The sequence below is a fragment of the Astyanax mexicanus genome, chromosome 11 (genome assembly GCF_023375975.1).
Source record: "Astyanax mexicanus isolate ESR-SI-001 chromosome 11, AstMex3_surface, whole genome shotgun sequence".
NCBI lineage: Eukaryota > Metazoa > Chordata > Actinopteri > Characiformes > Acestrorhamphidae > Astyanax > Astyanax mexicanus.
Genome location: NC_064418.1, coordinates 43,108,269 through 43,252,447, shown reverse-complemented (window position 1 = coordinate 43,252,447; position 144,179 = coordinate 43,108,269). Strand labels below are relative to the sequence as shown.

General features: G+C 38.0%; 4 protein-coding genes and 1 long non-coding RNA gene across 7 annotated transcripts in view; 2 read left to right on the top strand and 3 right to left on the bottom strand.

The window, feature by feature from the left end:
- The window catches only part of nab1b (NGFI-A binding protein 1b (EGR1 binding protein 1)), a 46,451-nt gene extending 522 nt beyond the window's left edge, over positions 1–45,929 (bottom strand). The window contains exons 1-9 of one of the 3 annotated variants that reach the window (XM_049484908.1): positions 45,617–45,929; positions 32,046–32,404; positions 30,621–31,067; positions 29,575–29,708; positions 25,021–25,072; positions 16,393–16,512; positions 11,079–11,247; positions 5,242–5,382; positions 1–3,584 (exon numbers count right to left, since the gene is read on the bottom strand). The exon at positions 1–3,584 is cut by the window's left edge and continues 522 nt beyond it. In XM_049484908.1, the coding sequence (XP_049340865.1) occupies positions 3,514–3,584; positions 5,242–5,382; positions 11,079–11,247; positions 16,393–16,512; positions 25,021–25,072; positions 29,575–29,708; positions 30,621–31,067; positions 32,046–32,402 (1,491 nt within the window). In that variant the 5' untranslated portion in view covers positions 32,403–32,404; positions 45,617–45,929 and the 3' untranslated portion in view covers positions 1–3,513. Of the gene's footprint in view, positions 3,585–5,241; positions 5,383–11,078; positions 11,248–16,392; positions 16,516–25,020; positions 25,073–29,574; positions 29,709–30,620; positions 31,068–32,045; positions 32,405–45,616 lie in introns of all 3 variants that reach the window. The other 2 variants (XM_007253234.4, XM_049484909.1) reach the window with 2 other exon arrangements.
- A 35,741-nt stretch (positions 45,930–81,670) lies between these two features.
- Positions 81,671–92,408, bottom strand: LOC111194856 (uncharacterized). The gene is made up of 5 exons (XR_002651306.2): positions 92,320–92,408; positions 89,163–89,287; positions 88,895–88,940; positions 88,566–88,739; positions 81,671–82,516 (listed from the first exon to the last, which is right to left on the bottom strand). It is a non-coding gene; the product is annotated as an uncharacterized LOC111194856 (long non-coding RNA).
- On the top strand, positions 92,200–105,578 carry nemp2 (nuclear envelope integral membrane protein 2). The gene is made up of 9 exons (XM_022680098.2): positions 92,200–92,411; positions 93,755–93,861; positions 95,382–95,616; positions 96,227–96,299; positions 97,100–97,193; positions 97,575–97,689; positions 102,788–103,013; positions 103,568–103,765; positions 105,161–105,578. Exons 1-9 carry the CDS (start codon positions 92,321–92,323, stop codon positions 105,504–105,506), a joined length of 1,485 nt encoding a protein of 494 aa, XP_022535819.2. The 5' UTR covers positions 92,200–92,320; the 3' UTR covers positions 105,507–105,578.
- A 938-nt stretch (positions 105,579–106,516) lies between these two features.
- On the bottom strand, positions 106,517–136,005 carry mfsd6b (major facilitator superfamily domain containing 6b). Its single transcript, XM_007253227.4, has 8 exons — positions 135,700–136,005; positions 130,507–131,867; positions 129,111–129,334; positions 119,789–119,886; positions 116,866–117,027; positions 115,975–116,073; positions 114,517–114,791; positions 106,517–108,616 (listed from the first exon to the last, which is right to left on the bottom strand). The coding sequence occupies exons 2-8, from the start codon at positions 131,863–131,865 to the stop codon at positions 108,341–108,343; spliced, it is 2,493 nt and encodes an 830-aa protein (XP_007253289.3). The 5' UTR covers positions 131,866–131,867; positions 135,700–136,005; the 3' UTR covers positions 106,517–108,340.
- A 3,916-nt stretch (positions 136,006–139,921) lies between these two features.
- The window catches only part of ankrd10b (ankyrin repeat domain 10b), a 30,799-nt gene continuing 26,541 nt past the window's right edge, over positions 139,922–144,179 (top strand). The window contains exon 1 of the mRNA XM_007253225.4: positions 139,922–140,267. Within this exon, the coding sequence (XP_007253287.3) occupies positions 140,073–140,267 (195 nt within the window). The 5' untranslated portion in view covers positions 139,922–140,072. The remainder of the gene's footprint in view (positions 140,268–144,179) is intronic.

Sequence of the window (144,179 nt, the reverse complement as noted above, 5' to 3'; positions counted from 1 at the left end):
AAAAGAAACTCTCACTGCTGGTGGGTAAAGCACACTGCAAAAAAATCATATTTTGCACGTGATGATCTTAAATTAGGTCAATATATCTGTAAATTTCATCTGTAAGCACATTGTTAAGATTACCGAATGATTTTTATCTATTACAAAAGTTTAATTGCATTTGCATTTTTTTTATTTGCTAAAAATAATGCAGTTAATTTTGTAATTTTTAAAGAAATAAAAAACACTTCAGACAATGTTTCTAATGTTGATCATTTTGCAAATTTAAGATATTGCTTGTTTTAAGAAAAACGGCAGGTCATTTTTCATACTTTTGTAAGATTTTGCCTATCATTATTAACAGAAATAATTTTAATGACATTGCTTTTTTTTAAAGAAATGTCATATATATTTTTGGTTATATCAAGAAAATCAAAAACTGATTATTTAGATTTTTATTAAAGATAATAATAATAAAAAAAGTAAAATGACCTGCCAATGACTCAGTGAACTGAAAAAAAAAAAAAACACATTTTAAACACTTTAAACAAAATATGCAAAATATGCAATTTTTTGCAGTGGCGGCTCATCTTTTTTAAACCAGATTGTTTTTTGTTTTGGGTGTGAAGACGGATAATTGGAATGTATTAAAAGTTGAAAAATAAAAATAAAAAGAAAGAAAAGAAAACTTAAAAACCCAATTAAAACATAGAAAACACCTTAAAACAATAACATTCAGGTTAATTATTACACAATCATCCAAACTTTAATAATTTATCATTGGAACCTTTCGTCACGTCTGAGCTTGAGAGATCAGGCTCACCACACACTCGCAAAAAAACGTTAAAATATTTAAAAATGGCACTTAAATTAACAAAGGTTTTGCATACTTAAGTCTTTAGTCTTCAGACAATTATCCTACAAACATAAAGAGAACAGACAAAATCAACAACAACACTGATGTGTGGGATCGGGGCGTGATGACGGGTCTCACAGAGAGGTATACGCATCACAAACATATGATATTTAGCTTAACACACACACACATAAGCACACACACACACACACACAAACACACAACTGTGGGAAACCTGATGGTTTGCTCCTACTGCACATCACGCTGAGATCTGAGATCTACAGAGAGGATGGTCCTAAAGGCCGAACGAACCCAGAGAGGCACCCGGCCGGAATCACACAGTACGACCTCTATTTCAAATCATACATAAAATAAAAAGAGCAAGAAAACGTTTCACCATCAAAAAAAAAAACAAAGACGGGAAATGTTGAGTAAAAGGATGCAACTTCTAAAAATGCATTTAGAATAAAACACTAGTGCATATCAGTTCCATAAACGTTTGTACATCAGCTGAATCTAGCACTATTTCTACACTACTGAACGGAGGGTACGAATACAGTACTGTACAGTGAACAGCCCAGGGACTGCGACGACTAGACACGTTTCACTGGGTTTAGTAACAACAGCTATTCGGTATTGCTCTACTACTAAATACTCTGTATTACACATTACAATAGATCATGGCAGATGAACGGTTTCAATGGTGCATCGATGCTGCCCTGAAGTTTCAGTCCTAAAAACAAAAAACAACAACTCGTGCCTCTATTTCCCTCACATCGCTTCGCACGTTTAGTCACTACAGAAGCTGACAAGCTCTAAAACACCTTGTTTTGAGAGGATTATCGGTCAGAACACTGTAAAAACTCCCTTTAGTTTATATTTCCCTTTCTTAGAAAGAGCGAGTGGCCAATACACTCACAACTAGTATTTACTGTACGCTGTTAATAGCATATTCACACTATTTAAACTATTTCTGAGGCAAAGTCAGACCAACTCTAGAGATTTCTCTGAGAGCATTTTTTATACAGTTAAACTTTAAGTTTAGTCAAATTTAGTCGAGTTGAGCCTCAAAAACCTTACGCTGCAACTCATAAAACTAGAGTCTCCTTCAATTTGCTTGCTGTTTCTTCCCATCTGTATTATTCTGTTTATTACTTTCCAGTGATCAGATGATCATCGAATCACTGAGGCCTTGCCCTGTAGGCAGGTAACAGTATTAGATGTTATCCTGACATCTATTTTTTTTTTGTCATCTAAGATCATGACCAACATTCAACCTGAAATTAACGTCTATTGAAGCTGGTTGCCAGATGAGAGCGGATTTTTGATCGTATGAACTGCTCATTTTTGAGAAACAGCAGTTAGACTGTAGAGCCACCCTACAACAGTAAAGTTACATTACATCAATATATCTTATTCTTTCTTTCAAAGATACAATATGTAAATAAATTCACAGCTCAAGGGTGGTGTGCCTTTCTAACTGCCTTAAATCATTAAATTAACACTTCAGCAATCTATGGTCCAAGGGTTTGTGAATAGGAAGACCTCTTCACGTGTGATAGGGTGAGCCCCTTCACTTGCAGATAGGAATAAACAGTAAATACGTTAAATGGAAGAAACAGAGACTACATAACTTATTTAAAAAAAAATAAATATTTAATTACTAATGTTTTTGTTTGAGACTCAACTCAATAAGTAAGTATTTTTCACCAAACTACAAAAGCAGAAGTTAAAATGTTAGAACTTTTAAAGTTAACTAAAGTGAATCGAGTTAAAATCTTCATCAATTTATGTTGATCTGACTTGCTCAAAGTTTGTTACGAGTAGTTTTGTGAAAATCACCCATACCTGATTCGCCAATAAGTTGAATTATGATACTTGTGCTTCTTCTCAATTGAGAAATCTTATGTTCTAGTCTAGCACGGACAAATGAAGCAGAATGTATATGTGGATTAAGTTTTTTTTTTTCAATGCGTTCATCTTCTGCGTGTAAAACAAAAAACATCTACTTTGAGCATCATCTACCCGCCCTCCAAAACTCAGGGGGTCACCTCAACCTTAGCACCGAAGAAAAACATCTAAAACCAGGTTACTCTGAGCTGCGACAGTGACCCCTAACAACTAGCTAAAGATCCTTTACACAGAAATCCCACCCAAACAGCTCCAACGAACACCAGCGGCCTGCTGGGAGCCTGACGCCTAGAGAGACAATGAGACACCTTCTGTTTGAGTGGAACACTATTTGACATGCATTCATATATATATATATATATACACACACACACAACACAAACTGTATTTAAATAACATCATTTCAACATTTTCCATGTATGAACAAATGTATGTACAAGTAGCGGACATTTGGCATCCATGCCGATAGAGGAAGAGAGAGGAAGGGTGAGGAGAAAGAGAGAGAGATTGAGAGAGAAAGAGACAGAGAGAGAGCGGTTTGCGTGTACAGTCAGTGACAACACAAATTCTGTGAGTCTATCCAGGGATGAAAATAAGGGCTCTAGGTGCTTTGGCAAAAACAAAAAAGTCGGAACTTAAAAAAGAAAACTCTATTCTGAGGCAACATTGGTTATTAAGGCTCTACTGTAGTTGTGCTCCTTTAGTATTCACTGACGGACAAACAGAGTTCATTATGGAGTCGGAAAGGAGAGGATTTTTCCGGTCTGCTATCTGGAATCTTCAGGCTCAGATTTGATGGTCTTCTTTTCTGAGAGATTGAGAGCTCCACTGCCATTTTCTGAAAAGAGATAAAAAAAAAAACATGAACAATGTTAAAGTGAGCACTGAGTCTGGTTATTTTAAGATTATTCTTTTATAGAGCAAAAGTTTTTAAATTTTACATGATAACTATTGTTAGGTGGTTCCATGTGGTTGCTATGGTGTTGCTAAAAGGTTGTTGGGAGGTTGCTTAGATGTTCCAGAGATGGTTATTAGATAGCAGCTATGCCCAGGTGATTAATATGGCATATCAATGGTAGAAAATGTTTGCTCACCGTATTTTTTTACATTATAAGACAGATCCTTTAATCCTTTAATTTCCCCAAAAATCGTCAGAACTCATTATAGTTCAGTGCGCCTTGTGTATGAATTCTACCAGTCAGGTATTAAGGAGCAGTAAAGCTACTCCACTAAAGTACAGCGTTATTCAGGAGTTTCAGTTTAGTTCTCCAGCAGTATTAGCATTATATGCTACCCGCATTAAGCACTAGCTCTTTGGTCGTTTAGAGGTAAGTATTATTGGCCTGTACCCTGCTGCTAACCCTGGCTAGCACTGCTGGAGCAGCATTAGCATTAGCCGCTAACCACGCTAGCTCTTTTGCTTTTCAAAGGTGAGTATATCTGTATACTGTAGCCTGCATGTTTACCGGGGTAAAACAAGCTACGTGGGACAAATCGCTGGCTGATATCGCCCTGGTTTACCGGAAAACTCAGGGGTTCCTCAGTGTAGTACTGTTGGGCACCACTAGCGGTTAGCTGCTAATGCTAATGCTCCAGCTTTGGAAATCTCCAGCTTTTGAAAAGCTGGAAATCTAAGCTTGCTGTAAATAAACCAGTGGAAAACATGGTGACACCCTTGTTTCTACTACTAGTTAATGGTGTCGCATGAAATATGCCTTATAATCCGGTGCACTTTATGTATGAAAATACATAAAAAAATAGACATTTATTGATATCTTATAATGTGGACGTCTTATAATACGGTGCACCATATAGTGCAAAAATACGGTACTCAAGTGTTGCCATGTGGTTGCTAGGTGGTTGCCAAGGTGTTGTTCAGTTAGTTACTAGATGGATTTCTACAGTTTTACTAGGCAGCTACAGTTAAAGTTGCAAGGGTTCTTTTCCCAGGTGATTGCTATGGTAAACCAAGTGGTTTCTCTGGTACCCAGTGTAATTGGTTGGATGTTGCTAGTGTATTTGCAGCATGGTATAAAATAAAGGTGCATATCTGCCAAAAATATATATGTTTCTATGCGGAAAGCCTTATGTGCACCCAGGAACTAAAGTACATATGTGATACAGTGGCACAGTTTTAGTGACTGTTACCTATGTGTGTGTGTGTGTGTAGATGGGTTGCTTGTTGTTGCTAGATGGTTCGTATGGTGTCTTAGGTGGTTACTCAAGTGTGGCCAAGTGGTTGCTGTGGTACCCAGTGTAATTGGTCGGGTGTTACTAGTGTATTTGCAGCATAGTAATAAAAGAAAGGGGCATATCTGCCATAAATATATGTTGCTATGCGGAAACCCTTATGTGCACCCAGGCACTAAAGTACATGTGTGATACAGTGGCAGAGTTTTAGTGACTGTTACCTATGTGTGTGTGTATTTACATGCACACACACACACACACACACACACATATATATAAACTCACACACACATATACTCACACACCTGTGGCGGCTGCTGCTTTGCTCTCTGTGCTGGCCTGGTGATGTCTCTTCAGCTCATTGGCCAGCTGCTTGCCCAGCGGCGTCTCGCCCTCTGACGCCCCGGCCCTCTGCCTCGTCACATGCAGATTCAGTGGCTTCTCACCTACACACACACACACACACACACACACACACACAGAAAAAGAGAAAGAGAGACTATTTTAAAACCTCATTATAAACTTTCCCCACCCCAGCCGCGCTGCATGGAATTATTATTAGCATGCCCTCCATTCCTGTTAAAGACATCAACAGAGAGCAGCTAAATCACAAACAATACACCCACCATAAACCCCCCGCCCACACCCGCCACCCCACCCGCCACCCAGGCACAAAACCCCCCTCTAACAGACACTGCTGATCTCAATACCATCCCAGCACAGCCCACTCGCCTATTAGCAGCAGCCACTGCAGCCCCAGTGATGGCCTGAGGACGCTGCCTCCACATGCCCACGGTAACACGAGCGCACATCACACACACACACACACACACACACACACACACACACACACACAGAAAGTATTAACCTGAGCTCGCACTGCCGCACTGTGACTAACGGCCCGTTAAACACAAACCAGCTTTAATTACCCACTGCACTAATTCACACAACTCTTTCTTTCTCTCTTTCTTGCGCTCTGTCACTCTTTTTCTCACTTTATCTCTCACATTTCCTATACCTACCTTACTGTCTCTCTTTTCTTCCTCCTCCCTTTCTCTCTTGCTCTCTCTTCTCACTGTTTCTCTCTTTCTTCTTACCTCACACTCTCTTACCTTTTTCTCACTTTTTCTCATAACTCACTTTCACTCTTTTCTTCCTCCTCCCTGTCTCTTCTTACTGTTTCTCTCTTTTTTTCTTACCTCACTCTCCCTCTTCCCTTTCTTTCACTTTTTCTCTCACATTTTCTCATCCCTCACTTTCACTTTTTTCGTTCTCCTTACCCTCCCTCTTCTCGCTGTTTCTCTATTTTGTCTCACCTCACTCTCTCTCCTCCCTTTCTCTCAAATTTCTCTCACATCTTCTCATACCTCCCTTTCTTTTTCGCCATTGCTCTTCTCACTGCTCCTCTCTTTCTTTATACTTCAATCTCTCCCTTCAATCTTCCTCTCACTTTTTCATACCTCACTTTCTTTCTCACTTCCTTTCCTTTCTTCCACACTTTTCTTCCTCCTCAAATTCTTTCATACCCTCTCTTTTCTCACTTTCTCTTTTCTACTTGTGCACTCTCTCATCACTTTTTTCTTAACTTGTTTTTTCTTCCCTTTCTCTCACTTTTTCTTTCTTCTTACCTTACTCTCTTCCCTTTCTCACACTTTGTCTCTCTTGACTTTTTATATTTTCCTTTCTTTCTCTCTCTCTCTCTTTCTCTCTTTTGCATGAATTCTTCTTTCTCTTTCACTTTTCTCTCTGTTTCACTTTTCCTTCTCTCATTCTTTCACTTCCCTTTTCTCACTCTCGGATGCTCTCATTACCTCCTTTTCACTTCCCCTCCACTCCTCTCTCTATTTTTCTCACCTTTCTATCTCTCTCCATCTCTATCGTTCTGCTTATTGCTTCTTCCACCACTTTTGTCTATTCCCTTTCTCACCCCTGTCTGCCCCCTCTCTCATTCTCACTCTAACCCCCCTTCTCTCTCACTCTGTCACCCTTTGTCTGCCCACACTCTCTCTCTCTCACTATCTCTCCTCTCTCTCTCACTCTCTCTTTCTCTCTCGTTCTCTCTTCCGACCTCTCCCTTTCTCTCACTTCCTCCCCCGCTTCCCTCTCTCTCTCTCTCTCTCTCTGCAGATCTCGTACGCCCACTCAGAGTGCACGCTGGGATGTGAGGAGATAGAGGCGGCTCGTGAAGCTGTAGAGTTCACGAATGAGGTATTTAATGGAATGGGGAGGGAGCCGGGTCTGTTCACACAGCGGGAAACTCCCCAGACAAGCGGCATAAATATCACAACACACAGATTCATTCATCTTCAGCGCTCGCTAACGCTGACCACACATATTCCCTGTGTTTCAAACACTAACGGCACACAATTCAATTGAATTGAATTGCAATTCAATCTGATTCCTGATACCGGATTTACAATTGATATTATAAAGATATTGAGTTTTCCGATTTTTTTTTTATTTCTAATTTTCTCCTGTTTTTCTCCCACCCATTCAGCTGCTAGCCAGCTGTATATCCCCCGTCACAAGTGTGAAGTCAATCACCGCCTCTTTTCGAACTGCAGCTATGTATCGGTTCCAATACATCAGCTCACAGGCGCCTTGTGCTGATCGACATCACCCTTTGGAATGATGTTTGGAAAGAGCGCCATCTACCCACCCAAAGAGAGAGTAAGGCCAATTGTGCTCTCTTTTGGGGCTATGGCAGCTGATAGCAAGCTGCATGACCGGGACTTGAACTAGCGATCTCCTGATCATAGTGGCAGTGCTTAGCTCACTAGACCACTCGGAGCCAGATACTGTCTTTTAAATATCTTTTTAAATCATTTGTACAATAAAATACACAGAAACGTATTCTTCATGTGAGGAAAAAGTTAAGACACGCCCACATTTAAAGAATAAGGGGAGTTTTCTTTTCTTTTTCTCTTCCACTTCAATGCTTCCTCTGCTGTCTTTTGCACCATTTAAGATAGAAGGGGAAAGTTAGCTATCTATCTGATCCTTTAGCCTGAAAATAGCTTTAGTGAGAAAGTCTTTGTGAAAGTGGGCTGGTAATGAGTCTACCTTCCTAACGAAAGCCATGAAATGTTGAAAATACGCATTAAACTACAGTTATATAGTGATTATCATAAATATAAACAAGAAAAATGCTATAATTTGTAGTTTTTTTTGGTTGTTTTGAGCCGACATCTTGCCAGTGATTCTCTCAGGCCTCTATTGGAAGTGTGCCTCTGGAAAATCTCTTGTTTAGAGGTCACGTAGCCCTAATACTCTTTACTACCCTCTAGCCTATCAATAATCTAGGTGTGAACATGCAAAATGAGAGGTAAGGCTAAGTGGTATGTCCAAGTGGATGAAATGGGATTGAGCCTATATATCCATTATATGGGCTAGAGGGCTTTGAAGCCCCCAAGTATTGAGCTGTGGAGCAGTGGAACTGTGTTCTCTAGAATGATGGAGCTCCATCCATTACCTTGTTTCAACATCCTGATTTACTGAAGGTCTTATTACTTAAATCAATCAAATCTTTACAGTAGAGAAACTACTTTAACAAAATAAGACCAATTATAAGCTAAACACCCAACTAAAGCTATTGTGGACGAATGCAATCAAATTTTCACAGCAATTGTTATCCTATCAAAGGTCATCCTAAAAGAGTAAAGAGGGATAAACTCTCTATTATTAGAGAAATGCTGGTGTGAGCCGTGTAGATACGCGGCAGATATTACCCAACATCTCCAGCATACGCTACACATCCCCCTCACTGCTTTCATTAGGAAGGTAGACTCATTACCAGCCCACTTTCACCAAGACTTTCTCACTAAAGCTATTTTCATAAAGGTTTAGATAATATCAACACAAACACTTCCATTCCCGAATCGTCCCGCTTTTCACACAAACTCAGCGCGCTGTAATTACTGAGGAGTGTGAGAGAGAGAGAGTTAGACCCGAACTGACGAGAGACAGAGGAGACAGAGACGGATCAGCAGAAATTAGCTGCAGAACGAATGCTCACTTATCCACACACACACACCCACCCATCCACCCCTCAATCCTAACCACCACCCCCACACACACACACCCAACCGCCTCCTCACACAGCTGCCTGATCACAAACCTGCTGAGAACTGAACAAGAAAGAGAGAGAGACAGACAGAGAAAGAGAGATAGAGAAAAGTGAGTAAGAGTGAGAAAGAGCTACTGTTTTATAGTGTGTTTGATATCTTTTAATAGTATCCCTTAAAAACTGGAATGTAAGGCCCTTTAATATTGCCTTGGGGACACCAGATGGCGCTATGAACACCGTGGTTTAAACAAAGACTCTGAGGTGGGATGCACTGTTGGGCGTGGTGGCCTGGAAGTGAGGTGTGTTCAGGTAAATTTCTGGTGTGTTTCTACTTTAATTTGGCAGCGAGAAATACAGGTGCTCCACTGACTGATAAAAACCCTGACAACAATCAACACTCAGCAGCCAAATTCTATCTTAGCCACGCAGGACATGCTGCACTGCACAAAATCAACTTTTCCCCTCAACAATACACAGAATAAAATAACATTGCTGTTCACTTAAATGAGCTGCTGGTCAGTGCCCTTAAAAAGCACCGTACCGTACTGTTAAAATATCAACATGCCAAAGTCAGAGCGCACCTGCCTTTTAAAGGGAATGATGACTGGCACACTGATCGGTTTATTTCACGATGCTCCCAAAAATCACCCGTGATTCATTAAGAGAATTAGTGCATTTCTCTTTAGCATGTTTCGAGCTGCGCAGGGCGTATTTTTTGCACCCTCACGATACCAAAGACATGATTCAAGCTGCATGATGCACAACTGACCTGTGCACTATAGCTCACTAAAATAGGGCTGTAAGGCTTTTTTTTTCTTAGAGTATGTCCCAAAAAAGTCTTCGCAATTTTTATTTTATTTGATTGGTTGGCCTTCTGCTTGTTGGAAAACCCACTACTGTCTGGAGCAAGTGATGCAAGCTACTAAACCAGAGAGAGAGACAGAAAGAGAGATAGACAGAAAGAAAGAAATAGGGAGAGAGAGAAACAGACAGACAGTCGAAAGCAGGTGATGCAAGCTACCAAACCATCCGAGTAACAAAGAGCAACAAACACTCTTCTCTTTAACACATCAGCAGCTCTCTCAGAGCGCAGCTTCTACTTAATCGTCTGGATGGTCAATCAAGGTTGACTCAGTCTGCCCCCCACCAGCCCCCCGCACCTCTCAGAGGAAGACTAGCTGCTTCCTTTTACTACCAACCAGCTCTTTCATTCCAGCTGACCCTCACTTTCAGCTGCCACAGTTTTAACCGTTTTTTATTTTTACTGTTTTACTTTTAAATGTACACCTGCCTCTCCTCATGATGTCCTCAGGGCATTCTGTGCTTGAGGAAACGAAAAAAAGTATGACTTTCGGTTTCTGTATGATTGGCTGACATCCAAAAATGCTCATTCTGTCTCATAGAGTTTTATTGTATTAAAATAGGTTACAGTTAGAAGAAGCATTACAGCCAATACGTTAGGTTGCCAGTTACTTTAAAAATGATGCAGTAAAAACACTGTATGTTTTATGTGAGCTGCTGTTTTAATATTTTTTCTGATTTGCTTTGATATGCAATAAGTGCTCATATGTATTATGTTTATTTTATTCCCAGCAGGTCCAGATTTCTGAACTGCTGAACTGCTTGAAGTTTTGCACCAGAAGTAAAGGCATCAACTTATCCAAAAGCAGTGTGTAAGACTGGTGGAGGAGAACATGCCACAATGCATGAAAACTGTGCTTAAAAACCAGGGTTATTCCACCAAATATTGATTTCTGAACTCTTAAAACTTCATATGAATATGAACCTTTTTCTAATTTTTTACAATATTTTTATTTGGAATTTGGGAGAAATTTTGTCTGTAGTTTATAGAATAAAACAACAGTGTTCAATTTACTCAAATATATACCTATAAATAACAAAATCAGATAAACTAATTCAGAAACTGAAGTGGTCTCTTACTTTTTTCCATCCAGAGCAGCTTTCCTAGTCTTAGAACCAAACTAGTTCTTTATGAAATAAAGACGTGAAAAAAGTCTAACCCACAGCTAAACTGCTGCTATTATATTATAGTTATTATATTAATTGTCTGCTCACCGTGCTGATCGCTGGACTTGTCGCTGGTCACTCCGTTGGTGCTCTGTCTCTCTGCGCTGTGTTTAAAAGCTCCGGGGGGGACTCTCCACTCCAGAGCCTGCAGCCGGTCCTGAGCTGCAGCGTCATGCAAAATCTCCATCTGCTTAGCCAACAGACGCTCCAACTGAACCTGTGATAAACACATATACAGTATACAGGGTGAGTGAATGTAATAAGATATAAAGAAAACGTGCCGAGTTAAAGCACTTACAGCACTTGTCAACAGAGCTTCAGCCAGTATTTTTTTACTGGAACTGTGCGGTACGTTACGGTTTCTGTGTGGGAATGTGACCATTCCCCCAGTCCCATTTCCACACTCAGGGCTGCCAGGTTTACACAATAGCACACAAACAGTGTGCTGAAGCCATGGAAACGGGCGAGCTGGCTATTTTTCTGTTCAACAGGTAATCACTAAGCTTCAGTAAGGTTGTTAACCATAGCCGATAAATTTACCACCACCACCACTAGAGAAGCAGAAATGGGCATTTTGGAATCGTTGAGTTGTTTCTTGCCACTGTGTGTCAATCTGGCATCCAGAGTGGGGTAGAAAACTCCAGTAGCCATTTTTACACACTTGCTCACATGTATTACTGATTGTTCCTTAAATACACATATATTATCTTGATAATAATATAGTTTTTACTGTACAAAACTCACATTAAATCAGGTAAAAATTATGAATACAATAAAAAGCAACAAAAACGACTAATTTCTTGGGGAGTAAAGACAAAACAGACCAACCAACCCATAATAAACTCGTTTAATGTTCAATAGCCTTGATTTCAGAAGAAACAATCATCAGATGTTTCAATACTTATTGTGTATCTTTTAAGCTGAAGAGCTAAATAATACTAGACTCTGATCAGAAGAGATTTGAATATGTTTTAATGAACACAATTATGTAAAATACATCTTATTTGTATTTATTCTAATATTAGTGTTTTACTGAGTGAATAAAACTTAATACTCAGAAAAAAGCTTTTCAGTGCTAATTTCTTACAGGTTTTTAAAACTATTGTACAGTGCTGAACTATATATACTGTGTATATGTGCACAAATACATGCAGAAGTGATCTGTTTTCAAACACAAGTACAGGTAGCTAGTCATTTCCTAATGTGAAATTATGATTATGAATCACACTTCCTTTCTGATAACACCGTCTCTTTGATTTTGCCTCTGATAAGCAAAAAATCACAAGGTTTTGCGCAATAAAGCCATTTACAGTCACAGTAAGTAAACAGCCCTATTTCAGCACTGATAGCTACTCCAAATTCAGCTGATAAACTTTACTGCAGTCTGACTTAATCAAGCTTTGACTCAGTCTTGAAATTCACAGGCACGTGTACCGCTAATATAGTTTCAGCATCTACAGGACGGTATATATATATACCGGTCAAAAGTTTTAGAACAGCCCCATTTTATTCGCTTAATTTATTTTTCCATTTAAGCTCTTTTAGTCCGGTCAATAATCAGAAATGGTAAAAAAAAAATCCAGTGTTCGAAATTTTGCATTAAACTGCCATGATTTTTCTATTAATAGGTCTATGTTTGAGCAAAATGAACATTGTTATTTTATTCTATAAACTACAGACAACATTTCTCCCAAATGTATTCATTCAGAGCATTGGTCTGCAAAAAAATGAGAAATGGCTGAAAAAACAAAAAGATGCAGAGCTTTTCGACCTTAAATAATGCAAAGAAAATATTCATATATTCATATATTCATATATATCATATTCATAAACACAGAATTCAGAGTTCAGAAATTAATATTAGGTGAAATAATCCTGGTTTTTAATTACAGTTTTCATGCATCTTGTCATGTTGTCCTCCACCAGTCTTACACACTGCTTTTGGATAACTTTATGCTGCACTACTTCACTACTAAATTCAAGTAGTTCAGTTTGGTTTGATGGCTTGTGATCATCCCTCTTCCTCTTGATTATATTCCAGAGGTTTTCAATTTGGTAAAAAAAAAATCATCATGTTTAAGTGCTCTCTTATTTTTTCCAGAGCTGTATTTAGTGATGTTTTTTTTATCAAACAATTCATGTGTTGCATCTGGTAAGTAACAATGGAAATAAACTGAGATTTGGAAACCTTTCTGTTACAGTGTACAGTTTTTTAGTGAATGGCAAGAACAATTCCTCATGATTACTGGCCTTAAATCTGGGTTTATTATTCAGTAATTAATTCTAATTAATGAATTAATTAATTCATTCAAAATAATTATTTGGAAACCACTTAGCACAGTTTGTGGTGTCCCGCAGGGCTATATTTTAAGGTTTATGAAGCTGATGCTAAAATGAATTGATGAGAATGACTGAAAAGAACTTTACATTACATTACATTGCATTTAGCGGACACTTTTGTCCAAAGCGACATATTTAGGCAGGGCCTAAAGGAGGGAAATAATGGGGTCGAGAAGGAAAGGAGGGGAAGAAGGAAATGAGGTTAGAAGTAGTTAGTTTGTTAGAGGTGTTAGGAGAATAAGTGCCCTTTAAAGAGCTCTATCTTATATCTAAAGCTAGGCAACGTTCACTGGAGGAGCTATTCTGTGAACATAAAGGCATAAAGGCATGTTCATATCCAGCACAGCATAATTAACTGCATCAGTATTACAGAAAAAGCACTGCTGGGACCTCAGAACAAGCCTAATGAGTGACTGACTTCATTCCATTAGATAAAACAACACCCAGAACAAACACAGAGACGCATTTCACTGATCAGGAACACTGAGACACACGGATGGATTTTTTAAAGACCTCCAGAGAAATCTCAAAGCAGGATCTTCTGGGAGATGATGAATGTTTTTCACACAGCAGATTGGCTGAATGGGGACTGGAAGTGACGCAGTCTTTGAATTGGTGGCTGTTCATTAATACAGACTGTGTGGAATATCATTCACACAGTGTAGTGGAATCAGTATATCATCTCTATTTTTGTTCTATATTTTTAGTTTACTACATAATTTGAACACACACACTGTCTCTTAAACTGTGTAAATTTTTCTTGATGAATGGACCAATAGAAATTCTCCAAAATGACCTGAAATAAATATTTAAATACATTTTTACATTGACTTCTATTAAAAGTTAAGAAGATTTTTTTCGTCTCTTCTGTAAAGTTGCTGTTTTGGAGATACTTGTTTTTCATTGAACAGTGACGATATTCAGTATCATCTGAAGTGTATTTATAATACGGAACCACTTGAAAATAAGACAACCCTAATAAAAGGTTTATAAATGGTTTATTAAGGAGTTTATCAATTATTAATTTGATTATAAATGCTTTAAAAATCATTCATACAAACATTATAGATTGTTAGTTTAGTCATTTAAAATGTGAATCCACACCATAGTTTAATTACTTGTTAAATACCTAATCTGGGTAATTTAATAATTGAACTTATGTATGTTAATATGACCGATTTAATGCTGACTAAGATAAAAAATAAAAGAGACGGCAAGATAAGCATCTAGGAAGCTCAAGAGTTTAGGAGTAAAAATGAACATGGGTTCAAACAATAGGTATTGTTGGTACTATTCATCTGGTTGTTAAAGATTTTTAAAGTGTTTGTAAAAATCATAATTATGAATGTTAATAAACCCATAAAACTTCTATAATAGACCTTTATAAACCAATTATAAACCCTTTATATGGGTAGTCTTATTTGAAAGTGCTACACATAAGATGAACATACATTTAATTCTACATTCTACATTTATTTTACAAACTCTGTCAAATGGCATGTAGATTTTAACAAAAAAAAAAGAATAAATGTGTACCAGAAAATACATATTAATATTTTTTTCCAACTATAGTTTGAAGAACTAATGAGGGCTGAAGTCATTGTCCCACTTCACACACTTAAATGTTCTCTCAGAAAACAGTTCTAAATGGAAGTTTAGCCAAGCACATGACTTCCATTTGTGATATATAATTGCATTTGTAGTTTTCTTGTCTACCATCAGTGTCTGGTTTCTAGATTATGTATGTATTTTATTTTGATCCAGATTCAGTACTTTTATGATATAGAATTTAATGTGATTTAACATCAGCCAACATCCTTATTCACTAATGCTTTTGTCATTGAATACAATCAAATCCTTATAGTTATGCTCCAAAATCTAGCAAAAAACAAAAGATACAGTTACTCCAACAGAAGCAATTTATACACTGTAAACTCATACGTTGTTTAAATTCAAATGATTTAAGTCTGTTTTACATAAAATTGGATATTTCTAAATAATACTCAACTATTTTGAGTTAGTTGAGTTACATTTGTGGGCACATATATTGAACATTCAAACTGGGATCTTTGAGTTGAACCAACTTATAATAACTGAGTTTAGTCTGTTTTGCCATTAACAGCTTCTTTTCTATTGGCTTCTTTGTTACAATCTATTTGCATACTGGGCGTGTCCAACAGTTTCTGACTAACACTCACCATCAGTGTGTAGTGATTCCCCCTGAGCTACCTTACAAATAAATCAACTTCCCCTTAAGTTGTAATAACTTGATGTTTTAATGTATGCTGAACTCAAGTTTTCATTCCTTATTACTTAAAAAAGTTAAGTAAACTCAACTTATTCTGTTTTACAGTATTAAAAAAAAAAGTTAAATCAACTTCCCCTTTAGTTGTAATAACTTGATGTTTTAATTTGTGCTAAATCAAGTTTTTATTATCCATTACTTAACTTTTTTTAAGGCAACCGATTTCCTCAATTTTTAAAAGAAAATTCAACTTACCCGGGCTTACAGTGTAGGTATCTAGCAAAGCTTTTTTAATACCCTTGATTTCAGCAGAAACAATGAATAAGAATCAATAAGAATCAAGACTGGTGATTGATTGTTCTGATTCATCTTCTTTTTCTGTTGTGGTCAAAAAAATTACCATCACTTCACACTCATCTGTGGTTCACACTGCACACTATTACCCTATTAGTAATGTTTGCTTGTGGGGTCTGTACTGAGCTAGTGGTATTAGTGTATTAGTATCAAACGTATCTGAACAATACTCAGCTCTGCTCACAGGGTGCACCCCGACGACCCCAAACACACAGAGCTCATCTGTGTCTGGATGACTCATGTGTGCCAGACACACACACACACACCGCACACACACCACACACACACGAATGCGTACACAGAGAACAGAGACAACGTCAGCAAGTCACCCATGAGCATAAGCCTCCCACCCCTTTTGCCCACACACACACACACACACACACACACACACACACACACTCTCACACACACAGTATCAGTCACCTGGATGTTTCGGGAGACTGTCTCCTCTCCTTTAGATCTAGCCTGGGCCAGCTGCTCTCTGAGCGTCTCCTGGCGCATGTGAATCGCCTGCAGCGCATCCTGCAGGTCGAAAAATCCTTCCTGCTGGAGAAAGAGATTGATCCAGAAAACACCACCTTAATACTTTCAGTCACTACTGAAATGCTTGGTGTTTCCACTGATATAATAAGTGCTGGGCGATATGGGAAAAAAAAAATCATATATCACGATATATATTATTTTTTTTATCACGATAACGATATATACCATGATATAACACATTTGAGTATGTTTTCAGTTGTTCTTCTGCCAATACATTTCATCGTAGCCTACTTATATACCTATATATTTGCATGAATAATTGATGAAATTACTATAGAAACGATAGGGACGATAGAAGGTAAGTAGCATGATAGACATTTTCTATCATCCCCACAATATTTATCATCATATCACACAGCACTAGATATAATGATATAGATTGTACTGATGCTAATAAGGCTAATGTAGCTAACTGTCTTTAAAGTGTTTCTGATTGACTAACCTTAATTTCTTAAAGTATGTTTTTTCTTTACTTAGTTGAGCAGTTGTTGCCATAATATGGATTAGAACATTACTCAAATAGAGCTATTATTCACTGTATACCTGTAACTCTACCTCTTCACTACTTAACAACTGATGCTCTCAAACACTTTATTAAAAGGCAAGAAATTCAAGTAATTAACTCTTGATGAGTTCAGCACAGCTGTTAACTGAAAGCCTGAATTTCAGGTGACTCTACCTCATAAAGCTGACTGAGAAAATCCAGCAGAGATTTGCAAAACTGTCTAATATAAGAAAGAGGTGCTACTTTGAAGAATCTAAAATATAAAACATATTCTGGTTTGTTTAACACCTTTTTGTTTCTTCATAGTTTGGATGATTCACGCTACCTGAAGTAAATAAAAAACTAAAAAAAAAGCAACGTTTACATTTTTTTTGCTATCTGGCACCACTTTTTAAGATATGGCAAAAAAAAAAGAAAAAAAAAAAAAAAAAAAAAAAAAATATATATATATATATATATATATATATATATATACACACACCAACCACTTATACTGAACCTATTTTACTTATAGAGCTAGATTAGCTCTACAGCTTCAGTACCAAACTAAAATAAAAAATGCTGATTTGGATATTAACATGTTCTGGTGCATTCACTACTTTTGGGGTGAGGATACAACAGTGTAAACTGTATTTTTCTCAACTATTCCTGTAACACACCTGTCAGTAAAGGGTCATATCCTTCAGGATCTGAATTAACTGAATTAACTGTATTAATTGCAGGGAAATCTGACCTTCTGACACCTTCAGGTTTGGCAGAGCAGCTGTGAAGCTTTAGTATAAATGAACCCTCCATATGAATCCATTCTAAACAGTGTGTGGAGGCTCCAGTCAGTGACAGGATCATTGGAAGCAGACTGCAGTGCTGGAGGTCTCGTAGGCATTTGACATTTTACTGAGTCCTGCACAATGCTATGAGTCAGTTAATCACAGGGTGAAAAGCTGTTAATTCCTCAGTCGTGAAAAGGTCAACTCAAATCTAATAAACGACTTCTCAGCCGGAGAATCTCCAGAGGACGAGCCGCGTAAACGAGAGGTGCTGGAGGTGCGAGGGTAAATGGCGACCCGATAGGCCGAGGAGTTTTGTATGACACGTTTTATTACTCACTCTAAACGAGTCTGAAGCTGAGACTGGACTCGCCTAATGTTGACACTCGGGCGTGCTGGGGTTACTATGGCGGCTGATTATAAGCGACGCCCTCTGAGTGTGGGATGCGTGTGTGTGTGTATGTGGATTATGGTGGCTGGGTTGCTCTGTTACCACCTCAACCCTCTGGGAACTACACTTTTTTTTTATTTGTTTTTTTTTTCAGAATTTATGTGAAACACATGCATCGGTTGCACACAAAACTACAGTAAAAGTACAGAATGAAGCACTATATGAATAAATGTACACTATATGGACAAAAATATTATGAACAAGGTTATGAAAAAAGTGTTTATCCTGATTTTTGTTGGAGTAGCTGTCTCTACTGTCCAAAGAAGGAATTCTACTAGAATCTGAAGCATTGATATGAGTAAGAGAGGTCAGGATGTTGGGTGATCACCACCCCAACTCATCCCCAACTCTTAACACTATTAATCCAAAAAGTACTGGATGGAGCTCCATCATTAAAAAACCCAAAGTTCTACTGCATCACAGCTCTGTGTATGCTGGGGGAGTTATATCCCTCTAGTCAATATCTGGCATCCAGCATGATGCCAATAAGTTAATGTATGATTATCTGCTCCAGAGTGTCGTATCTGATCAGCAATGGGTGCAGCTTACAAATATCTGGACATAAAGTGTACTAACAAAAGCAACTTTGGTTTATTCAAAAGATAAACCAAATAAAGAAGATTTTTGACTGATTATTTTTTTTTTACATTTTACATGTTTAAATTAGTGTAGTATTCTGGTGGCATAAGCTGAATCTTATAACCTATAACTATAACTGTTCTTTTATCTTATAATTACAAATATTCCATATGGTTGCTCTCAAAATATTGTATCTGAAAAATGCCAATTTTATAGAAGTAAAAAAAACTCAATAAAATAGTTTTTAGTCCATTTATCACAAAAGTTTCCAGATTCTGTCAGATTAAAATTATATTTAAAAAAACTTGAATAAAAAAAGCACGATTACATTACCATTACATACGTACAAGATACGTACAATGTTTTAATAAGCTCCACCCCCCACTATAATTCTAAAATTCTAAATTCTAAATTCTAAAATTGCCACCCACTTTCTAGGTTTCCCCATCACACCCATATTGACTAGACTTATGATTTAACACATTATTTAATTTTTGTATTATGTATTATGTATTATTTAACAAGTCAACATTTACTGTACTCTCTCAACAAATTCCGCAGCAATCTAATTACAACTCTACACAGTACTGTACAGCCAAATGTTTTTTTTTCCCTTTATATCTCTCTAATGTGGTTTAAAACAAGCTTTTTACAGCAAAACACAACGATTACTATCATACAAAAAACACAAACTGACACAAACTGATAGGAACTATATATTCACTAAGTGCAGAATAAAATTGTGTTTTTCTCACAGTTAAAATTATGTCATGACAGCTTTATTGAATATAGGACACGCTGCTCATGTCTGACCAACTGACACATTAAAGCCCATGTAAATTCAAAGCACTTCAAATGTTTTCCAGTGTAAATAACCAAATAAAAAGCCTACAGTTCAAAGGGGTGCATTCAAAACTAGTGCTCTGACGCAGTTTCACCACCATTCACGTGGCAGTGATGATGTCATGCAGGCACACCTCAGCAAGACAAGTGCAGCTTTTCCACAGCGCTGAATAAAAGTGTCTCTAAACAGCGCGATCAGGGGGCGACTGAGATGCTGCTAAATTCCGTGTGGCTGTGAATGAGGGGTGTGGTGGCTGCTGAGGTTTAGCAGGGGAGTCTTGTGGGACACATTTGATGCACAGTGTTGCAATACTTTCATCATAAGGGACCTGACGGGTTATTGCTCCACAGAACACAGGATATCGACACCTGTGACACTTAAACTGATGATTCAATAAAACCCGAAAGAGGAAAAGTTCCTGAAGAAGAGTTTTAATTGTTTTTATTATCTATTTTCCAACTTATGTATCTTTGTTCGCTCAAATAGCTTTTAAAATAGCATGTTTTGTGTATGTGGATGTCATTGAATTGTGATGGTCCAGTTTAACTTTAATTTTAATATTAAACAGTACTAATATCTGGCATCCGACCAGATAGATAAACCAAATAAAGAAGATTTTTGACTGATTATTTTTACATTTTTACATGTTTAAATTAGTGTAGTATTCTGGTGGCATAAGTTGAAACTTATGATGTCTTAAGTCTTATGATCCTATAATTATAAATATTCCATATGGTTGCTCTCAAAAACTTGTATCTGAAAAATTCCAGTTTTAATAATATTATATTATATATTATTATTTATTTATATATATAAATAAATAATAATAAAAGTCTACATAAAAAGATTTAATTGGAAGATTTGTAAAGTATTTCTATTAGTTTAATTATGACAAAAGTTTCCAGATTCTGTCAGATTAAAATGAATGAATTAAAAAAAGCACAACTACATTACCATTACATACAAGATACGTACAATGTTTTAATTAGCTCCACCCCCCACTATAATTCAGTAATTTCCAATTGGCACCCACTTTCTAGGTTTCCCCATCACACCCATATTTACTAGACCTTTGATTGGTTTATGATTGTCCAGTTTAACTTTAATTTGAATAATAAACAGCATTAATATCTACTGAATAACTTTATCCAGTGCAGTTCTGTCTGAAAACATGCTAGTGAGTTGACTGAGGCTTGCACTTAATTGAAAATCATGTTTTTTATTTTTACCTGGACATGATATGGTTTAAAACTTAAAAGCTTTTAACAGAAAAATACAATCTCAGAATAAAGTAGTATTTTCCCCACATCTAGAATGATGTCATGACATAAATATTGAATTTTTATTATTTATGTATTAAGAAGAAGAACTATAGACATATCTGTATTATAGTAGCAGTATTATCGCATTATTTTCTATAGTATTACAATAACAGCATTTTATTATTATTTTCTGCATTTTATGTAATAATTATTACTCAGAGTACCAATATAAAATTATATTGTTGCTGTCCAAAAAACATTTATCTCCAAAATACAGCAACAGAAGACAAATGAAACCTTCTTAACTTTCTGTTAAAGTCAATGTAAAAAAAAAAAGTTTATTTCATGTAATTATGTAATTTTGGAGAATTTCTATTGGTCCATTCATCAAGTACTTCAGTAGAAGCCTTACAGCATTATACTCTAAAGTACAGCTGCATTCCTAGAGAACCATAATAATCTATATAACAGAAACAGCCTTATAGAATTATAACTACTGTGTAGTTGCACTAAAATAGTTGTTTGTGTTAAAATTGCAGTAGAATAGAATTTTAGCATTATTTAGTATTACAGTAGCAGCACTATTATGTGTAGTATTTAGTTTGTATAGCAAAAGCAGCAGTATAGAATTCTACTCACAAATATAATCATATGGCAGCAGCAATAACAGCACTATAGAAGTATATTCTATATTCTATTATATTTTTATAGTACAGTGATGGTACTATAGAATTATGATCTGTGTTAGAGAAGCTGAACTACAGACTCATACTCTGTAGAGTTATTTTATGTATTACTGCAACAACAGTACTGATTTTTTTTCTAGTACAGCAGAAGCACTACAGCAGTATTTTAATCATATTCTTTATTAGAGTGGCAGTAGTATAGAATTTGAGTCTGTATCACAAAAGCAGCACTAAAGAGAAATACAGTAACAGAATTATATATTATATTATTGAATTATACTCTTTAGAGGATTTGTACTACTATAGAATTATAGTAGGAAATTTCTTATATTCTATAGCAGCAGTATAGAAATGTAGTTTGCAATTTTGAATAATACCTTTAAATAATCTGTTTTCTTAGTTAAATTTTCAAAGTAATGATCAAGTAATGTTTTATCTGAACTGCTCTTTCTTTTAATCAGTGTGTTCAGTGTCAGTAAGTTGCTTCTCATTTCAGAAATCTGTTTTTTTCTTCCGTTTTTTTTGCTAACCATGCGTGACAAAACCAGATACCCCCTCACCTACCTAACAAAGGTGTGTGAGTGCGTCGTCTGTGCGCTTGCGTGTGCTGCATGCATGTACAGTCAGGTTCAACCCAGTTCTGTTTTTTTTTTTTTTGTACCTTGTGCTATCTGCGCAAATGCATGGGCGTGGGTGATTCCGAGTGCGCCTACGTAATGATGTCACATCTACCTCAAGACTGAAGGGTAGGCGCGCGACTGAGCTCATTTGGACCTTGCCTGTGTGTGTGTGTGGGCGAGTGGCTTATTCTCACTGGTGTGGCTGGGCGGGTAGTGTGGGTAGCGCCGAGGCCAGACAGGGACAGGAGGGGGAGGGCTGTTCATTTGAGACACAACACCATCAACTGTAAAAAAAAAAAAGGCAAAAGCACTGCAAAGAGCAAAGAAGCTGCTAAGATGGAAAATCCACCCCAGGCTTCTGTGGTGCAAAATTACTGAAGGCTGTTGCACATTCGCCACTTAATTTTGCGCTACTTAACTGTGTAATTGCCTATTGCATTACAGCAGTGTACTTTTTCAGCGTGACGTCACGAGAGGAGACAGTAAACCCCGGCTCATGACGAGGCTGAAAGTGAGTAACCATGCAAATTAGGGGGAAAACGGCGACTCCCATACGCTTGACGTTGCTCAAGAGTTGGAAATAATCTTCAACCCAAACAGTCTAACATGGTTAGCAGTGACTGGAACCCTGTAGAGTCCTGCTAGGGACGAGCGTAATCATGCTTCAAATAAATGAGTGAATAAAAGGGGGGAAGAGGGGGAGGGGGGGATTCCACCAATTTTACAATTACATAATTCAATTGCTGTGATGTAAACAAAAGCATTCAGAGTGGTTTGATGGGAAATGCTGCATTGTAGGGAAACTTAACAGCCTGGATTTCTCTACAGTGTTGGCGACAGTTCGCAAAGTCTATAATGCAAATATTGATTAAAAAAAAAAAAAAAACAGATAATACAGTGTACTTGTGTTGACCAAAAATGTATATCACAGTATTTTTGTTTCAAGATTCTGTTTCAAGATTTTACTACTGAAGCCGTATCCAAAGTTGTAGGCAGTTTAATTCCATACTCAGGACTGTTTCTATTTTCCAAGTAATTCCCTGTAAATCCATTCCTCTCTTTATGAGTGAATAACTGCTGTTTGCTATTGTTTTTCTATTTTACTCGGCTAAAAACACTCATACAGTGAGGAACAGCAGCAGGAGCTCCCCAGATAAAGTCCTGTGCTAATTTTTCTCCAGGCAGAAGTGTTTGATTCCGCAGAGCTGAGCTACCATCACTCCAGTGCGTTAGTTTGTTATGCTAAATGGGCGAATCTATTTGGAACGTTTTTTTTCTGCATAATTCAGTACATTGTTTATGACACCACTACAAGATCTAGTCACGTTTATGAGCCATACAACTCACAAAACCAATGTGTCTGTCTGGACTAGCTTTTACAGATGACTCTGGATTGGTTAGATTTTTTTTAGATCTGCTTTACTCAGAACAATCTCACACAGCTAGGGGGAAGAAGCAGAACAACAGCAGGCCGACAGTGAACATTTTTCTGGGACTGTAGGGAAATTTGTAAGAAAGCCAACCAAGGGTTGCATAGTTCGCCTTTAGCTCTTAGGCTAAAGTACTTAGTTAGCAATAATGCTAACTTACTGCTGTATTATTATTATTATCACAAAGTTAGAATATACTGGATATGTCATACTAGTTACTTAATGTCAAATGAAGATTATTGTCTCATTCACAGGCCTATTTATTACAGTATAAGAGGTTAAATACTGTGCTTGTGAAGAATGTGAAAGTGCATTTATATTTACTGGCATAACCTTTAAAAGTTCCTCATTGCTTTGCATCGCATTAAGTCAGTTATCATTTCAACATATCATGTTTCTTTAAAAAGACGGACCTAATTATGGTCAAGTGGTTCAAAACCACCAACTTTCCCAGCTGGTCCTGATCCAGGGTCTAATGGTTCAGTTTTGAAACAAGGCCAAAGGCCAAAGCAAAAAAATAAAATAAAATGGACGCCCATCCCAAGCCTACACTGCTGTGGAGGGGAAGGATGGAAGTTTCTCAAAGATCTGAAGCTCGGATGGCGTCCAAACGTGTCATCCGGGAGCAATGAACGGACAGCTGCCACCAGCACAAAGGCCTGTTCATCAGCACACCGTCACTGTATACAGTACAGAGCTGTGAGCACAGAACTGATAACACCCTGAAACGCCGTCCTCCTTATCCAGGAGCGCACATGGGCGGGGCCAGCGGGGCTTTAAGGTGTGATTATAGGAATGTTAAAGTTCCCACTTTGCTCCATACGCACAAAGCCTAACCTTTCCTCCACATTATGACACGCGATCCTAAGGGTACCACCCCACCCCCTCCGATCCTCGCGAACCCCTCCCACGCAGTTCAGCATGCTGACAGGCAGCTATGCAAACAAAAGCCACACTGCCCCACCCAACGTCAATCCTGCCTCCTACTACAAGCTCCCTGCCTGCTGCTGTGAGGGGTTAGCAGCGTGGGGGGTGAGCACTGTACCTCACTGCACATTACCTTACATTAGCAAACGCTGGAGCTGCCTTTAGAAGATCTTCCTTATTTACAAAGCAGCAGAGGTCAATCGCTTCTAAACACAGTTATTTCCAGCTCTCAAATCATCATCCCCTTCCTTCCTCAGAAACATTCACTCAAGAGTCACTGAAGGGTCTGATTCATTCCGAGGGATTGCTGCTGCTGCTGCTGCTGGGATTTCCAGTCAAGTTCCCCAATCCAAGATCAGCACTCGCACTGAACGGAGCCTCCCTGATATAAAGCCACAGCTAACACGTAGCACAGACGTGGCAGTTTATACACTCACCTCTGTCTTAATCCTCTTCGGCGAGGGTTCGTCTCTGTCTCCACATCGGGATCTGCACAAAAAAACCACAAAGCAGAGAAAAACAACAGCGTTACCTCAGTTAACACAGCAATAAACCCAATGACCCCTAGACGTACCATTCTCACACATGTTATGAGAGATCTTCTAAAGAAGTAGTAAACTCTGTGAGCATTAGTTTATTCAGAAACTTAGATAGAAAACATAGATAAAACTGTGCCATTTTATAATAATGTCTCTAATAACTGTGTAAATACTAAGATTGTATGGTCTTAAAATAATTTCATGATATTTTTAATGGTATTTTCACGATAATGATACTCTGGTGATTCGACAAAACACTGAATAATTTTTTTTTTGAGAATATACTACTGCAACAAAAACAAAACTGAATTTTATTATTGCATACTATGATGAGATATTAAAAAATATAAGAATGTTATCAGATTTGTAATAGAAGTCAATGATCCAAAATGTCATTATACTAATACTAACACACTCCAAATATCTCCATATATCTATGATTAAAGTAAAATAAATGATGCTGGACAGATATAATTTATCTCTAGTAGGCCTGTCACGATAATATTTTTTGAGGCCGATATATCGTCCCAGAAATGATTGTGCTACACGATATTTTTTAGCATTTTAAGACCATAAAATGCCACTGGCATAAGGATAACAGAACAGCATAAAAAAGCAATCATACCATTTTGAAGACCCCAAAATTGAAATGAATCATATTTTAGGAATGATATCCTTATTTCTTAACCTACTCCAATTTTTGAAGCATTGGTCAGTTTTTGAAGCAGGATTGGCTAAAACACTGTTCACTGTTATATATGTGAACAAACATACAAGTAAACACAACAAACGATATCACGATTATCAAATATTATTGATGTCATGTTCATTTATTGCACGATAAATCGATAATATAATTATTGTGACAGGCCTATTCTCTAGTAGATATTTAATGAGAAATAAGAACAGTGTGAAATTCTCTTTTGCTAAAAATAGGGTTGGGTGATATGACGCGATATTTCAGGGTATAATATTGTTCACAATATTAGTGCTATTTTTTTAAATATATATATTATTCTATATATAAACATGTAAATACTGTTTACTTTTAAGAATATGGCAGTCTATATAATCCATATATGACAACATATATTGAATTCAGTGTTTTTGTCATGTCACACAAACCAACACATTTACATATATCTAGCTATTTCTGCCCACAGCAGATCCGCTCAGCCTTGACTGATTTTTACAATGAGTTGTAATGCAGGCCAGCCAATCGTGACATTTACAGTAGGTGTTCTACATTTACAGTAATGATCTGTTTTTCAATCACAAGGCATGAAGTGAAGCTGTCAAATAGTGAATGTGAACATGAGTTATATATGACACAAACTTTATAAGTGGATTTCAGGGAGGTGGGGGAAAATAATGCAGGATTCAGGCCCATTATAAGGCTAATAATGCATTCAGCACAGCTGTTAGACACAGATGAGCTGCTCTGTTAATATCAGAGCACAGTGTTAGTTCAGTTCTCATGTGTGATTGCTGACGCTGACTCACAAACCAAAAGAACCAAGACGTTTCAGGAATGCCCTATCAAAATATTTCCTCATGCACGATCTGATTTAGGTCATAAGTGTGTCCTCCTCCTCCTCCCGGAGCGGCTCTGACGCCACCGAAAGGCGCGAGTGAACTTCTGAAACCTGGAGACAAGACATTATGCAACACCAAAGTGGAATTTTCCGTCCTCTGGTATGCCAGCTGTGCGGCGCAGGAAGCACCTGGACACGCAATTCTCAGATTATCTATCTAACAAGTGGATTCAGTACACTACCCACACACAAACACACACAAACACACACACACACACACACACACATATAGCCTACAACTAATACACACCAAAGTACACAAGCATGTGTGCACAGACAGGAGGCCTCTCTCTGCTTCTGGCTTTAAATATCCTGCTGTTCTTAAAACTTCTTAACACAGAACTAACTAGTGTACTAGTGTAAAGTGCTGAACGGGGCAGATCTGGTGTTAACTCTGGTGAGTCATTAAAGCAATTGTACCTGAACCCAAGGCTAGGCATAGTATACCTCCCAGAATTGTGCAATTGCAGAGGGCTTGTAATTTGATTCAAAGGATGCAGGAAGTTTGACAAGAAGGAGAGAAAACTAAGTAAGACATAAAGAGGAGGGAAGAGAGGAAAGTAGATTCAACTAGATAATGGTAATTTTAAGTTAGATAAGAACATTCATAGTGTCACGTAACGCCTGTTGCACACCAAGCTTGTCGACACACAATTATGATACCTCTGTGTGCCACAACGTGCTATGCTATGTAGCATTTGAACTATATTACATTACATTACATTACATTACATTACATTACATTTGGCAGGCGCTTTTGTCCAAAGCGACTTACAATAGTGAAGTAAAAAAGTAATAGAAGTTAAAGGTAAAACATTTTAGACAGGGCTTAAAGGAGGTCGAAGGGAAATAATGGGATAGAGAAGTGCAGGAGGGGAAGAAGGAAATGAGGTTAGAAGTAGTTAGTGTGTTAGAGGTGTTAGGAGAGTAAGTGCTCTTTGAAGAGCTCTGTCTTCAGGAGTTTATTAAAGATAGTGAGAGATTCTCCTGATCTGGTAGTAGAAGGTAGTTAGTTAGAGGTGTTAGGAGAGTAAGTGCTCTTTGAAGAGCTCTGTCTTCGAAGTTTATTAAAGATAGTGAGAGATTCTCCTGATCTGGTAGTAGAAGGTAGTTAGTTAGAGGTGTTAGGAGAGTAAGTGCTCTTTGAAGAGCTCTGTCTTCGAAGTTTATTAAAGATAGTGAGAGATTCTCCTGATCTGGTAGTAGAAGGTAGTTAGTTAGAGGTGTTAGGAGAGTAAGTGCTCTTTGAAGAGCTCTGTCTTCAGGAGTTTATTAAAGATAGCGAGAGATTCTCCTGATCTGGTAGTAGAAGGTAGTTTGTTCCACCACTATATTACTATATTACTAAATTAAATTAAAAACATACTGAGAGCTCAGAATCTCAGCAACAGTAGATCACATGTGCGTAGAATTTAGTTAAAAATGCTAAGGCTAAATTAGCTCTGTACAGCTCAGTATTTTTCAACAGAAAAACTGTAAAGTAAAAAAAAAAGGCTGTGAGGACATATGCACCAAAACAGTCGAAATAAATTTTTATGTAATTGTATGTACACTTTTCCAATCTGTGTTTATTCCTTATAGTTAAACAGGCTGTTTTGTACTGTGCCTTTAAGAATGATATACAGCTCTGGAAAAAAATAAGAGACCACCTAAATATGATGAGTTACTTTAATTTTACCAAATCGAAAATGGATGGATGGTCACAAGCTTTCAAACCAAGCTGAACTGCTTCTTGACTTTTTGCACCAGTAGTATAAGGCATAAAGTTATCCAAAAGCAGTGTGTAAGACTGGTGGAGGAGAACATGATGCCAAGATGCATGAAAACTGTGATTATAACCAGAGTTATTGTACCAAATATTGATTTCTGTACTCTTAAAACTTTATGAATATGAATCATCTAAATAAGCATTTTCTTGCAAATATATGCATTTGTTTTTGTGAAATGATAAAGTAAACACTCTATGTGCTCCAATTCCATTTGAGGAGCATATTAGGAGTGAACGGTAGATTTTGAAACTTTGCCAGCGCTTCTGCAAGTTCAGACCAAGCCTTTAATGTATGGGTATCATAGGAAAATTATCGTAGGCTGAATATGGGAGGGGAGAGAACTCTGGGCTTTTAAGAGCTAGTAGGCATAAAGTTCTGGTTATGAAGGCCGTACTAAAAGAGGGTGGTGGTGGAGGTGGTGTGAAATGTACCTTCAAAGTCCCCTGATCAGCCATAACATTAGCATTAGCTCACCACTGTCAGGTGCTGTAAAATAGTAATTATCTTCATATACAGTGGCTTCTATAAAGAGCTGGGATATATTGACACCATGAAGGTGGTCAAGGACCTGCTGCTAATGTCTCGGTGCCCAGTACCACAGTACACCTTCAGAGGTCTAGTGTAGTCTCAATGTGTTTTGTTTAGAGCTGTTTGGTGGTCCAGGGCAGGAGGTGGTGCTAATATTATGGCTGCTTCTTCTGAATTTCTCAAACTTCTCGCAAACCTCTCAAAGATACAGTATTTCCATTTCCAACCTCCACTAAAAAATACAAGTCATTTCTTATCCATTGATGCCTAAAAAAATAGCAAAGCATGTTACAGATCCTCAATGAAGATTAGCTAGAACTGCATCAGAGATCTGTGTCTTGATAATCTGATGACATGATTGTGCATGCTTTAACCCTGGATTGACACAGGACAAATCCCCATTCTTTACCTCTACGGATCATAGCCCAGATTTCCACACCCAGCGTTGCCTCAGTGCAAAAGCCTCTACTGCATTAAACACTGGCTGTATTCACTTCACCATGCTCTTCACGCTACACTGCTTTATAAAAACCTGTAGGGAAGCTGGAGGAAGCCCTTACTTGCTGGTTCTGTAGGTGTATTTGTAGGTGACCTCTCTAGAGACCTGCCGAGCCAGTCCAAACAACTCATCTCTGCGTGTCAGCAACGCCACCTCCTTCATACACAGCTGGGCTGCAGCCTCGTTTACCGTCAGCTGTGGGGACAGATGTTAGAAACCATTAAGAATCAAGAACAAGGCAGAGAAGTTGTTAATCTAGTGTCTAGTGTTATCTAGTGTGATATACAGTACCAGTCAAAAAGTTGCAAACACCTTCAATTCCTTAAAATGTTCTACATTTAACATTAACAAAAACATTAAGAATGATTTAGTTCTAAAAAAATACTTTAAGAAATCAAAGTCGGAACATTTCAAGAACTTTGAAAGTATCCTTGAGTGCGAAGATCATTAAAAACATTATGATGAAACTGGCACTCATCAGGACCACCAGGAAAGGAAGACCAAGAGTTTGCTCTGCTGCACAGGTTAACTTCATCAGAGTTACCAGCCTCAGAAACCACAAGGTAACAGCCCCAAAACGATAAGAGAACCTAAATGCTTCACAAAGAATTTTTGCTTGTTTAACACTTTTAAGTTACTACACAATTCCTTACGTGTTCCTACATAGTCTGGATGACTTCATTATTCAAATAATTTTGGAGCATTTGTATTGGCCTGATTCACATTATGTAAAACAGAAAAACATCACAAAATTTGTGAAAGGTTAATACGTTTTTGCCCCCTTAAATTACCCTTAAAACTGCAGGACTAGGCCATACTGACACAACATTTTTGCATATACCATTCATTACAATGAAACTTGCGTCATAATGGACAGCAAGTCTAACTTCAAGCATGCTCTCTTAGAGCTCTGGCAGGTAATGGCAAGCTGCATGACCAGGATTCAAAGCAGAAATCTTCTGATCGTAGTGGCAGGACTTTAGACCACTGGACCACTCAGTGGCCCCAGTTGGCACTTTATTATTTTTTTTATTTTGGTATCAACATATGGCAAAAAACATAAATGATCTAAACTAGTTTAATAGTTTAACGCGTTATTTATCTAACCTCATGCAGCGTGAGGTGTTTCCCGTCTTTTCTCTTGGAGTCGAATCGTCCGTAGATGGCGCTGTACTTGCGGATCTCCTCCTCCCGGTGAGGGTCCTCTTCGCTCAGGTCGAAGATGTGGCTGATCATCTTGGCCAGCTTCTTGTTGCCCTTCAGCTGCTCTTTGACCTCGGCCAGGTCGCTCTTGGGCAGCGCCTGAGCCATCCTCTCCACACACTCCGTCACTGACTGCACAGCGGCTGTGTCCAGTGCCTCCAGGCCGTCGCGGGGGGACGAGGGGGAGCCTAGATCGGCGGGGGACAGGCTGTGTTCGCTCTCTGTACCGTGACCGGCCCAAAATCGTGGCTCGTTCCCGCTCTGGAGGGGTGAAGCTGTGGCTGAGGAGCTGCCGTTACCTGCCTCGCCCTTTCCGGGGTCTACGAGGGCTGCTGCCACACACTTGGGCACCTTTAATCAGAGAGAAAATCTTGATTTATTTATCTTTCATCAACATTATTGTAATTCAAGTTTTAATAAGACAAATAAAAGTTATAAATTAGTCAAAATATATAAAATGAATAAAAGCTTGTTTAAAAATGGTCAAAATTCAAGCTTTTAAATGGTGGCTAGTGTTGGTGCTAGCTAAGCAATGACTAAGCAATAGCTAAACAATGTTTAGATACATCAGCCCACAGACGCAGCCTTGTGCTGATCAACATCACCCTAGAAGTGATGAGGGGAAAGAGCACCATCTATCTACCCACCCAGAGAGAGCAAGGCCAATTGTGCTCTCTCGGGTCTCCGGCAGCTAGTGGCAAGCTGCATGACTGGGATTCAAATCAGCGATCTCCCAATTATAGAGGCAGCGGTTAGACCCCTGGACTATATTATTTTTTCATTTTGGACAAATTAACTGTGTCCATTTTAACAAAACTGCACTAAACTGAAGAACCCATATTTAACATGACCAACCCATCTATAATAAACAGCTTGTTTTGTTACTGAGGCTTTTATGTAAATGACCTTTAACCTAACTGGGTGTCCTATATCGAGCCTTGATCAAGAAGTCTTCTAGGCTTCTGCACTCCTTATAACTTCAACTGGAATGGGCGGGGCTAAACTGCTGTGGGCTAAATTGTCAGATATTCACTATACGTACATCTAAATGTTTGTGGACACCCCTTCTACTAAATGCATACGACTACTGCAATTTGCATCAAATGCTGAAATAGATGTGCAAATGCACACACACAGCTTACTGAATCTGGTCCCTGTAGAGACATATAGCCATAGAATAATAGAACAGGATGCTCTGAAGCAGATAAACATGAACCTATTGGTGCCATGCTCTATAATGATCCATTCAACATTTCTGGGATGAACTGCAATCAAATGAACAAGTGTCCCAATACGTTTAATAGTGAACAAGACACACAAACAGTTCACCTTAACGTGTGTTTCTCCGCGGGCTCCGTTGCCGGGCAGCAGCGTGGGCGAGCCCTCGGGCAGTTTGTAGACGGGGATGCTGCAGACGGGCAGTGAGGTCAGGGGCTGATTGAAGAGGGCGGGGTTTGTGACCCAGTCGCGCAGTGCTTTCTGAAGGCGCCGGACGTGCAGAGGTTTGCTGGCCATGCCCACCAGCGCCATGATCTCCAGGAACTCGTCCTCGCCGGCCTCGCACAGCTGCTGCACGTCGTCGCCGCCCTGCTGGATGAAGGCGTCGTAGTAGCACAGCAGGTTGGCCCTCTGCAGGATGCGGTAGAGCTGCAACTCCCCAAGGGTTCTGGGTAAAGTCGCCGCCATACCTGAGGGAGGAGAGAGGACAAGATAAAGAGGATGTTTAGTGGTTAGACCAGATACTCGATGGACGTGTGACCCTTGGGCAAGGTACCAAACTAACAACTGCCAAAAGTCATGGGATAGCACTATGTAAAGCCCTAGTTGCTTAGGTGGTCCTGGGGTAATTTTCTCTTTTATGGGGGTCCTCATTCCCGCCAGGAAATACCATGAATGTGTTTTCTTAGATGTCCTCTGAGAAAATTAAAGGTTGAATTATCTACTGTTTCACTGAACTCCGTGGTCCTCCTGTAGTTTTAGTCCTTAGTCCTAAGTTTTTTCCTCACATTTAATAAAATAGCTATTTGGATAGGCCAAGTTGATCATGAAGTGTTACCTCAGGGGACAGCTTGGGAATGACCATACCTGTATAGGTTGTGAGGTGTTATCTTGTGAGGGAAACTGAACCCTGGCCATCATGCTCCTGGTAAAATAATGTGAATTTTTAGAATTGTATCGAGGCCTGGATAGAGTGTACCAAGAATACATTATAAGAGGCACTGTGGACACAATAGACAGTGAAGCGACTGGTAGTGATCGTGACTGGCTGCATCTGGCTAGAACTTTCCATGCAGAAGTCATGGAACACAATACTAGTCCCATGTTATTTAACTTCAAAGCAGATTAAAGTAGTCCAGAAATGGAAGAGAAGAGAAACAATCACAATTTTCCAAAAAAGCAATAGCTTTTTGTTGATAATTGCTATTGACAAATGATATATTACGCTTAGTTAAACAAGTGCCAATGCAATCAGTAAAACTCTTTAGTTCTCTTTCAAAAGCCATGCCCTATGTTATTATTCTAACTGTACCTGTTCTAGTCTCCATTCTTATTCCTGGAGATCGGACTTTGGATCCAACCCTACTCCACCCCACCTGATCCAACTAATTACCACCTTCAGAAGTCCTTGATTGGCTTCTTTAGCTTGAGCAGGGTGTGTTAGCACTGGTAGATACTGTCGCTCTGCAGAAGCAGGGTTGGAGAACACTGCTTTGTGCAAAGCACTGCACTGTATACAGTGGAAAAGAATACATTCAAACTGTGAACAGCCTGTGGAAAGACTGTAACACTGATTTACACAGTAAAACAGACAAGCTTCTACAGGAGAACGGTGCCAGAGAACCAGCTTGGCAAAGTATTGGTTTCCAACCAAATGAACAGGGAAAACCATTGTCTTCTTAATGATTTTATCATTTTAAAAAAGCTAGACCAGCTGGTAAATATATGGTAATTATATTTCCAACAAAGAAAACATAAGCTGAGCAATGGCCCAGGAAGCTTAGATGATAATGATGATCAATTTAGACCAACTGTTGCCTTAGTACACAATAGGCCTTATATTGATTATGTGCTGGTATGCCAAATGTCATGGGACAGGAAATAGTAAATGAATTCAGAGGGCTTTGTGGGTTCAGCTTCTTTCTTGGTCTGTTATTATCATGTCCCATAAATTAAATGTGGAGGTGCGTTCTGCCAGATTCACTTTTCCAGCCATACACCACCAGTCACAATCTTTACCATGGTCCTATAATTCAACCTCACTCACAAGATAACACCTCACAAAGTATAGGGGTGTGGGAATTAAATATTAATTTACATGCTGCTATTCCATGAATTTTGGCATATCGGCATATACAATAGAACTACTATAAATATTCTACTATATATAATATGTATATATCATCAGTGTAAAATAGAACTATATAGATCCCTATAAATCAACAGACATATACAAATTGGCAACATATTTATTTGCAATAAAAAATCATTGGCAGCGTATCAAGTAAAAAACACTGTGTGATTTTTTTTGTAACAAATGCATTTTGCTGTAGTAAGGTCCCCCTGTCTATATTTATATATATATATATATATATATATATATATATATATATATATATATATATATATATATATATATGCAGAGGTTTTGGAATTATAGTGACCAGAATTTGTGTTTGATAATGTTCTGTGCTGCAAATGGTATTTCCTGACTAATAAAGTATTCTTGAAATTATTTTCATTCATTTTTTTATTCAGTGTTTTGCCATATTGGCAAGAATATCGCTATCGTGATATTATTTTAGGGCCATATCGCCCTCCTCTTGATGTGATGCTGATCATCCAATATCCTGATCTCACTAAGTTTGCTCTTGTCACTGAACGCAATCAAATCTTCACAGCAATGCTCCAAAATCTGGTAACTAGCATTGCTTAAACATTTACTCCAAGAAAAGCAGGGTAGACTCTTTTTAAATACCATTGATCGCATAAGAAACAATGAGTGAGCAGGTGTTGCAATACTGTTGTCCATTCACGAAAGCATGCATATAGGAGAGAGGAAAGTTTTCTAGATTTTTAGATCATTTTGGTTGTAAAGTAACAAAAGAAATTCAATTTTACATATTTCTTTCACATCAAAGGGACTGACAACAGTAAGTTAGCTTGCTAATTAAGGCAGAAATAGGTAAAAATTTCAACAACAAAAAAGTCAGTATTAGGATACTGTTCGCTTTAGCCAATTTCTGAAGTTTGAACTACACACACACACACACACACACACTGAAAAGCCATGCTAACCCCCTGCCACTATGCTACCAAGCCTCTACACTACCTATTGCAACGAACCATGGATTTCCCACCACAACTTTACTACAATACGGCCAAAGTAGCACAGTACTCAGCGAACAGGGCACAGCTTCAGACAGGACCCTGGGCGCGGCAGCGGGGGATGGCAGAAATATGTGGCTGTATCTGCGAGAGGCGACTATAAGAGCGTGCCTGTGAAGCTCCTGGGCCGTCGGGAGAGTCACATACCACACTCCACCTCTGCAGCAGGCGTAGGTGGACTGGCCCTAACGCAGCAGCACAGGCCGCGTTTGTTCCCGCTCGCCGGGATCCAGCTCCCACCCCTGTCCCCGGATCCCCAGCTGAGACGCTCCAGCGCGGCCCAGTCAGCGGCCAGCACAGCCGAGGGGGGCGCGAATGGAGAATGGAGGTGCGTGGGAGTGGAACGATAGGTGTTCAGACTGAGAGGGCATGGCATCCAATTTCAGCTCTAGTCACCCACTTACTTCATGAAAAGGATTTAGAGCAGCACTGGTCCTTCTTTCTTTTGTTCTGCTGGTGCTATTTTGATGCGTTTTTTTTTTTTTTGTTTTTTTTGCTTTGTCCGTAAAAAGGGGTGACACAATAAATTTATGTTCTGGTTCGATATGATCTGAGGACAAGATTTAGTTCAAGTATTTTTTTATGCACATGTTTTTTTTTTCTTTTTTTTAAAAAAAACAACAAACTAGCTTTTTGAAGATAGAGCTTTCATTTGGAACAGTGCATTAGTTAAAGAGTTATAAACAGTAATATAATATTATGTAATATTGCCCACATTTTTGAATATCATGCCTGATATTAGACCCTGACCTATTGCGCTTTATTACCCACCCCAATTGATGATCACATCAGGGTTCTACTTTTTTTTACAGTTTTTAGCAAAAGAAAAATTAACACTGTTCTCATTTCCCATTATATATTATCTATTAGAGGCAGATTATATCTGCCCAGTATCATTTATTTTACTTTAATCCTGGATATATGGAGATATTTGGAGTGACATGACACATATCATGAAATTCTGGATCATTGGCTTCTGTTACAAATCTGATAAAATTCTTGTATTTTTTAATGTCTCACTTAAGGGTGTGCAGTATTATATTTTATGTAATAAAAAAACATTTTTTTATTTTATATAGTGTATTTTTAAAATAGTTTTTCAAAAAGTGTTTTGTCATATCGCCAAGAGTATCATTATCGTGAAAATATCATGAAATATCGTGATATTATTTTAGGGCCATATCGCCCACCCCTACTGTGAGTTTACTGCACCGCAAAGCACGTATACAATTAAATACTTCTCAGTAGGTTTGGGTCTGCATTGGACAACGTTTGGGTCCGGACCGGGACCGCCTATTAGTGACCCCTGTTCTAGACACTTACATATGAATATTAGAAATATGGTATGTTGTGAAACCAAAAGAACCGCCTGAAGTACCTTTATTTTTAAGACTGCCTGGTGGAAAATTAAATATATATGTGTCAAAGAATTAATGACCTTTTGAAATTGTTTCCCCTCAGCCAAGAAGAACCCTTCAGAACCTTTACTTCTTCACTCCTTTGTATGTATTACATCCATGCAACAGGAAAGCACTCAAATGTCCAGGATGTGGGCACTTGAGAAGAGGTTGATAATCAGTAGCTGTAGGTACTATGAACTTTCCCCTTCCATAATCAAATGTAACCCCCACAACCAGCATATAAACTAATATTACGCCAGTTGACACTGAACTACGCAGCAACCACACAACTCCAGCCTCAGCGACGGCTCATCTGGTGGTGAATCTTTATCGACACTTTAACCTTAGGTGTTAGATAAATGAATGAGTCACGCTGCGTAGAGGTGTCAGTGCGGCAGCGTCTCAGAAGGCCTTGAAGAAAGAGTATCTGGTATCATGAAAGCTGACTGGGTTTTCCACTGGAAAGTGGAGAGATAAGTGAAACAACTACCACTGGTTTAGAGTTCAACATGTTTTGGAAATAAAAAAACTGTCACTAGGGGCTAAAGCCGAGTCTCTGTGCCACTCTCCTGTGGTATCAGTATTGTTTAGACTAACGGCCTTGTGTCTTTCTCCATTTCTCCTATTGCTACTTAATTACATGAGAAAAGCCATGACAACAGAGTAAAGTAGAATAAATGGGAAAGTATGTGCAGTAAAGTCTACTATGATGAAGCAGAGAGCAATGTAGGACTTTTATAAGACTTCACTGCCCACTGTGTCCCAATATCCAATGACTCAAAGACTCAAAGGTCTACCACAGAAAAAAGCAAATTCCAGAGGGATCTGTTGTCCACTTTGTCTCTTTTTTCCCTAAAGATAAGCTAACACAACAACACAACACCAAGGTTAATGGGATGTATAACGGTTTCATAAGTAATTCTTTATTATAAGCAACTGTTAATCTCTGCTTTAATGGCACGAGATGCAAATACATCGTTAATTTAATCGTTAATTTATATCAGTAGTGCCAGAGACAGAACAGTTTACATTCAACTCGCTCTGGGTCTCTAAAAGTGCTCAAACACAACATATTACATATTTACTCAATAAATATCAGAACTTTCCACTTTTAAACAACATCTGGACATTTAAATGGCTTTTAAATATCATGTTCAGCTTCTATACTATTCAGAGATAGAGGCCATGACAGAAATGGAAAAAATAATCATCAGATTAGTCGATTGCCAAAATAATCATTATTTGCAGCTCTAATACAAACACAGAACAAACCATACTGTACACACTGACATGCCAAAAGCCATACACTCTGCCAGTCACAAAGCCCTGTCCACTGTGGGTTGCATTGCCTTCTATGATGTCGTCTCATTGCACATGTAACACTCTGGATTTTTTGTTCCTTTATTATTCCATTTGTGAAGGCCAGCAGATTTCAACATTGATAGTGTATAATATTGTGCATTATCTGTTGGCTAGTTTGAGAACTCTCCTTCTGATAAACGTATTCATGTATGCTATGTTAAAGTGCCCTCTTTGTTAACACAGATGTGTAAAGGCACGCAAACAAATACAGCTTGTCTAGACCTTGTAAAACAGTATTGGCAATGGAATAGGACTGTCTGTAGCAGTTAAACATGAACATGTTGGCACAATGCCTAATACCAGGTGTGGGCTAGAGTAGACTGTGTTGCGTTCCAAATAGCTCTGACAGGTCACCTTTTCCTTCTCCCAGTTTGTCAGTACGGATAAATAGCTGACTGATCTTTTCTTCTGTTGAACAAATATACTGTATCTAATGTTTATCTACAGCAAAAAATGTATAAAATGTCCTGTATAAAATTTGGAACAAGACGTTTTGTCTCATGTAGAAGTGTATTTTTTTGTTACTACCTTATGGGATGAAGAAATACCGAGATATTAGTTTTGATCCATATCACCCAGCCCCAGACCAGAGGTCATAAAGAATAGAGGTCTAGAGGTCCAGTTTTTAAGATGAGTAACACTAACACTAAAATGCTCCAAATATCTTTATGGCAGTAGAGAGATTTACTCCAAAAAAAGGTAGGATAAACTGTTGAATAAGAAAGTGTCCCAATACTTACTTACTGTCCACATATTGTTTCTACTAGGGGTGGGAATCTTTTACTATCTCACGATTCGATTCGATTCCGATTTTGGGGGCCACGATTCGATTCAAAATCGATTTTTGATTCAAAACGATTTGATTTATAAAAATTTATTGAAAACTTATTGAAAAAAAAGCCTCCAAAATATACACTGGTCCTGGAGAAGGTAATGTGTTACAAAAACAATAAAATGTGCAGGAATGTGGGTCCTCAGTGACAGAGGAATCACTGGGATATCACAATGACGTTAATGAACAATAAATAAATAATAAATAACACTGCTTTATTATAAGGCTACTAGCGGTGGTGTGTAGGTGACGCTGCTGGGCTGATGTGATGATAGCAGTGGAGCGCTAAAGTTCAGGAGCAGCTGCTGATTAACTAGTTAATTTTAGGCCGTTGTATTTCTTCAGAAAGGGGGCAGGAGGTGGAGAAATTAATTCATATTGTCCATTCCTTAATTCCTCTGTGATGGGGAGCTGAAATTAGCTCTGATTAGCTTATTGTTATTTTTCCGTTCCGCCTTAAATGCTGCAGCCCGCTGCCACCTGTAGCGTTATTTAAGGTGGAACTGGAAAGTTAGCTAGTTAGCTAGCTAACAGAAACTGAAACTAACTACTAGCGATCTTTTTTATGCTTGTTATGAAGCATTCTGCCATAAAACATTAAAACTACACGTTAATCTAAGGTAATATAGTGCTTGTTCTGCCATCTTACCGGTGATTCTCATACACCTACGCTCTGTGTGGGTCTGACGGTAAGTTCAAACTGCAGCGGCCACGGTCGCTTTGGGCAGTGGGAGGCGGAGCGAAAAACGCTTCGTGCCGCTGCAGTGTGAACTTACCGTGAGGGGTAGGGCCAAGGGAAGAAATGGGATTGGACCTTAGAATCGATTTTGGGATATTTTAAATCGATTCTGAATCGTAGTAAATGAGAATCAAGATTCTTATGTGAATCGATTTTTTGGCACACCTCTAGTTTCTACTATTTTACATATCGTCGCTGTCCAATGAAAAACAAGTATCTCCAAAACAGCAACTTAACAGGAGAGAGATAAAAACCTTCTTAACTTTTAATTGAAGTCAATGTAAAAACAACAGTTTATTTCAGGTCATTTTAAAGAACTTCTATTGGTCCATACATCAAGAAAATGTAACACATTTTAAGAGACAATTAGTTAGTTGAAGTAATGTAGTAATCTAAAGGAGGTACTTGTTTTTCATTGGACAGCGACGATATACATTATTGTGCAAATGTTTTAGGCACTTGTGGGAATTTCAGTAAAGAAAAAGCTTCTTATCTGTGAAGTAAGTGTTTATTAGCTCAGTAAAACACATTACAGGATTACAATAAATACAAACAGCAATTTTACAAAAAGCAGAGCTTTAACAGCCCTGTTTTCCTTAAAACATCTCCATTATTAATTTTATTTCTCATCATATTAATCAACAGCTGGTTTGGTAATTTTAGTAAATGTGGTAAATCAGGTGAGCTGCTGATGGAACTGAACATATATATACACATGCTGGCTGAGGAGCATCCAGAAGAAATCTGGAATCTCTACACTTTGTTCTACAGCTTTAGGCTCACAGGATATAACACTTATTAATACTTAGTTAAAAATGAGATTTCCTTGTTGTGTTTTACTGTATGTATGTTTATTTGCATCTGTTCAAATGTGGTGCTTTTTTCAGGTAAAAACACTTATTGCTGATATAAATGGATTAGTGTAATTTGCTTTGGTGCCTAAAACGTTTGCACAGTACTCTACCTCTCTGGATATTCTGGATTTCCTTTTCTATGAAACTGCACACACACACACAGCAGGACACACAGAGCTCTGAGTGTGCAGCAGCAAGCGTATGTAAGTCCAATAAGAAAGCCCTGGTAGAGCGCGGAACTCCTGCCTCTCTAATGGAGCACGGAGGCCGAGGCCCTGAGAGCAGGGGGGCTTGTTGAAACCCATTCAGCACAAGCATGGATGGCACTTCAACCACTGAGCTCTCCTGCGCTCTCTCTCTCCCTCCATCTCTCTCTCTCCCTCCATCTCTGCTCTCTCGCTTTCCTACAGTGCGCTGGGCTCCGTGTGGATCAGATATGAGGCCGGGGCTTCACATCGGCCACTGAAAGCACTCTCAGCACGCACTCATACTGTCCAACAGCACTCTCTCATCTGCACCAGTGAATAATGCACTCGCTGAAAGGAGTGCCACACTGCCACTGAGAGACAACACCAAGGGGGGGGGGGGCTTCACCTGAAATTGATGCAACCTGGTTAGAAGCACAGGGGCATGCGGGTCATACAGGATGTCTGTTTCCCATATGAGAGATAAGAGGATGGCTACTACAAAGGCCCCTGGAGAAAGGGTCATTATCACTAATAATATTAAAAAGCACCACTAATCATTTTCTTACAGCAGAAAATGCAATAGAGCATGTCTGGTAGCATCACAGCTCTAATCCTGCTGAGACCAGCTGATAGCACTGCGGATAAACACTCCAAACCTTCCAAACTAGGTTTGCGACTAAACTGCTCCAACCCTGAGGATGAACCACTCTAAACAGTCTAAACCAGGCTACCGTCTCTACTAGCATCCAGGCGCTAAAAGTATCAAGTAAGGCTGTTAGCATCACAGCTAACATGTCCCAACCTTGCCGAAGTCAAGCGCTGTTAGCACTGCTGATAAACGCTCCAAACCTTCCAAGCTCGGCTGGTGTTGTGGCTCCAACCCAGCCAAAGACATCTGTAAGTTTTGTGACTAAACTGCTCCAACCCTGAGGAAGATTGCTGCTTTGTCCAAGTTGGCTGTTAGCATCATGACTCTAATTCAGCCAAGGCCAGCTGTTATTATTGCAGGTTAAATCACTCTTAACTGTCTGAACCCGGCTACTGGGTCTTTTAGCATCGAGGCTCTAATAATGCCAAAGAAGGCTGTTAGCATCACAGCCTGCCACACCTGAATGTTAGCATAATTACTAACCCCTTGCCAAAATTGGATTCTGTGTCTATTAGCATTACAGATGTAACTGTTCCAAGGTCACAACTAACCTGCTCCAACTCTGCCGGGTCTGGATGCCGTGTCTGTTAGCATTGTGGCTTCAATAATGCAGAGTCTGGCTGTTAGCATCAGGGCTAACACGTCCCAACACTGTTGAGGCTGGCTGTTGGCAAACCTGCTTTAACCATGCTGAGATTGGCTGCTAGCATCAGAGCTATCCTGCTCCAGATTTTCAAACTTGTGTACAGCGTATTAATTCAAAATTTTCTGTTAGATACTCGAAGTTTGGAGAAATATTTTGATTGTTTTCACCTGAACATTTTGTCCTGCACTCTGCCATCTTGCATGTGCAGGGAATTGTGGGTGGTCACTGTCTTGTCCTTTGGGGAGTTCCTAAGTTTCCACAGGGTGGGACTAACAAGCACATGCGTAGCCAGACCAGCTATAAACACAAGAGCAGAGAGGGGTGTTCAGGGGGTGTGTCTCAGCTCAGGATGTCTTTACTTCACTATGATGTTCGCTGCAATACTGTATATGTTTAAAATGTCTTGCAACTTTTTAATAACAGTAATACATACAGCTCTGGAAAAAATAAGAGACCACGTAAGAGACGTTTCTGAATCAGTTTCTCTGATTTTGCTATTTATAGGTTTATGTTTGAGTAAAAGGAACATAGTTGTTTTATTCTATAAACTACAAACAACAATTCTCTCAACTTCCAAATTAAAAAATAGTCATTTAGAGCATTTATTTGCAGAAAATGAGTAATGGCTGAAACAACAAAGCTTTCAGACCAGGAATAATGCAAAGAAAAGAAGTTCATATTCATACAGTTTTAAGAGTTCAGAAATCAATACTTGGTGGAATAACCCTGGTTTTTAATAACAGTTTTCATGCATCTTGTCATGTTCTCCTGCACCAGTCTTACACACTGCTTTTGGATAACTTTATGCCACTTCTGGTGCGAAAATTCAAACAGTTCAGCTTGGTTTTCAATTTAGTAAAATCAAGGAAAAACATCATCATTAAGTGGTCTCTTATTTTTTTTCCCAGAGCTGTACACTAATAATAATACAATCTATAACATAATTAGACAATCTACTCAGTATTTTCCAGTAATAGGTCCCTGTGGTACACCAGCATCAGTCATATGTCCAATTAATTAAATGGCTTCAATGCCGTCCCTTTTGCCAGGTTCATTAGCACTTGCTGTGTTTATCACTGTGTCATCCATCCTAACTGAAATAAAAACAGCAATTTTATTACACTAGACAAACCACACATTTAAACCATGACTCAGGCTTTAAATACATGTCACATGACCAGACTCACACCTGTGGATGGAAAAACACACTAATATATCATACACAAGCATTAAAATATCAAAATATCAGTAAGTATAAAGATTAACATGTATTTTAAAGCCTACAGGTCACTAAAGAGAGTAATGGAACCTCTTTATGGAAAAAGGAGGTCTACCATTCAAACAGACAGAGCTCACACATGTCTGATATCGTTTCTCTACCATTCAATCAAATCACATGACAAACAACTCACTCACAAACAAGTCACAAATTTCCCATTACATCACCCATCAACACTGTTCACTGTTCACAACTTCACAAGACAATACAAAGGAAGACCACCTTGCCTGCCCCTCCACTGAACACATGCTGATGGGAATTTTTATTATTCATGCCTGACACAAACAGCAACACACATCTGACTTATGATTATTATAATGAGGATAGTGATGAGGATAGTGACGATTGTGGCGATCATGGTGAGGATGATGATGATGATATCAGGTCTCACTTATCTTTTGGTGTGAATGAATGGGGACTGCCTCACTAATAGGTCACATGTTGTCCAACATGAAACTTTAGACCAACTCGATTCAAACACCACCATAATTATTGTTGTGGTAATAATATTAATAATAAGATTAAAAGTAATGATAGGTGGGTGATTTATCACTTTAAGGCAAATAAACACATTTATTTCAATATACTTCAATATATACCGCCTTAATATAAAATATGAGTACCTACAAAAATAATCTACCTCATTTATAATAATAACAATAAGAAGAAGAAAGAAAGAAGAAGAAGAATTCACATTATCATCATTATCTAATGCAAACATTCAGATGCCCATTCACAGGTTCTGTTATGTCACAGACATAAACATATCTCAAAGCAGCCTAAGATAAGGAACACTGCACATGTGCATATTCATAAAAATGTGCTTTGGACGTTACGTAATACTTCTGTAGTTACTCATCACACAACACATCACAACAGTTGTCATTATCATTACCATCACTATTGTCATTATGAACAATAATAACAGCAGCAGCAGCAGCGGTAAAATAACAACAACAACAACTACAGATATTCAATGATAATAATCATAACATGAAGAAACTAAATGAATGATATTTTAGCACGTGTTTTTACACTCCCAGATTCTTTGGGACCCTAAACCTCACACAGACCCTCATTCTCCACACACAGACCCAAACTGTCCACAGCCCCTTACTTTCCACACACAGACCCAAACTGTCCACAGCCCCTTACTCTCCACACACAGACCCTAACTGTCCACAGCCCATTATTCTCTACACACAGACCTGTCCAAAGACCCTCAATGTCCACACACTCAGCCCTCAAGTGCCTAAAGCCCCTCACTCTCCACACACAGCCCCTAACTGTCCACAGCCCTTTACTCTCCACACACAGACCATCACTCTCCACACATAGCCCCTCAATCTCCACACACAGCCACTAACTGCCCAAAGCCCCTCACTCTCCACAAAAAGCACCTCACTCTCTATTCACAGACCTGTCCACAGCCCCTCAATCTCCACACACAGCCCCTCAATCTCCACACACAGCCCCTCACTGCCCAAAGCCCCTCAGTCTCCACACGCAGCCCTGTCCGCAGCATCCCACTATCTACATATAGCAGCTCACTCTCCACACATAGCCCCAAACTTTCCCCACACAGCACTGCCCAAAGACCCTCAGTCTCCATAAATTTCCATACACAGCCCCTAACTGCCCAAAGCCACTAACTCTCTCCACACACAGCCCCTAACTCTCCACACACAGCCCCTAACTCTCCACACACACAGCCCTCACTCTCCACACACAGCCCCTAAATGTCAAAAGCCCCTCAGCCCTTCAATCTCCACACACAGCCCCTCACTTTCCACACACAGACCTTAACTCTCCACACACAGACCCTAACTCTCCACACACAGACCCTAAATGTCAAAAGCCCCTCAGCCCTTCAATCTCCACACACAGCCCCTCACTTTCCACACAGACCTTAACTCTCCACACACAGACCCTAACTCTCCACACACAGACCCTAAATGTCGAAAGCCCCTCAGCCCTTCACACTCCACACACAGCCCCTCACTCTCCACACACAGACCCTAACTCTCCACACAGAGACCCTAAATGTCAAAAGCCCCTCAGCCCTTCACACTCCACACACAGCCCCTAACTCTCCACACACAGACCCTAACTCTCCACACACACAGCCCTCACTCTCCACACACAGCCCCTAAATGTCAAAAGCCCCTCAGCCCTTCAATCTCCACACACAGCCCCTCACTTTCCACACACAGACCTTAACTCTCCACACACAGACCCTAACTCTCCACACACAGACCCTAAATGTCGAAAGCCCCTCAGCCCTTCACACTCCACACACAGACCTTAACTCTCCACACACAGACCTTAACTCTCCACACAGAGACCCTAAATGTCAAAAGCCCCTCAGCCCTTCACACTCCACACACAGCCCCTCACTCTCCACACACAGCCCCTAACTCTCTACACACAGCCGCTAACTGACCAAAGCCCCTCACACTCCACACACAGACCCTCACTCTCCACACACTTCTATTACCCACAGGACCCCCTTGCATTACGCACAGGACCCCCCATAACTGCTGCAAAACAAACACACACATTTACCTTTGGCTTCTTTGTCTCTTGCCAGCGCCGTGGTGGTGTGTGTGTGTTCGTCTCTGTCGCTTCTGTTTCTTTTCTCCCACCAAAAGTTGCGCGTGATTACGCGAGGCTTCACCTCCACGTGCAGTCCGTGCGGGTCTCGGGGAGGGGAGGGCAGGTTGGTGGGGTGGAGGGGGGGTTATCCTCGAGCCGGTGTCCTCACGCTTCCCTGTCTTCTTGCCGCGCGCACCCAAAACTCACTCAGCGGATCCGCGCGCGTAGCAGCAACAGCTCTGTCTGAGCGAGTCTCTGTTGCGCGCGCGTTTCCTCCTCCCTCTCACCCCTCCTTCACTCCCTCCCTGCATACTTACCCCTCCCCTCTGCACCCCCTCCCCTCCCCCCTCCAGCGCGCTCTCCCTCCCACGCGCCCTCGTGACGCACATACTGGCGTGGGCGGCCTGAGGTGTGTGGGAGGCAGAGAGAGAGAGAGAGAGAGAGAGAGAGAGTAATGCTGCTACTGCTGCTGCTGCACAGACTAGAACACACACATTCACACACACACCCGTCTGAGTTGATGCATGTATGTGGACATCTGCACGCCCACGCGCCTGCTATTCCTGCCCCTTCTTCCTCCACAGACACACTAAATCTCTCTGCACACGCGCACACGCATGCTCGCACACATGGACGCGCATGCACACACACACACCTTCTACACTGCAGATTCACCTGCGGCCCACAGACCTGTCACATAACCCCCCTCCTGCTCCAGTTTAAGAGGAAGCGTTTTGTTTAGGATCTAACCTAATCCAGTTTAATTTAGTTCAGTTCAATTTGCTATATTTTTTAATTGCATTGTTTACATTATTTTAAATACAATTCAGTTCACTTCGATTCAGTTTGGCTTAATGCAGTTTATTTAGCCGGAGTCACTTTGGTTTAATGCAATTCATTTGTAATTTTGATTAGGCTTGATTCAGTACGGTTTGATTCAGTTTTAGTCATACAGAACATATGAGGAACACATATCATGTAGAATCATGTAGTAACTTAAAAGCGTAAAAAAAAACCAACCCAAAATACTGTGTGAAGCATTTAGTTGCTCTTATCTGGGGAGCTGTTAACTTGTGGTTTCTGAGGCTGATAACTCTTCTGCTAAACTTATTCTGTTCAACAGAGGTTACTCTTGCTCTTCCTTTCCTGGAGTAGTCCTGATGAGAGCCAGTTTTATCATTATATTTTTAATGGTCTTTTTCGACTGCACCTGAGGATACTGTCAAAGTTCTTGAAAAATGTTCGGACTGACTGACCTTCATTTCTTAAAGTATATATATTTTTTATTTAATTATGAAGTACTTAAGCCACAATCTGGATTTGAACATTACATAAATAGAGCTATTCACTGTATACCTGTAACTCTACCTCTTCACAACTTTACAACTGATGCTCTCAAACACTTTATTAAGAGACAAGAAATTCAAGTAATTAACTCTTGATAAGTTCAGCACAGCTGTTAACTGAAAGCCTGAATTCCAGGCTTCCAGACTCTACCTCATAAAGCTGCCTGAGAAAATCCAGCCAAGATGTGCAAAACTGTCTAATCTAAGCAAGAAGCGATTTGAATTGAATAATCTAATTTGAAAATGATTGTGGCTCCGTTTACTTCAGTTTGGCTTAGTTATGTTTCTGTCACTGTTTTCTGTCAGTTTACTTTAGTTCAGTGTCACTTAAATCAGTTCAGATGGGTCAGAGTTTGTTACAAAATGTGTTATAATCGGTTCAGTGAAGTTTAGATTTACTGTAATAAGTGCATTCACATATACATATTTATCACTCCCATTTACAAGTGTAAAGGTCCCCTTAAAACAGAACTATGTCCTTTAAATGAATTGCAAAGGTAGACAACATATTCCCGTCACTTCAAAACAGCAGACAAAAATGCAGTATTTTAATGTGTATTCTAATCTTATTTTCTTTATGCTCTGAAAAGATGTACACTGCAGGTTGATGTTAGAACGTCTGGGACGTCACGTATTTGATTGTGAGCTTGTGCAGATGTGCACGCTCGTCCTGAATGAGTGTGGTCTTACGATGTGTCCTTTGAGTTAATGTCCAGCGGGAGCAGCCAGAGAACAGGGTTTGTTTCTGTAAAGATCTGACTGTAACAATGAGTCAGTAAAAACAAACTCTACCCTCATCCACATTTACTGTGTGTACTGCTGGGACTGTGTGTGTGTGTGAGTCTGTGTCATTGTGGTCATTTTGGTGAAAGAGGGAACAGACATGGGGTCCGCAGCAGAAGGGAGAGACAGAAAGGAAGAAAAAGAGAGAGAAAGAGAGAGAGAGAAACAGAGAGAGAGAGAGAGAGAGAGAGAGAGAGAGAGAGAGAGAGAGATAGGGAAGGGGATGTGGTCCCATGCAGGCACAACACACACACACACACACACTCCTCTTCCAGGATATTTGTACTCCCACGCACAGTGATTCAGCTGCCACTAAGCCGTTCTGCACACACACATACACACACACATATACACAAAACACACACACACACACAGGACATAAGCTCGTTCATAATTATGCTTCATATTTGTAAAATGTATATATAAATGTATGTATAAAAAATAAAAAATTAGAGAACACTTAAAAATGATGAGTTTCTTTGATTTTACCAAATTCAAAAACCTCTGTAATATAATCAAGAGGAAGATGGATGATCACAAGCCATCAAACCAAACTGAACTGCTTAAATCTTTGCACCAGGAGTTTAAGGCATAAAGTTATCCAAAAGCAGTGAGTAAGACTGGTGGAGGAGAAAATGATGCCAAGATGCATAAAAACTGTGATTAAAAACCAAGGTTATTCCAACAAATATTGATTGCTGAACTCTTAAAACTTTTTGAATATGAACTTGTTTTCTTTGCATTATTTGACATATTTGGCATCTTTTTTTCTTATTTTAGCCATTTCTCATTTTCTGCAAATACATTTATTTTATTTTATTAGTTGTTTATATGGATGACTGATTTGTTTATATGGACGAATGATTTGTTTAGGGATAAGGTGACATTTAACAGCATTTTTAAATGTATTTCTACATTAAAATCTATTATTACATGCAGAAATATTAACAAATCAAACACCACCACATAAAGGCTAATATCATTCACCTGTATTCTTCAGTCTTTTTTCCTGACTTTAGTAACCTTTAATATGAATATTAGTCACAGGAGGAGATCTGAACAGGCAGCTCTGGCCATTATCTGGGTCCTGCTTGGGGATAAATGCTGCTGGATCTGTTCTTCAGGAGGGTAAACTCCAGCTGAAACAGACTTGTGTGCCCCCATGAAACAGGTCTAACAACATCCATGTCAAAATTAAAGTTAATTTAATTTATATTTTTTGTATATCAACTGCATTGCACAATAATTCTATTTTAAACTTTTTAGTTTCTACTTCATGGTCAGGGTTGTATTTAGCCTTCTTTTAATTTAATTTACGCAAAATATAGATTTCAATCAGAATTCATTATAATCAGAATATTATGGATAAACAATATAGATCAGAATAGTTTGCTTGCTCTTACAGCCTACAACATTGAGACCAGGCGGCCAATCATAATATATGACCTACAAGTTTACCTAAGGTAGCCGGTAGCCAGGGGGAAATCACTACACACTGATGGTGAGTGTCAGAATCCTAGGAGAAACAGTGAGTATGCAAATAGATTGTACCAGAAGGCAACAGACTAAACTCTATTTTAAAGTTATTATAAGTAGATTCAACTCAAAGATCTCAATTTGAATGTATATGTGGCCACAAATGAGCACTTTAATTCAAAATTATCATTTAATATTTGAGAATATGAAATTTTATGTAAAACAAACAGTTCAAACAATGTATGCTAGAAAAGTAAAAACAGCAAAAATAGAGAGAGACGTTTTTTCCTGTGAAAGCAACAGTATGAATAAAAACATGTCTAGACCTAACCCTAAACCCACCCCGGATTTTAGCTCAGCAAACACACAGAAATGCTTTGAAGTTTCTATGAAGGCAATTTATAACGTCACACCATTCAGTCCTGAAAACGCACAAAAACAAACACATGCACGTACAAACACATCTCAAACACATCTACTCACACTAGAACACACACACACACACACACACACACACACTGGTCCCTGGATTAGACTTTATTGTTATGGCAGACAGACGTGACCCACTGCCATAAAGAGTCCGGCTCAGTGCTACAGAATTAAAACTTGCAGTTCTGTATTATAATTACTGCACTATATAATGCATGTAAAAATCAACATGTATTACACTGTATTAAATACCATATAGTTTAGATTATGTAATGTACTGTATACAGTTATTGTACTAGATTGTATTACCCAGTGTATTATTATATATTATATTATATATTATAATAATACAGTATATAAATATACTGTATTAAACTACATGTACTATTCTGTATAATACTGTATTACACACAGAGTGTTATATACTTATAATATTATAAATATTGTGATATACTGTACAATACTGTATCATACACCCTGTATTATATTGCAGAATGGTGTACTTGTACACAATGTGTTATATACTTCGGAAAATAAAAAAAATATTGCATTAAATGGTATTATGGTATAAAAATTTATAATACAGTACTTAATACCTTGTGTTATATACTTTAGAAAATTATAAAATACTGCATTAAATGGTGTAATATTATAATAAAGTTTAATACAGTATTTAATACAATGTGTTATATACTTTAGAAAATGATACAATATTGCATTAAATGGTATAATAGTATAATAAAGTATGATACAGTATTTGATACCATGTGTTATATACTTTAGAAAATTATAAAATATTAAATGGTATAATACATCATACCGGAAAATACATGGTGCATAATACTGTATTATACATAACGTTATATGAATTGTACACAGTACACTCTATAACACTGTAAAATGCACAATGTGTTATATATATATATAATGTAGAAAAGTATAAAAGCATGTATTGTACTACATAGGACTGAATTATACACTATATGTTGTTATATATTACACACAGTATATTATATACTGTATTCTACACCTTTAACTGTATAATTCTGTACTTTACATACCATATTGTATATTACTGTATATTAACAGCATTATAAACGTGGGTTTTACACTGTATATAATGTGTGTAATATACTATACTTTGAATTATACTGTATATTATTATTTATAGTATATATATATATATATATATATATATATATGTATTTAAATATTGCATATTACAGGATATGTTTCTTCTGAAATAAATGTTATTTAGTGTATAATGTGTATAATACTTAATGAATTATATTGTGTTACTGAAGCATACACATTGTACAAACCTGCCACACTGTATAAAAACATTGTATTAAACAGCATTTATTATACACACAATAAGACTGCATTACACATACTGTGTATTATATATATTATTTTAGCTTTTACAATATAATAATAATGTATATTACATCCCTAATTGTATATTACTGTATATTAACAGCATTATAAACATATTATACACACTACTATTGTATTATACACTATGTATTTTACATAATATAGTATATAATTTGTATAATACAATATACTTATTAATTATACTGTATAATATTACAGTATTTTTATATTGTGCATTTTAAGTTTATTCTGAAATGAATGTTATCCAGTGTTTTATGCTGCTTTATAAAGACACTTCTGTTCACCTCATGTCGTGTTCTGAGTGATGAGCGACACACACAGCTCTGTTTAACCTGAAACAGCAGCAGAAACATAGATTACAACACATTACAACAGTCAGTAAATATAATAAATACATACAATATACTAAACAAAACACTGTACAACACTGTAAACACAGAACACAAGATAATATACACAGAACACGCAGTGTTAATATAGATGTGGGAGAAATGCTCGTTAGCCCTGGGCAGCAGTGTGTGTGTGACCGTTTGTGTACAGAATATTATAATCATAGTAATTATCTTTGATTATGAGCAGGAGATACAATATAGGGATGCACTGGAATAGAAGTTCTTGACCGAAGGTTTTTATTATGTGTGCTACTTTTTTTCATCATTGCATAAATTAAGTAGCTTAAATGTACCATAAGCAGAGGTGAAAAAAGTACTGAAAAATTGTAATTAAGTAAAAGTACCTTTATTTGTTAAAATTCTACTCATGTATAAGTAAAAGTACCCATCTAAAAATCTACCTGAGTAAAAGTAAAAAAGTACTCAATTTAAAATTGACTTTGAGTAAAAGTTACATAGTTACTTTAACTGCTATTTACATGTTTTTTTTAACATTCAAGCAGATTGTTTAATGATAAAAATACTTACCATCACATGCTTTCTCAGGTTTGATGTGGAAGTTTTGAAAGCTGGCAGCTCTGTCCGGCGGGGCACATTTTGTATTGGATGAGAACTTTTTGCCTCGTTATTCCACGCGCGAGCATCCACGCCAATTTAGTTTTTTTAATTCAGACAATTTTTGTTCCCATTATTTTATTTTTTACTCAGTAATGAGGAGTTTTCCAATGTAGCAAAGTAAATTACTTGTCAAAATGTACTTGAGTAAAAGTAAAATTACCTATTTTAAAAACTACTTTAAAAATTACAAATTACTCATAAAATCTACTCAATTACAGTAATGTGAGTAAATGTAATTCAATACTTTCCACCTCTGACCGCAAGCAATTTTTACTTAGAGTTTTTAAGAAAAAATTATAACTAAATTACTAGTAAGTTGCTGTAGCAAATGTCAAGGTGTGCATACTTAAGCAATAATACACAAGAGGTTCGTGCTTTAACGTGTAATATTGGCACTGCAGGCCGAGTGCCTTAGAGCAGTACAGCAGTGCCAATATTACACGTTAAAGCACAAACCTCGAGTGTATTATTGCGATTATATCTCAGTTCCATTATCATTGTTTTTTAAAAGAATTTGAGGACAAGAACATATGATCTGTTCGGTTATAAAAACTCCACCAGTTAAAATACTTCCATTGTTGCACTATTTTGCTTGTAGGCACTGCAGGAAGATCGAAAAGAGACTTTGTGAAGAAAGAAAGGATGAAAGAAAAGAAAAAAAAATGATTTGAAGAAAGAGAAAAGACAGAATAAATGGGGAAATAGAAAAAAAATTAAGAAAAAACAAATGGAAAAAGAAAGAAAGCAAAAAAAAGCAAGCAAGAAAGAAAGAAACAGGTGAAATAGACATGTAAAAATAATGAAACAAAAGTGAGAGAGGGGGAAAGAAAAACAATGAAATTGAAAAGAAAGGAGAGTTAAAGAAACAGGGAGAAAGAGAGAGAAAGACAGGTAGATCGAGACAGGGAAGCAAAGAGTGAACCCGGAAATAAAAGAGAGCCAGGAAAAAAGAGAGCTAGAGAAAGACAGGAAAAGAGAGTGGGAGACATGGAAAGAAGAAAAAGGAAAAGAAAGTGAGAGAGAGATAGAGCGAGAGAGAGAGAGAGAGAGAGAGAGCAAGACAGGAAAACAGAAAGAGGGGAGGAAGAAGAGAGAACAGGTAAAAGGGGAAAAAAGAGAGATAAACGAATAAAGGGTAGAAGACAGACAGAAAAATAGAGATAATTGAGAGAGAAAGTGAGAGTGAGAAAGAGAATTAAAGAGTTAGGGAGGGAGAAAGACAGAGAGAGAGAGAGAGAGAGAGAGAGAGAGAGAGAGAGAGAGAGGTAGTGAAAGTTGTACAGTATAAAATAAATAAATGTAGGAATCTTCCTCAGTATCAGCTGCTATTTTTAGGAAGTAGGCCAGCAACAGCTAGCAGCCCAGCGACGGCGCCATGCTGCACTCTTTGTTTCTCGCATCCCTGTGAAACACAGAGGAGCTGAAAAGATTCAGAGGATGATAAATCTTACAATGGGGAGCCCAAAGTAAACACATGATGCCAGAAGAGAGAGAGAGAGAGAGAGAGAGAGAGAGAGAGAGAGAGAGAGAAATAAAAAAACACCACATTCATATTTTGGCTGCAGACTGGCAGAAGATGGTAAATCCATATGCAGCGCAGCAGTGGGAGGCAAGTTATGAAATGCTTTCACACAAGCGTGGCAAGAATAATTGAAATATTGATTTCATCTCCTGAACTGAAGTCTGGGCTTGAATTCCTATCACTGTGATGCTGCACTGACTGTAACAGCGAGAGAAGTGTCTCTATCGCTGCTCCTCTGGGCCAGAACTCCACTGTGTAAATGCTGTAGAGTGTGAAGGATGAAGCTTTACAGAAGTGTAATGTGAATCAGATTCGGACACATTCGGATCTGCTGTGTGAACAAAATGTAAAAATAAGAGTCTGACCCAAAGACTCTTACAGGTGGCCTCATCTATAGGGAATTGAACCACAGCCTACTGAGAACAAGAAGGAAGTAAAATGAAAAGAAGGATGGAAAAGACAAGAAAAGACAGAAAAAACATGGATGAGAGACAGAGACAGACAGATAGTAAGAGAGAGAGTAACAAAAAGGAAGGGGAGGAAGAACACAAAACAAGGACAAAATACAGAAAGAAACAGAAGTAGGAGAAGACAAAAAAGAGAGAGACTCTCTCATATGTAAAACATGTATAGAAAGAAAGAAAGTAATAAAGAAACATGAACAAGAAGGAAAGAAATGAAAAGAAGAATGAAAAAGAAGAAAAAAGTAAGAAGAAAAAGGAACAAAAAGGAGTGAAGGAGTGAAAAATGTGGATGAGAGACAGAGACAGACAGATAGTAAGAGAGAGTAAAGAAGGAAGGGGAGAAAAAACAAAAGAAGGACAAAAGTTAGAAGTAGGGGAAGACCAGAAATTAAAAGAGAGAGACTTTGAAAAACATGTATAGAAAGAAAGAAAGAAAAAAAGAAAGAAGGACACAAAGAAAGAAAGAAAAGAATTGAATATATATATATATATATATATGGAATGACAAGACTTACAGGTGGGAATGAACTGCAGCCTGCCATGAACAAGAAAGAAAAGAAAAGAAGAAAAAAGACAGAATAAAAAGGAACAAAAAGGAGTGAAGAAGTGAATGTGAAAATGTGGACGAGAGACAGAGTAAGAGTGATAAGATAGTAAGATTCAAAAAGGAAGGGAATAAAAACAAAACAAGGACAAAAGTCAGAAAGAAACTGACGTAGGGGAAGGCAAGAAATTAAAAGAGAGAGACTGTGAAAAACATGTATAGAAAGAAAGAAAGAAAGAAAGAAAGAAAGAAAGAAAGAAAGAAAAAGTATGGGATGACAGATATATAATACTTAATACATAATAAAAGTATTTTATGTATTTATTCTGAACATCTTTACACAATAAATAGAAAAATCAAGTTTAAAACCATCCCTGATCAATAGAGGCTGTTACCACAACAAATGGAGACAAAACCCCTTTTAATACCCCCAATTTTATCAAATAATGAAAAAAGGGTTGTGTTTACTAACATTTGGACATATACCAGTAATTGGACACTGTGTAGAAATTGAGCAATATTCCCCGCCTCTTTTGTTGCAGTGTTTTACTGATTATTGAGTGTTAGTCAGGAACACTGTTCTGTTAACCAGGATAGAGTGATTATTTTTTAATGAAGTCATTTTCCTCCTGTTTGCATAGATTATTAAAGTAAATCACCTGGAGGGGCATTAATGTAATTACCTGCAGTGTGTGTTACACTCATTACTGTAGTTTACACAAAGACCAGTATGGCCAAAACTAATGAGCTCACATGATCATCTTCTATGTAAAATAAGTTAACATAACAATCCCAATAATATTCAGTTATTTTTATATTAACTATACCTTTATAAATACAGGGGTTGGACAATGAAACTGAAACACCTGGTTTTAGACCAAAATAATTTATTGTCCCGACGGAAAGTTCTGGTGGAAACAGGAGAGTTGAGGTGCACATTGAATCCTGCCGTGATTTGATCAGCCGTGGTTTTATGTTTTTTGGATACAATCTGGGTTAACACCCGAACAGCCCTTTCAGACAGCTTCCTCTTACAGCGTCCACAGTTAATCCTGTTGGATGTGGTTCATCCTTCTTGGTGGTATGCTGACATTACCCTGGATACCGTGGCTCTTGATACATCACAAAGACTTTCTGTTTTGGTCACAGATGCTCCAGCAAGACGTGCACCAACAATTTGTCCTCTTTTAAACTCACACTAAAATGACAGGAGTTTCAGTTTCATCGTCCAGCCCCTGTATATATTGGGCTCTATCTTATACCCCGCAAACAGTCTATTTTGACACTTTGTGCCTGCGTCATTAAAATAGCGACAGAATATAAGGAATATATCGATGCCAGTGGCCTGGAAATTAGATGTGTTCAGGTAGATTTCTGGTATATTGCTATCTTGCCCTTTTAATAACACATTTTAAATCACTGATAACTGATATCTCATAAAAACCTTAGAATTAGTTTGTAGCATTTGGATCAATATTTTTTTTTATGTGGCCAGTGTGCAACCTCACTCACAAGATAACACCTTAAAAGTTATACAAATATGGGGGTTCCAAATAACGTTTGGTCATGCCAGTGTATAATGAAAGGCAATTTGTACATGTGGTCCAGTAGGGTTATCCACTACCTTATCCAACTTCATTAACTCCACTTGTCGACACATGTTTTAGTTAAACTAAAGGTTTTCTTTGTTTTTCTCCTAAGCAGAGCTAAGTGTAAAATACTGTCTATAAACCCCCCCATCCCATCCCAACCCACCCCCACCATCACCACCACCATCAAACATAATCCACTTTCATTCAGTCTGCCGCCGTCGCTACGATCACAAGCAGCGATGAATTCACACGTAGGGGTTCTTCATCCATTTTTCTGCCAATTTGCATAAAGCTGTGCACATTGAATATGCTGCATTCTTTTATGGTGTTACATTTTCATATTTTCACATGCTCCCCTTTCTCCGTGTGGTTTAAGCCCATCACTCACAATACCCCGATTATGCACAGCTCTTAGCTTTGATTTCTAACTGATGGCTGGAATCAGTTTTTCCATGCTTTAGGTAGGATGGGCCAAGTTCAAATAAAGGTAAAAATGTTTTGACGTGTAATTCGACCACATCCAGCTCTACAAGATGATCTTGTCTGTGCTAGTCTTTGGATGGAGCCCAAAAAGAAAATAATCTCTAATTTTATTTTTAATATTTTGTTAATCATCTGTTGCACTGCCATTAGACTACCTTGAACGAAGGAGTTTTTTGAAGCCTAAATAAGACAGTTCCATCTGTTCCTTCTTACTGCAAGGCTCTAATTACTCTTAGTCATTAATAAAGGGCATTATGCTAAAAAATATGCCCATTTCCTGTAAAAAAAAAAAAACTAAAAAGAAGAGAGCTTGAAGGAAAAACATGAACAACAACAAAAAAATCGAATAAAGAGAAATGAAAAAAGTACACCGCCACCAAAAAAAACATCACACTCTCTATCCATATTTCGTTGGACCACTTTTAGCTTTGATTGCTGAACTCTCTCTCAATCCATGTGTGAAAATGATGATCTCATGCTCCCTGAACCCTGGACTCTTTCACAATTCCAGCCCCATGAATCCTGACATTGTCATCTTGGAATATGAAAAAAATAATTGATGGAATAATCTGGTCTATATTCAGTATATTCAGGTAGTCAGCTGTGCTTAGGTTCAGCACATACTGTTGCTGAACCTAAACCTGCAGACCAACTGCAGCATCAACCCCACATCATTTACTTAGTTAAATCCAGGTTGCGACCTTTTTTGGCCAGGCAGTTTATTTAATATAGATGGATAGATAGATAGACAGACAGACAGATTAACTACAGTCTACTTACTAAAAAAATGTGGGGTTTAAATCAAGCTTGGGCTGGTAATGACATTTTTACTATGAATGAATAAGTTACCGAGCTCTGAGTTTCCCCTTCTGAAGTCTCCATTGCTCCACCAGCTGCTCGCGTTCAGTAAAACTGAGCCGGATCCTCTTTTAGAGGCTGTACGTGTGATGTAAGCACGTAAAGACGTGTGACGTGGTCAGAAGAACTCCTGCGAAAAGCGACCCGAGACCCAAGTTTTTAGAATAATTATATATTAGGCTTAGCAGGGATGGTCGTTTCAGCACACTGATGCCATTTAAACACAATATTTTGTCACTTCTCCACTCAGAAATGTTTCTGCTTTCAATTTAGAATCAAAATAATACAGACTGCCGCTTCAACGTATTGATCCTGGAGGTTTTTGCAAGCACTATAATAACTTCCAAGAAATCTACAGTATAGGTCCAGCCTCTGTCTACTTTTTTGCTTTTTACAAAAACAAGCGTCACTTTAATTTGACTCATCTCCTCTTTCCTTGCATTAGACAATGTTATATAAAGAATGAATAACAAAAGACGCAAATGGACTGTAACATCCAGTGTCTAATGAGCTGACTCACCTTACATTCTTGCTTGGCAACGTAAAAACAGCCTCCATTCCAACTTCAAACTCAGGCAAACCCTTATGAAATATCATTTACGCAATTATAATTATTATATTATATCCCCCCCACCTGTTTCCTTTACTTCAGACAACCTATAGATTTGTCCCCAGTAGGAGCATCTGCTGCGTTATTTAAGAGTGTCCATCTGTTAAGTATTAGAATCAGTATCAGAAACACTTTATTTGGCTGTACAAAGTTCATAGACCACTTCTTGTGCACTCTATTAGAATTCCTCTCCTGTACCAATTAGAGACTCTGGACCATATGCTGATGCACAGTTTGTGCTATCCTCTAGCCCTTCATAGTTTAATGATAACAGAGCTGCTTTCGGGTAAAAGCAGCAAATCAGTAGTTTGATTAAGGCTAAATGTTTGTGGACACCTCTTCTAATAAATGCATTCATCTGGTAAAATACTCTGCCTGGCCAAAAAAAAAAGTCTCCACCTGGATGTAAGTAAGTAAATGATGTGGGGTTGATGGTTAATGCTGCAGTTGGTCTGCAGGTTTAGGTTCAGCAACAGTGTGTGCTGAAAGAATGAGGTCAGCTGACTACTTAAATAAACTGTTTTTTCCATCAATTTTTCTTCCCTGATGGCCCGGCCATATTCCAAGATGACAATGTCAAGATTCATTGTGCTGGAATTGTGAAAGAGTGATTCAGGGAGCATGAGATCATCATTTTCACACATGGATTGAGAGAGAGTTCACCACAGAGTCCAGATCTTAACCTCATTGAGAATCTTTGGGATGTGCTGGATGGAGAAGTGCTGCTTTGTGCAGTGGTTGGTCAGACTCTACCATCATCAATGCTGCTGCAAGATCTTGGTGAAAAATTAATCCAGCAACACTGGATTGAAATAAATCTTGTGGCATTGAAGAAGCTTATCGAAACAGTGCCACTGTGAATGCGTGCTGCAATCAAAGCTATAGGCGGTCCAACCAAATATTAGTGTGATGAACACCTGAAACTACTTAAGGTGTATTAATTTAAATTAATTGAGCTTAAATAACACATTGAACAGAGTAACAGCAAACAATGCATGTGTTACATGTTGGAGTTAAGTGAATTATACTTACTTTATTAAAGTTGCCATTACTCATACAGAGGTCTTTAAATCGGAACTCTAAAACTAGTTTCCATTTCTAAATTTGCAATCCTTAGTAGGTGTGACAATACTTGTAACTGTTAACGTCTAGTAAGAACTAAATGCATGATTAAAAATACAGGCTGGAGCCCAAAAACACATTACTTATTATTCTTATGCTACTACTTTCCTGCTAATTAATACGTTTCGATGCTGACATTTTGATAAAATAATACTGTATTAGTTACTAATGTTGCCTATAGCCAAAATAATGTCACACTCAGCATAAGAACATGTGGGATTTTGCTTGTAGTGCCTTCAACAGTGAGTGCATGCAAGTAGAATACAATACAGTATGCATTACTATTGCACAAATAGAGAAAGGTAGCCTGGGAGGGAATGACTACACACAGATGGTGAGGAAAGTGGAGGAAAGAGAAACCCACTCTCCTAATAAATGACTTCAAGAGCCCTAATTGTCACCATATTTTATTAAAAAAAAAAGAAAACTTTCTAAATGTCAAAAAAGCATGTCAAAAAAGCATGTCAAAAGCTTATCTTGTGTGTCTCATAAATGTGAGTTTTTTATCTCGAATTTCTATATAATTTAAGTAATTTAATGTAGAAAATAAAGCAGTTAGATTTTACAATGTTCTAGAGAAGTATTGCCAATAGAATTGGACTCTCTGGAGCAGATGATCAGATAAATCCCTGAGCTGTGTAGCAGTGGAACTGTGTTCTCTGGATCCAATATTTTTGGGATGAGTTGGAATATTTAATACCATTAAATAAACAGGTATCCCAATACTATTTGTCCATGTATTGTAGTTGGACATACAGTGCTTGTTGATGTGAATTTGAATCACATATTATATTGAGGTAACAGCATTTGTACACACTGTCACACTCTACTCTGTATGGGAATTCATGTATGTATTTTGCTACATTTATTTTATATATCAGAATAAAATAACTAGCAGCAGAAAAGGGAAGTTCCAGTGGAAGCCTGAATCACCATCCTGGGCGTCATCTTTTGACTCCTCTGGCGGGTAGAGAACATGGCAGAAGCAGATGAAACGCAGTGAGAGCTGATGGCAGCTTCTTGTCGCTCCCTGGAGAAAGGCGGAGGTGGGGTGGAGGCTCCACGCTGCTCCTGCCACACGGGAGGCCGGGGGAGGCGCTCACTAATCTCCCGCATTTGAAATGCAAATACACCTGGAGTGATGTGCAAATGGGTTCACCGGTACAGAGTGTGCATCCAGCCTGCTGAGGGAGGGAGGGAGGGAGGGAAGGAGCGAGGGAGTTCGATGCCTTCAGACGCTGGAGGAGTGAACACAGATTGTCAAGGTGTGCCTTCAAATAAATACCTGATCAAAGTCACCTCCACCGAGCCTCACTGTCCACTTTAACGAGGTCAGGCTAGCTTATAGGTCCGCTATATAGGTGCACAATTACTGACTGCAGCCCATCTGTTGGTTGTGCACGTGTTGGTGCCACCTTGTATCCAATTAACTGCTGCTCAGCTTCTGACTACAGGACTGCTGTATACAGATGATATCTGAGCCTATGTTAACTACATGTGTTTAGCTGAACAATGCATTTAAACTGTACAAAACTTTTGCAAGGAAAAACTGGACACATACACTATAGGTTAGTTTCCCAAGCAGGGAAAAAGCATAATCATAGACTATATTTTCATTTAAATGGAAAATCTCCATTCAGAATGCTGTTTATTTAATGACCAGGCTTAATCCCTGCCTAGGAAACTGAACATACACTGAGAAAAAAACTAAATCTTAGCCAGTGACGTTATCTAAAAGGCAATACATCTCATTTTTTTCTCTGGAAATGTAAAATTATTGTGTGAAAATTATTAAGTGTACCATTATTTTGCTTATTTTATGAATAATGCTTTTCACCTTGTTATAGCAGTGGAGTTATTCTGATTATTGTGTCTAAATTGCTTGATTTAAGTCACTTATTTTGTGATTTTGCAATTACCTACTGTTAGAGATCTTAACTTTCCTTTTCGCAGGTTTTTGGTTAATATATGCATATACATCTCAATTTACATTAAAAGGGCACTAAAAAAGGTGTCCTGCTTTTTTTGGACTGTTTCTAAATAGGCATGGCTGCAAATAATCTGACAGTCATATTCTATTGGCAATACTTCTTAAGTGGGACTAATCAAACTGTGTGTGTGCATTTGCACATTTGTGTTAGCAATGGGTGCAAATGAATGCAATCAATAGAAGGGAGGTCCATGATAATATGGATATGTAGCTTATGTTGTAAATGCATTTATGGCCTAATAAATAATTAGGTGGTGCAACTTCTTAGCATGCATTTACCATCAACTTGCCACCAAAAGTATATAGTTCTGAACTAGCCAGTGGCTAGGGTTTTACAATATAGTGGCCAAAGATTAGCCTAAGAGATGTAGTACACTCATGTAAAAAAAAATCGAAGCAAACCAAGGCAATGTTGTTGGAAACTAATGTAACTTCATGTATGTGTAAATATGCGTAATAATGATATACTATACGTAAGTGATTGTAATATTAGACTGAAAGGATATGTTTATTCTGGAATGTCGTGAAGATGCGCCTCTTCACAAAGTTTGTCTGGGAAAAACTGGGAAAATGTCATCATAGCGGCATTTCTAGTAGTTAACGATCTCTCACCAGGAGGAACACTACCCGAAAGTAGCATATGAGAGCCTTTATATAGGGCAGTGTGGAAAATAACAATGTTAAGCTCTCTTGTCACAACACCCAATGTCCAATCAGACCACACCCTATAGTCCTTTACCCTCCAAAAGTTGTGGAACAGTGATGCCAATCCATTTTTTTTAAATTGTAGACTGAAAACATTTAGGTTTGACATAAAAAAATGAATATAGCTAAGAGAAGATGGGAAATCAATCAAAGACATTGTACAAATATTGTCCATAGCCAGAACAACAGTTTGGAATGTCCTAGAGAAGAAAGTCATCACTGGTGTACTAAATAACAGATGTTAAACAGGTAGATCAAGGAAAACTGCAGCAGTTGATCACAGGGACATTGTGCATGCTGTAAAGAAAAAAACAGAAAAACTGAAAGGTTGAAAGTTTGTCTCCAATTTATCTTTTAATGTCAAACCCAAATGTTTTCAATCCACAGCAGAAAAAAATGGGATGTACATCTGACATAAATAGACATAAATACATGCCGAGGTTTGGAGAAATCCAGGGTGTAGATAATAATCTGGTGAAAAACACTCCTAATAGAAATATTAATTTGTAAGTGGTGTAAAAGATTGAAGATGTAGTGGTGTAGTGGTGTAATGGAGGGTGAGTGGATTTAATCAGGACTCGGCTCAGCCTGTTTTCAGGCCGCACTTTAATGACACTGGTTTCTCCGGAGCAGAACAGGTAGCCCACACACTTTCAACGCCCACTGCCTCTGGCTCATTTCCCCTGAGCTCTGAGCTGACCTCATTACGACCTCTCTCTCTCTCTCTCTCTCTCTCTCTCTCTTTTCTCTGTACCCCCCTCCAACTCTTTCTTTTCTACATTGTCTTGCTTCCCCCCTCTCTTTCTCTCTCTCTCCCCACCTTGCTTTCTTTCTTTGGTCTCTTTCTTTTACTCCCATTTTTTTCTCCATCTCTTCCTCCCTCGCACTCTCCCACTTCCTCATTTTCATTCTCTTCACTCTTCCTCTCACTCTTTCTCTGACTTTCTCTCACTCCAAACTAAACCAAACATGCATAGCCACCCCCTCCCCTTCTCTCTCTTTCCATCCCATCCCATCCCATCCTTCTCTCTCTCTCTCTCACACACTAGACGATAGAGAATAGGCGATCTGTTCATCGTACCCATCTGAGTCAAATCACACCCGGATCTCTCAATCACTGCCTGCTCTCACTTTCCAAATGAGACAAATGCTCAAGGCCTCAAAGATCTAAATGCAGGAAATGAATGTATTCATTCATAATTTTTTCAATACGTGACTTTTACGCTTTTATAATGATTTTAAAATGCACCGCACTGCAGGAATACAGCCACACGCCAGCCAGTTAATACTTACAGCTTTTTAATAATAATGGCATAATGACAGCCTGGTAAAAGGGACAAGGCCACTCAGTCATAATAAATTAATCTGCACTCCAAGAAAAATCTTTTGTTACCTGAACTGTAAAGGATTTCCCCACAGTTCAGTGACTTTCCCTCAGAACAGTATTGATCCAACATGCTGTAATTTACTCCAGTTGGCGAACGCTAATCTGCAATCACATTTCCAGCTCACATTTCCTGGCCCAGTCTCTCCAGTTCCCAGCAGCAACAGACTAAACTGAATTTATGCAACGTGTTGATTCAACTCCAAGTTCCCAACTGAAATGTACTATATAAAATCCCATAACTCAGAATAGACGAGGAAATGTGGGACATGATTCAGTTTTAAACACAACAGACGTAATTTATTTGATTATGTGTGTCTCACACTACCAGTGGAAATCCCAAGACGTTCGGAAAAACACAATTCATTCTCTTATTTAATTTAGAGAACGTGATTCACTCTGGTTGTTTTAATGTCAGGGATATTATGTTCTTTTAAAGTCAATACCTTAAGTGCATTCATAAATAGAGCAAGGGTTTGTTTTCTTAACCTTTAAATTAACCAATTTTATATTTTTAAATGTAATATTTGGCTCATATTATAGTAATATCATCAGTATACTCATGGGATAGCAGTATTGAATATAAAGTGTTTGAAACAGCCACACCTGTATAAGTTGTGTGGTGTTTTCTTGTGAGTGAAGTTAAGAAATCTGGTCAGAATGCTCAGTTGTATCACATGTAAACTCTAAAAAACAGAGGTACGATATGAGTACTTTTTTGTACTCAAAGGTACACTCTTTATAATTGTACCCTCAAAGGTACAGTATTGGTCTTTACAGGATCAGATTTGTTCTCTTTGAAGTACAAAGTGTTTTCTAACAGCAATAAGTACAAATTTGTACCATTTAACCAGACAAAGGATACATTCAGTATTCTGCATCACTGTACTAATAAACAACATATATTTAAATTGCAGTTTTTTATTTGAAAGCCAGGTAATTTTTGATTTTGAGTTTTTGAGCCATATTTAGTTGACGATAATGTTTATAATTTTTAAACAAAAACCATGGGTACAAAAAAAGACTTTCACTGAAAGGTACTTTTTGTACCTCAATATAAGGTACAGCCCCAGCGACAAGCTTTGTACTCTTTTAAGTACAAATCTGTACTCACTTTTCTTAGTGTGTAGGGCTGCCACCAGGCTAGGTTTTACCTGGATCGTCCTTTTTTTAACAGTCAACCCTGGAAAAAGAGTTACCTCAGTAGGTAAGTTCTCTATAGTTAAGACTATTTTCTTTACCGTATCTGTTACTGTGCCTATTAAGATTTACTCTGTACGCTCTTGCACCTTTTAACGCTGACATGCACCATTGCTTCTCATTGGTACAATGATTGGATGCAAAATTTAACTTTAGTGGCATGGTTAAAGCCAACCACATTAACATATTCAGTGCTATATACAAACCCTGCTTTACCAAGCCTTCTGTGATTAAAAAAAAGGAAAAAATACAAGACGGACATGGGCTAAGGTGTGATCTATCAGATGTTCTATCGCAATATCCTGACCTGACTTATGCACTTGCTGCTGAATGCAATCAAATCCTCACAGCAATGGTTCTTCCTAAATCTATTATGCAATTTTTCTGGACAGTAGAGGACACTTTAAACCCAGAAGTAGTTTGAACTCAAATGATTTAAGTCTGTTTTACATGAAATTGGATATTTCTAAACAATATTCAACTATTTTGAGTTAGTTGAGTTACATTTGTGGGCACATATACTGTACTATTCAAAGTAAGATTTTTAAGTAGAACCAACTTATAATAACTGAGTAACTTAGCTTATTTCCATTGGCTTCTGTCACAATCTATTTGCATACTGGGTGTGTCCAACAGTTTCTGACTAACACTCACCATCAGTGTGTAGTGATTCCCCCTGAGCTACCTTACAAATAAATCAACTTCCCCTTTAGTTGTAATAACTTGATGTTTTAATTTATGCTAACTCAAGTTTTTATTCCTCATTACTTAAAAAATTTGAGCAAACTGGCTGCCTTAAAAAAGTTAAGTAAACTCAACATATCCGGTCTTACAGTATAACAAAATAAAAAAGTTAAATCAACTTCCCCTTTGGTTGGAATAACTTGATGTTCTAAGTTATGCTAACTTAACTTTTTTAAGGCAACCGATTTCCTCAAATTTTTAAAGTAAATTCAACCTAAAGTGCAGGATAAACTCTTTAATTAAATTTTACACTTGATATCTGTAGAAACAGTGGATCGGGTGTGGATCAGGTGTCCCAGCACTTTTGTCCATGTGTTATGTGGTGTGTATGATACAGTATATATGGGCTGCAGACAGTAAGAGAGGTTCAGGTCTGAATTTGGACGGGATGCTGAGACTCTCTCACGGTTGTGTCTGCGGACTCCCCCTCCTGCAGCAGCAGCAGCAGTTTTATTATTATTCTGGGTAGCGGAAAGCGCGCGCTCGGCTTCAGCGCTTCCCATGCAGTGACGGCGGTGCGTGTGAGCCGCAGGGCCTCGCTCTGAGCCTGACAGCCCCCCACCACCCCCACTATACCCCACCACCCCAACCCCACAGCGCGCGGAACTGCAGACGCCCACGCGCCTCCGCACCCAGCCCGCTCCATCTCACACAGCTGCCAGAGCGCTAGCTCGAGTCAGCAGCCAAAACCTCCCCTCCTCCTCCACCCCACCACTACGCCCACACACACACACACACACACACATGCGTATGCAGCTCTGTGCTCTTCTCCCGGCAGGGTGTGTGTGAATGTGTGCGTGTGTGTGTGTGCATGTGTGTGACTGAGTGGAGAGAAACAGTGAGAAGTAGACAGAAAGAGAGAGAGAGAGATAGAAAAAAATAGAGAGAGATGAAAGTTGGTGAGCACTGATCATGCACACTGAGTTTATGTTTGATGGTGAGAGAAAAAAGAGAGGGACACAAGTGAATGAACAGATGAAGAGAGAGAGAGACAGATTAAAAGAGAGGAAGCAAGATAGTGAAAAAAAGGAAGTTGGTGAAAGTGCATACTAAGCATGTAAGAGAGAGATGGAGAGGGAGAGAGAGAGAGAGAGAGAAAGAGAGAGAGATTTGGTGAGAACTGATCACTAACATTGACTGTATATATGATGATTGAAGCTTGAAGACCAAAACCAGTCGGTTCTGAGATAGCTTCTTCCCCTAGGCGACCAGGCTGCTGAACAGCCAGTACAACCGTCTGGACTATTTCCTTACTTCCACACATATACTGCAGATATCTGCACATGTATATAGCATCGTATATTTATATATTTAGTCATAATTAATGTACATCCGTGCAATACCATATGTCTATATGTCTATGGTGTTTTGTTATTGTGTGTATTGTGTATGTTGTGTATACTGTAAAGTTATCTGTATATTTCTATATTACCTTATTAACAAACAGAGAGAGGGAGGAAGAGAGAGAGAGTTGGTGAGAACTGATCATGCACACTGAGTTTATGTTTGTTGATAAGAGAAAAAAGAGAGGGACAAAAGAGAATGAACAGATGAAGTAAGAGAGATAAAAACAGAGAAAGTGAGAGAGTTGTTGAGAAATGAACAAGCACACTGATGGAGAAAAAGAGATAATAAGCCAGTAAATGAACAAAGAGAGAGAGAAAGAGAAAGAGAGAGATTTTAGCGAGAATTGATCACAAACACTGATGATGGTAAAAGAGAAAAAAAAATAAGAAAGAAAGAAGAGAGAATAAAAGATAGAGGGAAAGAAAGAAATAGAGAGTTGGTGAAAAGTGCAAAATGAACATAAAAAAGAAGGAAATAAGAAAGACAGAGGGATAAAGGGTTTGTGAAAAGTGCAAACTGATCATGTAAGAATGAGAAGGAGAGAAATAAGACGTGAATGAGAGATAAAGAGAATGGATGAGAGTGTAACATGCACACAGAGGCTAAGTATGAGGGTGAGAAAGAGATAATACGAAAGGGAGAAAGAGAAAGTGAACAAACTAAAAGAGAGAGAGAGAAAGGGGGAGAGAGAGTGAACAGTGCAAACTGAGCATGTAACAGAGAGAGAGAGAAAGAGAGAGAGAGAGAGAAATAAGAAAGAGAGATAGTTATGTTAAACTGTACAGAAATCTGCTCCAGTCCAGAACACAGGATCTTTTTCCTGTATTTACTTTTGTGCTCCCAGACAGCTCTGACCAATCAGTGATGAGAACAAGAACGTCACAGGGTTTGTTGGGATGCATTTTGGTGAGCTTGGGTTTTCCTTTGGGTGTTTCTTTGCTAGGTGTGAAAACACCCTGAGAGTGAGAGAGAGAGAGAGAGAGAGAGAGAGAGAGAGAGAGAGGAAAAGAGAACGAAAGAACAAAAGAGAGAGAGAATGAGAAAAGAATTGGGCAAAAGTGAGGAAAGGGTGTGAACGAGTACAAGGGAGAGCAGAGGATTGGTGAGAAGTGAACAGGCTCACTGAGAGTGTGTAAGAGTGTGAGAGAGAGAGTGAGAGGTAGAGTTTGAATGTGAAAGTGTGTAGGATACACACACACACACACACACATACACATGACAGACAAAGAGAGAGAGAGGAGCCAAACTAGAAGGGATTTAAGTGACACTGAGGCGGGTGTTGAGCAGTAGATCTGTGTGTGTGTGTGTGTGTGTAGATTCCCTGCACTGTGCGGGTGTATGTGTCTTTGTGTATCTACGCACGAGTGCGCATGCGTGGGCAGGTATTTACGCATTAGTGTATTTCTGTGTAAGTGTGTTTAGGAGTGTGTGGGCGGCAGAGCAGCTCACATCTGTGTTTCTGCGTTCATTAAAGTGTGTGTTAACGTATCTGTGAGAGCACATGTGTGTGTGTGTGTGTGTGTTAGTGTGTGAGCAAGCGTGGGATGAGTTCTTGCGCCTGGGTGTGTTTCTGGGGTGTGTGTGAGAGCAGGCGTGGGCTGAGCTCTTGCGTCTGTGTGTGTGTATCTGGCATCTATGATAGGGGTTGATTTGGCCTAGTCAGGGCGTGTATGTGAGAGTGTCTGTGTGTGTGTGTGTGTGTGTGTTGCTGAGCTCCCAGCTATAGTTCCCATGCCTTCAGAGGTCAAAGGTCCGTCCAGTTTCTGCTGATGTTTATGGACATCAAAAAAGAGGCCAGAACACTGAGAGTAAAAGTGATTTCAACCACACTGTAAAATCAACGTCCACACTATACACTGAAAAAAAGATGAGTAAAAGTTACGTAAAAAAAGTTTCGCAACTTTCTGCATTTGCTTTTTTTAAAGTAAATTTAATTTCAGATAAATTTAAGTAACTTCAACTCGATTTCAAGACTTAAATGTTACATAGAGTAAATAAGTGAACTGAACTTCAGTCAATCCTTTCCTTTAGTAAACTTTACTTCATTTCTGCATTCAATATTATATTTTTTAAAGGAATATATTACATGCCATTCATGTGTTGTGACAGTGTAATATGTGTGTTTTAACTAAAAATATTTAAATTTCAAGTACATTATAATATATTATGTATAATAAATTATTTGAGTAATATTGTATCAATTAAGTAATTGTAATTAGGTAATTTTGTATGCAGAAATTAAATAAAGTTTACTAAAAGAAAGGATTGACTGAAGTTCAGTTCACTTATTTACTCTAAGTAACATTTAAGTCTTAAAACCGAGTTAAAATTACTTAAATGTATCTGAAATTAAATTTACTTAAAAAAAAGCAAATGCAGAAAGTTGCGAAACTTTTTTTAAGTAAATTGTACTCATAATTTTTTTCAGCGTAGGTTCAAATGTTTGTGGACACGTCTTCTGATGACTGCTTTCAGCTACACTGTAAAAGGTAACATCACTACTTTCTTAATTAGTAAAAAAAAAAAAAGGATTTCACAATATCATAATGATTACTTGTGTAATTTTAGAAAAGTAAAGTTGTAATTTTGTATAAAAGACTCTTAGTAGATTTTACTTAAATAATGTAGCAAGCACCATAATTAACCCATGCGTCTTCCCCTATCACTCCCTGCAATCATGTATTTGCATAATGGCCATGTTTACCAGCACTAACTCACCATTACTGTGCAGCCTTCACACCAGGGCTACGTTCCCTTGGATATTTGGTTATATTGTTTTTAAATTACCAGTCAAACGCTTGGACGCTTAGACACCTTAAATTAAACCGTACATATGTATTATTTTGACATTTTCTGCATTGTCAATTCAGCACTAAAATCATACAAACTATGAAAATAAACATAATGAATTATTTAATCAACTAAAATAATAGTTTTATATATTTTAGATTCTTTAAAGTAGCACCTCTTGCTTAGATTAGAAAGCTTTTCACATCTTGGCTGCATTTTCTCAGTCAGCTTTATGAAGTAGAGTCACCTGAAATTCAGGCTTTCAGTTAACAGCTGTGCTGAACTCATCAAGAGTTAATGACTTGTTTAAATTAATTTCTTGCTTCTTAATGTGTTTGAAAGCATCAGTTGTAAAGTAGTGAAGAGGTAGAGTTACAGGTATACAGTGAATAGCCCTATTTGAGTAATGTTCTAATCCATATTATGAGAAGCAAGAACTACTCAACTAAGTAAAGAAAAAAATACTTCAAGATAGATAGATAGATAGATAGATAGATAGATAGATAGATAGATAGATAGATAGATAGATAGATAGATAGATAGATAGATAGATAGATTGATACTTTATTGATCCCGAAAGAAATTTAGCACATTAAGGTCAGTCACAAAGAGCATCAAAATGTTATGATGAAACTGGCTCTCATCAGGACCACCCAGGAAAGGAAGACCAAGAGTTACCAGCCTCAGAAAACGAAACGCTTCAGAGTATTTTACATTACATTACATTACATTACATTTCATTTGGCAGACGCTTTTGTCCAAAGCGACTTACAATAATGAAGTACAAAAGTAATAGGAATTTAGATAACCCATTTTTAGATAGGGCTTAAAGGAGGTCGAAGGGAAATAAAGGGATAGAGAAGTGAAGGAGGGGAAGAAGGAAATGGGGTTAGAAGTAGTTAGTGTGTTAGAGGTGTTAGGAGAGTAAGTGCTCTTTGAAGAGCTCTGTCTTCAGGAGTTTATTAAAGATAGTGAGGGACGCTCCTGATCTGGTAGTAGAAGGTAGTTAGTTAGAGGTGTTAGGAGAGTAAGTGCTCTTTGAAGAGCTCTGTCTTCAGGAGTTTATTAAAGATAGTGAGAGATTCTCCTGATCTGGTAGTAGAAGGTAGTTAGTTAGAGGTGTTAGGAGAGTAAGTGCTCTTTGAAGAGCTCTGTCTTCAGGAGTTTATTAAAGATAGTGAGAGATTCTCCTGATCTGGTAGTGGAAGGTAGTTTGTTCCACCATTGGGGAACTCTGTATGAGAACAGTCTGGATTGCTTTGTGTGAATGTTTGTTTGGTAAAGCGAGGCGACGTTCATTGGAGGAGCGCAGCGGCCGGGAGGTAGCGTAAGCCTTCAGGAGCGAGTGCAGGTAGGAAGGAGCCTGTTCTGTCATCACCTTGTAGGCGATTGTAAGAGTTCTGAATTTGAATTTGGGATTATTTAAAACTTCTTTACTACCTCTTTACAATGAATAGAAAAAAAATAAAACATTGAATAAGATCAGTACGTTTTTTTTAGTGCGTTGACTAATCACCCAAGGTAAAGTAGCCCTTGTGGAAAAGAGTGGTGGGGTATTAGGCAATATGAATTATGCAAATCAATGATGACAGAAACCAATTGTTATTTTAACTTTGGTTATATTAACTTTTGTAATATGAGTAATATGAGTAACACTTATAAATGAGAGTTTAGAGTTTATATGCCACAGATATCAATCAATTTCCTAAATTGTAATAAGTAAAATCAACATATTAAATTTTACAGTGTACTTTAAGTTGCACCAACCACAGACACATATGCGGAAATGCACACATACACACAGCTTGTCAAGTTACTGTAGCAATAAAAGAAGAATAAGACTCTATGGAGCAGATAACATGGATATATTGGCACAGTGAATAATGGGAGGCATACTTTTGTCCATATATTGTCCCTATATGTTTGACCCTGTTTAAATATATAAAGATCTATAAACATACTCAACACACCTCATCACTTCATCAACACAAGATCACCAATCTGCTTGATGATTTAATAATTTCTTCTCTTTTAAAAGGAACCACTAATAAACATGAATTAAATTGTGTAATGTTTTAGAAGCTCCTCTACAGAAAAGTGTACACACCTTCTGTTGGGGGTCACAGGGATTTCCATATGATCTAAAGCTGCGTTACATACATGAAAATTCTCACGTGGAACGCCCCCACAGGTCAGATTTATCACTCTAAAGTCGGGAGAGCCTCATTAACCCTGAGTTCAGAATCCAAGATGGCTGCACTGCATATTAGCAGTAGTAAAAAGATTAGTATTATACAGTTTATTAGAACTTCTCTCTATTAGCTCATCATTAAATCAGTCGTACACACAGTACTGTCCAACTTCCTGTGGAAATAGTTTTTTATGGTGTTTAGATGAAGAAAATACTGCAAAATGCATTGTTGTATCAACTCGTCTTGCTTAACATGACCATAACTGCATTACATAACAATTTTAAATTCTTACAGATACTACACTTTATAATTTCTTTGTTACAAAAATAATAAATTAGACATTTATTTTAAATTTTTCACTACATGCTCTATTGATTAAGACATTTATTAGTACATAATTGGAGGTCTGCTAAATGACAATAGGATTATTGGTTATAATCACCAGTGATGTCAGTAACGCGTTACTCTAATCTGACCTTTTTTTCAGTAAAGAGTAATCTAACACATTACTATTTCCAATCCAGTAATCAGATTAAAGTTACTTATCCAAGTCTGGACTCACCCCACTCCACTGTTTCACTCTTAAGATGTGATTATAAAATAAAACTAGGCCAAAGTACCAAAAGTACACATGATGTCAGCCTAGACCATATACACGGTTTTGTTTTGTAAAACCACTCCTTGCTGCCCTGCAGAGAACAACAGGTTCAATGTTCAGATATACAGTGTTAAATATTTCAGGCCAGGAAAGACTTTCTTTATTTTATTATTTTTCAAGTATTTATGTTAAGGGAAATCAAGAAAAAACATATTTTATTTTTTATAAAAACAATCATTTATGTTAAGAAATGGTCTTTTATTTATTAATTACCTGAAATATATGGTTATTACATGGTTATTTATTGGACAGCAACAATATGGTTACGTAGGGTTTATTGAGTGCTGCAAGTCTACAATCTATGCTCACTTTTGAATATTTTTTATTTTCATTTTTCTCACCTTTAAACTTATTTTATAGCTATAAGATTTTTTGCTATATGTTAACAACAGTGAAAAATCAATTGGCCTTTGTTTTTCGTGTTATATAAATCATAGTTCACAGTCATGTGTAGATCACTGCAGTTTAAATAGTAGAAAAACATGTTATATATGTTAAAACAGGGCACTCATCCTTTTATTTTTTATAAAAACAATTATTTATGTTAAGAAATGGTCTTTTATTTTTATAAATGTCAAGAGCTACATTGTTGCTGTTAAAAATGCATTTTCCAATAAAGGGATTATTGGCAAAACTGGTTAGAATTTTTATGTTAAGGCGGTGGGAGGTGGTGTCTGCAGCTGCTGAAAGTAACTAGTAAAGTAACTTAGTTACTTTTAAAATCAAGTAATCCATAAAGTAACTAAGTTACTTTTTAAAGGAGTAATCAGTAATCGGATTACTTTTTCAAAGTAACTATACCATCACTGATAATCACGTATAATAAACATTTAGTTACCACCCTGTTATGCAAATTATTTAGCTGTTTAGTCTGTAATTAGCCAACATCCACCTTCCGAGGCAAATATAACACAGCAGAAAGTTTCCTTGGCTTATCATGTTTAAACTTTTACTTAGTCAAGATCAATCATTTTAAGTGTTTTAGGTTGGATCCTTTCCTGTTTTCGATGTGTGTGTGTGAGTGTGTGTGTGTGTGTGTGTGTGGGAGAGAGAGAGAGAGAGAGAGAGAGAGAGAGAGAGGGAGTCGACACCACACATCCGTTCACACTCCCTCTACCTCCTTACTGTATTTAAAACCAGGGACAATGACACTGTGCTGTAGCCATTTTTAGCAAATGTGTGTTTAAGCATGTGTGTGTGTTTGTGTGTGTGTATGTGTGTGTGTGAGTGTGTGTGTGTGTGAGTGTATGTGTGTGAGGTAAGCTGGATAAATATCTCTCCACTCCACCACCCACGCTAGCCTTGGTTTTTAGAACACCCCTAGTCCAGTTCACACACGCACACGCACACACACACAATAAACATTTACCCTCAAGCGCAGGAAGTTACTGTCCTGTTTATGTGTCTGGGTGCTCATTCAGTGAACGTGTCCTTAAAAAAGTCCCCAAAAAACCTCGCAAACTGGCCAAAGCTTTGCACAACCACCACAACCCAGTGTGTATTATACTGTAGTTCCATTCTAATCCACACACACACACTCACACACTCACTCACGGTTCAGTAGGCTGGCATCACTGTTTTTATTAATGTAAAACTGATTTGGCTACAGACAGGGGCGGGACCGAGCTTTGGGTATTTTTAAATAGCTCTCGACCAGTGAGACTATACTCATACAGTACGTTCAAAATGTATGAGTATACTGTATACCATCACTGTCCAATGAAAAACAAGCATTTAATTTTGTGGATTTTCAGTTTACTGCATAATTTAAACAAACAAACTGTTTCTTACACTGTGTCAAAATTTCTTGATGAATGGACCAATAGAATTTATCCAAAATTACCTGAAATAAACTTTTTTTTTTTTACTTCCATTGAAAGTTAAGAAGGTTTTATCTCTCCCCTGTAAAGTTCCTGTTTTGGAGATACATGGTTATTTATTGGAAAGCAATGATATGGTTACATATGGTTTATTGAGTGCTGCATCTATAAGGGGCATTCTACAAAAAAATTACATTCTACATCTTATGCCCACTTTTGAAATGGCAAAATAATTTTTTATTTTTATTTTTCTCACATTTAAACTTGTTATTTTATAGCTATGAGATTTTTTTGATATGTGGAAACACCAGTGACAATTGATTTGGCATTTGTTCTTTACGTCATATAAATCATATATTTCATAGTTGTGTGTACATCATAGCCGTTAAAATAGTACAAAAACATGTTATTTTCCTTAAAACAGGGCACTCATCCTGCACACATGACTGTGGGTCATTCTATGGTTATTCTATGGTTAAAAAGGGCTCAATTGAAAGCTCAAGAAAGTTTATTTGTTTTAATAACTACATTAGAAGAGTTTTAAGCGTAATAAATATGTAGTGTAATACATTTAAGGAACATGTGAACCGAATGATCCAGTGTTTATCAGTTTATACATAACAAAATCTTAGGTTCTTCCCTTATTTTACTAAAACTACCCACAACTAATACATTTAAGGTGCCAGAATAGAGTTTTAATTCCAAGAGTTTTGATTCAAATCCATGTTATCATTTGATATCACATTTTTTTTTTTTATAACATTTAGTACATTTTTAAATACCTCTAGACCTTTTTAGGGTGAGTAAAAACATTTTCCTATTTAGTCTATGCTTGGTTAAACTGGCTGGGCAGTTGAACTCTCTATCCACAAAAAGAACTAGAATACATAAAAAATATTTAGGTAAATTTGCTAATGTCAAAATATAATAAATAAAATCATAAAATTGGCTCTTCCTGAACTTCATTTTAAAAATCAATATTTTCCTTAATACAAATTAACCAGTTCATGGCCTTCAAACTTTTAGCTTTGTTAAGATTTTTACGTCTATTTTCAAACCTGCAGAATTTGGGTTGATTCCTGTTTCTGATCCGGATTTATTAAGTGGAGTAGAGAGAAATCATGCAGCTTCTCTAAGTGTCCTGTAGGAGATTTCAAAGCCCTCAAATTTTCAGAATGTAAGTACGTTATTTTACTGCAGAAAAAAGGGATTTGAATCACCTACACCAAGGCATTTATTGATTTTTCTGAAGGATATATTCTAATAAACACTGAATATTTAAACTCTACAGCTTTAAGCTGCAGCACTCAGCAAACCCAATGTGACCACATACAGTATATATCCATGCTGTACATTACTATACAGTATATTTTGGATTTCTGACCATACAATTACTGGCGCCACCTTGCAGGAATACAGTACAGTACGAGCCCATCTGTTGATACCCAGTTTACCCAGTGTGAGCATCCTCCAGCCCTTCATCAGTGGTCAGTCTCCGACCACAGAGCTGCTGTTGGCTGGATATTTTTGGCACAGCAGTGGAGGGTAAAGTGTGAAACAGTCCTCCAGCACTCCCGATGAGTTCATTCCAACATGTCAGAGCTGCAGTGTGTTTTGCGGAATTGCCCGTCCCTGCTCTATACAGCCTGTGTGCATCGACATACTGCAGCAAAAGAACTGAACAGCTGTGCCAGATCCCGGAAAACAAAAGAACAGATGTGAAAATATAATAGTTCAAAAAACAGCAACAGAAGTGAACACGGTGTAGCAGCAAATTGCCTACAAGAAATTATAATGAGCATGTATTTATGTTCTGTGGCAGTTAGTGCTGCTGAATAAATATGCAGAGCATACAAAAACTCTAGTAGGTTCTATATGGGAGGGATGGCAACCTTTAAGACAATTTTAAATTCCTACAAATACAGCATAAACACACACAATTTGTTTGAAATTAAGGATATTAATTGAGTTTAGTCCGTTGCAATTGGCAGCTATTTTATGATTGGCTTCTGGCACAATCTTTTTGCATACTATGGTACTGTATGTCACCTAGCGTCTGACACTCACTGTCAGTGTGTAGTCGTTCCCCCCTAGCCCATCTTAGGTAAACTTGTACAGTAGATCATGTATTATGAGTAACTGCCTTGTTTCCATGTTTTAGACTGTAAAACCAAGCTTAATTTTTGAGCTGCTAACTTTGTGCTGGCTGTGTGCTATACTGTTCACTCTAGTGCTGGGCGATTATGGCCAAAAAATGAATCAAATTAATCATGAAAATCACCCAGAACTAGTTCTCTCTACAGCATTTATATTTTTGTTACATTTTAATTAGATGAAATTAAAGTTTTATTACTTGAAGATATTGAGGCAACCAATTTCCATATATTATGTAAGTGAATTCAACTCATTATCACTCAAAACACCCCCTACACCCACTACAATGTGTATAGAATTTAAGAATATAGTAACCGCACTATAGTGTAAATTGTGGGTTATGCAGCTTTTTGACATCAGCAGCCAGAGTCCGAGACAGCACAACTGTTCTCTCTGGGTGGGTAAATGGCACTTATTACTCCCACTGTGACACACATCTGTTGGCTGATGTATTATAGCTGGAGAATTATACGTGGCGTATAAGATTTCTGGCTACCTCTTATGATGGTCTTATTCTTTGTTTTATAAAGCATTAATAAGACATTTCTAAATAGTTTATTCACTATGGATTAGGAGCTTTCTTTATTATGGTATTAATCAGTAAACAGTGAGTACATTCTTGGAAGTCTATCATTAGTAATTTTGTTATTAGTTGTGATAATGCACAATAAACACTTTGCCAACACCCTGTTATCCGCATTTATTAAGTATTTATTAAGTATATTTATTAAGTTTGATTTTATCATTGTATTCAGATGTGGACCACAACAACTGAACTGAGATCAGCACACAGAGCATTGAGCTGAATGGCTCCCATAGCCAGTTTAACATTTAATTAATATTACCTAGATTAATTACTACAGTTGCCATTGCTCTACATTCTCCGGGTTGATGGTGCTCCACACAGTACTTCGGGACTAAGTTAGGGAATTGTGAATAAGGTAGCATGATGATCATCCAATATCCTGACCTTACATACGCTGTTGTCAATGAATGCCTTCAAATCCTCACAGCAATGCTTTAGAATGAAGTAGAAAGTCTTTCCCCAGGTATTAGGGTTGTATCTTATGTACGATACCAGCAAAAATCATTCAATGCTTTTATTTGTTCCTATGATGTAAATTATAATTAATTAATACTAAAGTTATCCAGATAATGACTAAAAAAACATAAGAAATCATGGATTAGCATGGAGTAGCTTAAAAGTGCGAAACAAACCATAATACTCTGTGAAGCATTTCTGTGGCTCTTATCTAGGGAGCTGTTAACTTGTGGTTTCTGAGGCTGGTAACTCTTGCTCTTCCTTTTCTTGGGGTGGTCCTGATGAGAGCCAGTTCCATCGTAAAGTTTTTGATGGTTTTTGCAACTGCACTTAAGAAAAACTTCCAAGTTCTTGAAATTTTCAGATTGACTGACCTTCATTTCTTAAACTATTTGTTTTCTTTACTTGGTTGAGTAGTTCTTGCCATAATATGGATTAGAAAAACATTACTCAAATAGAGCTATCATTCACTGTATACCAACTCTACCTCTTCACAACTTTACAACTGACGCTCTCAAACACATAAGAGGTTAACTGTTAACTAAAAGCCTGAATTCCAGGTGATTCTACATCATAAAGCTATCTACTCTAAAGAAATATTTTTAATAATTGAAAAAACACTAAAATTAGTGTTAAATTTAAGTTACTGAACGTAAAAGTTGTAATAGATTCTGTTTTTTGGAATGTTTAGCTGTTTGTGCAGCTTGTACCTGATTTCGGAGGAGAAAACAGCTCATCAAAGCATATTTAAAGCTATTTGTGCCTGGAGTGCTAACATTTTAACATCTCAGCAGCTGATTTTACTCACAGATGATAGCCTGGTCTGGGCCACAGCCAACTCCTCTCTCCAAATTACCTCCTTTTCTGCGTCTCACAGCCGGGGGGCAGAAACAGCCCTCTATGCTTCACTGATTGGAACCGACAGCAGCTCAGAGAGAGCGCGGCGAAGTTCTCAGTAAGATCAATAACTCACATCAGACGGGTTCAACGGCACACTTGACACTGCTCTGCGCATAATAACAGGCGAAGGAGGACGGCGTGGCGCACAAAGGCACCTCGGCCCACGCACATAATCTTACCTGTTAATGCCGGGATATGAAGGCTGTGCCGTACTCGTAATCACAGCAATTCATCGCAATGAAGCAACAGTAAACACTCGAGACCCTGAAGCGTGTAGACAGACGCAGAGAGGGAAATCTGTGCAGATTAGATTGAGCAATCAGATTAAGCCAATCAGCGTGAGGCGCATTCACCTATAGGCCTCTCAGGGGCCCGTGTTAGCGTGTCATTCAGCGCTGGGTGGCGGATGATTAAATTTCATCCTAATTCCCCTATTTGCTATGGAGATTGAGCAGTGTAATCCCTGCGGCTCGAAGACAGTGGATTCTCAGCGCTCTGAGCCTCGGGCTGCTCATGTCACCCATCAAGGTGGCTTTGGGTGTATGACAGCTCCGTGGCGTAGCCTCCGTAGGCTAGCAGGAGTAGATAAAGTGGCTCAGGCCCACTGCCGGCACTCTCCGGCACTGTGGGATAAAGCAATAATCACAGGGTTAAAGAGATAGGCCAGATGAGCCACACGCCTGTGGAGGGGCTGCCTACAACAACACGTCAGGACTGGCATTAAAACATCACACAGATATCACTTAGCATTGTTTGTTTACAAGAGATACACTGCGGTTGATCCCCACTAGAGGATTATGTGTGGTGTCATTCACCTGGGTGGTATTTGGGGGCTGTTTGGGGGCTGTGTGACAGATTAACCTAGTTTAGAGAGAAATTACAAAGGAAAAATCTAATTTTTTAAAAAGTCTTCTGTCATTGAAGATGAAGGTTATCAGGGTCAATGTCGTGGTGTCTAGTTTAAACAGAAGTAATCAATAAATAATCCATACTAAAGTTGTTTGAATGGAATTTGAATGGAAACTGTTCAATTTAAGGAGAACTCTGGTTTAAAATGAACTTTTGTTGTAGTAAAACATGATAAAAAGTACTTACCTTTGATGAATAGCACACCTCCGTTCTCCCACAGCGTTACGAGATCCAGAAATTTTAACGGTTTGTCCAACAAACACTCTTCAGACTGGGTGATACAGGGCAAAATTTACCCTGATAAATCGCTTTTTCCACCGTTATCCAGCTCGAAGTAGCTCCACACCTCCTTGCTAGAATCCGGAGAGCCCTGACATTTAAAACGAGGCATTAATAACTTAAAAAGTGCACAAGAAGCTTATTAAAAACCACTGTTAACATCCTATAATGCGAGCTTCAGCTCCGAGGGCCGCCATTACTCCTGGTGCCGACTGCTACCCTATGCAGAGTCTATGTAGAGTTCTGAAGCTAGCTTTGTGGGATGGAAGCAGTGGTTTTTAATAAGCTTCTTGTGCACTTTTTAAGTTATTAATGCCTCGTGTTAAATGTCAGGGCTCTCCGGATTCTAGCAAGGAGGTGTGGAGCTACTTTGAGCTGGATAACAGTGGAAAAAGTGATTTATCGAGGCAAATTATGCCCTGTTGCTCCCAGTCTGAAGGGTGTTTGGGCAAAGTGTTAAAATTTTTGGATCTCGGAACGCTGTGGGAGAACGGAGATGGGCTATTCATCAAAAGTAAGTACTTTTTATCATGTTTTACTACAGCAAAAGTCCATTTTACACTAGAGTTCTCCTTTAAGCAGTTCAATCTAGCCTTGGAAACAAGATGACTAGCAGATACAAGCAAGCAGTTGGGTACTCCAAAACCCAAACTGGATTGACGCCAGATCCTAAACAGAACCTGGATTTTTTTGCTAAAGACAATAAGATTTCAGTCTATAGTAGTTTATGTTTCAATTCCCCAACACCATAGCAAATAGCAAATTAAGCTAATAGTGCCTGGCTAAAGGATGGCCTAAAAAGGCAATTCATCGAAATGGCCATTCTGGTTCTCTTAGTCCAATGATGAGCTCCCTCTCAAAGTCTTTGTCAACTAGACAAAATGCCTTTAAGTATATTGTAGAGGTACAGTATGTCCAGCAGGTCAGTGATCTCTCACCAGGAGGTACACTACCCAAAATTATCCACTGAGAGTCTTTCTATTAGGCAGTGAGGGAAGCACCTTTATGCTGTCTTGTGGTAAAAATCAGTGCCTAATCTAATGCCAAATTTAATAATTTAAACGTCTGCCTGAGACATAATCGCACGCCGAGTTTTGCAGCAAAATATATTTTTCGCCAACATATTCACTTAAACATCACGACAGTGTTTTCCAACAGGGTTACAGAGATACACACCAGAGTTGATCCAAACCAGTGAAATATTTCTGCTATCACTCACTTCAGTGGTGTTCAGTTGTATGACACATTGGCCTACTTTAAAGCTGGCAACTCATTTATGCAATATTTCACTGCCAAATTTATCATTAGCATGCACCCACCACGCTAGAGCGAGAGCGATTCCTACAGGGATTAGACCACATTTTAAAGGACTGGTAGGAATAGTATCTTAAACCACACTGCCTTTTCATTTTGCGCTAGACTTGCTGACAGTGATGTACTGCTATTAATTTTATGTTCTTTTTCATTATTATGTTCTTTTTTACAGAACATTGTGTGATAAACTACGACGGTAACTGTCTTTGAAGTTACTCAACACATTGATTGTTACATGGTTTGAGATTAAAGCCAACATTTACAATGAAACTGTAAATTTCACTGTAATTCATCATAAAACATCAGTAAGTTTTGTATTTCATTTGTAAATCAAGGGAGCAGAGTCTGGAGGAAGAGTGGAGAGACACACAGTCCAAACTGCTTGAGATCTAGTGTGAAGTTTCCACCAATCAGTGATGGTTTGGAGAGACATGTCATCTGCTGGTGTTGATCCACTGTGTTTTATTACAGCAAAACCTTATAGCACTTCATGCTTCCCTCTGCTGATGACAACTTTTATGGAGATGGGGATTTCATTTTCCAGCAGGACTTGGCACACTGCCCACACTGCCAAAAGTACCAATTGGTCTTTCTGAGACACTGATTTTTGGGTTTTCATTGGCTCTAAACCATAATCATCAACAATAAAAGAAATACTAAATGCTTAAAATAGATCACTCTGTGTGTAATACATCTATATAATATATGAGTTTCACATTTTAAGCTGAATTATTGATATCAATAACCTTTTCAATGGTATTTTATAATTTTTTTATATGCACCTGTATCATATTGTTTTGATCATGTTGTATCATATCGCTATGTTGCATTAAATATCGATATTTTTATTATCACACAATATTATAATATCATGAAGAGATGGCTTGTGATTCCCACCTTTACCAGTGAACCGGTCAACTTAAGAATGACCCTGAACCATTAAAATGACAAAATTAAACAAATCTTCATTAGTTTAATATTTGTAATTTATCCATATCAGTAAATTTGACCAATGTGCTTTATCTGAACTATAACCTGAGCTTTAATCTTGGCAGCTCCTGTCTTGTCTTCTCACACTGCCTCACAGTACTGGAAACAATGCTCTAATCTTGTGAGCGCTGGATTAGTCCGTGGTTTAATGTGTAGGTGCTCGGAGGCCACGGCTGATATTAGAATGAGAGTCCTCTAATAACCCAGTCAAAGGCGAAGTGCCACCGCTCTGTGCACCAAGCTCTGTGTTGCGAGTCCAAGTAATTATGCACTGCCAGCTCCCTGGAGTGGAGCTCCACATTCAATATGCCTCCTGAAGGACTCCAGGGTTGCAGCTTAGGCGTATGCGCTGCCCACAGCTTCCTGTGTGTTTCGGGGCACCGCCTACATCTGAGCGCCATAATGACCGGTGTCCCTCCCACCTCCTGCGCACGCACCACGGTAATGAGCTGTAATCACATCTCCGGGCCTCTAGTGGAGCTGCTCGTGTGGGTGGGTCTCCCACCACTGGCAGAGTCTGATTGCCGCCCACCCTCCATTTCCTGCACGGCGAGGCTAATGAGGAGCCATCAGCCCACCAATCGACGCTGGTCCAGAGAGCGAGAGAGCGAGCGAGAGAGCGACTTTAGAAGGGATTCATTAAGGGAAGATCTTTGGTGAAGAACATGTCTGTCTTGTGACCTGATTGAGTGACCATTATTAGCTGACCGGAGAAGGCCTGAGATGTTGCCGCAGATGCTGACGAAAATGTTTTTTTTCCCCCATGTTCCTTTGTGCTGTTTGCTGTGAGCTGCATGTATTGCAACAACTTTGACCTAGAGGAAAGAAAATACAATAGCAAAAGAAGACTCCTTAATATCTTTGTAGTTTCTTTAATGCCAAGCTGACACTACGCAACATTATTGTCTCTCATGATGTTCACTACATCAGATTAGGCAGTCGTCTTCGTATCGTGTTTTACTCGGGGAACTGGCAACTCTACAAGTTAGTCACCGACCAATCATTGTCCACAACCCAACATGAGTTTGTAGGTCATCGCGGGGGAGGAGCAAAGAATCTGACAATCATGGCTATTGGTCAGCGGCAGCGGAGCATGTCAAACTATGCAATAAATGACAAAAAATTCTAACATGATAGTCTTTTCATTGAACGGGCACACAGCATCAAATTACTGCCATAATGTCATACTGCATGGACCTTTGTAATTCGCAAGATTGAAATTCGGATCCGACGCAGGCAATTTGTCGTCTCAGACAAAACCGAATCAAAAACTTAAAAAACCTCTGAAATATAATCAAGAGGAAGATACCAAACCAAGCTGAACTGCTTGATTTTTTGCACCAGGAGTAAAGGCATGAAGTTATCCAAAAGCAGTGTGTAAGACTGGTGGAGGAAATCATGCCCAGATGCATGAAAACTTTGATTAAAAACTGTGATTTAACATTAAGAAAGTGAGACATTAAACACTAACATTTTGCACAATACCTTTTTTCTGGGTCTGAACCTGGTTTAAACATAGTAGACAGTCCATATACAGGCTCTAAAGGCCATGATAGCTTTATTCGGGTTATTTAGAACAATTAAAGCCCCTCAAAAGAAAAATGCAAGCACGCTTTTATGCCATGCAGTGAATTTAAACCATGTCTTTTTCTCCAGCCTTACTCACTCACTCACTCACTCACTCTAACACAGGTCCTTCTGCAGCCACAACCAAGCCACGGTCAGTCACGACAAAGGTGTGAACAGATTCTTTGAGTGGGAAATTTATTAAGAAATGATGCAGAAACAAAGAGAGAGAGAGAGAGAGAGAGAGAGAGAGAAGAGATAGAGTGCCACAGCAACAGTATGACCTCAGAGCACGAACAACTCCTGCATATAACTCTGCATGAGCAGAAATATCAAATCACACACGGATTGATTTTTTTTTTTCCTGAAACGCTCACTATCTTAAGAAAGAATCGAGCCTTTTCATGTTTGATGTTTACCAGACGGCAATTATAAACAGGCTCTGCTGAGGATTGGTCCCCCCCGCTCATCCGCCCACCTACACAGAGACTCAGCCTCAACTCAACGTTTTTTTTTTCTTTTAGCTCACTGCTCATGTCAATCACTAGGCTGCCTCTCCCTCCCTCTCTCTGTCTCTCTCCCTCCCTCTCTCTGTCTCTCTCTCTCCCTCTCTCTGTCTCTCTCTCTCCCTCTCTCTGCAACCTCGCAGCAGCAACAACCCCCCTTTAGGAAACAAGAACGGAACAAACTTCACAAACAACCCTGAAAAAAAAAAGAAGAACGTGCAAAAAAGGTAATTTTCCAGCTTCCAGAAATAAAGTCTTTTATGTGTTGTAAGGCACAGTAAGTCAGGGACATTTATGTGTTGAATTGCTTGCAGCAAGGCCCATGTATGCGACTAAAAAAAGCACCTAAATACTGAAATAAATAAAAAATAGTCACTATAGACATGCCTATTCTCATTGTGAAGGATTTTTCTCATTGGATGATTGTTGTGTAAGGTGTGAAAACTTGGCATGGAAGCATGTTTTTTTTTATTCTATTTCTACTGATGATTAATAGGTTCTGGGGGGTTGATGAGATCTCACAATCTTAAAACATCACAATATTTGTTCAATATCGTTTGTTAAATAGTTGTTAAATGTGTCTCGGTAAGACTTATGCACAGGTAACCAAAACAAATGTTTGATCATTATGGCTGCATATAAAAAGCAGTGATCTTCTGGTCAATTGAGCCATACACACACACACACACACCTGCATCTCTGTTTTTTTTTACTTTAACACGTTGTTCGATATTCTGTTAATCGCATGGTGCACCGAGCCTCACGTTCCCACCCACACATTCCTCCCTTCACGGTTTAAACTGCATTCGCGATGCGGAATCGCAGATACACGCAGAGGAAACACATTAAGATTCGATCATAGGTTGCCAGGTCTGTATAGAATACAGACCCTTCACTGGGAGGATTCTGACATTAGTTCTATGCTCTGAAGAGACTCATGCGAGATCATACAGGAGTAAAGTTGTTAGGTTATGGTAAAAGCAGCTGCAGTATTTACATATTGTTCTGTATTTTACTGAATATGATAAATCATACAGAATTACAAGATAATTACTTAAAACATATTTTAAATTACTTACTGTTTTGCATTGCAATATTTTGAATCATATATTTTACATACAAAATTTAAAATATATATTGTTAAAGATATAGTGTCTCGTCTCATCATGTTTGAACAGATTCAAAATAATAAATAATCCAGACTGCATGAAAATTAAATACAAAATCTAATATATATCTGTACACTGTATGGACAAAAACATATATAGGTTATGTGTTTAAGTTTTTGTTAGTTAAACCATTGTATTGTTGTTCAATGAGAAACATGTACAGTATCTCCACAACATATACTTTACAGGAGAAGGCAATTTTTTTTTATTTTTTAAATTTTCAATAGAAGACAATCTAAAACATTTGTTTTTCCAAATACGTTTAGAGCATTTCCATTGGTCCGTTTGTACAGAACATTTTCTACAATGTACAGAGCAGCTACTTGGGTCAAATGATTGAGAAGCCAAAAATGGACAAAAATGAATATACACGTTTTTTTTTTTTTGATTGGACAACAATATACAATAAAGCATTGGAAATCTGCTCATTTAGTTTTTCTTCAGATAACATGGTTATTAGAAAGAGATTGTGCTCTGTTTGTTGGTGTAACTGTCTCTACTGTCCAGAGAAGACTTTCTACTAGATTTTGTAGTAATGCTGTGAGGATTTGATTACATTTACATCTATCTATCTATCTATCTATCTATCTATCTATCTATCTATCTATCTATCTATCTATCTATCTATCTATCTATCTATCTATCTATCTATCTATCTATCTATCTATCTATCTATCTATCTATCTATCTCTAAGAGCATTAGTGAGGTCAAGATGTTGGATGATTACCAAGCATCTCATTATCCCCAAAACCCCGAATCATCCCAAAAATAATGGATGGCACTCCATCATTCCAGAGAACACAGATCCAATGCTCCATGGCTCAATACTGGGGGGCTTTACACCCCTCCAGCCCACACTTGGCAATTGTGCCAACTGTATGGTGCCAATAGATGCTCCAGAGAGCCTTTTTCTATTGTATAATATTTCTCCACAGGAATTAGACAAGAAAGGGTATCCACAAACATTTAGACATATAATATACATACAAATAAAAATGTAGCGTAACACTTAATCACGTACAGTACGTCTGATTGACGGCCCATGCTGAGCGGAAAGCGGGGGCTGAACTCCAGGCCCACACATGAGGGTCGTGGCTCAGCAATAGGTCACTAAAAGCTAAAAGCCCCTTACAGCTAAAAGGGCCCTGAAGGCTGGCTCCCTGTTGAGGCTGTGCGAGCGAGCACTCTGGGCTGTAGGATGGGCTTTAGAGGAGCGCCTCTGTGGGCGTCAGATTTGAGCCCACTGATCACAAAAGCACAAAAGTCCCTCTCTCTCTTGTGGAGAGGCGTCTGTGTCCTCAGAGCCAACTCTGCAATGCTCAGTCCCACATTTGAAGCTCTGCTCCTTGTCTGTGACTTGCAGGGGTTACTGTAATGCAGGCTTGGAACTGGTTTATGGGAGGAAAGGATTTGTGCAGAGAGTTCTAAGCTGAAAGTCTGTAAAACCCTAGCTTCTTTTACTATATACAGCCCTGGAAAAAAATAAGTGACCACTTAAAATGATGAGTTTCTTTGATTTTACCAAATTGAAAACCTCTGGAATATAATCAAGAGGAAGATGGATGATCACAAGCAGCAGGAGTGGCATAAAGTTATCCAAAAGCAGTGAAGTGATCTCTTAATTTTTTTCCAGGGCATCATTTTTCCAGACATGCTCTCCTCCACCAGTCTTACACACTGCTTTTGCAGTTCAAGCAGTTCAGTTTGGTTTGATGGCTTGTGATCATCCTTCTTTATCTTGATTATATTTCAGAGGTTTTCAATTTGGTAAAATCAAAGAAACTCATTATTTCTAAGTGGTCTCTTATTTTTTTCAGAGTTATATCATCCATTATTTTTTTTAATTATAGTGACAGGCCTACTTGTCAGTCATGCCACCTTGGCCTTCTTGGTCATATTGGCTGTCAAGCTTCGACATAGTGCCATAAATACCATACTTAAAGACCAGCTAAAGCATCAAACTCAGACAAAAGCATATTTTATGCAGGTCAAAGCCTAGGCTAGTCAACCAGCTTAACCAGCTAAACCAGCTTAAGCTGACCATGCTGTTTTTCAGCTTTTCAGAGTTAGAATATGCAAAGGATTTTATGCCTTAAAAGTATTACACTAAACTTGATTGTTTTAACAAAGTTTCAATAAGACAGTAGTAAATGAACCAGCATCAAGCGTGTGGCTATAAAACCGCCTATAGCTCTTATTAAACCGGCCTTTCAGAAGCCTCATCTGGCCTAGCGCTTCTGCTAAATCCATTAAAAAAGAAGAATGCTGTGGTGTTTTTGCGACAAACAGTCTACAAGTGTGCAGCCCAAATGGGAAAGATCATGATCGTACAGACTTGAACCTTCTCCGCCTACAAGGCCCTACAAACTTGCATTATCAACAACAATAGAGGATTTTGGAACTTCCAGCAGTTCTTTAACCTCCTTAACCACCACTTTTCTTTAATGTCTATCAAGATGTGATGTTCCAGTTAGAGCTCTACTGTAAGACGCACGCAGCGGGGCAAACACTGCCTGACAATCGTAACTTTTCGATTAATGGGACTTTTTGTACCTCAAACGAAAAACCACAAAGCCTTCCTCTAACTGCCATAATGACTGTTTTTCATAATGCTGTTCTCCACTGGCTCTGCAGCACTAAAAATGCTCAGGCCCGCAGACGTCAACGCATGTTTGTTATTATTATTTATTTTGAGGCAAGCAAGAAAAAAGAAAGCCGGAAGCCATCCAGTTTAAGACAGATGACAGTTATGTGATTATAGTTCTGCTGAAAGCCCTTATTAGACTCATACACAACCGTGCTACTAATATCAGCTGAAGTTATGTTCACACACATACACAGAGAGGCGTCTAGCTGTAGATTTTTTTAGACAAAGCCCCTGATTTGACAGAAGACCCATGCTGGGAGGAACTGAGGCCCCTGGCTGGGTGGAAGTAATACTTTACAAAATAAAATCCCCAGCTGGATATTCCAAATATTGCAGAGTAAACATCATCTTAAAGATTCTTTCATATGTTTTGATTTTTTTTTTTTGCTTATGCTAATAAAAATAGAGAATATTATATAACTTGTGCACTGTTGTCAGTTGCTGATTTATTGTTCTTTCAAGTTATTTTTATAGTCTTTTCAACTCAATTCATATTGAAATACATAAGCGATTGATAAACGTAATTGAGGATTTATGTATATGGAAATTCACAACTGAAGCACTAATTGAACAGCATTCATATTTAAAGCCAATACACATACAATGTTGCATGACATAAATAAATACTGATATGATAGGAAAAAAATCTAATTGGGCTTAATTTCTGCAGCAGAATTACTAAAAAAGTGCTGGAAAACAGATCAGCCCAGCAATCCGATGGCTGGTTGCAGTATGACACGTTACTTTACCCAACCCCATATGTTTTAATAAAAAACAGCCATTTGTTTCATGCCATTTTTCAATTCTAAACTGTCTTTCCACCCCATCCATCATTTTGTTATATCCTAAAAGGGCAGAGTTACACTTAGGAATAAAGCGTTTCTGTCTACAGGGAGTAGCTGAGTTGCAGTGGAACATCAATGAGCTGCATGAGCTTTTACTTTATTACTTTTACTTTACATTATTTACACTTACCTGACAAACTGAGTTGTTAGTGAAGAAACCCACTCTGCTTTTTACTGTGCTTGAAAACTCAATAAAGGAAGTCTGAGACGCCTGGTCTGGGAGAGAGGGGCAGGTCTTCCAAATAAGAAGGTGGGTCTGGCTCCTCCTCTTCTGGTCTCTACTGCATAATCTCTGGCTGCAAATCTAAAAAAAAAAAAACATGGAGGACAATTATCATTTATTTTATAGAACAGATATTAATTAAACCATAGCATCCATGTTTTGCATAATAAACATTACATTACATTACATTAATATTTCTGTAAAAATGTATTTCTTTACCAAGTATGCAAACATACCCACAAGAAACTTGACTTCAGATCTCACAGTGCATTTCATTGGTCGCTGTCCAATAAAAAAAACAAAAAAACATCTCCAAAATTGGTGACTTTACAGAAAATGGCATATTGTGCTTAACTATTTTTGGAAGTTATTGTAAAAAAAAAGGATGTTTATTCAGAGTATTTTAGAGCATTTCTACTGGCCTATTCATTCAAAATTATTTAAACAAGGTACAAAGCAGTTCTTGGTGAATAGTGTGGTGCAGTGGATAACACCACTACCTACCAGTGAGCAGCCACATGATGTGAGAGACTAGGGTTTAGTTCCTGGTCTGGGTGACTGAATTCTGCACTACCCCAATAAGAGTCCTTGGGCAAGACTCCAAGACTCCATATTACACTGGTCCTCCTCTGTAACAAAAATTACCTGGTATGTCAGTTAGGATACAATTGTGAGCTAAATGTTTTTTCATTAAATTTAAATGTATTTTCAAACGAAATGACTGAAAAACCAAAAAACAGAAAAAATGGACATGTATATTTTTTTAATTGGACTGCAGCAATATACTCAACACATGAATGCCAGCAAACTGCAACATGTGTCAATAAACTAAGAACGAGTTGCTGCATGTTTGCTTAGGATCTTTACATGCCATTGTCATTTTAAGAAGTTGCTTCAGGGCTCAGTTTTTAAATCCTCCGGCTGGTTAATGCGGTAAAGCTGTCCTGACAACACCCCAGCAAAAAACGTCTAACAGGAGAGATAGGCTACAGGAGTGTAATCTCAGGTCGATCTTTTTATGAAAAGCTGAGCAACGCATTCCTCGTTCCAGGCCGAACCAGAGCAGCAGAGCTCCGGCGTTCAGAGCCGATGGAGCGTGAATGTTTAAAACTTAAACAGTAGCATCTGCAGTACTGTGAGCTCTGCAGTGTGCAAGAGAGCGTCTGTGACAGTAGGCCTCAGCCCGGCGTGGGTGTGCCTGTCAGGAAAAAGCTGCTGTCGTCTCAGCATCCTAGAGAAATGAGAAAGCAGCCGCCTGCTGCGCATACGCCCACCACAAAAATCCCCCTTCCATTTCAAAGGGCGAGCGCTGCAGTGAGATGACATTTTCATAAGGCCTTTGCAAAGTTTTTGGTTTTCACGTTTTCCCCTGGCTTCACTGTGTCTCTGCCTGAGTGTGCTCGGTGAAATAGAGAGAGAGAAAGAGAGAGAGAGAGAGAGAGAGAGAGAGAGAGAGAAGGACAAATAGAAAGACAGAAAAAGACAAACAGACACTCATCAGGGTTTCATGATGAGATCAAAAATGTAGAGTACAAAGCCTTATGCTAGACCCGCTTTGATGTTTTACCACTGCACACTCTACTCAAACAACAGCAGACATTTGGAGAGCTCTGATAAACGGACTCATATTGACAAAGAAAGCCTTCATCTGGAAAGATTGAGCAGGAAGATGGAAAAAAAAAGAAAAAAGAAAAAAAAAACTGCAGATGAGAAACTGTAGCAGATGCATCAACATCATATGTCCAGAGGTTTACAGATACCTGTGCTTCTTCTTTTGCCAGTAATATAATAATAATAATAATAATAATAATAATAATAATAATAATAATAATAATAATAACAATAATAATAATATTACAGCAAAATAATAGAATAAAACTCTTAAAGTGTGGTGAACATCTAGAGATTGAAGCTGGAATATAAATATGTTAAAATATTCTACATAAATAAAACACAAATAAAATAAAACCACTGTGTTTAAAGTCGACATACTGGCTCTCATTAATGTTAATTGGCTCTTTTCTCTAAATAAACACTAAGAGTAATTTTAATGGCAGCACAATAATTAAAGTTACGTTCAATTTATGTGTGATAAATTGATAATCACTAATTATCGTGACAGAGCTAGTCCTTTTTTTTACTTATTCGGATTTGATTGCAATAAGCCACATGAGGCTAGCTGAAGGCAGGTAGCTTACCAACTGTAGTGAGTCAATCACTACAGACCTCCAAACCTTATGTGGTCTTAGATTCAAATTACCACAAGAACAGTAGAGTGTAAAAAGCTTGTCAGAGCCCTCAGAATTAACTTAATCGGATTTCTCCTTTAAATCAAGCAAAAATACCTGATTTTAAGATTTTAAATTTAAACCCAAGAATGTTTTAATGAGTTCAACGTACTTAAAATAAGGTGATTTTAAGATAATCATTCCTAAAATAAGCAAAGAAGCACACTTACAATGCTTAGTAAGACAACATTTTTAATAAGAGAAAAAAATAAGTTTATTGCCTTGAAAACTTAAATTGGTAAGTTTTTGTAGTTATTTTTGTATCTAAGATTTTGCTTTGTTGCTGTGCACTTTAAAAGAAACCCTCCTAACTGTGCTTATCTTTATTCACACAAGGCTGTACAGTAAACTAAAGTGAATTATATCTATAATAATGCTATTATATATATTATTATATAGCTCCAGAAAAAAATAAGAGACCACTTCAGTTTCTGAATCAGTTTCTCTAATTTTGCTATTTATAGGTATATGTTTGAGTAAAATAAACATTGTTGTTTTATTCTATAAACTACGGACAACATTTGTCCCAAATTCCAAATCAAAATATGTAATTTAGAGCATTTATTAGCAGAAAATGAGAAATGGCTGAAATAATAAAAAAGATCCAGATCTTTCAGACCTCAAATAATGCAAAGAAAACAAGTTCATATTCATAAAGTTTTAAGAGTTCAGAAATCAATATTTGGTGGAATAAACTTAGTTTTAATTACAATTTTCATGCGTATTGCCATTTTCTCCTCCACCAGTCTTACACACTGCTTTTGGATAACTTTATGCCTTTAATCCTGATGCAAAACATCAAGCAGTTCAGCTTGGTTTGAGGGCTTGTGATCATCCATCTTCCTCTTGATTATATTGCAGAGGATTTCAATTTGGTAAAATCAAAGAAACTCATAATTTTTAAGTGGCCTCTTATTGTTTTCAGAGCTTGTAGGTCCTCTAAAACGTGGGTAAGATGTTTGTTTGTTTTTAAAGCTTTCTGCTCTCTACAGTTTAACCACTAGTTTAGACTATACTAATGGAGTGTACTCAAATATTTGTGTTGATGGAGGTAAAAGCACACAGTTATAAACTTGTATTTTTAAAAGCTTATTTAATGTAGAATTAAATGGGTTTATGAGTAAACGTAAGCAGCCAAATTGACACTTTATTGCCGGGTAAATACCGTGTGTGATAAAAATAAAGAGGACGAGTTATCTGGGTGTGTTAGTGATGCCTGTGGCCTGGCAAAACACCGAAATTTGAAAGTGGAAGCTTAGCTTAGCTTAGCTTAGCTTAGCATAACACAACATAACACTCAATACTGTACTGCTGCTGCTTACATTAAAGCTTAACTAGCTAGCTTTAGCTCACTATATTATCTAAATACTTACCATGAAGGCTACACTTTCATATGTCCTCTGTTTATTCGGCGTTTATTATTTTATCTCTCTCGCTGAAGGAAACGGTCGGTATTCGTACGCAGGTAAAACACTAAAACTGGGTATTAGTTAGCCGCGAAGCTAAGTAATATAACAGTGATATAGCTTAGCTAGCTCGCTAAGCTAACTGAGAGCTAGTTTTATATGTTTAGTTCCAAACAGAGATATTTAACCTAGCTAGAGCTCAGATATTGGTTAATTATAACTATGAAAAAGCTCTAATATGTGTAGATAACTCTAGCTAGCTGTGTTAACCCACATTTAAGAAGATTAAGATCACCCCATAACACTCTCCATAACAGCTAAGTTACAGTTAGCGTTCTAGCTAATGCTCTGTAAATAAACAACAACGATACACTTTATTTAACGAGTTCTGAACAAACCCTGACTCTCATGTCTATAGTTTATGTTAACACAGATCCCCAGACCAGTAAAAAACACATTTTGTGATTTAGCTGGCGTTTGTTATCTTACTGATGACTATCAGTAATCAGCTGACACACCAGTGTTTGAGGAAATAGCCCTAATTTAGGTTAAAAGTTCTTAAAATCACACTTTAATTATGTGTTTAATAAGGAACAATCTATAACAAGTAGTATTCCGTTTGAAGCATTCTCCACTGCTGTAAAAGACACACCTTTTTATATATATATATACTTTTTTAATTTATTCTTCAAAATATATGACCCATACTTAGACTATTTAGGTAATGAGAGCCTGTAAATTGATCTCATGACTTAAAATCTGGCCTGAAATTTGGCTGGGTTGACTTGAAAGACTTTGTTTATGTGATATCTTGGTTTTGTGATTGAATCCTTTGGGGTTTATGCCCTTCTTCATTTGCTGAACTGTACACTGTGTTAAAATGCACAAAATACTCCCTGCTTATTTATTTATAATTTTTCCCCTTACTCTTTTGTTAGATAATAATAAAAAAATGATTTTTTTTGTATATGGCTATGGCTAAATCTTGCAATAAAAATATGTGTCAAAAAAGCATATTGGGGTTAATATATATTAGTTAAACGGTGGAAAAAAGTAGCTTATGCTCAGATGTACACAGAAAACTAATTTAATTACCCTTATATATTAGATTGAAGGAATGATATCTGATTAATTAAATACTGTGTTTTTATTAAATTAGCTGTTTATTAAACTGCATTACAACATATTTTAAAACTGTACCAACAGTTTATTAAAGTTTATTAGGTAAACAAGTAATACATTGCCTATTCAAAAACAAATATCTGGATTTAATAAAGAGAGAGTGTGTTAAGTGTGATTCTATTTGTGATGATTTAGAAAAATCCAGCCAGTCGGTTCTGTGCTAAGGTTCTAATGAATGGGAAAACATGATATAACATGAGAAGGATTTCTCTTCCCACAGATTGCACTTATGTGAAGGGAGACTACGTCTCGAGGTATTATGGAAGTCGATGTTTTTGCTACACAACTGGAGGAATTAAATGGAAAGACATGTGGTCCACATTCCAGGTACTTGAATAGTTTTCCTCCCCTTTAAAAGTCATCAGATTTGTATATATTACAAATTCATGTAGGGTTGGGAAATACTAAATACTGGAATTAGTATTCAACCCTTGTTTTATGGAAGCTCCATGTTTACACTGGCCAAACATGGACACCTATGAGTAACTGTGAATTATCTTTAAAAAAAATATGTTTTGTCTAAATGAAAGCCCCCTAATGTTTTATTTTTTATTTGGAACTGGACATCTTGTTAAAACTAAAGAACAGACAGATGCAAAATACAGGCAGATAGAGTATGGGCTTTTTTACATGCCCGGATCAAAGTCTAAGCTATGGTTTGTGTGTTTGTTATATTGTAGGCAGTTGGTCCAGTTAGTTTTGGTTTCATACTGCAGTTTAAAAAGCACACTAATGATCTTAATTGCATTTGAGATTCCGTCCTCGGCTGTTTTCCTCTCTCCTCCGGCCACACTGGGGGGAGTTGAAGAGCCTGATGGCTCTTGGAACAAGGGATTTTCTCAGTCTTTCTGTAGAGCAGCTCTGGGACAGCAACCTGCCACTGAACTTGCCTCTTTTGTCCATAATAGACAGCAGTTTGAGCAGTGTCCTCTTTTCAGCCACTTAAACCAGAGGCAGATGAACCAGTGTATGGAAAATAAATGTTGCATTTGTTTCTAAAGTTTTACCAGGTGTCTAGTCTCTCTAAGTTTTAAATGTCTATATCGTTATCAACACAGGCAGATATATTCATGTGTGATATCAACATCGGAACAGAATTTCCTAATCGGTCCATCCCTAATTGCAACATTGTATTTAGAGTGCTGTTCCATAAATAATTACAATTTTGTTATTGCAATGAGTTATGGCTTTTCTTGCTAAGAAACAGAATTTACAATATTGAAGAGATTTTTTTTTGCCTTTTTTAAAAAATGAAGTTTTGCCTATATATTGTACAATATAATTGATAATAATAATATAATGCCTATTCCGGAACAAACGTGGTAGAAATGAAAGCACCCTAAAATAACCTATTTTTCAGTCTGCTTAAAACTAAAGCTTGGAAAGAATTTCACTTTCCATTAGGACTATAAATAAATAAATAATCCCAAAGACCAAGGTCCAATTAACCAAGAAGTGGTGAATAGTGAAAAGGTGAATGTTTTACTATGGAAGAGTCAAAGTTCAGTGCTCTATAAAATAATAATTCAAATATTCATATCATTTCCACCCCATACAGTGAGCAGACCTGAACCTAAACTCTCACCTGGTCACAACAGGTTTTAGTGTGACATCGTCAATGAACAAATAATATAATTTTAGTTTAAGTAGGAGAAGAGCATGTATTTATGCACAACTGTTTAGTTTCATTTATGTTGTAAGTATAAAACTGTTGTTGCGTGTGTCCTACTTTTTACCCTAAAGTGGAGTAGGTTGTTGCTTATCTGTCTTTGATTGTACAACACACCGCTGCACCTGTTATAAATGAAAGTAGGTCCAATACAGCTGTGTTTTCCCACCTCTTGTAGGTCCGCGTGGCAAGTGCAGATGATGTACATGTTGTGTATCCGATGGAGGCCAAAAACTGCCAGGATCCCTTCAAAAATCTTATAACACTTGCAACATGTGTGATCGAACCCTTCTGGCCCTCCACTACACACAAGGAGAAGGTGCTGGACATCCCACTTGTTGAAGAAGATGTTTACTTCATGACGAAATCTCCCAGAGCCAGTGCAGAATATAACCTTTATGTCTACAACCAAAGTAAGCATGAACATCTGTAGCTATACGTCTATACATAAAGTAAAATAAGATTTTTATTTTAATCCTACAAACATTTACAGATGTAGGTCTTTAAGACTATTTTAACAAGAAAATTGTTTAAAATACAAGTTTAGTACCATAAGACATTCTTCTCACTTAAAGAAACATAAAGGCTGCATCCAGAACTGCACACTAGTACATTTTGCTTCCACTATGCTTATATGAGTGATATATTGTATTAGTTTTAAGCTAAAAATGCTGTTCTATGTAGAAAAACAAAAGTCTATTGGGGCTGTTCCTCTTAAGTGTCTTTTTTGTGCTCCAGCTAATTAAATAGAATCAGTCAGGGGAGGAAGAACCTCCTGGTTCCCTCTCTCTCACTCTGCTCTTGAGGGAGATTAAATTCTACTTGAGTTGATGAGAAATACAAGACAAAATGAAGACAACAAAAACCTGGATGACTACACAGATTCCGACAGCTGACAGACGAACCCTCAGTTAGTGAAAGTTCTGCACTGTGAAGCTTGTTGATTGTGACACAGTCCAGCTGAACCTGTTTTTGTGTCTCTGAATGATCAAAGTAAATCATATTCATTTATTTCAATTTCAGGGTTCAACTGGATGCGCTTTTTGCTTTTTGTCAGTGGGCTTATGCTCTTCTATTTCGCTGGAGCTATATGTAGGTAAGCAGCAGCTGGCAGTTGGTTTTACATTAAAAAAAAAGATCTGTTATATAGTTTATATTGTGTTATAATGTGTAAGTATGAAATAGAGGTGGGCAATATAATATTTTTTTTTGTACTTTATTTTTATTGGCACTTTAAAAGAACAAGCAGGCATACTCTACAACAGATTATTCCAAAAAAAAAGAGAGAGGTCACATAACATCTACCTTCAGGCTTATTGATCTACATTATTAAGAAAAAGATACCATTTCCTCCAGAGTCCGTGCATATTACTTTCTGCAGTCTCAAAGTTAGGGTCATACAATCCATTTGCTAAATCTCTTTTCCATCCAGTGGATTATTGTTGGGGGTGCCACTTGAAGCCACTTCCTTGTGAAATATGATGATATTTTATGATGATATAATGACAAATTGTCTTATCAAGTCGACAGTATGCTTTTTTGAGCATATTGAGAATATCATGGCGTGTTATAGGTCCTGTTTAAATGGAAAAAGGACAGGATATTTGGAATTAAAATCACTGTACTGAGTATGAAGTAAAATTTGAATGGTAGTTTTTAAAGAGCTGTCACTACAGATTAATTTGGATGCTTCTGTAATTATATGTATCAAGATAAGTAATGTGTATAAAAAAGATTTTTACCATATCACCTATTCCTAGAATGAAATTAAATGTTTACTTTTCTTCATGTTCTACTTTTCAATCATCCAACATTGCCTTGGGATCCCTTTTTGTAATATTTGGATGTGAAAAAATCTGATGGGTTAAACACTCTGTTCTTATGTCTTTCTTTCAGGAGCTCATTGTTTTTCTACATCTCAGGGATTTCACTGGGAATGGCCTCCATTTTAGTCTTTCTGCTTTTAGTCCTGAAAAACTTTGTTCCAAAGGTGAGAAATAAACAAATCAGTAAAGTGTTTATGTATTTTTTTTGTTGTGTGTCGTGTTTGTTGCCAGTAGTTATGCAACACTATATGTCCAAATGTTGTGTACACCCATTCTAATAAGTACATTCAGCTACTTTAAGTTGCATCCTTTGCTGATTTGTGCAAATACACAACTTATCTAGACCCTGTAGAGAAGTACTGCTAATATTATAGATTTTTTTTGCCAGGCCTGTGCACAGTGGAACTGTGTTATTTGGAATGATAGAGCTCAACACAGTCCAAATTTGACCATATTGTACATCACCATTTATATAATCATAGCAGTATATTGTAGTGAAACAATAAATAATTATGTATCCACTCTGTGATGTTCTTGTGTTACAGCGAGGACTTTTCCTGGTGTTGTTTGGAGCTGGCTCTGGTCTGTCCTACCTGGGCATCCAGAAGTTGATGAATAATGGGGAAGAGATTATGAAGCTTTACTGGAAAGAGCTCCTGGGTAAGTGACCCTTCCTTTATGATTGTTTTTCTTTATATAGTTCCTTTTTATTTACACATCTACAAAGACATTTTCACTTTTATCTTAATACATTTAAAAGTCAGATATTAGATTTGCTTGAAATTCTCTGATTAATCATGTAGTGCAAGTTAATCAGAAAAACATTGTCCCCTAATTCTGAAAGCTAGCTAGTGTGTAACAGAACTATTACATTAATTTTGTAAGTGTATGGTAAAACATACAGAAAATGAGAAGCTCTGAATAAAAGTTAATTGTCATTGTTTACTTCAGCTGGAATTCTGCATTTAACACACACACACTCAATGTCAAAATATATTTTTTTGCCCTACTTATGTTTTATTTATTCAGGATATATAAACTTTTTTATAGTCTAGTGTCTAAACAAAAGTTAATTCATCTTTAAAAGGGTTTAATTGCATTATTATGCTATTATTTTATCATGATATCAGTGACACTAAATGGTCTTAAACTGAGAATATTATTATTTTTGCAATTTCTGAGACAATAAATAATCCAAAAATACTATAGTTTTTGTTACAGGCCTATACATAAAAACAAGCCTCAAATAGCAATAGAGTGTTTCTGAGATTTTAAGTTTTAAAAGTCCAGTAAAATTATATTTATTCCTGATTACCTTGTTTTGTTAATCTTTAAAAAGCCAAGCACTGCTGAAACACTATTTGTAACATTAACAGATTAGAGAACTAATCTGATATTTACTGAATAGGCAGATACTATTAGATATGTAGATGTTACTGTAAATGTGTTGTTTTTATAGCATTGCCATAAAAAAACACATTCAGATTAGACTTATTTAACACTTTAATCTTTAGAAATGCACTGTTAGACCGAGTAATGAATGCCGTATACATATGAGCCTTGTAAATATGAGCCTTTCAAATATATAAAAATTACTGCACGCTGCTGTTTTCTGCAGATTCATATTTATCATTATTAACCGCACCGGTTTTGCTTCATTAAACAGTCTTTCATTTCTTTTTTTCTCCTTTTTAAATGAGATGTTTTTGTTCAGACAGATGGTCTCTGGTGAACAGTGGTATTCAGTAAATACATGCCTTCATTTAGAGTAGGAGTCAATCATAGAAGCGGCAAAATTGGCTTCTAGCTCAGAGTAAGTGCAGTAATAATGAGTTAATGGAGCTGCAGGGAGAAATCATTGAAAGGGGATGAGAGTGATCTCACAGCGTCAGACCTGTTCAGATTCTGTACAGAACCTGTTGAACACAAGGCACTCCCAAAACACGCACAGAGCTAGAATTACTGCAGGAGTATTACGTAGATGGATCCATAGGGATCATCAAACAACATCATAAGCTGCTGAACTGGTTTCAGGTGAGAAGGTCAACCACACCCAAATCTATGCAGCAATTTCCCACAGCCTAAGGCATGCAACTCTTTTATACACCACATAAACAACAGGTACCTCAGATATCTATTAGGGCCTAAATAATAAGATATTTTGTGGAAAAAAATATATTTTAACATCTATTATATTAGATATTTTGTATAGAAATACAGTTTTTTTATTTAATTATATAATCATATAATAGTCCAGTAGCTTTATTTAGTGATTTATTGTGAGTCTTTGTTTATTGTGTGCCTTGTCACTTAAAGGTCCCGTTCCATCGTTTTTGTCATTCATTATAAAATGTCTAGTTGTGGTCTCTAGTATGAATAAAAGCCATGTGAGCTGTTTTTTTGTGGAAAGAAAAAAAAAGGCTCCGGTGATCAGGTATAACGCTGCTTTAGTCCGGTGGAGGAGTGGACAACAAAAAAAAACGATAAGATTTCGGCTCTTGCTCATGAATAGTTATACATTTAAGCATATCGCCTCTGATTGGCTAACAGCACGGTGACAACAGAGAGACCTATTGTATTTCACAAAGAACAAGAAAAATTGGATTTTAGCAGAAGGACACTTTTAACACTTTACAATTAAACACAACTATCAACATCTTGTTTCATACTGAAAGTTAGGTTTAGCTGCTTTTTTGTTCCTTAACCATGATTGTGGATATATTATCTGATCTGAGCCAACAGGAACTTTTGCTAAATTTCCTTCGGGATCAATAAAGTATCTATTAATCTGGACACTTCTTTTAAACCACCTTATTTCTACACTCAACATTACATTTTTATACTTATTAACCATATTGGAGCACTTTGTAGTTCTGTTCTGTAATTACAGATTATTCTCCTTTTGTTTGTCTGATTAGCACTGATTAGCATGGTGGTGGTGTATGAGGTGTTAGTGTGTGTTGTGCTGATGGTACAGTGACTGGCTCAGATACAGCAGCAGTGCTGCTGGAGTTTTTAAACACTGTGTTTAATCTCTCACAGTCCACCACTCTAGTATTACACACTCTTACCTACAGCTGCTCCACCGTGTAGATGAAGTAAAGTCAAAGACAGAAGCTCTGAATCTGTTGCTGCACAGTTTACAGTGTTGGTCATCCAATAGTCTTTCATCAGTGGCCACAGGACTCTTAGGACAATTAGGTGTTTAAAAACTCCAGCAGCACTGCTGTATCTGATCCACTCGTACCAACACAACTGTCCAAGCAGTCATATAAGAATTGCGTAAAATATTTTTTCATACGTCATAGAATTTAGCTTAGCACATATAGTTATGTTAATAAATAATAATAAATAGACTGTATTTATAGTATATGGAAGCAACACACCATGAACACCATGATGTTTAAAAAGCAAATCAATGTAATAATGTTTATTTCAGGTAGTCTTTATCCAGAGCAGTGTATTAGACCGTGTGTGTAAAGATTTTTACTACACCATTTAGACAGATATTAGGAGATATTATCCAGAGAAAAGCTCTTTTCAGGCGGAAAGAAAAAATACTCAACCCAATACAACGTGCCACAGTGAAAAGCTAGAGCTCTTTGCATTTACCTTCTACATCCTGGCTTGGTTAGTGTCATTATGTGAGGCCAAGTGTTTGAACACTGGAGTGACTCCCTCTTGACTGCTCAATAGACTCTATTCACTGCCAAATCAATTTGCCTGTTTTTAAAGCTCTCGCTGGGTTCGCATCAATATGTAAATGGCAAGAACCACAGGCATATTAGGATTAAGAGAGAGACAGAGCAATGCTGCTGGAACATTGATTTCTATGCTTGGAACAAAAAGGCTTGGGGAGGATTACAGCCCAAATGTCTCTCTTCCCTTTTTCTTCCTCATTTCTACACCTCTGGAACACAGGAATTGCTCTTCAGTCTTCCTCATGCTCTTGCTGCTGTGAGAACAGATAACGTTATGATTATTTGTTAGTTTCGGTGAGAGAGAAGAGCGATGACAGCACATCCCTGTTCATGTCAGCACTCGCCACTTTTTTCAGTGTAGAGCAGCCCTTTCTTTTAAAGAACGACTCACACTCCTCCAGAGGTAAATTAGCCAAGTTTGTGAGGAGAGAGGAAGTAGAATAGTAAGTTTATGAGGGATATCTAAATCAGCACCACTTTGAACATACCCTTTGAATTATACACAAATCATAAACACAAACACATTATTACCTTTACATGGAAGACAGTGTAAAAATAAATAAAAAATATTTGATTCCACGTTATTTTGCAGCATTTCTATTTGATCATTCATCATGAAATTTTGATACAAAATAAAGAACAACTGCCAGATTTGCATTGTGTCAAAGTGGAAAAAAAATAGCCAAGTCAAGTAGTTTTATTGTGAATACTGCATATGTACAGGACATACAGAGGATTGAAATTACGTTACTCTCCTTCCCAAGTTTTAAAGCAGGTACAGATAATAGATATAATAAAAGAGAGAATGGGAGACACTATGGGTACAATACAGCAGGGACACAAATAGACATACATGAGACAGAAACAAGGTGCAGTAGTGGTGGGGGTGAAATAAGATATATAAATAGAAATAAAAAGAAATAAGATATAAATAAAAAGAGTGGGAGACACTACATGTACAATACAACAAGACACAATAGACAAACGGAAGACGGAAGACAATAGTGCAATATTGATGGTGATTGAGATGAAATGACAGTATAAATAGAACCCGTATAACAGTAGTGCAAATATGGTATATAGCTTAAGGCTGGTAAAGTGAATGAGTGTGTAAAGTTCACAGTTTTATAAATAAATAAATAAATAAATAAATGAATAAAAAAAGTAAAAAGGTTTTTGAGCTGCTCCACAGCTCTGACAAGCTTTATGTGTGCATTTGTAAATCTGTGTCAGCATTGAGTGCAACATAGAGAAGGTAAAAGCATTCATTACAAGGGATGTCCACAAACATTTGGACACACAGGGCCCTATTTTAGCAATCTATGGATGAGCGGTCAACTCCGCAACTTGATTTAGGGCGTTAGTGTGTCCTTGCTATCGTACAGACAGTAAAAGTACACCTTGCTCAGCTCAAAATGTGCAAAAGACATGCACTAATTATTTTAACTAATTCCCTTTAAAAGCCAGGTGCGCTCTGATTTTACCGGATTGCTATTTCAGGGGTGCAACTACCTGGACGTGTCCAACGCTTCTTAGCAGAGGAAACTGACCTGCTTGTTTATGGTTGTTCTTTCTGTTTATTGTTGACGTAAAAGTTTGCATAGCTTTCAACAGGCACAGATTATGGATTTGTGGACTGATGCTTGTCCATGTGTGCATAACAGACGGGTGTGTACAAGCCTTTATTTAAAATTTACTGCCAAGCTATCAATGAACATCTGACTGTTGACATCTTCCTAGGGTGTTTTCAGTCAGTGGCTCACCAGTGTTTTCTGCCACAATAGCAATACTCCAGACCACCACGCCCATTGGTGTAGATACATTCATAAGTATCATTGCTATGTAAACGGTGCAGGCACAAGGACTGAAAATAAACTGTTGGCAGGTTGCAAGATAGCAATGAACATCACGTTGCACCTTGCACCTAGAACTGTGCTTGTTAGAGGTTTTTTTAAACATCATATAAAGTTTCTTCAGACCTTTGTGGTTCATGCAACACAGCTACTTAATGCTGAACATGATGATACTAACATTACATCATCTGTCCTTTCCCACAGGCTATCTGCTGCTGTCAGGCTTCATCAGCTTTGTTTTCTGCTACAAACTCGGCCCAATTACCAACAAGCGTACACTAAACCTGATGACCTGGCTTCTGCAGGCTGTAGCCGGGGTAGTGGCCTGCCACGGGGTCACCTACGGTCCTATCTCCTGGATGCTGCTGGCCACACTGCTCTCCTTTAAGGTCCTGCCTCTGGTGTTGGCTATCCTGGTGGGGATATGGAGGTACTGAGGATTTAACTGTATTATATTATAACTGTATTAAATGTCCCATGCCTGAATGACAGAAGTATATTTATTATCTCAAACGTTCTCCACTCTAGAAACTTTTTGTTTGGTAATTCGATCAGTATTCGAGATGGAGCTAATATAACTTGAAAATGTAAAACGTTAGGACATTTTAGTTGTAAATGTTAAATTTTATTACCTCAGCTTTTTAGTATTTATTTATTTTGTGCAAATATCTTTAAAAAGGGTTTTTAGGTGTCCTATTTTTTAAAGTGACAGTATTTAGATGCAGTCTGGCCATAACACAATTAGGTTTGTAACTATAAATATAGATTTAAAGACTAAACTAGAAAAAAACAGTAGATAGGGTTACATATTGATTTGTTGGTAGCAGGTACCTAGCAAAAATGATTGTCTAGCCTTTATACAAGATAATTAATGGAAAAAGAACAAAATGACCAATTCTGAGTTGATAACTGATAACATTTTACTGTAATTTAATCTGAGAATTTCAGGGTCTATTCACTAAACATTTGTACTGCTGTTTCCAGACAAACCTGTTGGCTGCTGTCAGCTCTGGGTCTCCTCCGGAGCAGGAAGCGTCCCAAAACCAGGCTGCTGACAGAAGAGGAGTACCGGGAACAAGGAGAGCGACACACTAAAGCTTCCCTGGAGGAGCTGAGGAAATACTGTAACAATCCCGGCTTCCCTGCATGGGACACTGTTCTAAAACTGCGATATCCACAAAGGTAATGTCTGCAGAAGCTTTCGGCTTTGTGTGAAATATATGAGGGAATGTGGGAATTTCAAACTCATTTATTTTTTTTTCTTTTCTTTTTCTAACTTTCTTGAAATCACTGCCAACAAAACCCGTTCAGAGATATATAAATATAAAAATATTATAAACAAATGAGATTTTTAAATAGCACTGTGGAATAATAACATTTTAAGCATAACATATAAAGGTTTTATGTTTGATAAATTTTATTTTCTCTCTGAAATTTTTGTAATAAAAATGTTTTAAAATTTATGTTAATCTGCAACTCAAAATATAATGAATATAAAATCTGCACTTTCCTAAAAGGAAAATTTAAGATCCATATTTTAATGAATACAATCAAACATTTCATGTCCTTCAAATCTTTTGTTTTGTTATGGCGGTCTAGTTTTTATGTCTATTTTCAAACATGCAGAATTTGCATGAAAGTTCACTTAATGATCTAAAATACTGTATTAAGTGGAGTAAAAGTGGACCAGCAGCTTCTCTATGTGTCCTGTAGCAGTCTCCAAAGCCCTCAAATTTGTCCAAATGTAAAAAAAAATAAATTACTGCGGAGAAAAAGGGATTTTTATCACCTATACTTGTGGCCCTTGTTTTCACATTTTAAATAGCAGATTCACAGTCATGTTAGTGCTTTATTCACAGTAATGGGGAAATGACATCTGTGTCTTTGCCAATCTGGTCTCTGAATACTACTTATTGCACTATATTACTTTGATAAAGTGGACAGAAGAACACTTAAATTATATACAGCTCTGGACAAAAATAAGATAACACTTGAAATTGTTGAGTTTCTTTGATTTTACCAAATTGAAAACCTCTGGAATATAATCAAGAGGAAGATGGATGATCACAAGCCATCAAACCAAACTGAACTGCTTAAATTTTTGCACCAGGAGTAAAGCAGCATAAAGGTATCCAAAAGCAGTGTGTAAGTCTGTGGAGGAGAGCATGCTAAGATGCATAAAAACTGTGATTAAAAACTAGGGTTATTCCACAAATTTTTATTTCTGAACTCTTAAAACTTTATGAATATGAACTTTTCTCATTTTCTGCAAATAAATGCTCTGAATAACAGTATTTTTATTTCAAATTTGGGAGAAATGTTGCCTGTAGTTTATAGAAAATACAACAATGTTCATTTTATTCAAACATTTACCTTTAAATAGCAAAATCAGAGAAACTGATTCAGAAACTAAAGTGGTTTCTTATTTTTTTCCAGAGCTGTAGATGTAGAATTCAGTAATACAGCTCCACCTCATCAGCTAGTCAGCAAATGCTGAAATGTGTATGAACACTGTTTCAAACTCTCTAACATGAAAATAACCTTAAACTTGAGCTGTGTCGATTTTTCCTCATCCAGGTTTGCTGAGTTCCTGCGTAACGGTTCCCACGTCACTGCCTCTGAGACGCAGAGCCATGCACAGTACGGGCTGCGAGCGGATTATGAAGAAGATGCATTCCTGGACACGACCAAATCATCAGCCACATCGGAGGACCTGAGTGAAGACTATTTTGCACACACACCAAACACATATTCATCATACTCACCCCAAACTCCAAGCACGAGCTCCTTCTGTTCCTTTCCTGCCCTGCCCTCCACACCCCCCAGCATGTCTTACGGAGGCCCGATATGTCCATATCCTCCTTCTCCACTCACCCCACAGCCACAGATTGATCTGACAGAGGAGGATGACGACCCTTTCTGATAGGGATTTTATACAGGCTTCCACCACTGATTTTTTTTTTAATTAAAAATGGTTTTAATTGTAAAAAAAAAAGTTAATACTGAATGACTCAGTGTGATAAAACAAATCAGGAGAGAACTGATTAGTTTTCTTAGAAGAACAGCTGTTGTATCATAAAAAAAAAAAAAAAACTACAGAGAGGGTTTTCTCTGCTCTCATTTTAAATCATTTTCACCAGCAGACTCTCTGGGAGTCTCTGGAGCTCCGAGAGATGTAGATATTAAGTCTCTGTAGAGCTGGAAACACATCTGATTTGTATAATAGTTAATAATAATGGCGGCTGAATTTAATTGAATGAAATGAATGTTTACTCTGCTGGTCTCGAGTACATCCCAATTGTAAGGATTTTTGTTTTTTGTTCATTTGTTATTCAGGGAAATGCTGCCCCCCAGTGTCTGCAGGTGTTTTAGCCACTCAGTCAAAACCACTCCCATCAGCTATATGCATTGTGGCCTGAATGATTGAGTACCTGCCTTTCTTTTACTATGCTTCATATTACTATGTATATATACACTGTAATACTGAGAAATCTGTCTTTACATATAAAGGCTTATGTATAATGCGGTTACACAAGAAAAAAGTTTTATATATTTGTCCATTTAAACATTTTAATTTTTTTTTTTAAACATCCTTTTAAGAATCATATTGAATGTACCCATAGAAATTATTCAAAATGTATTACTATAGAATGAATCTTTTTATACTGACGCCCTTTTTTTTTCTTTCCCTGTAAAGTTTCTGTTTCATGGATACAACCTTTTAAACGATATCACCAATATAATACATTTACATTTTTTAAGCTCAGATACATTTTACAAGTTTTTTTTATGATTTTTTTTATTGTACGCCTTATTTAATAAATACAAATGACATTGTAATTGTACAGGTGTCAGTGTATTATTATCATTGCTGCATTACATGTAAACATCTTGTTCTTGTTTTGCGAGAGATTAATGTGTAGTAAGTACCGCTGGCATCTACAGCTGGGCTTTTAAAGGACACACTGGTGGATTATGAGCTTAAAGTGAAATGCTTTATGCCCTATATCTGCCAGGTACACACTCTAACCAAAAAAAAAAAAATCTCAGGCAGATACAGTACCAGTCAAAAGTCCAGTCACACCTTCTCATTCTCATGTTTTTATTTTTTTATTAAATTAATACTGAAGTCATCCAGATTATGAAAAAGCAACACCTAAGGAATCATGTAGTAACTTAAAAGTGTTAAACAAACCGAAATACTCTGTGAAGCATTTAGGTGCTCTTATTTAGGGAGCTGTTTACTTGAGCTTTCTGAGGCTGGTAACTCTGATGAACTTATCCTGTACAACAGAGAAAACTCGCTCTTCCTTTCCTGGGGTGGTCCTGATGAGAGCCAGTTTCATCATAATGTTTCATAATGGTATTTGTGACTTGCACTTGAGAATACTTTTTTGACTGACCTTCATTTCTATAAATAAAAGTATTTTTTTTCTTTACTTAGGTGAGTAGTTCTTGCCATAATATGGATTAGAACATTACTCAAATCGAACTATTTACTGTATACCTGTAACTCTACCTCTTCACTACTTTACAACTGATGCTCTCAAACACATTAAAAGACAAGAAATTCAAGTAATTAACTCTTGACGAGTTCAGCACAGCTGTTAACTGAAAGCCTGAATTCCAGGTGACTCTACCTCATAAAGCTGACTGAGAAAATCATCCAGCCAATGTGTGCAAAGCTGTTTAATCTAAGCAAGAGGTGCTACTTTGAATAATTCTTCATGTTTTTTTTCTCATAGTTTGGATGACTTTAGTATTAATCTACAATCCACTGAATGTAAGGTGTGTCCAAACATTTGATTGGTACTGTATCCTGTGGCCATGTGTTGCATCTTTTTCAGCAGGATAATGCTCGCCCACACGCAGCAAGTGCAGATTTTCCAGGAATGCCTTCATCAGACTGTAACACTGCCCACTCCTTTTTTTTATTTATTTGTTTCTAATTTTTATCCCATTTTCTCCAAATTTACAAGGTCAATTGGTCAAACGAATTCACTCAATAGGACTCCCTATATCACTAGATATGCTCCAAACAACACCAGGAGGGTGAAGACTAGCACATGCCTCCTTTAATACATGTGAAGTCAACCATCGCCTCTTTTCCAACTGCAGCTGATGCAGCATTGCTGAGTAGCATCATAGCACATTTAGAGAAACGTGCAGCGACTCGACTCGACTTAACTCGATACATCAACTCACAGACGCCTTGTGCTGATCGACATCACCCTTTGAAGTGATGTAGGGAAAGTGCAAGGCCAATTGTGCTCTCGCAGGGCTCCGGCAGCTGAAGCCCACTCCTTTTTGGTATGTATTTTTGTTTTTGGTCACATTGGTCACACATTGTAGCTACAGTACACACACAGAAGCTCCCTCGTTCAAGCTGAACAGCTTGGTCTGTCAGTTAATTCCCAGCAAATATATAACTGGAGTTTACACAGCAAATATGTGCACTGTTTTCCCAGCATTTTGACATGGTTTTGATACATAAGCAGTCTGTTTAAGGTTACAAGGTGCTACCAACATCCACAGGCAGTGCAAAGCATGTTTAAAGGGCGGGTTAAAACGATTCAGCAACAGATAAATACACCTGACATCTGTTCTTTGGTCCAAAGTTCATACCTTCATCATACTGTGGACATCATTCATCATACTGTACACAGTGTTTACTTTATAAAGCTACAGTACTTCTTCCATTGTGGACAAACGGGAGGAGATCTGACCCTCAATTTGAGAGCTCACTCTCTCATCCTCTCAGCAGTCTGTTTCAGGGAGCTGTTGGGGAGGCTGATCTGGCAAAGTGCTGGGGGTCTCGGAAACCTCTTCCTCTTCAGGGGGAGCTTCAGGGTCTTCTGCTGAATTGCCAGAATCTGCATGATGTGAAACAGTCTGATCACTGTGATCAGAAACTGGCTGAGCTGGATTGTCCTCGTGGGCAGAGGCTTCGTCTGGTGCACCAGAAGACTGGCTGGGTTGAGACGAAGTCTGTCCAGGAGATGGTGCTGTGGACGCCTCCTGTTCACTGCTCTCCTACAAGCAAAGAACACGTCAGAAAAAGTCAGGCTTTGGCTTAAACCAGGGGTGTCCAAACTTTTTTTGTTGGAGGCCAGAAGTAGAAATATATTTGAAGTCACGGGCCACAGACTTTACACACCATTTTACTTGACCAACTGTCTTTATCTTTGACAGTGTTGTGTAAACAAAGATTTTTCAAATTGATGTTTAATTTCATGATGTCTCTTAATATAAAACTCCATAATTATGGCAACGTTTGGATTCTTTGGCCCGTTTTTTGCGCTAGAAATGCGCACGCTCTCCGCTTTTAGACTCTTTTGCCCAGTTTTTCTGCGCTAGAAATGCGCACGCTCTCCACTTTTAGACTCTTATGCCCAGTTTTTCTGCGCTAGAAATGCGCACTCTCTCCGCTTTTAGACTCTTTGGCCTGTTTTTCTGCACTAGAAATGCGCACTCTCTCCGCTTTTAGACTCTGTTGCCCCGTTTTTCTGCGCTAGAAATGCGCACTCTCTCCGCTTTTAGACTCTTTGGCCTGTTTTTCTGCACTAGAAATGCGCACTCTCTCCGCTGTTAGACTCTTTGGCCCGTTTTTCTGCGCTAGAAATGCGCACTCTCTCCGCTTTTAGACTCTTTTGCCCAGTTTTTCTGCGCTAGAAATGCGCACTCTCTCCGCTTTTAGACTCTTTTGCCCAGTTTTTCTGCGCTAGAAATGCGCACTCTCTCCGCTTTTAGACTCTTTGGCCCGTTTTTCTGCGCTAGAAATGCGCACTCTCTCCGCTTTTAGACTCTTTTGCCCGGTTTTTCTGCGCTAGAAATGCGCATCCTTTCCGACTCGTTGGCCCGTTTCTGACACCTAGCGTTCAAACTTTGAATCTCACATTATAAAAACCTGCTTAACAGCGGGCCAACTTTCATTCTATTTCTAAAATACCGCGCGGGCCGCTTCAAAAAAGAAAACGGGCTGCAAATTGCCCGCGGGCCGTAGTTTGGACACCCCTGGCTTAAACTATGGTTGGTTAAATATTAAGAGTTTTTTTCTAAAATGTCTTTTACAATAAAGTTATAATTTAAGAGATATTTTGGTGTTATGATGTTAACAATAATACACAAATTAAAAATTATTTCTAAAACCTTGGTATGTTTGAAAAACGTCTTGTAAAAGCTGACAGATGAAAGATGGCCTAAAATTAATATCCCTCACTTTTTCTAGAAATCTGGTGTGAAATGAACTTGGGGTTTGGTGAAACATGATAACGAGTACGAAGTTTTGTCAAATAGCCCATCTCCATTCACCCTCAGCATTCCGAAAAATACAACGATTTTAGTCAATGCTCCCAGAATACAATACAATAACAACCTGCAATGAAAATGATAGGGGCATAGAGTTGCCCATGCAAAGAAATAGCTATTTTTACACCATTAATGAGCTCAAAGTAGCTCCACCCTTTATTGGTAGAATAGAAGGGCCCTGACATTAAAATATATATTAAAAAAATATATATATATATATACATAGGATCTGCAGAGCCTGCCTCCTGTCACTGGCTGCTATGCTATGCGAGGTCTATGTATATGTATGTCTATGTTATTTTCAGTTCAGTAATGGTGGCACTCAGAGCTGAAGCTAGCATTATAGGACATAATTTATAGGACAATTTTTGTGCATTTTTAAGTTCTTAATGCCTCGTTTTAAATGTCAGGGCTCTCCAGATTCTAGCAAGGAGGTGTGGAGCTACTTTGAGTCTGGATAACAGTGGAAAAAGCGATTTATCGGGACAAATTATACCCCATGTCACCCAGCCTGAAGGGTGTTTGGACAAACTGTTAAAATTTCTGGATCTCAGAACGCTGTGGGAGAACGGAGTACATTTTACAGTTCTCCTTTAAGTGGCTGCTGCATTTCCTGTTGCAGTTGAAGGACTATGGGTTATGTCAATATTGTGGGTGTAAATAAAACGAGCAACGACTGTAATATAACAGTTTTAAGAGTTTTGAAAGCAGAACATTTTTCATTTCCACTTAAGATTGGAGCCCCAATGCCACGTTACAGCTTTCATTCTAGAGCACCTTTAAGTTATCTGATTAACTGAGGAAATCTTGCTTTTTTATAACATAATCAGACACACTGTAACAAGCTAAGGTGGTGAGTTACTGAATGTGTGTTTGTTCTATTTGTCTGGTGTTACTTTGCTGATAAGTCTTGTGTACTTCAGGCTCTGTAGGGTGGCTGACTAATAGATCTGTTATTGTGACCTAGATTTAGTGCTGAGGCAGTCACTGCTCTGCTTCAACTGGAGAGACAGCAACATACTTGCTTTTATTCCAGATTATTTTCTAATATAATATAAATGAGACCTAAAAACAACACAGAACATATTGCTGATTACTAGATCAGTGTTTGGTCCTCAAAAACACCTGACATCAAAACTCAACCCAGATAGTTTGGGACAGGTTGGAGTTCAGAGCGAAGGAAAAGCAGTCAACCAATTTATATATAAAAGTAGCTAAAAAAATAAAGCATATTCTGGCTTGTTTAACACTTACTTTAATATTTCATAGTTTTAATGTCTTTAATGTTCATTTACAATGTATAAAAAAATAAAAATAAAACTAAAACATTAAAGGGCGGGCTAAGCCAGCCACTATGATCGGAAGATCGCTGGTTCGAATCCTGTTCATGCAGCTTGCCATTAGCTACCGGAGCCCTGAGAGAGCACAATTGGCCTTGCTCTCTCTGGGTGGGTAAATGGCACTCTTTTCCCTCATCACTCCAAAGGGTGATGTTGATCACCACTTGGCGTCTGTGAGCTGATGTATCAGAACCGAGTCGCTGCGCTTTCCTCCGAGTGCTCTGTGATGCTACTCGGCAATGCTGCATCAGCACTGCTCTACTTTTCTTCCTCGCAAAATCATGATCAGAGGTCAGCGTTTGAAGCAACAAAAAAGCTAAAGCTGGGAAAAGAAGTGTGTACAAAACAAACAGAACGAAGGAGAGAAAGGAGGTTGGGCTGAAAGACACTTTATCAAAGACTTTCCATGACGAGACATCAGAGGATTAAATATAGCATCCAGTGTTTATTTTAGAGGCCGGTAAGAAAGACGTGGCATTAATGGAAAAAAGCTTGTATCTCCAAAATGACAAACTTACTGGAAAAGAGAATATCTGAGTAGTCAATGCTAAACATTTTATTCCTAGTCTGTTTTTATTTTTTTTTAGAACAAATTTAGAACAAATTTATTTACAATAAATCAAAAAATATTTGAAAAATACTAAAATGGAGATGCAAGATTTTTACAAGACAGTAACAGAAAAGATGTACTTATTTCTAGCATGATATTTGTCCAAATGTTTGGTGACACCGCTTCTAATTAATACATTCAGCTATACTGTATTTTTCACACTATAAGGTGCACCAGATTATAAGGCACACTATCAATAAACGTCTATTTTCTGGTCTATTTTAATACATAGTGCGCACCAGATTATAAGGCACATTTTATACAACTCTAGTACGGCACAGGGGGGTTGCAATGTTTTCCTTCTAACTGAGCATTTCTCCCCGCTGGGTGGCAAGACCTGTATAGCTAAGCTAAAGCTACAGCTTTATTCTTAAAAAAACACATTCAGAAAAGTCAGAAAAGTCAAACCAGCACTGGATATTAATCTACACAGAATTCCCTTCTGAAAACTGTTTATTTGGGTGAGTTAAGTGCTTTTGTTTCTTCACAGTAAGCTTAGATTTCCACTAAAGCTAAAGCATTAGCATTAGCGACTAAACGCTAACGGTAATTTTAATGCTGCACCAGCAGAGTGCTAGCCATGGTTAGCAGCAGGCTACAGGTTGATAATACTCACCTATGAACAGCCAAAGACCTAGTGCTGACTGTGGTTAGCGGGTAATGCTAATGCTGCTCCAGCAGTGCTAGCCAGAGTTAGCAGCAAGCTACACACTTGCACTCTGGACTTCATGTTGCTGAACCTTTCTACTCTCTATTTATTTTTTATTCTTTTGGGGTATTTATCTATCTATTTTGTATATTCTATTTTTTTTTTTACTGTATTCTTTTTTTATCTATATATCTATTTAATAACAGCTCTTTGGGTGTAAAACTGGATCGTGAGATCACAATTTCATTCCACCTCATGTACCACATGTGATGCGAATGACAATAAAACAATAAAACAATAGAACTAAACTGAAATTCCTGTATAATGCTGTACTTTAGCAGAGTGGCTTTACTGCTCCTTAATACCTGACTGGTAGAATTCATACATAAGGCGCACTGTCAATTTTTGGGAAAATTAAAGAATTTTAGGTGCAAAAATACTATCATCCAACGTCCTCACATCACTAATGCTTTCTCACTGAATGCAATCAAATCCTCACAGCAATGCTCAAAAATTTAATACAAAGTATTTTCTAGACAGGAGACACAGTCACTCCAACAAAAGCAGATTAAACTCATTAGAAAAACGAATGAGCAGGTGCCCCAAAACCTTTGTCCTCATAGTGTAAATCAGAATAGGGGAGGGTACTAGTGCACTACTGATCACAACAGACAAACAATCACAGTTACACACAGTAAAACACACCCAAAGAACAAGAGAGTGTCTCTCACCTTTCTTCTGAGCACAGAGAAAGCATGAACGTAAAAAGAAAGAGTGGAAAGGTCAGTCCGGTATTTCTTGAAACTCTCCAAACATAATAAACAATGGTCAGACACACCCAGAGTTAATGAGGTCACACAGATATAGGGGTGGGGCATCTCACAGGGCATCTCACGATACAATATTCTCTACGGTACGTCACGGCATCTGTGAGGATAAAACACTCCTAAATAAGCAAATATCAGGAGTTATGGCTTTACTGGTGTCAGTTTCACAAAATTTGACGGCCAATTTTCTTCACCACAGGTTTACCCTCTTTATTTGATTAGCACCACCATGTGGAGTAGTGAAGCAAAAACTTTAAGTCAAATTGGGGAAGAGTCTTAGCATGTCTTTGTTCAATAAAAATATTGATGTTCGTATCGATGCGATTCAATATACAGTACCAGTCAAAAGTTTGGACACACCTTAGTGTTTTTCATTATTTTAAAATATTCTACATTGTAGATTAATACAAAGTCATCCAATCCATGGGACTATTTAGTGAATAAAAAAATGTTAAACAAACCAGAATATGTTTTATTTTTTAGATGCTTTAAAGTAGCACCTCTTGCTTTGATTAGACAGATTTGCACTACTTGGCTGGATTTTCTCAGTCAGCTTTATGAGGTAGAGTCACCTGAAATTCAGGCTTTCAGTTAACAGCTGTGCTGAACTCATCAAGAGTTAATTACTTGAAATTCTGTCTCTTGATGAGTTTGAGAGCATTAGTTGTGTTGTAGAGTTAGAGGTAGAGGTGAGGTAGAGTTGAAAGTATCCTCAAGTGCAGTTGCAAAGCTAATCAAAAACATTATGATGAAACTGGCTCTCATCAGGACCACCCCAGGAAAGGAAGAGCAAGAATTTCCTCTGTTGTACAGGATAAGTTCATTAGAGTTACCAGCCTCAGAAACCACAAGTTAACAGCACCACAGATAAGATCCACTTATCTTAATTCTTCACAGAGTATTTTGGTTTGTTTAACACTTTTAAGATACTAAATGATTCCTTATGTGTTCCTTCATAGTCTGAATGAAATCAGTATTAATTTACAATGTAGGAAAAATACCAATTTTGATTGGTACTGTATATTATTACATTGCCCCACCCCTACACAGCTCAAGTGAGAAATAAGCAAACTGGATACAAAAGGTAGAAAAATAAAAAGTACAGATAAAAGTAAGAGATAAGATCTAAATATCTGAAATGTGTTAATGACAGACCCCTGCTTCAGGTGTGCTGCCCACTACCCTGAGTACCAGCCTACCTGCGGAGCTTCCTGGTTGGGCGGGTTGTTTTTCGTCTTGGCGACCATATCTCTGATCTGGTGGAGGGCGAAGGCGATGCTGACCCAAGGGGAAGTGGACACCACCCACGGCGGCCTGTTTACATCCTCCTGTTCTTCCTGAGCCTTGCTCTTCTTGGCAGAAGCCTTGCTTTCTGGCCTGGCTGCAGCCTCAGAATGGTTCTGCACCAAGTCTATGGTGGCAATAGGCACGGGACTGGAAGGCACTGGAATGTTCTCGGCCAACATCGAGTTTCCTGTGGAAAAACTCAGCAGTTACAGTAGTTCAACATAGATTTCTGTATCTCTCAGCTTGTCCAGAAATGCATGTGTAGAGTGTGTCTTTCAGAGGTGGCTCAAAACACAAATTCCACTTTCAGACTGTAGAGGGAGCTCTGGAGTAAAACATACCAATAACAATCCTTCCACAAGATGGTAATAAAAGATGGTAATGGTAAGCATCAAATGTGAACTGGAAATACTAGTGCATCTCAAAAAATTTGAACATCATTAAAAGTTTATTTTATTCTCAGTAACTCTATTCAAAATGTGAAACTCATATTATAAAGATGTATTACACACAGAGTGATCTATTTTAAGATAAGATAAGATAAGATAATCCTTTATTAATCCCACAATGGGGAAATTTACCATGTTACAGCAGTGCAGAGTAAAGGACAGAGAAACAGGTCAGGAAAAGGTAAATACAAATAATGATAAATCTATATATACAGAAAACCTATTGTAGGAAAATATATAAAGAGTTAAAAAAAATTATATATAGTAAAAGAAAAAAATATATATCTAGTGCATAGAGATATGATTATGGTAGGGTGGACCAGTATTATTGCACAAGAGTAACAGTGAATAAATATCAAATAAATAATAGATAAAAACAAAAGTGAGAAAAAAAATATTGCACATTAAATAAATTGCACAAATGATGATCACAGTACCCGTAGTGAGATGGATATTGCACACGGTAAGCATTACAGCTACACTGAGTAGTATGTAGGTTTGTATGAAGTCCTGAGATAGTAAACTAGTGTTTACTGGGAGCGCGGTGTGTTGTAAAGTCTGACGGCGTGTGGAACGAAGGACCTGCGGTATCTCTCCTTCACACAGCGTGGGTGCAGCAGCCGGGTACTGAAGGAGCTGCTCAGTGCTGTCAGAGAGTGATGCATGGGATGGGACAGGTTCTTCAGCATGTTGTTAAGCATTTTTTTTTTTTAACTGTTGATGATAATGGCTTACAGCCAATGAAAACCCAAAAATTAGTGTCTCAGAAAATTAGAATATTATACAAGAACAATTTGTACTTTTGGAAGTGTGGGCAGTGTGCCAAGTCCTGCTGGAGAATGACATCCAAATCTTCAGTAATACCATTAATGTTAAATGCTCTTTTAAACTTATAAAAATATAAGGAAAAAACACACTCACTTTTATCTTCACTGTCCCCAATAAGACTCTGAATGAGGGCAAAGATGAGCAGAATGAGGAGAGAGGCCATTCCTAATCCCCTGAAGGTTTCAGCCGCTCCTACATCCGAAAAGAGCGAAACAAAGGAAGATACAGAAATAGTTCATGAGCATCCATGCTGTTTTATCATGTGAGTATTTTTGAATATGTTTAAAAAAATAAGGAACCACTTAAAAACGAAGAGTTTGATTTTACTAAATTGAAAACCTCTGGAATATAATCAAGAGGAAGATGGATGATCAAAAAGACATCAAACAAAGATAACCTGCTTGCTTTGCACCAGGAGTGGCATAAAGTTAAGCAAAAGCAGTGTGTAAGACTGGTGGAGGAGAACATACCAAAATGCATGAAACTGAATATTGATTCCTGAATTTTACTCAAATATATACCGATAAATAGAAAAAGCTGAGAAACTGATTCAGGAACTTAAGTGGTCTTTTATTTTTTTCTAGAGCTGTATTAACAACATAGGATATTTGCTCTACAACAGGATTGATGGTTGAATGTAATATAATCACAAAACTGATGCTGAACAAACTGAAGAAACGTCTTTTAAACATGTAATTGTATAAATGTAATTTTCTTGTGAGGAAAAAGTTACAACAGACCCAAATTTATTAATTAATTGAAATCTAATTTTATGCTAAATTGTATTTTTGGTGCCCTAATCCTTCCATATGACTGTATGCTCTATAAATATGTATTAGTATTGCTGTAGGAATCAGGGAGTTAACAGGTAGGAATTCTTTCACAGTGACGTTCAGCATGTGACCATCATTCCTACAGAAACTGCTCTCTGACCGACACTGTGTGGTGAGTATTTGCATATTTTGCCTTTGGATGAAGTCATACCGAAGTAGTTGACGAAGACTCCGCCCACCATGGCGCCGCAGCCGCGCCCCAGGCCGAGGTGCAGGCCCTGCAGGATGCCTTGAGCTGAGGTGCGCAGAGCTGGAGGCACCGCTGCACTCAGGAACGAAATGCACGCTGCCCAAACGGACGCATGCGTCAGACCTGCGGGACAGGTTCACATCAGACAAGATACTGGACTGTCCCAAAACATCACTGTCAGAACAAACCATTTATTAACAAGACAGTTCTACCGTCTCCTGCAGATGTTGAGGAGAAAGTTCTCTTTTATCTGTGTTTCTGTATCTGTGAAAAATGAGCTTCATTCTATATTTATAGTTTGATGCCCTTTTTTAATAATGAAGTCATCCAGACTATGTAGAAACACATAAGGAAACATGTAGAAAACTTATCTGGTGAGCTGTCAACTTGCGGTTTCTGAGGCTGATAACTCTGATAAACTTATCCTGTGCAACAGTGAAAACCCTTGCTCTTCTTTTCCTGGGGCAGTCCTGATGAGTGCCAGTTCCATCATAACATTTTTGATGGTCTTTGCAACTACACTTGAGGATACTTTTTTAAAGTTCTTGTAATGTTTCAGATTGACTGACCTTCATTTCTTAAAGTATTTTTTTCTTTACTTAGTTAAGTATCCATACTTTGGATTAGAACATTACTTAAATAGAGCTATTCACTGTATACCTGTAACTCTACCTCTTCACTACTTTACAACTGATGCTCTCAAACACATTAAGAGAGAAAGAAATTAACTCTTGACGAGTAATTAGCTGGTAACTGCTCATTAACAGCTGTTAACTGAAAGCCTGAGTTCCAGACGACTCTACCTCATAAAGCCAAAATGTGCAAAACTGTCATCTAAGAAAGATGTGCTACTTTGAAAAATCTAAAATATAAAACATGTTCTGGTTTGTTTAACACATATGTGTTTACTAAATATTACCATATGTTTTTTCTTCATATTTTGGATGACTTTAGTATTATTCTACAATGAAAAACATTCTAAAATAATGTAGAAAAAAAACAAACACTGAATGTAAGTTGTGTCCAAACCTTTGCCTGGTACTGTATATAACGGTAAGAAATGTTACAGCAACATCTGTATAATTTTTAACATATTTCAGTATACATTATATACATTGTATCCATCCATGACTGACTTCCATTACAGGGCAGGCATTGCATGAACTGGGTATAAACAAATAAATACTGTAAAAGCACAACCATCTGGGTCAACAAGTGGATATTCTGCCCCCTGGGCCTGTGATGTGAGAACCAGACAAACCTGGAAGTTTGCATTCAACATTATTTGTAAAGACAACAAAAGGTAGAAGCAGATAAATCAGAGCTTCTGCTCTACAGCTTTGGCTTTTCAGGCTTTTCAGGGGTTTGGCCTTAATATTCTTAAGGCTTGATGAACTGGAAAGGCAATTGTGTTTTAATATTATTTATTATACAACCTTCATATCCTACTATTAAATTAGCTATAATAAACTACACTGCCTGGCCTATAAAAAAAGTCACCACCTGGATGTAAGTAAGTAAATGATGTGGGGTTGGTTGATGCTGCAGTTGGTCTGCAGGTTTAGGTTCAGCAACAGTATGTGCTGAAAGAATGAGGTCAGCTGACTACCTGAATATACTAAATGTAGACCAGGTTATTCTATCAATGGATGTTTTCTTCCCTGATGACACGAGCATATTCCAAGATGACAATGTCAGGATTTTGGAGCTGGAATTGTGAAAGAGTTCAGGGTTCAGGGAGCATGAGATCATCATTTTCACACATGGATTAAGAGAGTTCACCACAGAGTCCAGATCTTAACCTCATTGAGAATCTTTGGGATGTGCTGGATGGAGAAGAGCTGCTTTGTGCAGTGGTCAGACTCTACCATCAACAATGCTGCTGCAAGATCTTGGTGAAAAAATAATGCTGTCTAATTATCTTTCTGCCTGTCTCTCTAACTTTTTTTTGTCTGTCTGTCTCTCTGTCTATCTAATTGTCTCTATATCTGCCTAATTGTCTGTCTAATTATCTACCTGTCTGTCTGTCTGTCTAATTATCTATCTATATTGCTGTCTGTCTGTCTAATTATCTATCTATCTTTCTGTCTGTCTGTCTGTCTAATTATCTATCTGTCTGTCTAATTATCGATCTTTCTGCCGGTCTGTCTAACTACTTATCTTTTTGACTATCTGTCTGATTGTCTGTCTATCTAATTGTCTGTATGTCTGTCTAATGGTCTGCCTAATTATCTGCCTGTCTGTCTAATTATTTAATTTTATCTGGCTGTATGTTTAATTGTCTGTCTATCTGTCTGTCTGTCTAAAATATATAATGACTAATAAATCTTGAAATTGAAGAGGTCCTTGTCTTGCCACTCTTTTCTGCACATTTTAGTGGTTTCCCTGCTTTATCACACCCCCCTGAAACTCTAAAAGAAAGAGGGATGTATGGAGAAAGGAAAGCATTGATTTTCAGGACAGGGTGTCTCCAGGACCAGGATTGAGAAACAGAACATGTTGAAGGTAACTGAACAATTTGGATCATTGTAGTTCGCTAAGATCTTATGTACCTCTATATGAATGAAACTCTGTTCTACAGACTTTAAATGGAAAATCTATGAAGTTTCAGATAAAAAGAAAAGAGCAAATTACAAGGCAGAAACAGGCTTTTTTCTTTAGCAGGTAAGGATTAAATGACTGCCACAGTCTATCAGATGCATTCTACCCTGCGCTTACAACATAAGAAGGGCGTTGGGTATAAAGTAAACCAGTAAAGCTCAAGTAAAAAAGCTGATTCATGTATTAAGCTGAACTTAAAGCTCGAGTCAAGCCTCTAGTTCAAACAAAGCCAGGCGGATTTGCCAGCAGAGGCATTAAGAGTGGCACGCCTCATTTCTCTCACCTTGAAGGACCTCCATGGGCAGAACTATCCAAGCGTTCTCCAGGTAGGAAATGTACAGGTAGCGTGCGGTGTTGCAGGCCAGCCCAATGTACAGCACTCTGAAGGACAGAGGAGAAAACAAAGAGTGATGAGTTATAAAAGGAATGAAAGACAGTTCAGAACACAAAAACACCTCCCATCTCTCATCACTGTAGGCTTTTGAATAGGAACACACAATGCTGGAGAAGACGCATGTCGTTTTTACAGGGAACAATTAACAAAAGCCAAACCTGTTTCAGTTTAATGAGATATTGTCGTGTTAAGACACAGAGCTTTTTGGCAATTATTACGTCAGGCTGTATTTTGTCTGTGTAACAGAATGAGTCACACTTTCCTAGGGAGGGGCAGAGAGGTGGACAGCATAATGACCAAGCTAACAACAGCTCTAAATCTATAACAGCATATACCTCTTTTATATGAACCATCACAGTTCTGAATTAGACAGCTAGATTATATATTTAATCATTTCCACTGCTGTGTCAAATAATCTAATGTACACTTTATTTTAACTAGGACAAGGGCCTCGCCATTTCCATCTAGCATGAAAACCAGGGTAAACTGCAGAAAACTGCAAACTCAGACTCTTGGTGCTTCCAGTCGGAGTAAAGTAGTAGGAAATGATTATGCTATGCACACATCCACATTTAAATAAATATTTTTTATGTCTTTTCAAAAATACAAAACCAAAAGAAAAACCCAGTCCTGTCTACTCAAAACAAGGCTGGAAAACAGGCCAATTCCAAAATGGCAAAACTGTTACATCACAGTCTTAAAATCTAAGAAACATTACAGACTTCTTATATTTACACCTCAGCCCTAGTCATAGCTTGCAAAAACATGACAGTGACTTAAGGAGAATATATAGTTATTGTTAATATTGGAGGGCAGTAGGGCTGTAAGAAAATATTGATACATGATACTTGAGTATAACAACATGTGTTATGGCACACAACCGACCTTGAATGTTGAAATGTGGTTTAAGTAATGTCTGTTTGTTGTTTCAATTAATATAATGTTAAATGGTTAAGCAAATGTTGAAATTTTATCAGAGAATTTATGTAATGTCCTCAAATTTCTGCCTTTTGAATTAGCATTTTACATTTCATCACCATACAAAAAACGGTTGGATGGAGGGATGAAAAAGTGTTTTTTCTTCCAATAAACATAGCATTGTTAATTTTTCATCATGAAAATGTTTCATTGATTCATTGTTGAAACGCCAGCGTGGTATATTGTGCAATACTGTAGTAATCCTCAGAAACAGTGTAGATTTTCAACAAATAGTTTAGATGTAAGAATTAATGTCAGACAGTATTTCATTTTAAGTTGTGTTTAAAGCCCAACTACTACATGACAGTATTGTATTCCCTGTCCTAAGACCCCACTGCCCTAATGGCAAGTTTTCTTTAAAAAATGAATAAAGAAAATAAATTATTGAACTATATTGCAATATACTGTCTGATATCCCCTGTATTATATTGCAAGATTTGTACTATTAAACAGCCAATACTCTGGACCACAATCAGCTATAAGAACCAGTCCCCATACCTGTGGATTGTCCTGCACCAGTGTCCAAAGGAGGGGATCTCAAACTCGAAATGCAAGGCATCCTTGCAAGGCTAAAAGCTAATGCTAGCTTTTTACCATCTTTTGATCTGCCTTAGCTGATTACAAACCCAGAGCTGGAGTTTGTTTTTTTGGTAAATAGGCTTGAATAAACCTAGTTAACAACTTAAACTATACTGAATAAATGCATTAAACTGCACTTTTCAAACAAATGTAAAGAAATGTACACGTTCACATTTGAATCTGCACGCATGAGGCAGCTGCAAACAAACTCGTCCACTCAAACTTTTTTTTAGCCTTTTACAAATTCAATTTACAGTCAATCAAATAAAATAATAAGTGCATTTTTGCTGACACTGCTTAATCTGACTTAATGAAAACAAGTGGCATAATTGAATTAAGCTCATTCAATAATGCATTTTGTAACACTGAATCAGCATCAATATGGCTTCACACAAGGATACAGAGAGGGGCATGGAGCACCCTACAGTCAATACGGCTAATGCTAGGTGTGGGTTAGAGGGGTGTAAAGCCCTTCATCTTTGAGCTGTGGAGAAGGAGAACTGTATTCTCTAAAATCATGGTTGGTGCTCCATCCAGTACTTTTAGGATGAGTTGGGAATAAGTTAATTGGTTCAAAATCTATGAAAATGTCTTTTATAGACAGTACAGACAGTTTCTCCCAGTTAATTCCCTGGTTGATTTCCGTATAAACAATAAATAAGTAGGTGTCCCAATACTTTAGTCTATATAGTGTGTACACTGTACAGTATATCAATTACACAGGCTGTGTGTACCTTCATGGGTGGAGTATCTGAGGCTGATGATGACTGTAATAACATTATAAAAGAAACCCATAATGACCTGCACCAGTTCAAACACATCATCTCCAAACAAAGTCCCGTCTCCCTGCTGAGGACATCACATGACCCTGCAAAAGCTATAGCATGCAAACGCAGTGCAGACGCTCAGAGTGCTTCACAGATATCCATGCAAATTGGGCCCATTCACTTTCTACTGCTACTGCACATGGCCTTGTCCTGGCCACTGGCTTTTTAAGCAGAGCTGTTCTGCTTCTGAATTGATCCACAAGAGCAGGAAGTCTGCAGGATCAATGGCTGGATGGATGGACAAGGCTCGGCACGCTAATGGCAGGATTGAATTACATGGACCCGTGGGCTTTGCAGCCACACAGAGCTGAAATTAGGCCACTAAAGAGAGAAGCTGTCTGCAGCCAAGGCTTTACTCAGCTACATCCAGCCTTATCTACACAGCAGAGAACAATAGTGCTCAAGGCTGACGAAGGCAAACTGATAGCAGTAAATACATTATGTGAATAACGAAAGCAATGTTATAGCATTACAGTATTTAGGGTGTTTTCACACCAGCACTATTTGATCAGTTTTAAACAAACTCTGGTTCGTTTTTACCCTTATTGCGGTTCCATTGAGCACTCAGGTGTGGATCAAAACATCCAGACCAAGATCTGCTAGAGGAGGTGGTCTCGGCCTGGTCCCAAATGAACTCTGGAGCAGCTATCAAATATACTCCTTTTATTTAAGCTAGACTCAGTTTAATCTGATATATTGGCCAGATAATGCTAATTACTAGAGCTGCAAACAAACGCTGTCTCTGCTGCTCCATGCTGTTTACACATGCAGTATGTGCAGCGTTCACTGCTCGCAGCCGCTCCACTCTGTTTACTACATGTACATTCGCGATGAAAGTCCCATTGAAAACACTGTGTTTAAAAGCGCAACAGCCCATTTTTAGCGCTCTGTGTTAAAGCAGCTTCACACTGCAACGAAAATATATGTGCTGGAACACAGAATGTTCTCGCAATATTTACTTTCTTGCTCCCGTGGCAGACAGCTTTGACCAATCAGAGGAAACAATGTGCTTGCATGGTTTATTGGTGCGCATTTTGGTGTGTTAAATTTGTGCCTGTGTGAAACCAAACCAAACAGAGGGAGAAAACATTACAAGTAAATGAACTCATCAACTATTTCAGATGGTAGATGCCATACTTTGATATCAACTGTGTCAAGAGCTACCTGCAGGGACAGGGAGGACATTTTAGGATTGTTGGAGACTCTTTACGCATCTAGAGGTTGGATTTTAAGTAAACAAAACTGTAATTCTAAAAAAACAACAACTTTTCTTTCAAAGTCAAACGAGCACTGGATATTAATCTACACAGATTTCTCTCCTGAAAACTGTTTATTTGTGTGAGCAAAGCGCTTCTGTTTTCTTACAGTAAGCTGAGAATTCCAGTAGCCAGCCATGGTTAGCAGCTCAAGCCAGCCGAGGTTAGCAGCTCAAGCCAGCCGCGGTAAGCGCTAGTAAAAGCCGCCCGATAGTGGTAGACTGAACAAAAAGTGTTCTGGTAACCCAGGGCACTATCAACAAGCAGTTTATCCCATGTAGCTTGTTTTAACATGGTAAACATGCAGACTACAGTCCAATATACTCACTATCGTTGCAGTTAACTGCTAATGCTAATGCTGCTGCACCCAGCCTTAGCACTGGAGAAACTTTACTGAAAACGTACCCTTATAACTCTGTACTTCAGCAGAGTGGCTTTACTGCTCCTTAAATCCCGACTGGTACAATTATACTTAAGGCACACTGTGGATTTTTAAAAATTAAGGATTTTAAGTACTCCTTATAGTCCGAAATATGAGATTATACTTTATTAATCATTTTTAGAACACATTTCTTCATTTTATTTTTTTGGTTTAGTTATATTACCTCATACCGCCAATGGGATTTTATTGCCCGTCCTTATTTTTTAATACAAGTGTAATTGAAGAATCATTTATCCAAAGGCATATTATTGATGATAATATTACTCTGACCTTTTTTACACTAATACATGCAATAGATTGTGGCACATAATATTCAGACACATTTATAACATTTATTTATGAATATGTCGCCGAAACTTCAGACTGCTGCTCCATTAGAGGACCTAAACCAATCAAAAAAAGCTGTCCAGCAGCAACTTCACATAAAAATTAATCTGCACTAAAACCTGACATGCAATAATTAATCAATAAAACTAAAACAGGCTCACTCACAGCCATTCGTCACCTGCACCGGAGGGCAGGGTGCTTTAGCAAACACGCTCACTCCAGATAATACCATGCAGCAGATGGAGGATATGAGTGTTTCTGAGCGTGCCCTGAGCTCCTGGTCTGCTCTCTGTTTGGTCTTGGCAGTGTTTGCCTGTGCCCTTTTTCCACAGCTGGTAAACATCTCTGGAAAGATGGTCTTTGGTGCCCATTTAGCTAAAGGAAAGTCAACAAGACTGCAGGCACAGTAGGCACAATAAAAAAATCTAACACTGCTGTTCCAGCGTAACACAGAAATCCATAACAATAAAAAACACAACACTGTTAACACAAACACTGCTAGATATTAGCACTCATTATACTACTTTTTTATAATGTAATTAGCGCATTTTTCTCGGATTATAAGGTGCACTATCAATGAATGTCTATTTTCATACATAAGGTGCACCTGATTATAAGGCGCATTAAGTAGCACTAGTAAGGATGCCTACATCAAAGTAAGCAAGGGTGTCACACCTAAGTAAAAAGAACTGTAATTAAAAAAAAAAATAGTTTCAAAGTTAAACAAGCGCTGAATGTTAATCTCCTGACAACAGTTTATTTTGGTGGGTAAAGCACTTTCTTTTATTTACAGTAAGCTTAGATTTCCAATATGTTGTCTAATGTATTCAGTGAAGTTTCTCCAGCACTAGGGCTGGGTGCAGCAGCATTAGCATTAGCCGCTAACCTCATCCCAATAGTGCTAGACTGAGGAACCCTGAGTGTTCCGGTAAACCAGTGTTCCGGTAAACCATCAGCTAGCAGTTCATTCCACGTAGCTTGTCTCAACATGGGAAACACTCAGACTACAGTCTATTATACTCACCTCTCAACAACGAAAGAGCTAACGCTTAGAGCGGTTAGCGGCTAATGCTAATGCTGCTGCACCCAGCCTTAGTGCTGGAGAAATTTAACTGAAAACCTTATAGCGCTGTACATTAGTGGAGTGGCTTTACTGCTTCTTAATACCTATAACTAAACACCTCCACATGGTGTATCATTAACTTGAAACTACATCTCTTATTTTACAACTCTTTTTTGAAGAAATAAAGTATAGAAACCCAGGGAGGTATCAGCTAGCGGTTCATCCCATGTAGCTTGTTTTAACACAGTAAACACGGTCTGAGACACTCGCCACTGAACAGCAAAAGAGCTAATGCTTAGCGCAGTTAGCGGCTAATGCTAATGCTGCTGCACCCAGCCTTAGTGCTGGAGAAATTTAACTGGAAAAAAAATCACCCTTATAGCACTGTTCATTAGTGGAGTGGCTTTACTGCTCCTTAATACCTTAATAACTAAACATCTCAACATGGTTTATTATTAACCTGAAACTTCATCTCATATTTTACAACACTTTTTTAAAAGAAATAAAGTGAGGAAAACTCAGATAAGAATCATAAATCAATCAAAACAATTGCACATCCAGAACTTTAACATGTATGTGGGGATTCCTGGGCTGGGACATATCACACAGAGCTCATAGATTTTTTTTTTTTTTTAACTCTCACACTCACACACATGCGCGCACACACACACACACACACACACACACACACACACACACACACACACAAACACACACACACAGAAACAGCTTGGTTCAGCCTGGAGCTCAGCAAACGCGGTTCATATGAGAAGCTCTCAGCCAATCAGCTCTCTTCTTTCAGATCATGACAAAAGGAAACACTGATAATTATGCCAGGTCACATCACAAGCAGCTTCCGTTATTCACTAATGCAGGCGTTTAGATGCACATACACACACACACACACACACACACACACACGGCGAGAGCAATAACAGGAAGTGAGTACTACATGCATCTTGTGCTTCAACTACAACTTACACAGGAACAGATGATTACAAATCACACTACATTATGCTTCTTCCGGGCCTTAAAAAGATGCAGACAGCAATATATAAAAAAAACACTATTATTTAACCAGCTGAGCCGTCACACCATCCCTTTATAAAAGTGCCCATTTGGAACAAATAAAAAAAATATATATATATAAAAAGGCATATAAATACTGTGTAATCTTTTTATGTCCATTTAGATCACAGATACCATACAGTGCCATTGTTATGCAGCTGATAAAAGTATTCTTATATAAAAGCAGTGTGAAAGCTGTGGGAAAACACTAGCTACCATCTGCTATGGTTTGTGTGTGTAGCTAGTTGTAGTTTGTGAGTGAGAGGAAATTATAAACATATAAGCAACTTTAGTTGTCAATATGATTAAACTCTTTAATTTCAAGTAAAACAAAAAAATGAATAAATAAATGCAAAAGCTAAAAAAAGAGATATTTACAATTACTGTATATACATTATATCAATTCCATGCTAATATAGATAAAACAAGAACTATTATACAAATACGGTTAAATACATTTGTTGCCTTTAGAATTTCACTATTTTACTGGGCACTGTTCAGAACGTCTGGTGTGTAGTTGTCTAACAGCCAATATAGCTATATTTGCTGCTGATTTAATTATTAATTTTAATCGCAGAGCCTTTGGATTTTTTTTAGTATACAGTATTTGGTGCATGTTTTTGTGTTTAAACTGATTTGTGTTGATTTACATCTGTGTTTAGGCATTTTTTAGTCTGTAATCAATGCATATCTCCTGTCTAGTTTAAACTGACGCTAATTCTAATGCTAATGCTATCACTAATGTGAATATCCTACACACTTCAGAAACGTCCAGAAAAACGAGGACATACACTCACCATAACTTTAATAATGAATACACAACAATATTGGGTTAAATCAGGTGTGCTGCTGGTGTCCTGGAAATTATTTAGATCGATATGTTAATCAAACAGAGGTGTGGAAGCAAACCTGTCTTCTTCTACTTAGATTAAAAAATAATTATTATTCTTTAATGATTGCTTCACAAGCTGGAATAGACCTGTTTCCCAAAATCAGGTTTAAAGAGATTATCTAGATGCCTAAATCTTCATTGTGCATTGTAAAAAATATCTAATTCATACATCCTAGACTTAACGGAAGCTTATAGTCTCCAAAAACACACCCAATCTCACTCAAAAATAGTTTAAACCATGTGCTTAGGGGCCAAAAGGTTTGGATTTTGAACCAAACATAATTTGCAAAGACATGTTTTTTTTTTTGTATTGCTCTGCTGATACATAGGCTAATGCAGGCAACAATGAAAGCCCATATTCTCCAAAAGCACATATATATTTTACAGTTTAAACTGTTTGCCAATGTGACAGAGTTTGTACTGTACAGTACAAAAGATTAATGACAAAAGATGATGATCCAAAAAGACTTGTTTGCGTCTTCAGCTTCTTTAGATTTGCGCTGGTGCTATAAAGCTAATAACGCTAACTAAGCCTTATATAATGGCATACTCTTCAAAAAAAAAATTAATTAATTTTTTATTACACTTATGCTCTCTAAAAATAAAAAAACAAGAATTGGTCAGATAATGGTTTAACCAATGTGCCTTGGTTTCTAAAACTGAACTAATCTGTTTTATGTCAGATTAATCAGATACAACCTCAGCCAGCATGTTTTTTCACTGTAGTTTCGAGGCTAATGCTGCTAGCGAGTAAAGGAAGCTTCTGCTCTCTAAAAAGCAAGGTGTAACGAAACATGACGAAACTAATGCACAGTCACATCCAACCACACTGACTGGTTAAGCAATCCTGTGAGCTGGTGTGGTTTCTCAGTCCGACTGTTTTAGCAATGCAGCTTTAGAGTCCGTGCTTTAAGGATTCCATGCTTTACAGAACATTACATCATACATCAGCCTATTAAACCCATATAATCATGTCTCATCAAATCAGCCCGTGGAATATTTCTACCGTTTGCAATGATTGCAGTTATTGGTGGTGTATTAACTCATATTACACACCGAGTGACTGCCCATAAGCAACTGCCAGTAACTGTAACTAGATCTAAAGATCTAAACAAGTGTTTGAGCCGTCCATCAGGACATTTTACAGCACTTCATGCTTCCTTCTTCTAACAAGCTTTATGGAGATGTGGATTTCATTTTCCAGCAGGACTTGGCACCAATACCTGGTATAATAATGACAATATCACTGTGCTAGAATACTCCAGAGTACCACAACCTCCTCAAATCCTCAAAGTCCCCCACCTTCACATTAAACATGTTTACTCATTTAATGTGATGGCTTGGCCTACACTCAGGCACAAAACACAAAAGGACAACTCTGCACATTTTGCAGAGAAAATGGCACAATTAAAGGAGAACTCCGGTGTGAAATGGACTTTGGGTGTAGTAAAACATGATAAAATGTGCTTACCTTTGTTGAACCACCCCCACCCCCCCCCCCCCCCCCCCCGGCTCTCCCACAGCTTTCTGAGATCCAGTAATTTTGTGCTTTTTGCCGTAGGAGAGCAGAGGTGTGCTTTTCAACAAAGGTAAGTACTTTTTTATCATGTTTTACTACACTAAAAGTCCATTTTACACCAGAGTTCTCCTTTAACATTACATTTGTAACCCCTCCGCTAAGAACTATGTCAGTACCCCCTTGGGGTTGCGACCCAGGTTAAAAACACCTGTTCTATGACAGCAATACAAATACTGTTAATATGTTAATCACGCTCATACCTGATGTGTCCAACCAGCTCAATGAGTTTGTGGCTGATGAAGTACGCAGTGAGCTCAGAGATGTGGCTGAGCACAGCACACACCCCAAACAGAGTGGTGGTCCCCTTCAGGTCCTCCAGGTGCCAGTAGAGAAACGTGAAGACGAAGCCGTAGCCAAAGCCCATAAACCAGGCCACGAAAAGAACGGAGCCATAACGGACACCACACAGCAGGCGGATAAGGTCCTAATCAAGAGTGGAGAAAGTACTGATTACATTATAAAATTTACAAATACATTTAAAGTCCTGCCAGTGATTAAAGGACCAAACAGAACGTAAGTGAATGATATATAGACCTTATAATGATTTAATTATGGTTCTTTGTGAAAGTATTATGAGATAAAACCTTTAATTTCAGCACAATTAAATTGGATTTGGTGAGATTTGTAATTTTGAAACAGTGTATTTTAACAGTATTGCTGATATGCCCCCTCAGTCTCTTCTGAGGGTCTCTCAGATGTCATAGAAACCACTGTCAAAAATTAGAAGTAGGCATCTGGATTCTACCTAAAGAAGTAAAGTGAAGAGGGAAGAGCATGGGTGGATGTATTTGCACTTATTTATTATCAAATGATTGAGTTTTTCATGAATATACAAGAAATTCTAAGGGACTGAGATTTCTGACATTTATTTTTTAGAAGGTGGTATAGCAGACATTGAGCCACTTTTTGGGTGCATTTGATACAGACAGGGACCCCTTTTTTTTGGAACAATTTTGTGTCCTTTGATCTGGTCCATGTTTCTTAACTACTTTTACACCTGCTATTTTGGTTCAGACTAAACAAAAATGTTCGAAAGCACAGACACTAAAGCTGGTCCAAACAAAAGTTTTGGTAGTCTTGTTCTAGATCAACTGAACCATGATTTGGTTTGTTTGTAGTTTGCCAGAACATTGGTTGAATGGATCGGTCTTTCTGGCCAATTATAGGAAGTTGCGTCAGACTATAAACAATAGAAGAAGAAAAAGAACCAGTGTTTTTGCTGAAATCTGACTCCTGTTCAACATGCATGCATGTTTATATGGCCGTAAAAAAGCTTATACTCAAGACTGCTGTATCTACTGTGACTGTAGATTAACCATCATCCATAAACAGAAACAAAAGGAACCTAAGAGAACTTTGCAATTACAGGAATCAGGTTTTGGTAGGGAAGCTGAATTCGGCACCTGGAACACCTGAAAATGTTAATCACTAAACTAACAATATTGTACAAATCAAGCAGATGCAAAGTTCTTTAGGCTGATCATTAAACTGCTGTGTGAACAAAAAACATCATCCTTAGATTGATATATTAATAGATAAAGATTACATCACATAGATTGAACAGTCATAGTGCATAGATTGAACAATCATTTTTACCTTATAGGGAAACGCTGGCCGCCTGCTTGACTCTGGACACACTGGAGCCTGGTCTGAACCAGACTCAGACAGGTTCTGGACCACGTTAGGGATCTCAGCGTCCTCTGGCTTCTGCTGCTCTACTGTCTCTGCACTGGCTGGCTGACTGTCTCTTGAATCAAAGCGGAACAGTGTGGAAATGATGAGGGCCAGCGTCATCAGCACTCCAAAGACAATGAAGGCGCTCCGGTAGTTCTTGTAGTCTGGCAGGATGCAGCCGACGCCCTGGATGATGAGGGTGATGTGCGTGTGGTCTATCCAGATGCCCACGGACAGCATAGCTATTCCCCAACCTAGAGAACCCCACATTCTCTGCAGGCCGTAGCGATCCCGGTGCGTCCCCAGGTACTGCAGGGTCACCGTGTCCACGATGGTCACGGCTGGAGCACTGAAGAACTCGCCAATGATGATGACCAGCAGGATTACGAGGAAGATGGTCTCCACTTGTTCTTTGTTGTAAATGATGATATACTCTTTGGACTTGGCAGTTGAGGAGGTTGACTTGGTGGTGGAGGTCGTTCTTGTGGTGGTTGAGGTCGTTTTTGTGGTGGTTGAGGTTGCAGTGGTGGCTGTGGTAGATACAGTAGTCAGCAAGTCAATGGACGGCACTGTGGTAACGTTCCTGGCAGTAGTAACATCCAATGTGCTTATGTTATTACTTCTTATGTACCTATTGTGAGAACTATGAGCCTCAGCCAAGCCCTGAATCAGTGACGGCAAGGCAAATAACTCTTCCGTCAATTCTCTACGATGTCTGCTTTGGTTTCCTGGAGGACCAGGCAACGTACCGTTTGCCGCCGGTGCAGCATCTGGTACCTTTTCTACACAAGTCATAGCTGCAGGCTTCACGAACCCTATGCCGCAGTTGAAGACCACCCAGCAGAACACAGAGAAAAGCAGCACAGCCTTGCCCTTGTTGAAGCGGTCGGCCACCACCCCCCAGAAAGGGGCACTGCAGAACTCGATAAAGTAGCGGATCCCAACCAGCAGGCCGCTCTGGCTGGGGGTCATCCCCAGCTGCTTATAGTACACAGCCAGAAGGGGGTGCAGGGAGCCGTACGCAGCATAGAAGAAGAAATAGAACACCTTGGAGACTAAGAGGCGGCTGTCTACCCTCAGGCACATCCGCTGCAGGCAGTCTGTGGACTGAGAGTCTGGTGGGGGTGGAGTTTCTGAAGAGGCGGGTGGCAGTGTTTGACTGGGTGGGGCACTGTTTGCTTCTTGCCCCAGAGACAGGGTATTAAACGGCTCAGCCAGAACATACCTCCTCTTCTGGTCTTCCTCGTCGTCTGTCAGAATGGCCACACGATCACTCGCCATCTCTGGGTAGTGAAAAACAGCTCTTTTTAGATTTACATTTTTGAAAAGATAGATATTTTCAGGTCTACAGTTAAGGCTAGAGTTGTGTAATATGACTAAAAAAACTTGTATCTCAATGTGCTTAAAAGGGCACTAATTCCTCTGGTTTTAGCTGACTCCACCCTCAGCTCAAATTTAAGGCTAAAACAAGGCTAAGGAATTTTGGGAGAGGAAGTTTGAGAGGGTCAATGGGTGATGTATGGGTTTAGAGGCAGGGCAGGAGGGAGAGCTGATCTGATTGGCTAAGCTGCAGCAGCAGTGTGCCTCTGATAGCAGTAAGACCCAGATGGTTGGACGTCAGCAGGGGGGCGGCATTATTGATTGACTGATCTGCATATTTTAATGTGTCTGTGTACCAAAGTACACGGACACATCATCCTCGCCTATAGCACAGGTAACCCTGTGAGGGCGCTGCAGAGCCAAAAATGACCATAATAAAAGTGATTTTTAAAGGTTAGAAAAAGTTTATACAATTTTAAACAGGACTGGTATGTTTCATTAATTCAAAGGAACACATTTCAGCTATTAATGGAAAAAATATGGTTTAGGATTTAGTCGTTCTTTAGAAGAAATGGCGAGATACTATACAGTATGCAACAATGACAACAAGGTATAATGTGAAAGTATCTTAACATATTTTTAACACCAAACATAAAACATGCCTGATATTTAAAAACGTAATGTAAAACTGTGTATCCAGGGCCAGTACTAGCCAATTGGGTGCCCTAAGTACAAATGCTTAATGGTGCGCCCACATAATAATTCAGGATGTTAAATTCTAAATTAAAGTCTAAGTTCCAATTACTCCAAAATGCTACAGTAATATAACTTGATACTCCTGTCATTTTTATTACACAAAGACTTCTTCTGGGATTTAATGGTGGCATATGATAACAGTCTGATTTGCTGGTTCTAATAGGATTTTAAACTCTCAATTAATTGACATTTTTTTCTATGTTTGCCCACACAGAATTATATTTTTCTCCAACAAACGTTATTCGAGATATAATTCCACCAGCACTGGGAGGGTGAAGGCTCAAAGGTGCTTCCTCCAAGTCAGCCAACAGCCAACTGCCTCTTTATAAACTCACTGGACATCACTGGACAGCTAAACGAGGAGCACGAACACTAACTGCCAGTTCTGTGCATCAGCCAGCAGACTAACATTAGGCTAAGTGATCTGATTGAGGACTCCAGGGAACTGAGGCTGCAATCTCCTGGTGATGGGGGCAGGGGTCCTATTGTCTCTAAAGACCATAGAAACTAGGGGTGGATGATATGGCTCTGAAATAATATCATGCATTGTGTTCAACTGCACTACCTCCATTCTCCATCTCCATTACACACACACACACACGAAGACTGTACATTTACACTGTATATTCTATTTCTTATTTGATTGTATTTATATGTATCTTTATATTTTATATTTTATCTTTTTTAACTTTGTGTATTGTGTAACCTGCTGCTGGATGCCAAGAATTTCCCCCCGGGGATCAATAAAGTATCTATCTATCTATCTATCTATCTATCTATCTATGCTTGAGGCAACATGGTGGCTTAACATCTCCTAACATTTTCCCCTATAGCAAGTGTACTTTTGACACAATGCAACATATTGTAAGTATGTGGCAGCTTTTTCCATTGAAATGAAGAGGGTGCGGCGAGGTAAGGCAAAGTATCAAATTAATGCATAGTGTAAGTGGGTATGTCAGTATCGTGAAGGCCATCTCTGGCCTTGATGAGCATCTTAACACCACTCCGTCATGATTTTATAACGTTTCTTAAAATGATCTAAAGCACTGTTGGACTGAGGGTGAGCAGGGGGGGCAACCACCCCCCTCCTAGCACCTCCATGTCCTCAAGGCAAAAAAGACACTAAGGTACTAATTTTTAAAATTTTATTACCAAACTAAAACTAAAGCATCTATTCCATCCTTTTATGTTTTCAGTTTTAGCCACGCCTCCTCTAAAATTTACAGGCCCTGTGCTGTGCAGTGTGTGATCTTTTATTTTATCGACCCTGCCTTTCAAACAGCCACTTTCCAAGTCCACCACTGATCTGAAGAACATGTTTTCCTTCCTGGATTTTTCTTCTTCACACAGTTCCCAACATTGTCCCACAAGCTCTTAACTGGATCTGATGAGCCCACATCAAGCTCTTTCACTCCCTACTCCATCCCACCCATACCAGACACTTCAAAACCAGCTCATCCAGAATGTGTTGTATCAGTGATGTCATCAAAGACGACACGCTTACTTACACAGTATATCCGCCTATACAGTCTACAGTAGTTTAGCCCCACCCATTCATATTAAAGACTCTTTTAGATACAGCAAAATGCACTAGACACAAAAATGATGTATTGTACAAACAATTGATATGTATTATATTTAAACTCAAAGTAAAATAAACAAGTTATTTCACTGTAAAGTAATAAGAAATGCTCAAAAATAATAATTAAGTAAATAAAATGTAACCTAAAACTGGAACTTCATAATGGCCTTGCTGGAGCTTCTTTTGTTGCAGAAGAGCTTAAATAGCTGTATAGATTTATTGATTCCTAATGGGACATTTTGGGATATATTTTATAATTACAATATAAATCTGGTGTAGAATATAAACAATGATTCTATCTAAGATTCATTCTTGGGATGCATGATATTGGAAATATAAATATTAGATACAAAATACAAAACAACTGTTTTGAAAATACATATATTCACTTAATCAGCCTGCAGCACTTTATCCCTATATAATGTCACACTGAAGTTATAAAAAGGTGTTTCAGCTCATATACAGAGTAGTGTATATTAGTTGGGATAATACAAAATATGAGTTCTTGATATATTGTGCATATTATTAGTGTACTTAGTCTTGTTTGATTTGATGAAGTGCAGCACATTCTAAATAAAAATCACTAATGACTGTATTTTCTTTATTATATATATATATGTTTTTACAGTAAAATACGAAATAGTATTAGACATTGCTTACACATATCGTAACTTTCATCAGAACTTACAGTATCTCAGTTTAAAGTGTTTTTTTTGTTGTATATATTTGGATTATAGCACTATTTACAGTAGCTTGTGGGGATATCTTCTGAGTGGACAGCAAGGTTCTACTGAATATGGCCATAACTCTACAGAGTTCATTCTTAAAAAAATGTTCACTGTTATATATGTCAATAAACATACAAATAAACATAATAGATGAAATATTATTAGGGTCATGTCCATTTACTGTGTGATAAGTTGATAATGCCATTATCGTCACAGACCTATATATTGATTATTCGATACACTTTAACACTGTAAGCCAGTCGATATATCACGATTCTTTAGATCAAATTTATAAAAAGCACAAACTATCATGTTTATAAAACAGAGTACAACACACACACACACACACACACACACACACACACTGGTATCTAGTAGGCGGGGTTTTAACACAACACTAAATGAACCACTGTCTGCCACCAACTTACACATAAACTAATAATTACAAATCAGTACTGTGTTTTTAAACATCGATACAGTTTTAAAATTATATCACAATACTTCAATATAATGATATTTTCTTACACCCCTAATCTGATATATGAACAGGTTTCAGAGCCTATCAGGATCACCTGTCTCAAACTGGGAGAAGATCCAGACCACTGGTAGACCCAAACACACAAACACACACCCACAGAAAACACACACACTGCTCATACACACAGAAAACACAAACACACACATCATGCACACAGAAACACAAACACACACACATCATACACAACTCACCCAGATGTGTTTCTCCAAACTTTGCTGCCTCACAGTCTGAGCTCGTACAGAAGAGCAGCTCTTCAGATCATTCCAGGATACACACTCCTCCTCCACCACCCATCATCTGCAGCGTTTCATCCTTCACACACACACTCACACACACTCACAGTCTGGACGGTGGTCATAAGGGTGGTCGTGCCAGCTGGTAACCAGCAGCCTGCAGTCATCCGCTACGCTCACTGTGTGTGCGTGTGTGAGTGAGAGAGAGTGTGTGTGCCGCTTGTGTGTGTGTGTGTGTGTGTGTGTGTGTGCTCCAACAGCCGGTTGGTCTCTGATCTGACGTCACTCAGTTGTTCACCTGCGTTATTTCTTATCCCACCGCTATTAAGGCACACCCCACCCTATCTACGCTGTGATTGGCTGGTAGCGGCACAGCTCTTGCGCTGTGATGGGCTATTAATCCATATTTCAGGGAAGACCATTAAAAGTCGGAAATTTTTTTAGCCAATCACAGAGCTGGACTGGCGAAATACGGGTGGGAAAAAAATAACCAACGTTGAGACCGATAAAAAGCAACAGGCCAATTTATATATTTATATTTATACAGTACCAGTCAAAAGTTTGGTGACACCTTAAATTCAGTGTTTTTTTTTATATTTTGCATTGTATATTAATACTAAAGTTATCCAAACTATTAAGAAAAACATATGGAATTATTTAGTAAACGAAAAATATTACATAAACCAGTATATGTTTTATATTCTAAATTATATTGCTTAGATTAGACAGTTTTGCACATCAGCTTTATGAGGTAGAGTGACCTGAAATTCAGGCTTTTAGTTAACAGCTGTGCTGAACTCGTCAAAAGTAAATTACTTAAATTTCTTGCCTCTTAACACTAAATAACACTAAACCAAGGCCATTAATTTGACTTAATGTAAGTTTACTTGCTTAATTTGCTAATGCGTTTTATTCATTATAAATTCTGTATAAAATTACAGTTTTTAAAACTTGCAATTAGATTAAATTAAATTAAATTAAATTAAGAAACACATTAAGGAACAGTTATTTCTCAATACATACATATTACAATAATATGAAGACTTATAAAAATATTGAACAGGATGTTTTAAAGTGCAACCAAACATTCTTGGAGAGGAAATGCGCATTGAGTTTCTGTTTTTTTTCTGTTGTGTTTTCATTTTTAGTCACACAAAGAGTTACAAACACCCAAAAATCAAAGCATCAGCGCCACCTGCAGGATTTGGAACAGTATTGCCATTTCTGAGCTCACCGTAGCATTGTGAGTATTATATATTGTACCAGTCTACAGTACAGTACCAGTCACAACTTCGCAAACAAACATTTACAACCAATGCTTTTTCTTTAATGGTTTGTTTGTTTCTTTTTTTTCTTTTTGCATTGTGGATTAACATTTACATACGGAATTATGTATTAACCAAAATGTGCTAAACTAACCAGAGTATGTTTTTTTTTTTACTTTAGATTCCTCTAAATAGTAGCTTTTGCTCTGATGCAGCTTTGCACAGTCTTTGCATTCTCCCAGTCAGCTTTATGGGGTAGAACTCATTCTGAGCTTTTGTTGGCTGGTTTTTATTGACTCTGAGATTCAACTCATCCCAAACCAGATCATATGAGTTTAGTTTTAGTGATTGTGGAGGTCAGGTCATCAAACTTCATCAGTTTTCTACTTGTTCAAATAGTCCTTAAATTGCTTGGGTAATAGATTGCTGAAAAACAAATGACAGTCCTACTAAGCACAAACCAAAATTATGTCCAAACTATTGACTGATGTTGTATATATTTTTATTTTTTATATTTTATTTATATTTTCATTTTAGTAATTTTCATGCATATATTTTTACTTTTGTGCATTCATGATATTTTGACCACACACCATCACTATGCTATTTGCTATTTGCACTATTGAATACTGAGCATTGTTTAAATACTTTATGCTTAATAAGTAAAGAATTACACCTGTAAATGCAATTATATAAGTAAAAAACAGCACAGATTTACTTAATTTTTACAACAGGAATGTGAAAATGAAACATGGAATCTGACAAAGCAGCAAAACCTGACAATTAACAGGTGAGTTAAATCAGGTGTGTTAGTGCGCTGTAATCATTTTCTCTACAAATAGAGTTCCCTTTCACTTATTACGAAAATAATATCAAATGTACGCCCCTGCTGTCTCAGATATTAGAAATGTTCGCTCACATTAAACGCTGAGTCACTAGATGGCAGCACTGAGTCAAAGTAGGTCTATTATTGGGAACTAGAGCACAGAGCACACATGCCATCCTGACTGCTGCCATTACTGTATGGAGACATTATTCAATACATTCTGTAGAAACAGTTCAGTTAAAATGTTGTTTATACGGAGTCCGATGTCATTCCTCCAAAGTGTTAAAGGTGGAGTAGTTTATTTTTCTGTATTATTTATACTATAGATTAACTGTCTAACCTGTTGTCTGTTTCTAATATGTGTTAATTGTAGCACTGTGTCCTGGAGGAACTGTATTTTGCAACTTAAACAGCTCATAATTGTTTAACAATGTAAAAGTTCAGCTGCAATTTTCTCAGAAAGTAATAATGGGTTATTTTTACTCTCTAAGAGATGAGAATTTAGATCTCTATCCAGGGTGTAAAGTGTATAATTACACATAATCACTTATAGTGTATATGCCGCTGCCTATTCACACATGTCTGTGAGGAGCTTTGTGCCACTTAAATTATTTTATCCTGTGTAACAGAGGTAATTCTTGGTTTTCCTTTTCTGGGGCAGTCCTGATGAGAGCTAGTTTTATCATATAATTTTTATAGTATTTGTGACTGCGCTTGTGGACACTTTCAAAGTTCTTGAAATGTTTCTAAATGTTCTAAACCAGGGGTGTCCAAACTTTTTTTGTTGGGAGCCAGAAGGAGAAATATATTTGAAGTCACGGGCCACACTAACAAATAATGAAATATACCACTTTAAATAATACTTTTTTCCTGATTATTTCATTTACACACCATTTTACTTGACTGAAATGCGCACTCTCTCCGCTTTTAGACTCTTTTAGCCCGTTTTTCTGCGCTAGAAATGCGCACTCTCTCCGCTTTTAGACTCTTTGGCCCGATTTTCTGCGCTAGAAATGCGCACTCTCTCCGCTTTTAGACTCTTACCCCGTTTTTCTGCGCTAGAAATGCGCACTCTCTCCGCTTTTAGACTCTTTTACCGCGTTTTTCTGCGCTAGAAATGCGCACTCTCTCCGCTTTTAGACTCTTTTACCGCGTTTTTCTGCGCTAGAAATGCGCACTCTCTCCGCTTTTAGACTCTTTTACCCCGTTTTTCTGCGCTAGAAATGCGCACTCTCTCCGCTTTTTAGACTCTTTGACCCGTTTCTGACACCTAGCGTTCAAACTTTGAATCTCGCATTATAAAAACCTGCTTAACAGCGGGCCAACTTTCATTCTATTTCTAAAATACCTCGCGGGCCGCTCCAAAAAAGGAAACGGGCCGCAAATGGCCCGCGGGCCGTAGTTTGGACACCCCTGTTCTAAACTGAACATTTATAATTAGTATAACCCCTTACAATAGACCATAGGCGTGGTAGTGGGGGGAAAAGTGGACCTGACTACCCAGGGCCCGAGTAGGAAGAGGGGCCCATGAAAATCCATGTTCCTTGTGTGTTGGCACGGATAGGGGCCCACTGACATTAAGAATGTACAGGGCCCAGAATTTGCTGCTACGCCCCTGCAATAGACTATAAAGGAAAAATTAAACTACAAATGAATATTTTCACACGTTTGGAAACAGAAAGCTACGGAGCCCCTGAGAGCTTAGCTAACGTTAGCTAAACATTCCCCACTGTAATAAAGTTGTTAACGTTAGCTAACATTGCTAACTTTCTAGCTAGTAACGTTAACAACTTCACTTCACTGTAGAACATCTGTCAGTTTAAACTATAGTTTGCTAGCTACCATTAACAGGTGCTTACCACTTAATATCTGGTGCTTACCACTTTTTACATATAACAAAAAAACGTAGAAAGCAGAAATGGTATTTGTATTTTCATTAAAAACACAAAAATAGAACACAAAAATACTCCCGCGCGCCACAGTAGTAACACCATGAATCCCATGCCGGGTTTTACTGCTGTAACAGTAAACCCACGCCGCGGCTCCGGTCCGGACTCCGCTTCGGGTTTTATCTCCGCTCCGTATCATGTTTCGCTTCCCCTCCTTTGTTTGGAGCGGCAGCGGCGGTGTCTGAGTTGCTACACTCCGCGGAAGGCTGAGTCTGCGGCCCGGACATCTCCCTCCTCTCCCCGCGCTCGGTTCTCGGTTCGGGTCGGTGTGTGTGCGGAGCGCGTGTCCTGATGTCTGCCGGGCCGGAGTGCGGCTTCTCCAGCGAGGAGGTGCTGAACGTGCGCTTCCCCGTGCACAGAGCCTGCAGGGACGGGGACGTGGGCGCGCTGTGCTCGCTGCTCCAGCAGGTTAACCCGGCCGTGCTCAGCCTGGAGGACTCCTTCTACGGGTGGACCCCGTTACACTGGGCCGCGCACTTCGGAACGGTAATGCAGAGCTGTGTCCTGTGTCCTCAGATAACCTTTTTATATAAAAATAATAATCCAGAAGAAAAACATATGAAGTGTTTTAATACGCATTAAAATACAATATAGTGGTGTAGAAGTAGCTTATATGTGATGGGTAGGTAGTTTATTAACATAGTGGAAGTCTAACCTATAATATGTAATAAATTAGTAAATGTGTATAATTTACTGTGTAATGTAATTTTCTGCGGGATTAATGCATTACCGCCATTAGAAAAATCCTCATCATCATTAGCAGCAGCACAGTAGATGGATGAATAAATGGTTGGATGGATGGATGGCATGTGGTGAGTTAGTTCTAAATGCTCCAAATGGGTGGATCATATTTGGCAGGGCCTGCTCTCCTCTAGCACTGTTTACTCTTCCACCTCCAGCTTTTTTAAAGGCTGCCGAATTCAATAAACAGTTTGTCTGTGTTTGTGTAAGACTGTGTAAAAGCTCTGCTTGGATTCAGTGTGAAGAAGAAAAAAAAAGGCTCTGACCTGCTGTAACACTGTGGCTAATAATAGAGTCTTAACATGAGTCAAATCATGCTAGATAAAGGCCATGACACACATTAACATATCTGGCCTGTATGGGTTATTCTATTTATCCAGCAGCAACAGCAGAAGCAGCACTATGTCAATAATGGTATAGTATGATTTAGTTCCAGTGTTTTTATTTTCTTTATACACTCTAAAAAACAGAGGTACGATATGAGTACTTTTTTGTACTCAAAGATACACTCTTCATAATTGTTCCCTCAAAGGTACAATATTGGTCTTTACAGGGTCAGATTTGTTACCTCTGAAGTCCAAAGTCATTCCTAACAGCAATAAGTACAAATTTGTACCATTTAACCTGCAGCCAATTCAGTATTCTGCATCACTGCACTAATAAACAATATATATTTATATTGCAATTATTTTATTTGAAAGCCAGACAATTTTGGATCATCAAGTTTTTGAGCCATATTCAGTTGATGATAATGTTTACAATCTTTATAATCTTTACTGGCACAAAAACCATGGGTACAAAAAAGGACTTTCACTGAAAGGTACTTTTTTTGTACCACAGTATAAGGTACAGCCCCAGCGACAAGATTTGTACCCTTTTAAGTACAAATCTGTACTTACTTTACTTATTGTGTATTACATGTCAGTAAAATGATTTCTCAGCTCCTAACCTTTGACAAAGACAAGCTGCTAGAAATGTGGGCACTGTTGTGCACGTGTACTAAAAAAAGTTTTTTTTTTTTTTTTACTTTTCTTATGAAACTAAGCTTCATGATTGGCTCTTTGGTTTAGGTACACAGCTCTAAGGAGAGAGGGAAAATTCTGTAGCCAAAAAAGGTTGCTTTTCATTTCAGATATTGGTAAGAATGTTATTTTATAGGTCCAGACTTGTTGTGTGCTATGTGGTATAATATGCCATATTATCGCCAACGTTTTTGAAACTCCATATTGTGATATTGCAATATTTTTTAAAGCAGTCTGTTTTTGATTTGTTCTGCAATTTACTGTTTACTTTTAATAGTGCTAAATATGCTTTAGCTTAAAAATACAAATATGCTATTTTTTAATGTTAATGTTTGTGTGATTTTTTTTTCTACTGAATGAGTAAAACTGGTATATTTATAAGACACATTTCTATTAAAACTTTTGTGTTGCAGTTGTATGTTCTTGAAATAAGTAAAATAAAAATTCAGTGTTTTGTCATATCGCCAAGAATATAGTTATCGCAAAAACACCTTGAAATATAATAATATTATTTTAGAGCCATATTGCTTACTCCTAGTCCAGGCAGTGAATAATTACTAGTAGTAATGTGGGCTGGAGGTCTTGTGTGCCTGCAGGTGTCAATTAAATATTTACCTTCTTTTTGAGCATTCCCACTAAACTTTATTATTTCAGATATGTGTGAGGCGTCTTTGTAGATCCAGACGGTGCGCAACATAGTATAGTAATCTGAGCCAGACTGAGTTATGGATTTATCAGTTAAAAGCCAGTAGGTTTTTTGAGTTAAAAATTGTTACAGGCCAATGTCTGCTTGCTAAAGAGAAACCATTACAGCCACCAAAAACCTACCGTTATGGCTTGCTTTCATATTAGATGTCAGTAAGATGTTTTGCTCAGTCCAGACAGTGTAAAATACAGCAATATAATCTGGGCTGTTGAGTTATAGTCTTATGAGTTTATGGCCTGCAGATGTCTGAAGAAAAATATGACCTTCATTTAAAGCATTCTCACAAAACCAACTTTCCTAAATGGTTTGGGGTTTGAAAATCACATTTCAGAGGAATTATATTACTTTTTATTTTAGATGTCAGTGAGGTAAGCTTTTGGGTCCAGACACTGAGTAGTACATAGTAATCTGGGCCAGACTGCTGAGTTATGGTTATGCTGCTGAGATATGAGGTGTGAGTTAACGGCCAGGCTTCTTGAGAAAGAAAATGTGACTGGCCTACTCACAAATATGAACTTTCTACATGATAATTGGTCTAGGGAAGTAGAAACCTCTAACATGCTTTTATTTTTTATTTTAGATGTCAGTCAGATGATTTATTACTTTCCAACAGTGGCCAAATAATAGCAATATGGGCTAGGATACTGAGATATGATTTTACAAGTTTAAGGCCTGCAGCATACTCACAATGCTGAGTTTCCTAAATGGTTTTTGGTTCTTGGTTTGAGAACACTGCTTTAGCTGAAAAAAAAATGTATGGTTTGCTCACTGAGTTTCAGAGGCATGCATTATATTTTATTTCAGATGTTAGTAAGATAATTTCTTGGGCCAATAGACAAATAACAGCTATGTGGCCTGAACTGCTGCATTTACTTGCTTACAATTACATTATATAGTGCCTTTCTGACATTCAAGGCACTTAAGGATGCTTACAATTACATTCCACACACACACACACACACACACACACACACACACACACACACAGACTAGTGAGAAGCACTGAGGAGTGTCTTAAGAGAAATTACTTTATCTTTGGAGCTTCCTAAAGGGTTTATGGTTTGGCACACACAGTAGGGTGGAGTAAAGAAGCATTAACTTTAGTACTTCACATTGTGGGGCGAGTCTTAGGGAGTTTAAAGCATCTATGTTTAAATAAAAATATTAAATAATTGACTCTAGGTGGCAAAACACAGCAATGTATCGCAATATCAATATATTGTCCCACCCCTTGTCCGGACAGTGGCTGAATAACAGTATGGCTGGGCTGTTGAGTTATAGTTTTTGAAGTTTATGGCCTGCAGGTGTCTTGAAAATGGAAAATGTGACCTTTATTTTGAGATTTCTCACAAAACCAACCTTCCTAAATAGTTTGTGGTTTGCTAACCACACTTTAATATATTTTATTTCAGATTTAAATAAGGTGAATGTTCAGTTCCAGACAATGAGCCACAACATGGTATTAATCTGGGCTCGACTTTTGAGTTATGGTCTGTGAACTTAAGTTTTATTACCTGCATGCAGCAACAGAGGGAGCTCTTAACACTCCTCACTGTGCTCACTTAACCCTTACTGAGGCTGGAGGTAGATTGAGGCTGAGGTTCACAGTGAAACCTCACATGAAACTGTTTGAAAAAGCTAGTAGTGAAAACAAGTGAGCCAAAACAAGTTTAGAACATTAATTGATCAAGTCCTACATCTGTACTGGTATATCATATTGTATCATATTCTTTGACCATTTTGTCCCTTGAGAATTAACATGTTTTGAGCTGGAAATTTGTCAAATTTTTCTAGATACTGGACCTCCAGGACCCCTGTGTCTGTGTTGTGTTTGTGTCTGGCAGTATTGCCAGTATTGCACAGTGTTGTGTAATTTGCCATGAATTCCATTAGCTCTTCCTGTTGGCATCAGCTTTATGCGTCTTGACT

What these genes read in the sequence shown, in the direction of transcription:
- nemp2 (XM_022680098.2), top strand. Translation starts at nt 92,321, where the DNA reads ATGAAGGCTACACTTTCATATGTCCTCTGTTTATTCGGCGTTTATTAT. An exon ending in ACATGTGGTCCACATTCCAG is followed by an intron (nt 93,862 to 95,381) that starts GTACTTGAATAG and finishes CACCTCTTGTAG; the next exon opens with GTCCGCGTGGCAAGTGCAGA. An exon ending in AAACTGCGATATCCACAAAG is followed by an intron (nt 103,766 to 105,160) that starts GTAATGTCTGCA and finishes TTCCTCATCCAG; the next exon opens with GTTTGCTGAGTTCCTGCGTA.
- mfsd6b (XM_007253227.4), bottom strand. Translation starts at nt 131,865, where the DNA reads ATGGCGAGTGATCGTGTGGCCATTCTGACAGACGACGAGGAAGACCAG. An exon ending in GGCCAGCGTTTCCCTATAAG is followed by an intron (nt 129,335 to 130,506) that starts GTAAAAATGATT and finishes ACTCTTGATTAG; the next exon opens with GACCTTATCCGCCTGCTGTG. An exon ending in CCAACCAGGAAGCTCCGCAG is followed by an intron (nt 108,617 to 114,516) that starts GTAGGCTGGTAC and finishes CTTTGCTTGTAG; the next exon opens with GAGAGCAGTGAACAGGAGGC.